General features: G+C 42.8%; 1 protein-coding gene across 11 annotated transcripts; it reads right to left on the bottom strand.

Annotated features, from left to right (window-relative positions):
- Window positions 1-58,140: 58,140 nt before the first annotated feature.
- Window positions 58,141-136,821, bottom strand: UPL7 (ubiquitin-protein ligase 7). 11 transcript variants are annotated; one of them, XR_015269456.1, is made up of 15 exons: window positions 136,677-136,821; window positions 136,444-136,566; window positions 105,058-105,307; window positions 104,337-104,944; window positions 103,163-104,194; window positions 102,730-103,064; window positions 102,015-102,293; window positions 101,399-101,651; window positions 65,955-66,125; window positions 65,765-65,857; window positions 65,500-65,612; window positions 65,150-65,270; window positions 58,999-59,088; window positions 58,705-58,835; window positions 58,141-58,569 (listed from the first exon to the last, which is right to left on the bottom strand). XR_015269456.1 is itself a non-coding variant. In XM_086822166.1 (15 exons), exons 1-14 carry the CDS (start codon window positions 136,698-136,700, stop codon window positions 58,752-58,754), a joined length of 3,567 nt encoding a protein of 1,188 aa, XP_086678292.1. In that variant the 5' UTR covers window positions 136,701-136,821; the 3' UTR covers window positions 58,141-58,569; window positions 58,705-58,751. The 11 variants fall into 11 exon arrangements, 4 of the variants coding, with proteins under 4 accessions (XP_086678292.1, XP_086678291.1, XP_086678294.1 ...); XR_015269451.1 differs by having other exon boundaries at window positions 65,500-65,607; XM_086822166.1 differs by having other exon boundaries at window positions 65,154-65,270; window positions 65,500-65,607.
- Between the last annotated feature and the right edge of the window lie 7,358 nt (window positions 136,822-144,179).

Below are 144,179 nucleotides of genomic sequence, written 5' to 3'. Positions count from 1 at the left end.
CTAGAAAGACAGTCTAGGAAGTGTCTCACATTTCCTAGTTTTCACTCTTACTAGATACATTCATTAGAATCTAACAAATTATCTGGTTTTTTTTTGTTTACTATATAGGAACTCGTCAAAAGCTCCTTATCTTTCTATTAAGACTAGCCTTATATATATATTTTTTAAAATCCTTAATGCAACCCTTTTTAGTTTATTGTACATCAAATTTTCATTTTTCAAAGCCTTTTTCTTTTATTGGGCTCACTTTAAAAGAAGTCAAGCTATCTTTTTTTAAAATTGTGTATTATGTTAACATTTCAAAAGATCCGTAATGGCACATCAAATTCCCATCAAAAGAATTACACATTGAATTTACAATGTTTTGAATGTGAATCCATTCTTGCATATTGAATTTACCATTGAAGCTTCCCTTTTTAAGATAAATGAGATGCAAAACATGTAATTATTACTCAAATAATTAAATGTGAACTCAATGTTGCACGTATAATTTGCATTTTAAAGATAAATCATGTACACATGTAACTGTTACTCAAATAACTATGTCATTATTAAAACAATTTAGATTTGTTTTCTCTCTTGCTTGGCTCTAATTTGAGTCCTTTTATCAATAACTTAAAGCTTTGTAATGAAATTAAAAGTTTTTAATATTAAGTTTCAAAGAAGCGATAAATTTTTAATAGGATTGATAATGTTCTTTTTTATAAGAAAACCATTCTAAGTTACAAAAAGTTAAACAGTTTGTAAAATTAAATGAAATAATTAATGTCAAAATATGTGATGCATTTTCATCTTTACACTAAAGTGTAAGACACGTAAAGCTCTAAGAACATGGCTAGTGCAAGCTCAATCAGGCAAGACACAGTGTAGCTAACTTCACACTTTGATTTTATGGGTGCCATCCACTACTACTAATAGGTCCACCCAAGAGAAAAGCTCCCATATGATAGAATAAAATTCATGACACAACTAAGAACATTTTTTGAATCAATGCGCTTTGATTTTCATGACAAAACTAAGAAGTTGTACAAACCTTTCGCTTTCATAAACTCTTTCTTGATTCAATGCACTTTGAAGGCAAAGAAGTATTTTTATCCTAGAAGTATAATAACAACATTAATAACCATGATAGTATAAAATTTAAAAATGAAGTATAGTATAACCATAACATTAATAACTATGATGGTATGAAATTTTTAAAAAGAAGTATAGTATAACCGTAACATTAATAACCATGATGGTATAAAAATAAAAAATGAAGTATAGTATAACCATAACATTAATAACCATGATGGTATAAAAATAAAAAATGAAGTATGGTATGAAATTTTTAAAAAGAAGTATAGTATAACCGTAACATTAATAACCATGATGGTATAAAAATAAAAAATGAAGTCCATAACATTAATAACCATGATGGTATAAAATTTAAAAATGTTAACTATAATAGTATGATCATTAAAAATGTTGAGAGAGGGAGAGAGATGAGACAAGAGACACCACATACGCTCCAGAAGAATGAATCATATTAGTCACAAGTCACATATATATAGGTAAGGTGTTGAGAGAAGGAGAGAGACGAGACAAGAGACACCACATACGCTCCACAAGAATGAATCATATTAGTCACAAGTCACATATATATACGCAAGACCTAGAGTGAGTTAGGGCTAACTTTATACAGATCCAAAACCCCCATTCAAATAAAGGTCTCTAGCTGCGACGAGTAAAAAAACCCTTGGGAGCACAAGGGAAAAACCCGAGCTCCTACACATAAATGTACAATGCCACCTTAAAGTCCATGTGCAATGTGCTTCTATATACAAAGTAAAAAGAATAAATGTGCATGATGTGAAGTAATGTATGAAGTGTCCTAAAGTCTATAGGCTATGTACAAGTCTAGACAAAATTGACATGACGTGAGATGTGCTAATCTCCAAAAAGAGAGGCCACCGCAACTCCAAGTTCTGATCGCAAAAGTGTAAACCGAGCTTCATGGAGTCCTTTGGTGAGAATGTCTGCAATCATTTGATCAGTTGGAAAATGTTCTACCATTATTGCTCTTTTCCTTACTTCATGTCGAACATAGTGATAATGAACTACAATATACTTGGACTTGCTATGTTGCACGTAGTCCTTGGCTAGACTAATAGCACTTTTGTTATCACATCTAAGAGGAGTGCTTGAGGAAGGAGAATGACCAATATCAGCAAGCAATTGTTGAAGCCAAACCAATTCACGAGTTGCTAAAGATGCAGCTACATATTCAGACTCTGTAGTAGAAACTGCAATACAACGTTGTTTCTTGCTAGCCCAAGATACCAAACAGCCATTGATAAACAAGAAATTACCACTAGTGGATCGCATGAACAAGTTAGAGCTTTCCCAATCAGCATCTGAATAACCCAAAAGATTAAGAGAAGTTGATGAAGATATGTCTTCTTGATGGCGATATACAGGTCCGCAATCTGTAGTACCCTTCAAGTACTTCAAAACACATTTAGCTTGAGACCAATGTCTTGTAGATGGAGAGGACAAGTATTGTCCTAATAGCTACAAACAGAATATCAGGACGAGTGCTCATGCCCACAAATTGAAGACAACCAACAAGATTTTATAGGGTTGATTTAAAGCTAATGATTCAGCCTCAATTTTTGCAGAAGTACTCCTAGTAGAGCTTGCAAGACAAGGAGTGTTTGCCGAATGTGCAGTAGCCAATCCAAGCTTTTGAACAATATCTTGGATAAACTTTGTTTGACGAAGAAGCAAAATACCATTGTGACGATACCTTTGAACTTGAATACCAAGGCATGAATGGATGTCACCAAGCTCCACCATATCAAAGGCTAAAGATAAAAACTTTTTTACTTGTTGCATGAAAGATAGATTATTAGACACAAGTATAGTGTCATCAACATAAAGGCCCAATATCACAAAATGGTTATCCACATTGCGCTTGATATAAAGATTTGGATCAGAGAAGCAAGAAACAAACCCCTGAGATGTGAGAAATTGATCAATCTTGATGTACCATGATCGTGAAGCTTGTTTTAGTTCATACAAAGCACGGTGGAGTTGGCATACAAGATGTTTCTTTTCAGGAATTGTAAATCCTTCAGATTTCTCCATACATATTTTCTCCTTTAAGTCTCCATTAAGAAAAGCCATCTTAACATCCATTTGATGTATTTCCAAATCAAGCTGAGTTGCAAAAGCTAGTAGTACTTGAATGCTTGTACTACAAACTACAAGTGAAAAAGTGTCATGATAGTCAATCCCTGCAATTTGTATCCCTTTGCAACTAAACGAGCTTTGAATTTATCAAAGGATCCATTTGCCTTTGTTTTAGTCTTGTAAACCCACTTACATTTGATAGGAGTACGATCAGAAGGTAGATTGGTAAGAACCCATGTACCTTTCGAGATCAAAGACTCATATTCACCTTCCATGGCTTCCTTCCATTGTTTCTTTTGTGGAGAGGACACGGCTTTTGCATAAGTTGAAGGATCTTCACAAACAGCCAATACGTGATTAAAGGTTTCAAGATCATCATCATATACATGATTTGCACCGTGCTCAAGTTCAATAGGAAGATCAACATAGATATCAAGATCTATAGCAGTCTCCTTTGAAACCGTAGGATGAACATCAATAAGATGGAATTAAAATATGACTTGTTTTTAAAACATACCTTCTCATCATACGTTGAGCTTTGTAGAGCATGAATAAATATAGGTGTTGTCTCTTCTTATAGCTCCATATATGTTTGATGCTTGTAAGGTCATTATCCTTTGACGAATAATTACAATAAATTTATTAGGCCGAGAATTCATATAATGTAGATACTTGAAATCTTTAAAATTTCACACAAACCTCATAAAATTCATAAGACTCAATGTGTGCCATTTCTAGGAGGTACATATTTGCATTGTGGTCCTGCATTAAAATCTAGGAGGTACATATTTGCTTTGTGTTCCTGCATTAAATTATTTTAAAGGGAGAATGTAAACAAATAGAAAGATAATATAAGTTAAGAATATGTTCAAAGTAGCTTACAAATATACTCTCTACATAAAATGATTAGACACGTCACAAACCTCATATAAGTGGGTATACTCTATGTAGTGCCTCTAATAAGTGGGTATACTCTATATGTAGTGCCTCTAATAAGTGGGTATACTCTATATGTAGTTCCTCTAATGAATGCACACTTGCATTATTTTCCTACATTCAAAGCAAACTAACAAAATTAAAAAACTTTTTACTTGGAAGCGTATTGAATATAACCAAGAAGATCATTAAGTTCATCAAAACTTAAGCATTAAAAGAAATTTTTATAAAAAATAGCTCATTTGTGCTCTTAATGTACTGACATCATTTTATTCTTGAATAGTAGTTTGCTTGTCATCTAAAGGATTATCCTCTTCTTGAAAGGTTAAAAATCATTCATTATAGAAAACCATGTCATACTTTAGCTGTATAAATAAAAAATCAAACATAATAGCTAAAGTAAGTAGCATTCACCACATACATTGTATCTTCTCCTTCAAAATATAATTTCTTTGTCATATCAGTATCCATTATATTGATTCCATTGCATTCTTCCTCATTTGAAGCTCTACCATACTAAAAGGACATGCAAAAAAGAAGCATCATTTCATTAATAAAATCACCCATGTTTACCACACTACTTCACCCAATTTGTGAAGCTTACCTCTCACTCGAGGAAGATGTTGACACCTTCTTCTTATTCTAATTCCTTTTTTACAGTAGAGACTTAATCCACCAAGCGTAGATGTCTTCTTTCTTCCATATATAAGAAACCCCATGTACACATAAGAGCTTAATCTCATGTATATTCTTCTATACCTTCTCTATCACACTTTGCCATCCTTGTTGTTCCTTAGATCTCCACTTACTTCCACATCCTTAAACCAACTACACACACATCAATAGTTAGATTGCAAGACTCTACTTTACCATCCTTGTTGTTTCTTAGATCTCCAATTGCTTCCACATCCTTAAAACAAGTATGCACACATCCATAGTTGGATTGCAAGTCTCTACTTTACTCTGGATAGTACTTCCTTAAATAGGCTTTCCTATAGGGCTTGTGTTTTTGACAACACATAAGTGGTGGAGGCTGAAAAAGTTAGTCATAGGTGGTAGAGTTTCCGAGAAGTATGGCAGTGCCATATTAAAACTCTATCTAACTAGTTGCCGTGATAAGGTAGAGCGTGCATGGCGAAGATTCCCCGAAGTTTGGCAGGTGCTACCTTAAAACCCTGTCTAGTGGTTTGAATGATAAGATAGAGCATGCATGGTAGAGCTTCTTATAATTATGGTTGTGCTACTTTCAAACACCATCCTCATGTCCTCGTCTCCCACATTCTTCTTCCCAACCCCTTGATGGCGCAACACACACCAAGGTGCCTTGATGGTTGTAGGCGCAGTAGACCTCTTCCCTTGATGGCTTTAGGCTGCAAGTGAGTAAAGGCTCATGTTTCTTAGCCAACTAAGCATATACCATACTACAAATGGAAATGTAATATCCATGGTTCCCAATCACATCTAGTTGTTTTAAATGATATATAAGGTCTTTGCTTTTAGCACAAGTATTTCTTTCTTTCTTAATGATTAATCTTACTCTTGGGTTGATTATGGAGATTAAGATAATATTATCTTTCATACTAGCTCAATTTGTTATCCTCTTGATCAAATTATTGTTAGGGCTACCAAGCAATGAGTTGTTATTGAATTTTGTAGCTATGGGGATAATTGAAAGAAAAATTTGATGCAATGTTTACACACTAGCAAGTAGTACCTAAATTCATCACTTGTAGGTACCTAAATTCATCACATGTAAGAATTGCTTAACTTAACATGGTAGTATAAGGATGGCCCTTGTATTGATGAAAAAAGATCGTGGTGTCATGATGGTAATAGTAATCATTCAAATCATGAACATGCTCATACCTTGAGTAGAAATATATATACAAACTTCAAAATTGTATTTCTTTTTTCAAGTCAAGTTCAATCAACACAATTTGTAAATTTTCATATAACATAAATATTTAACATAACACCAAATTTCTTAATCAAAAGGTTCGAGTATAACCTATTTAATCACTATTTTGCAAATTAGTTTACTCATATTAAAAATCAAAAAATATAAAAAAAATAGCAAGTTTTAAAAATTATTAAAGAATATTTTCAAAATAAAGAAGGCATTTTTCATGGTAATTTGAAGAGAACCTTTAGGGGAAAACATTTGTAATTACCCATTCAATCTGTAAATTTTAGTGTTTGTAGCATACTTACCTTGCTTTTGCTTAAGAGCTAGTGAACAAGAGGGAGCTATAGAGTGTTGTTGTTAGAGATGCTGCTCATAAGATATCAGCACCAAGAGCCACTACATAGCTTAAGAATTATTGAAGAAGAGCATGTATTAAAAGTGAAGATATTGCTCGTCTGCTATTGATATGTACATAAGGGCTTCTAACGATCTTTCTTTCTCTTTCTAAAAATAGTAAACAAGATTTCTCTTTCTATTTCTCTGGTAAGCAAGGGAGGATACTTCTCTCTCTCTCTCTCTCTCTCTCTCTCTCTCTCTCTCTCTCTCTCTCTCTCTCTCTCTCTCTCTCTCTCCTCCTCCTCCTCCTCCTCCTCCTCCTCCTCCTCCTCCTTTGACCTTCTCCCAATAACACTTTAGAGGCCTAATCAAAGGTTACTATCTATATTCTTTTAAAACAAAACAATAAAGAAAGATAAGTAGAGATAGTCTGAGAATCTTGAGCTCTAATCTATATAAGCTAATTCTACCCTAAATTAACAAAGAATTCCTTTCCTAGGTAGCTTTGATACCATAACATGAACATCAAGCACTAGGAGGCAAACCAAATGCTCTCCATAATTAAATGGTTAACATATGATTAAATAAGCGGGATTAGGTCATCAAATAAATCAATTTATTAAAACAACTCTTACAAAAGTAAGCTTCAAGTACCACCTTAAATAACCTTTATAAGCATCAATGGCATAAACACTTGTATTACACCACCTTTCTCACATCTACTTTCAACTCTTGCTCCTAATTACAAATAACCTTAGTACCAATGAACTTTACAACGTCAATACAGATATCCGAAAAACTATGCTCCCCTTCCATTACCACATTTCCAACAAGGAGCTACTCACAAGGAAAGACATGTCACATTCTTAAACTTGGGAAAAAAAAGTTTATTTCATTTGTATACATCACAATGCGTAAGCTCCTTAACAAAGAGGTGATCCAATTTTACTCTTATGGTAAAACTACCTTTTTACAAGCTAATTTAAATTAAAAGCCTTTTGATAGGCTCCTATAACAAAGAGGTGATCCAATTGAACTCTTATGGTAAAACTACCTTGTTACAAGTTTCAATTAGAAGCATTTCCCTAGGCATTCATCTCCTTATGGTTAAGCTAATAGCTTTTATTGGGGGCATACCTCATGTAGTTTAAAGGAGGCTGCTAATTTCAAGTAGAAGCCTTTCCCTAGGCATCCATCTCCTTGTAATAACTTTTATTGTGCATACCTCATGTAGTTTAAAGGCTTCTAATTTCAAGTAGAAGCCTTTCCCTAGGCATCCATCTCCTTGTGGTTAAGCTTATAACTTTGATTGTACATTTCCCTAAGCATCCATCTCGTTGTGGTTAAGCTAATAACTTTAATTGTGTAGGTGCCGTGTGGTGTAAAGGGCTCTTTATACACGGCTCCAGAATGGATTCAAAGGAGATACAATAACACACAATGCTAAAGATTTATCTCACAAGGGTAGGTGGCTGGCCTCACATTAACCCCATTGATCACAACCGGTGAGTAATGGGCTATCAAAACTCATGAACACACAATGCAAATACAAATTAAAGTGTCTTAATACCTACTACCATTAATAAAAAGATGATAAAAACTCAAAAAAAAAATCAATTGAGCTAGAGTACTTAACTCAATGTGATCAATTGAGCTAGAGTACTTAACTCAATGTGATTAATTGCGTTATAGTATTGAAAAAAAAAATGAGCCACGGTACTTAACTCAATGTGATTAATTGAGCTAGAGTACTTAACTCAATGTGATTAATTACTCTCGAATATTGAGAAAAAAAACAAGATTGCAATGTTGGTAAATTAAGCTAACATCAGATGTAGGGACTCTCTAATCATACACAACAAGTGAAATGTATGTGTGTGTACATGTGTGTATGCATGCATATTGTGTGTGTAGATTCAAGAGTGTGGAAATGATGAGGCTATAGAGTTTATAAGATAGTGTACTTGGCATTAGATTAATGAGGTTAATTGGAAATTTGTTTTAAGTCTTTTTGTTAAGCTTTTACTAGTCTTTGGTCACATGCAATCATTTGTAAGTCTCCATCTTCTAACCTTAATGTAAAGACTCCCATAGAGCTTGGTCACATGTGATCACTTGTAAGTCTCCATCTTCTAACCTTAATGTAAAGACTCCCATAGAGCTTGGTCACATGTGATCACTTGTAAGTCTCCATTCACTTTATTCAGATGCAAGCTTAGTATAATGGCTACATCCACCCCCTTTATGATTGGGAAACTCGATGATCAAAAATTTCATACATGGCAAGTGAAAGTAAGGTTTGCACTCTTGAGGGAGAACTTGTAGGGGGTGGAGAAAAAGCACCTAGGATGCGAGAGAAAATCCTTCCAACTTAGTTGGGATGAAAAAGGCAAGAGATGTTGGGTATTTGGGAGTTGGTTTGGAGTCTAGTCAAGAGGTGTGAGCGGGCTTTTATTTAGGGTCAAAAGATAAGGGCCTTGGTGCCTATAAAAGCATGGATTTGGGTGGATTGATTATCACAATGAGTATCATTTGAGTTGTGCAAGGTTGCTCTCTCTTGGCTTGAGTGTATCTTTTATATATATATATCTGCCTCTGACTTTCTCCCTATCTCTTCAGCAGCTTGTACTCCATGCTCTCTCCTTGCTTCATCTCTCTTCGATGCATCATGATCATACTCAGCTTGAATCTCTTCTTCTTTTGGATTATCTCTATTGTCTGTTTCTCGTTCAAGATGTATTTGCTCAATGAGTACACCTTCATCCGATCCTAATCCCGTGTGAGCCTCACCTACTTCCTCAACTAGTATGTCTTCTTCTTGTTGTTCAATAGGTGCTAGTGGTGTATGCTCAACCATCACATGATCTGGGGGGAGTTCCTCACAACATCTGGCAAAACAGTCAACTGCTACTTTCACCTCTTCAAATATTTGTTTTCCACATGGATTTATTTGGATCACAAACAACCATTTATGATCTGTCGGGTCTTCCACAAAGATGACTTGCTCACAGTGCTCTGATAGCACAAATGTATCCCTTTGGTCAGTCCATATTTTTGTGCAGTGGTCTACTTGAAGAAATCCACACTTGTCTTTGTTGCGTACAGTTACTTGCGCCCTTTGAGTTACCAACTTGAACCATTTCACATAAAAAATGAACATATCAAACTTTCTGAATCCAACCTTGATAATATCTTGGATTGTTCTACAATAATCTAGCATGCCTACTTCAGTATTGCCATTATCACTTGCACTTGAACGACTTTCTTGCAAGAAATTAGCCTTCACACCACAATCAAATGTTGTTCTCTTTTTATCTATTCCTTCTACTCAAAAGTGACGTTCGCGTGACCAAATTGCCCATGCTTAAACTAGTAGTTTTAGCACTTGTGGGCTTAGAAGTTTTCTTAGCCCCATTACTGAGTCTTCAAATGGGGTGCTTCTGAACTTTCTGGTGGATCTTTTCTACCATTGTGGCTCCAAAAAAAGTTGCTTAAATTTGAAAGAATTCATGGCCATTTTACTTCATCAGTGTAAGAAGGTCTTCACCTTGCCTTAAGCTAAGTTTGATAAAAATTAAGGTTCCCTCTATGTTGCTTGTCCATGCCCCCCTACACATTTTTCCATCTATACTCACATAAATTCATATTGTACCATCCACAAATAACTTCATACTATACTTTCATGAGTGTTAATAATGTTAAGGTAAAGAGATCTCTGCCTCTCTCTCTTTGTATATATATATATATAGAGAGAGAGAGAGAGAGAGAGGTATTAATGTCAGTAGAATGCAACACGAGGGCATATAAGACCAACAGTGGAACCCTCGCACTTGTTCTACCCCACGTGTGTATATATGTATGTACCCGTACAGGCAGCTACTTCTATATCTACTTCTATGCACGCCTCACTAGTGTGAACTGGTCCTCGAGTGCTACATCTCCGTGGGGGTGGCTACTGCTGTGTGATTTTGCCCCTCATTCATGCAAAATTGGAGCTACTTTCGAGCTTTCATGAAGAACTCATAGCGTTGGTGGTGAGTAGTATGGCGGCTGCCCACGGTGGCCATATGGCTGGCTTGGAGGCACTCGTGCTTCGCCAAATCTGTCGCTCACCTTTTTGTTTTGTTGTGTTTTTTCTTTTTCCTTTTTTTTTCTTTTGTGTTTTGTTTGCTTTTTTAATTATCTTTGGAAAAAATATATATATAAATTATGTATATAAAGTATATATATATATATATATATATATATATAGGAAAAATAAAAGGAAAGGAGGGTCTCTTTTTGTTTGTTTTTTTATTTTGTTGGGATTTTTTTCTTTTTTTGTTTGTTTTTTATTATTTTGGGGAAATTATATATATAAGTTATGTATGTAAATTAAGTATATATATATATCAAAAACATAAGGGTTTCCTTTTTTAAAACCTTTTTTTGTTGGTGAGGTTAGTGGGTGAGGAACACAGCAATTGGGGTAGGTGTGTGTTGTGCTTGATCTCTTACCTTTTCTCAATAGAAATTAGGTCCCTAGGGTCATAGAGTAATAGATAGAATTCCCATATTTCATGCCTAAGCACTTGGGTTTGAAAATGACCAGATGATGAGGGTTGGAGATGCTTTCCATAGTCGAATGAGATATCAGTGGTTCCCTTTGATGTCAAAATTTTTAGCCTTTTTAAGAGTAATGTAAAAGTGTAGGTGGACAGGTGTTGACAAGAATAAGCCTTTTCTCAATAAAAATTATAAAAAAGAAAAGACACCTTAGTATTGTTAGCTTTAGAAAATAGAATGAGGAATGCTATGGTGCCTGGTCTTTTTGGTCGATGGTGTTTGCAGTACCAATTGTTGAGAGCATTACGATAGGTAGATTATGACATTTGGATTGTGATGCGTGGACACTAATTCGCTCATAAAAAAGAATATCTTTGTTTTTTCCTCTTATTCATGAGAGTTTCTCTTCAACTTAGTTACCTCGACAAATTTGTTTTTCTTACAATCACAAATAAATATAATCATTTTCTTTATAAAATTTACGAAATGTGTAGTTTATTAAAAATCAAATAAATAATAATTTTCTTTTCAAGTCTTCTTAGAAATTGATTTGATGTATGTTATGCTTATAAAATGAATCGAAACCTAAGTGTATAAGGCTCCACAATATTTTAGTGTTGATTTAGTTATGGATATTTTGGTCGTGTGTTGATAAGGAATGAGATCATCACACAGGTAGCAAAGTTGGGGACATAGTTTTTATTCCTCGAATTACTTTTATAGTATGCTCTATTTACATGAGACATAAGCAATTTCCTTTCCATTTAGCATATGGTCGTGTGTTGATAAGGAATGAGATCATCACACAGGTAGCAAAGTTGGGGACCTAGTTTTTATTCCTCGAATTACTTTTATAGTATGCTCTATTTACATGAGACATAAGCAATTTCCTTTCCATTTAGCATATGGAATTACAATAAACAAATCACAAGGACAAATGGTACACATGGACAATTATATGTTGCATTGTCTCATGAGCACAAAGTTCTTGAGTGAAGATCTTACTTACAAATGGTGATTCGACTACAAGCTCTTTGTTTGAAAATGATATGCTAATGACAACTAATATTGTTTATAAAGAGGTCTTGGATGCTATTATGCATTAATTTTAAGTATGTATTCAAATTCTATTTACATTTATTGTTGCATATATTGTGTATATATATATATTGTGTGTATGGGTGTAAAGGCATGCCCTTTGTATGTGTGTATGAACTTGAAGATGTGTGTATGTGGATGGATATCTACGTACCTAGGTGTATTTATGTATGTGGGTATAGACTTCAAGCTTTGTATATGTATAGACTTGAAGGTGTTATCTTTTAAAGGCCAAGGATTAAGAGTCATTCATGTTGGAGATTAATTATTTTTTGTTCCGTTTTAGGGGTAACAAAGATATGGCTACAAAGTTTTATTCATTTTGGAAATGGCTCATAATAAAATTCGACATTTATTTCTATGTTTCATTCACATTGGATATGGCTCATAATAAAATTTCAGGTTTATTTCTATGTTTACACTCATCAAACTCTAATTTTTTTCCAAAACACGTGATTCGGTGTGAAGTGTTACCTTGTAAATAGGGAACACTCTTTTTCTTCTTTACAGATCCACTATTTTGGTGTGCATTGTTGCCTTCCATACATGTTGCTAGCATCATGTTAGATGCTAATGAAGGTGGGTATCCTTTTTTATACATTTTGTGACTATATAAACATTCGGGTTTTTTGATACATAAGTTTTTTGTTTTCTATTTTTCTTTAGGACTTTGCTGATGGGAGATATATTTATGGTGAGAGTTTTGGAGAAGGGATTTGAGAGACATGGCATTAGTGTTCCTTATGAATACCTTCGAGTCTAGCTTTATAGAAAAGAGTGTATCTCTACAAGTTATAGTGACTCGGAGACGTGTTGCATCTTTGCCGGCTTTCTTATACTACAAGATTGGGTTTTCTTTACTTAATACAAGATTTTTTCTTATTTCTATGAGTAGCTATACTGGGATCTTCAATTGAAGGTGCTAAGATTAATGGTGGTTAGTGTTTCTTACTTTATGTTGTGACCTTTTGTTGATTCTTTTTTCTTTGAATATAGGTCCATGTGAGGGAAAGAAGAAGATCTCAACGTTACCTTTGCTGAGTTTGTTGTTATTACATCACCAAGGGTAGAGGTAGAGTGCCGAGTGCTATGAAAGCATGAAGCAATGAGTTGCAATCCACAAATGATACTAAACAGAAGTAGGCATATTAGATAATGATGAGTTGGTGTCACATGTACCATTCTTCTCTGTGTCTAATACATTGACATGGTTAAATGTATGAGACAAGTTGAATGATCAAATGAGGGATGAGGGGTCCTTAAAACCCTCCTTGCTTGTGATCGGGCTGCTGTCACAGAAGAGGACTTAATAAATGTGGTTGAATTGGGTTTTCCCAATTTTGGTTGCCTTCTTCCATTTCCACCTGCCTGGCCATGGTCAACCCTTCAAGCCTATGGCTGGGGTAGCTCCTAAACCATGCAGGCGCGCGATTGTGTCAACAAGACAATAGCATTAAAGCAAATGTAGGCAACTCTCCTCATCCTTCCAAAAGGTGTGTTATTGCATTCCAGATCCTCTGTGCCTCCTTGCACTCCCATAAGCAATGGTAAACTGTCTTTGAAGCTCCTTGCACATCTGGGACAGGCTAGGCTAGCACCAATGATCGATCTCCACTAGTTGGTGGCAAGTCCACCATGTAGAGAAAGCCAAATAAAAGAGGAAATCTTCGTTTCCTCATTTCCTTGTACGAGTGCCACAACCTCTGCCCCAAAAAGATCCTTGAATGTTAAGAGTGATCCGATAAGCCTATTTTCAACCTTTATCCACTCCTTCTTCAAGTGGCTAACATTGCATCAGTGTGCTCTATTCCCTCAACCATTCATCTTCAAATCATGGGAGAGTATTTCTCACATCAAAGCGCATGTGCCAACTAGAAGAATTCATGAAATTCAACCCAGGCAACTTGATTTTTGCATGCTACAATTTGTTTTTTTCTTTTTTTTTTACAGAGCTCGGTATTTGCGCCCTACTTCAAATTGGGCAAAAATCCTTTGGGGTATTGTTACCCACACTATAAGGAGGCTAGCCATCAAATCTTGTGGCATGTGGCACACTGAGTAAGCTGGGAGGCGCTATGTCTTAGTCCATGTTTTTTGACAATTTGCACCTGAACTAAAGGCATTTAGCCTTTTTTCTTAGCTCGGGGAGTTCATCTTCATCAAGGGAAATAGGAATCTTTCAAAATCCCTATGAAAATGACAAGTGGTATGTGTCATTTAGCCTTTTTTCTTAGCTTGGGGAGTTCATCTTCATCAAGGGAAATAGGAATCTTTCAAAATCCCTATGAAAATGACAAGTGGTATGTGTAATTTAATCCTCCAAGTCTACCTTATGCCACTAACCCTTGTTTTAATCACTAATTATAATCATTAAATAAGTGATTAAGTAATATCAACGCTTAGAAAGTTCAAAATTGAGAAATTAATTCTACTCTTGGGATAGGAAAACCTTCATTCGTACCCATGTCATCTCCCCTTTCCACTATCACTTGAATAGCATAAGTATCTCAAAACAATCCGCACACTAAAGGTACTTTGTATTCCTGATTTGTAAAGCAATTAGACACTACCTCAAGAGTCTTGAGGTAAGACCCTACTAGTACAACATCATCATGTCACCTACCATTGAAGTGGATATATTTAATAACTTTGGGTTCCACACTTTGCAATCCAATCTTATGTACCTACTTATAAGGAAAAATATATGGGGGTGAGTAAAGTAAGGCAAGTTAAGGAAAGCTTAGGAGACCTATAGATAGAGAAAGATAAGAGAGCATTAGGCACAATTATGTCAGCATTAGGTGATGAAGTCATACATAATATTATAGGAAGCACTAATGCTAAGGAAGCATAGGGTGAGCTAGAGATGATATTTGGGACAAAATCCAAGCACTCTAAAATTAAGTCTACTCATACAACTATATAATCTTAAGCTTAAACCTAGAGACATGATTAGCCACATAAATAAGTATAAGAGTATTAAGCACAAGCTCCCTTCCATAGAGAAAAAGCTTGAAGATGAAGCCAAAGCAATTATATTAGCTAGTTGTGACATTGAAGGATATACTGACCTTGTAGAGTACTTTTCAAACATGGCCAATCTCTCAATGCATGACATAGAGTCTCCTTTACTTGAGAAGGAAGCCAAACTAAATAATGTAGGTGATGCTTCTACATCAAATGTTGACCGGGCCCTTTATTCAAGAGGAGGTAGATCATCAGCATCAAGAGGAAGAGGACAAGCACCATCAAGGACCACGTGTGACTATTGTGGCATGCAAGGCCACATAGAGAAGTTTTGTCAGAACAAGGGTAAGCCTCAATGTAAGAACTATAAAACAAATTTGGTCATGAAACGAATCAAATTGTTGGTCGAAAAATTATGTAAATGCCTAATCCAATGATGTAATTGATGTACCCCAAGATGTGTTATTATAAAGCTTATGAGCTATAAGACTTATGGGTCTATCTCTTGTAATCCTTTTTTTTAAAGAATCCTACACCTAAAAGTGACACCACAATGCTAAAGTCCTAAGTGGGCACTAGGGGGGGGGATTTTCACCTCTCAAGTATGGTATTGACCGTGCGCACATCAAGGGGGGAGTGTTGAGATAATGATGTTAACATGCCTAGGATGAGCAAATGTGCACTAGAGCATAACTAAAAATGCATGGAAATTGAATGGTTGTAAAGGGGGTCCAATAGCATTATAAGGCAATGGGAGAAGCCAATGAGGAAAAAGATCAAGTCCAAGTGGCACCAATGGGTGTAAGCTAATATGTAAGCAATGGCCTATGCTATGGCATAAGAAATGAATGAAGGGTGTGATCTTTTGTGGAAAACTTTTTATCCACAACTTGCAAACTCGTGTCTTCCTCTTCTTCATTTATTCATCATTATCTCTCACACCAGTATGAATGCTACACTCTCTCTACCTTCATAGCCATGGAATCTCCATAGCCTCTTGCATATGCTTCACAGAGCTAGATCCTGTTTCTTTACTCCCAAGTGCCTCCTCTACCCAACACACCACTACCATCACCCTCTCACCTCGCCACCTTGACAATATCTGCCCAATTTGCCATCTCCCGCCAAGCACCTCATCTTGTCATTCACTCAACGTCAAATTTGCATAGGATAATAGGAAGAGAGGGAGAGCTAGTTTAAGAGGTGAAAGGAGGGAAATTGTTCCTCGAGAGGATTTTGGTGTGGAGGGTGGCGGGTTCCAAGGAGCATTGGTGGTGGTGGGCACTAGTGTGGGGTGGGTTGTGTGCGGGGATTGAGAACTAGGACCGGATTGGATGTGGGGACGTGGTGGGGGTGGAGGGTGATGAGGAGGAGAGGGGAGGAAGGGGAGATCGGTTCCTGTGGCTATGGCGGGTGGCTCATTGGTGTCATCATTGTCGTCCTCGTCGAGGTCGTGAGCCGGCCATTTAGAGAAGAAGAAGTTTTTGGCCTCCCATGCCTCTTCAATGGAGATGTCATATGGGAATGCAATGTGGAAGCCATCAAATTGCATGATGTAGGTGGTGGCAACTATGACTTAAAGTTGGCAGTAGCAGCTTTCATTCGGATCTATGCATCAGAATAAGAGTGAGGGAGGTGCAATCCGCCCCTTTTCACCCATGATGGAGGAGGAGAAGGAGGGGAGAGCAGAAGGAGAAAGAGAGAGAGGATAGGAAGGAAGAGAGAGAGAGAAGCAGGAGGGGAGAGGAGAAGGAGGACGAGAGGGAGGGGAAAAGCAGCCTACTTTGATATTTCATTCACCACATGAGAATCATCTCCTTTAAAATTAATTAAAGTGATTGACTTTCTTACCTATCCAAATTTGTTTTAACAAGAAAATAATCCTAGTAGATCAACTTCTTCTTTAATAAGAACTAGCATATTGTGCTAGGAGATTTCTTGGTGTGTGTGTGTTTTAACCTCTTCCTTGTGTAGAAGGAGGAAGAGAAAGAGGTGAAGGAAGAGAAGAAAGGAGCAAAGCAACCTGGTTTGTTATTTCATTCACCATGAGAAGCATCTCCTTTAAAATTACTTAAAGCAATTGGCTTTCTTACATATCCAAATTTGTTTTAGTAGATCAACTTTTTAAAGAACTAACATATTATGCTAGGAGCTTTCTTGGTGTGTATTTTTTAAACCTCTTCCTTGTGTAAAACCCCTTACTTCTAAGTTGTATTTTTTTTTATCAAGGCACTAGAATGGTTCACCATAGGCTAATTATTACGATGGATAATACTTTATCCCTTTGATTGTTTTTTGTTTCCAAATCACTTTAACAATTTAAGCCTTTACTATAGTTGCCACAAGATTGATAGCATGAAGGACACTACTTGTCATCGCAAACTCCTAGTTACAAACTCCTAAGATGGAAGGAAAAATTGCTATGCAAGAATGGTAAGGAGTAACTTTTGTATGGGCTTTTGTATGGGTAGCCATAATGCAAAGTATAATGTAAGTCAATGCATGCGAATAAGAAGCATGTATAGGTTTGTTTACATCACTGTTATTATAAATATACAAGGGTTATGAAATAATGGGTCAATATGAATCCTTAATTATAGGAATAATATGATGCTCCATGGGAGGGCACATTATAGTGTCTAACATGAATCGGTACATTTGAATTAGTAGAATGGGTAGGTGTGTTTTCACCCATGTTATGGTAGGTAGGGAAGGATATGAAATAATGGGAGAGTATTATTCCAATAGCAAAGGAATAATGTAAATTTTCTCCATGCGCATAGCCATGTGCTTTTCTAGATAGATAAGTAGCATGTGGTTCTAGAAGCCAAGAATCCAATCACAAAAGAAAAGAACTTGGAAAGGCACAAAAGCTTTGAATATTAAAAACCAAGCTACTAGTTGATGCCTTAAACTATTAAAATTATTTTTTAGCTTGTCATGTAATACATCAACCTGCCTTGAAGCCTTAAATATTTAAATATTCGTGTTTTTTATTCTATAGAGATGAGCTCAAAGTTGCAAGTATTTATGAAGAAAAAAGAAAGCTTAAGTGGAGTTAGAAAAAACAAACAGATGATAGTAAGTATACTTTCACTTTTCTTATTACACAAATTATACTTTTCATTTTCTTCTTGTACAAAATGTTACATAAATATTGTTAATTACATAATATAAAATAATTTATGTTTCATTATGATTAAATTAAATTAAATTTTAAATTTAGATCTCTAAATATCTAATGTTTTGATTTCAAGATTATTCTTGAAATAAAAATATCTAAATGAAAATTAAAGTTTGAATTTTAGATCTCTCAATATCTAATGTTTTGATTTCAAGATCATTCTTGCGTGGTGTGAGGTGAAAGAAAGAAAGAAAGACCTGCCTCTATAGCTCTTCCTCCTCCCAAACTTGGAAACACTACCACGAACGGGGCACCACCAGCCACCACCGGCTGGAACACTCTCTCAACATTCGCCACCCACCCACACCATAAGACAGCTCAGAACCACAACGAACAGATGATCATTCAACAAAAACACACAGCACCATACACACTGTATAAACACAGCAAATACACCAAAGACCAGGACTCTGGCCAGGATTTACTGCCAAGGGAATCACACCCTTGCGTCTGACGAAGCCTCTGTCTCCCGATCCCTGTAATCTCCAGAGGGCGCCCACACCAGCAACCCTTCTTCACTTCCTCTGTAGCCTGGCTACTCTCTGTCTGCTGCTACCTGCCAATTGTCGTAGGCGAGCCCCACTGTCTCCAGCCCACACATCAACACCTCTTCTACATTCAACACACACAAAAACCCAAGGCTCCCTCTCTGGTCAGCATCCACGCACTGCCTGCAATCATCGCCCACACAAGACCAGCTACTCTCACCAGAAGGCGCCCACACCAGCTAACCTTCACTCAGCAGCTTCCACTCTCTGTATGTCGAGACCAGCAGTTTCACCAACCATTAGAGCCTTGCACAATCCTCAGCACCACAAACCACTGCTCACCGCAGCATCCTCAGATATCTAGCCCAAGCCACATCACCCAATCCTTTCCTAACAGCAGCCCTCTCTACTGCTTCAATCACCAACCCATACTATACCATCACCCAAGGCCTGCAGTCTCTTCTGTACTGTCACCAGCCCCTCTATAACCAACACACAAGGCCCACACCAGCCTCTTTATACCAATCAGCTGCGCCCCTCTATCCTAGGCGGCCCTCTCTTTCTGCACTACCCCAGCCAATGTATCTTCCTTTATCCGACGGCCAGTTCACTTTGGCTCTCTTCGCATATATGGCTGCACTCCAGCCTTTCACACGTGGACTGTTCCACGCTGGTTTCACCAGCCCAAGCCAACCACTAGGCGGCCACCTTTCGAACTGCTCCAGCTGTGCTTCACGCTTCTACTCTCCACGCTCTGACAACTGCGCTCCTGACCCACCGTCGCTAGCCTTCCAGTCATCAACTGCACACGCCTGAGGACCCTCTGGTCGACCCAATTCAGCTCCTTCCTGCGTCTAGCTACGAGGCGGCTTCCTCTCTGTGTATACCCCCAGAAGACATCTCTTCCGTGTATACCTGCAGGCTGCGCTGCTCTTCAGAGTCGCCTTCCCTTAGGCCTTCCTTTTTTTTTCCTCGTGCCCTCTGCGCTGTCAACCGCTTGGCCTCTCCTCCTTTTGTGGCTGCTTCCACCGTCTCTCTACTCATCAGCGGCTACGCCCAACTGAGAACTCCCCCTCTGTTTGCAGCCACTTCGCCAGGGCGACCATTCCCTCTCTCTTTTCGGCGACAACCCCTTCACTTCGACCCCCGTCACCTTCTCGAAGCGGCCACCTCCCTTCATCCAGGCGTTGAGTTGGCGGCCCACCATGCCTTCACGTGGTTTTTTAATTGGCCATATTACATTATATTTTTTATTTCTTTTAAAAGCCTCAAAGCCACAAAGTAATGGCCACACTAATGCTAAAAAACTTTCCTTCTCCTTGCACTTCGGATCATCACGTCGCGGCCATAATTTTCCAAAATAAGAGCGAGAGCTGCCCCCCATCTTCATCAGCATCATTATCATCTCCAAACACTACCATTCCAGTCTCGTCGATGCCCTGCATTTAGTAACCATCTGCACACCATATGTTGCAATAAAACTCCCAGATCACCAGCATCTGCTCCGAAAAAAACACGTGCATAAACCAGCTTACAACCAAACCATTCGGCCTGTACACTTGCCAGGCCATTCAGGGCAAATTTTATTCACACACCACACGCACCAAATATACACTGACCAAAAACACCTTTCAGATTTTAGCATGACATACTTTGCCCAACCCCAGAAGGATGTGAGGTGAAAAAAAGAAAGAAAGACCTGCCTCTATAGCTCTTCCACCTCCCAAACTTGGAAACACTACCACGAACGGGGCACCACCAGCCACCGGCTGGAACACTCTCTCAACATTCCCCACCCACCCACACCATAAGATAGCTCAGAACCACAACGAACAGATGATCATTCAACAAAAACACATAGCACCATACACACTGTATAAACACAGCAAATACACCAAAGACCAGGACTCTGGCCAAGATTTACTGCCAAGGGAATCACACCCTTACGTCTGACGACCAAGCCTCTGTCTCCCGATCCCTGTAATCTCCAGAGGGCGCCCACACCAGCAACCCTTCTTCACTTCCTCTGTAGCCTGGCTACTCTCTGTCTGCTGCTACCTGCCAATTGTCGTAGGCGAGCCCCACTGTCTCCAGCCCACACATCAACTACTCTTCTGCATTCAACACACACAAAAACCCAAGGCTCCCTCTCTGGTCAGCATCCATGCACTGCCTGCAATCATCGCCCACACAAGACCAGCTACTCTCACCAGAAGGCGCCCACACCAGCTAACCTTCACTCAGCAGCTCCCACTCTCTGTATGTCGAGACCAGCAGTTTCACCAACCATTAGAGCCTTGCACAATCCTCAGCACCACAAACCACTGCTCACCGCAGCATCCTCAGATATCTAGCCCAAGCCACATCACCCAATCCTTTCCTAACAGCAGCCCTCTCTGCTGCTTCAATCACCAACCCATACTATACCATCACCCAAGGCCTACAGTCTCTTCTGTACTGTCATCAGCCCCTCTATAACCAACACACAAGGCCCACACCAGCCTCTTTATACCAATCAGCTGCGCCCCTCTATCCTAGGCGGCCCTCTCTTTCTGCACTGCCCCAGCCAATGTATCTTCCTTTATCCGACGGCTAGTTCACTTTGGCTCTCTTCGCATATATGGCTGCACTCCAGCCTTTCACACGTGGACTGTTCCACGCTGGTTTCACCAGCCCAAGCCAACCACTAGGCGGCCACCTTTCGAACTGCTCTAGCTGTGCTTCACGCTTCTACTCTCCACGCTTTGACAACTGCGCTCCTCACCCACCATCGCTAGCCTTCCAGTCATCAACTGCACACGCCTGAGGACCCTCTGGTCGACCCAAACTGGCTCCTTCCTGCGTCTGGCTACGAGGCGGCTTCCTCTCTGTGTATACCCCCAGAAGACATCTCTTCCGTGTATACCTGCAGCTGCGCTGCTCTTCAGAGTCGCCTTCCCTTAGGCCTTCCTTTTTTTTTCCTCGTGCCCTCTGCGCTGTCAACCGCTTGGCCTCTCCTCCTCTTGTGGCTGCTTCCACCGTCTCTCTACTCAGTGGCTACGCCCAGCTGAGAACTCCCCCTCTGTTGCAGCCACTTCCCCAGGGCAACCATTCCCTCCCTCTTTTCGGCGACGACCCCTTCACTTCGACCCCCATCACCTTCTCGAAGCGGCCACCTCCCTTCATCCAGGCGTTGAGCTGGCGGCCCACCATGCCTTCACGTGGTTTTTTAATTGGCCATATTACATTATATTTTTTATTTCTTTTAAAAGCCTCAAAGCCACAAAGTAATGGCCACACTAATGCTAAAAAACTTTCCTTCTCCTTGCACTTCGGCGGATCATCACGCCGCGGCCATAATTTTCCAAAATAAGAGCGAGAGCTGCCCCCCGTCTTCATCAGCATCATTATCATCTCCAAACACTACCATTCCAGTCGTCGGTGCCCTGCATTTAGTAACCATCTGCACACCATATGTTGCAATAAAACTCCCAGATCACCAGCATCTACTCCGAAAAAAACACGTGCATAAACCAGCTTACAACCAAACCATTCGGCCTGTACACTTGCCAGGGCATTCAGGGCAAATTTTATTCACACACCACACGCACCAAATATACACTGACCAAAAACACCTTTCAGATTTTAGCCTGCCATACTTTGCCCAACCCCTAGCCTGCTGAATCATTTATGATCAGCAGAAAGCATATGACCACGTTTCCCTCCAACAATTCTTTGAGCATCATATAGTGTAACCAGTACATCTCTATTCCAGGTGATCCAAGAAACTCTATCCTCCTCCACAGGCACAATTTTCCATCCCATATCCCACAACACAATACCAGAACTTCTGGAGACAAAGCTTCTAACATACACACCATCCCATCTCCTTTCAAACCCAAAATCCCTGATACGATCAACACCAATATCGGAGAACCAGTGCAGCAACTCCTGCTGGGGGTAAAAATTGATGAAAGCTTCATCAAAAAAAACCTACTGTACCATAACATTTCCCTGTCCATCAGCATAAGAAGCCTCACCATCAAAACCAGCCACCACCACCACAGGCAAAACAAACTCCCTTTCGAAAGGCACCATTGCTAAAGCATCCACCTCAGTTCCTGTATGCTCATCTTCATCAAAACCACCAAGAAATTCATCCATTACAGCATCCATAGACTCATCAATAACAGCAGCATCATTCAAAGTCTTCTGGTGTTTCCCTTTCCTCATAGTCTCAATTCTGGTCATGGCTTTCTTAACATTTATACACATCTGGTCATCCAGCTCCAACTCAGGCTCCTCATCCTGTAGACTGTCTATTTCCCACTCATCCCACACAGGTTCATTATCCAAAGATTCAAAAGCAAGCTCTTTCACATCACATGCATACCTTTGCTCAGGATTCATTTGTACCTCCTCACATTCCTCATGTATGGCTTCTTCTTGTTCAGCAACCTCATCACTAAGCACTTCCTCATCAATAACCAGGGCATCCATCTCTGCATCCTCCTCACTGGATGAAGTATCCTCTGTTCCTTCACTAGTAGTGGTGCTACTGGTCGTATCATTACCACTTGAATCAGCTTCACTTTCCTCTTCATCATTGACAGGCTTCTGGTTATCCATATTAAACTGCTTCTTATCCCCTCTCCTGTCATACAGAGTAATGACCCCTTTCCTCCAATCCTGCACAGCCTTCACTGCTCTCAGCCATGGTCTTCCTAAAATATTGGGGAATGCACCCATTCCTGCAGGCATAACGTGACAATCCACAAGCACCTTTACATCAAAAGCTTCCAATTCTAATTCCTTAATCATACCTAAGCATTTGACCTTCTGATGATTTGCCAGTCGAATACGAAATCCAGACGCTTCAATAAAATCAAGACCAAGTCTCTCCACAGCTGCCAACGTGATCACACAAATCTGTGCTCCACCATCTATGTATGCCTCTCCCAGATTCTTCCCTTTATACCACACATTCACCACAGGACATATATCAGGTAACTCCTGAACAGATAGAACAGTCACTATCCCTTTGGCCAGCTCCTTCTCTCTCGGGTTCACAAGTCTTTTCCACTGACGCTTCAAATTGGGAGCTAATTCTATCAATTGCCCAAAAGTAATGTTAGCCTTCCTTCCAGCCATGTCCTCCTGTAAACTGTAACTATCCTGCCCACCCCCTAGTGGAAAATCAGTTACCTGAAACTTCCTACGAGGCTTCCTCTTCTGCTTGACCTTCACATCCTCTCCTTCTTTCACTTTTCCTTTCTTCTTGCTGGGCCCTACGGCATCTTTGCTTTCCCTTTCCTGTGGCATCCGTTTCCCCAAAGGCATCAAATCAGCTTCTCCCTCCTTCGTCTTCTCAAGGGTGACCACATCTATCACCTTAATTTTTCCTTTCTCCTCAGTTGTTGTGATTCCACTGGGACTTGCTTGATCCCTGATATCAATACCATAATCATTTGACCTGTCAGGTAGCTGTGAAGGTAGTGGGTACATGTCACCACCCATTCGTTGAGGCTTATCACAATCTGTACTCAGATGACCTAGCTCACTACAGTTCCAGCATGTAGGAATGAAATGACGGCCCCTACCGTGACCACGTCCATATCCTGCCTGTCCATCTCCCCCTTCATAATTATTGCCACGGCCTCTACCACGTCCACCACCTGTACTTCCCATTAAATTTAAGCTCAAATTCTTCATAAGATCAACCATTTGTTTCATATCCTGTCGCAATCCCTCATCAGAACCTGCAGGAATCATAGATACTCCCTGACTAGCTTGAGGCATCATCTGCATAGCTTGAGCTTCAGTGGGCTTCATCCTCTCGATCACTGCACTCATGGGTGTAGCCTCCACTCTATGAATCTCCGGCTGTGCTACAACTGGAATCATCCCCAGCTGATTCATTCGTTGCAGCTTCCAATCTTTTGACTTAGCAATTTCTACCGCATCCTCAAAAGACCTGGGCTTCTTCAATTCCACTTTCCAGCGAATACTCCTCTTAAGCCCGGCTACAAACTTGTTCTTCTTCATCATATCAGGCGGCACCTGGTTTTCCCCTAAAGCCCTGCATAGAGTCTCCCAAAGCAAAGAAAATTTCTTCATATAATCATCTAATGATTCAAACTCACCTTGTGTCAGAGCTTGCACCTCATGCCAAACCTTGTCGGGGTCTTCCACCTTCTTGAACCTGTTGCTAAGTGCTGTCTTTAATCCATCCTCAGTCATCTCAATGCGTGGAACAGCATCCCTTAACAACTCCTCATAAGCCCTGTACCAGATCCTTGCATCCCCTTTCAAACAGATGCTCAACAGCCGCAACACCTGTATCTGCTCACTGATATGGTTGCTTATACATGCAACCTCCATCCTTTCCAAGAAGTTTGCCACATCCTCATTCCGACCACCATAAAACTCTGGATAAGACATCATCTCGATCCCAAAACTTCACTTTCAAACCCAAGCAAAAACCCAAAAACACCTTCCTTCAATCTCTCACTCTGGGGCATACACCCTTGTAAGAGAAATACCTGAGTAACTCCAGTCAAACAATGCCTGAGCAATCCTCAGTGGGGGCACCAGAAGGATGTGAGGTGAAAAAAAGAAAGAAAGACCTGCCTCTATAGCTCTTCCACCTCCCAAACTTGGAAACACTACCACGAACGGGGCACCACCAGCCACCGGCTGGAACACTCTCTCAACATTCGCCACCCACCCACACCATAAGACAGCTCAGAACCACAACGAACAGATGATCATTCAACAAAAACACACAGCACCATACACACTGTATAAACACAGCAAATACACCAAAGACCAGGACTCTGGCCAGGATTTACTGCCAAGGGAATCACACCCTTGCGTCTGACGACCAAGCCTCTGTCTCCCGATCCCTGTAATCTCCAGAGGGCGCCCACACCAGCAACCCTTCTTCACTTCCTCTGTAGCTTGGCTACTCTCTGTCTGCTGCTACCTGCCAATTGTCGTAGGCGAGCCCCACTGTCTCCAGCCCACACATCAACACCTCTTCTGCATTCAACACACACAAAAACCCAAGGCTCCCTCTCTGGTCAGCATCCACGCACTGCCTGCAATCATCGCCCACACAAGACCAGCTACTCTCACCAGAAGGCGCCCACACCAGCTAACCTTCACTCAGCAGCTCCCACTCTCTGTATGTCGAGACCAGCAGTTTCACCAACCATCAGAGCCTTGCACAATCCTCAGCACCACAAACCACTGCTCACCGCAGCATCCTCAGATATCTAGCCCAAGCCACATCACCCAATCCTTTCCTAACAGCACCCCTCTCTGCTGCTTCAATCACCAACCCATACTATACCATCACCCAAGGCCTGCAGTCTCTTCTGTACTGTCACCAGCCCCTCTATAACCAACACACAAGGCCCACACCAGCCTCTTTATACCAATCAGCTGCGCCCCTCTATCCTAGGCGGCCCTCTCTTTCTGCACTGCCCCAGCCAGTGTATCTTCCTTTATCCGACGGCCAGTTCACTTTGGCTCTCTTCGCATATATGGCTGCACTCCAGCCTTTCACACGTGGACTATTCCACGCTGGTTTCACCAGCCCAAGCCAACCACTAGGCGGCCACCTTTCGAACTGCTCCAACTGTGCTTCACGCCTCTACTCTCCACGCTCTGACAACTGCGCTCCTGACCCACCGTCACTAGCCTTCCAGTCGTCAACTGCACACGCCTGAGGACCCTCTGGTCGACCCAAACCGGCTCCTTCCTACGTCTGGCTACAAGGCGGCTTCCTCTCTGTGTATACCCCCAGAAGACATCTCTTCCGTGTATACCTGCAGGCTGCGCTGCTCTTCAGAGTCGCCTTCCCTTAGGCCTTCCTTTTTTTTCCCTCGTGCCCTCTGCGCTGTCAACCGCTTGGACTCTCCTCCTCTTGTGGCTGCTTCCACCGTCTCTCTACTCAGCGGCTACGCCCAACTGAGAACTCCCCCTCTGTTGCAGCCACTTCGCCAGGGCGACCATTCCCTCCCTCTTTTCGGCGATGACCCCTTCACTTCGACCCCCATCACCTTCTCGAAGCGGCCACTTCCCTTCATCCAGGCGTTGAGCTGGCGGCCCACCATGCCTTCACGTGGTTTTTTAATTGGCCATATTACATTATATTTTTTATTTCTTTTAAAAGCCTCAAAGCCACAAAGTAATGGCCACACTAATGCTAAAAAACTTTCCTTCTCCTTGCACTTCGGATCATCACGCCACGGCCATAATTTTCCAAAATAAGAGCAAGAGCTGCCCCCCGTCTTCATCAGCATCATTATCATCTCCAAACACTACCATTCCAGTCGTCGGTGCCCTGCATTTAGTAACCATCTGCACACCATATGTTGCAATAAAACTCCCAGATCACCAGCATCTGCTCCGAAAAAAACACGTGCATAAACCAGCTTACAACCAAACCATTCGGCCTGTACACTTGCCAGGGCATTCAGGGCAAATTTTATTCACACACCACACGCACCAAATATACACTGACCAAAAACACCTTTCAGATTTTAGCCTGACACGTGGCAAAAAAAAACATTTCTTGAATTAAGTACACAAAGAAAAAATATATAAACTCTTTGAAGCATTTATAATTTTATTAGTAATTACCATATTCATAATAATTCAAGTATATTTGATTTATATTTTCAATGTTTATTTAGGTGAAGATTTCAGCCATGAAGATAAAGAAACAATAGTGAGATGAAGTTTATGGGATTAAAAAATATAGATGAGATGTATGCTTCCCTTAGGGTCACTTACAATACCATAAGGAAAGCACACCTATTACATGTTATGAAGAAGACCATATTAGGGAGTTTGGGGAAAATCCCAATTCCCATTTTTCAAGATCAAAAAATGGGGGGCATGGTAAACCCTTTTAAGATTTCCTCAAAACCCCCTCATGTGACCTATCATTGGAAACTCCTTGAAGAGTAGGTTCTAAATCCACATTCTCCAACAACATTTGAGTTGGTATACTCAAGATACACCAAAAAGTAGATTCAGAAGAGTAATGGGGATTTTCCCAAACTCTCTACTATAGTCTTATGTGGCGATCTCACTTCAAAGCTAATGCACAATGCTTTTGGCATGGGTTGTTGAAGAAGATTTATTTACACTTAGTTGTTGACTAAACCCAAAATCATAACAATGTATATTTTTCAATGAATGCTTATTTCATATGCAAGTTTTTTTTAATGATTTAGTTTCAAATCATGAAGTGGAAGCTTTTTTCAATATTATTAGCATATTCATATTGTACATTATTCTCATTTTTAATCTTTTAAATAATTAGCATTTTTTAAATATAATTACTTTTTATTTAGAGCACTTTATAAAGTGTACATGATGTATGAGGAAAATTTTCAATGTGCTAATTCATATCATTAAATTTTAGAAGTAGCAAAAAAAACAATTATGAGATATGTTAACAATATAGTAAATAATCTCTTATAAATAATATGCATAGTAAATAATTTCCTATATAGTGAAGTAGATCTATATACTAAATAATTTTCCATATAGTGATTTATGTTAGGTCTATATAGCAAATTATTTCCCATATAGTAAACTAGATCTACATAGCAAATAATTTATTGTATAGTAATTTATATTTCTAGAAAAAAAGTTTATATATATTAAATTTTTTCTTATAAATTTTCTATGTAGTAAATAACTCAATAGAAAGACAGTCTAGGAAGTGTCTCACATTTCCTAGTTTTCACTCTTACTAGATTCATTCATTAGAATGTAACAAATTATCTAGTTTTTTTTTGTTTGCTATATAGGAACTCATTCAAAAGCTCCTTATCTTTCTATTAGAACTAGCCTTATATATTTTTAAAAAAAATCCTTAATGCAACCCTTTTTAGTTTATTGTACATCAAATTTTCATTTTCCAAAGCCTTTTTCTTTTTTTGGGCTCCCTTGAAAAAAGGACAAGCTCTTTTTTTAAAAAAATTGTGTATTATGTTAACATTTCAAAAGATCCTTAATGGTGCATCAAATTCCCATCGAAAGAATGTTTTTTCAAAATTTCATCTCCATGTAATTACACATTGAATTTACAATGTTTTGAATGTGAATCCATTCTTGCATATTGAATTTACCATGTTTATAAATATTTTTATTATAAAAGTGTCATTTTCATTAGAATTAATTTCTATGCATAGAAAGATGCATATTGGAAATATTTTGATTATAAAAGTGTTACTTTCATCAAAATTTATTTTTATGCATAAATAGATGCATAAAAAATTTATTTTTATTTCAAAAGAGTTATTCTCATTAATTTTGATTTTACGCATAGAAAGATGCATAAAGAAATTTATTTTTATTTCAAAAGAGTTATTCTCATTAATTTTGATTTTATGCATAAAAAGATGCATAAAAAATTTATTTTTGTTTCAAAAGACTTATTCTCATTAATTTTGATTTTATGCATAGAAAGATGAATAAAGAAATTAATTTTTTTTTTCAAAAGAGTTACTCTCATCAATTTTGATTTTATGCATAGAAAGATGCATAAAGAAATTTATTTTTATCTCAAAAGAGTTATTCTCATCAATTTTGATTTTATGCATATAGAAAGATGCATAAAGAAATTTATTTTTATTTCAAAAGAGTTATTTTCATCAATTTTGATTTTATGCATAGAAAGATGCATAAAGAATTTTTTTTATTTCAAAAGAGTTATTCTCATCAATTTTGATTTTATGCATAGAAAGATGCATAAAGAAATTTATTTTTATTTCAAAAGAGTTATTCTCATTAATTTTGATTTTTTGCATAGAAAGATGCATAAAGAAATTTATGTTTATTTGAAAAGAGTTACTCTCATTAATTTTGATTTTATGCATAGAAAGATGCATAAAGAAATTTATTTTTATTTCAAAAGAGTTATTCTCATTAAAATTGAATTTATGCATAGAAAGATGCGTAAAAGATTTATTTTTTATTTCGAAAGTGTTATTCTCCTTAAAATTGAATTTATGCATAAATAGATGCATAAACGGATTTTTATAAAAGTGTTATTTCCCACTGAAGTTGTTCTTATGCATAAATAGATGCGCAAAGAATCTTTATATTGAAAATAAGAATTCTCTTACATTCTATAAATAGATGTGATAAGATGTGATATATAAATAGATGTGATGATATGTGATGCGAATCAGATTGATGGGAATGAATGGATGGATGGGTCTGATGAGAATAGGAGTCACGAGAATGTGAGGTAAATAGATGTGATGAGATATAATGCGAATCAGATAGATGGGAATGGATGGATGGATGGATGTTATGAGAATAGATGTGATGAGAATGAGAGGTAAATAGATGTGATGTGAATCAAATAAAATGAATAGATGAGATGTGATGTCATGTGAATCACGATGTAAATGAATGATATAGGATGTGAATGAATGTGTTAGCATGTGAATCGGGATGTGAATGAATGATATAGGATGTGAATGAATGTGTTAGCATGTGAATCGGGATGTGAATGAATGATATAGGATATGAATGACTGTGATGTCATGTGAAACAGGATGTAAATGAATGATATAGGATGTGAATGAATGTGTTAGCATGTGAATCGGGATGTGAATGAATGATATAGGATGTGAATGACTGTGACGTCATGTGAATCAGGATGTAAATGAATGATATAGGATGTGAATGAATGTGCTAGCACATGTGAATCAGGATGTGAATGAATGTGTTAGCATCTGAATCGGGATGTGAATGGATGATATAGGATGTGAATAAATGTGTTAGCATGTGAATCGAGATGTGAATGAATGATATAGGATGTGAATGAATGTGGTAGCATGTGAATCGGGATGTGAATGAATGATAAGGGATGTGAATGGATGTGATGTGATGTGATGTGAATCGGGATGTGAATGAACGATAAGGGGCCTGAATGAATGTGTTAAAATGTGAATCTGGATGTTAATGAATGAGATGTGATGTGAAATGGATGCGATAAGATGCGATGTAAATTGGATAGATGTTAATGTATGTAAAGTGATGAGATGTATGGGTAGATGCAACTAGATGAGATCTAATGAGGATAAATGAGGAAATAAGTGATGAGATAGAAAAAGATGTGATTAGATGAGAATGGGAATACTTATGAAATAAATGTGGATTGAAGTGGGTTGATGTGTGGATAATGTCGATTGATGTGGATGGATGTATGGATAATGTGGATTGATGTGTGGTGGGTAATGTGGATTGACGTGAATGGATGTATGGATGATGTGGATTAATGTGTGGATAATGTGGATTGATGTGGATGGATGTATGGATGATGTGGATTGACATGTGGATTGATATGGAAGATGTGGATGGATGTGTGGATAATGTGGATTGATGTGGATGGATGTGTGGATGATGTGTATTGACGTGTGGATTGATGTGGATGGATGTATAGAAGATGTGGATGGATGTGTGGATAATGTGGATGGATGTATGGATGATGTGGATTGATGTGGATGATGTGGATGGATTTATGGATGATGTGGATTGATGTGTGGATGATGCAATTGGATGTGATTTGATGTGGGAATTATGTGATGTGATTGGGATTGATGAAGAAAAAAAATTATGGGAAGATGAGAAAAGATGGGGACTAATGTGAAAGGATGTGGAGTGATGAGAAAAGATGGAAATATTGTTGGGACTGTATTTGTATGTGAAATCTGTTTTTAAATGACTATTTTATGTCAAGAATGCTGGGGAAGCATTTTGACCGTCTTGTGAATGAGGTCGTGGAGACCTATCTATTAAAGTTGCAACTGCACGGAGAGTCAACGAAGGACGTCTCGCATAGCAAGGTGGCCGAGGTCTTGACCAGCCTCGGTTTGATTTAAATGGTGAGCTTCCGGTACAGTGGATGAGGGACCAAGGAAGCGGCCTATGAGTGAAGCGCTAGGTGACCTGCAAAGGATCCTAGAGAGTGCTGACCATATGGTGCTCGGGCTCTGGGTCACCGAAGATACCCACACGTACGTCGGGGAAGATATTGGAACAAGGAGTAAGAGTTATTTTCTGAATTCGAGCATGGATCTGGTTGATTGACCTTGCTGGTCATTAACGGATGAGTCCATGGCTCTTTTATATGGATCTATTGGTTGATCTTGCTGATCTTCAATGGAGACTCCATTTTTGTTAAAGTGAATACTTGCGGGTTACTATGAGCTAGGAATGATCGAAAAGGCCCCTGAGTGGACAGGGGGTGAGCGTTCTGGTTGCCAATGATGCCATAGGCACACCGATGAAGGAATGTTTGGGAATAAGGATTCAACTGGATAATTATGGGATTATGATCAGTGACACTATGGTTTCATTAAATGATTGTTTTAAAGACTATTGAATCTATGAAAAAGGCAATTTCATATTGGGTGTGTAAGTGGCGTGACTAGTTTTAAGTTTGCATGAATATCCGACTAGGGAGCGTGGAAACTCTTTTCCCTGGTACCCGGGACAACCTAGCCAAATTCTTAATTGGATCCCATCACTACAGTGGTTTCAACTGGATAATTAGAGGATTATGATCAGTGACACTATGGTTTCATTAAATGATTGTTTTAAAGATTGTTGAATCTGTGAAAAAAGCAATTTCATATTGGGTGTCTAAGTGGCATGACTAGTTTTAAGTTTGCATGAATATCCGACTAGGGAGCCTGGAGGGAGCATGGGAACTCTTTTCCCTGGTACCCGGGACAACCTAACCAAATTCTTAATTGGATACCATCACTACAGTGGTTGGACAGTTGGCTAACCCATGGGACTGGATGGGGTTAGTAGGCTGGACTGATGGATCCCTAAATTAAGACTCAATTCTGTTCTGGTTCGATAGATAAAGTAAATCCCGGACAAAAATTGTTCTATGGAAAGGAATCAACGGCTGTGTCTCTCAATGAGGAAAAAAGCATTGGTCTCTACTATGATCCAAGTACAATCTTTTCCCTGATCTGACTATGGGACTTATGGGTTCGGGCAAATCAGTTCAGTTAGTTAAGGCTTTTGACTACGTTAGAGAAAAGTTATCTTGGAGGAATCGCCCATGCTTTTCGGGCAAGGGAAGTTTTTTTAGGTTCGGTTTTGGAAGAACCGATGGATTAGTCTCTTGTCCGGATATCTGTGGGCGAGGCCCCGAGTGTGGGATCGTGCCCCGTGTAAGAAGTGCTACTTCCGTTGCTAGCACCCCTGAATTCGTTGTGCCCCGTGTAAGAAGTGCTACTTCCGCTGCTAGCACCCCTGAATTCGTTGTGCGATGGGGATAGGGACCTCACAATGCAATTTTGGCTTATCTCGTTAGAGCTTGATATGTAAATTTCACATCTTGCAATATAACTTGGCCGTTATTTGCACTTGCGTACAAGGTACCTACTTTGTAATGTCGAAAATGTTATGGCACTCCAACTTTTCCAAAAAAATCGCTTTGTTCTTCACATCAGAGTACAGTTGCCTTTGGTACTCTATAAGTTTGGCATAATGGTGCATCCAGCTACAAGAGTGCAGTTGGATGCACCATTATGCTTTTTTTTTTAAATACCTACATGCGTCGAAAAAACCGTCAAAAGTTTCGTGCATCCATCGAAATAACCATCGAAAGTTTCTTGCATCCGTCAAAATAGCAGTTGAAATGTCAGTCAAAAACAGCGTCGAAAAGTTCGTCGAAGTGTATACCAGCATTTATTTCGACATTTCCATTTTGACGTTTCAGGGATTTAGTTCTAAAGCATCAAAAATAGCGTGGATAATTGCCCCGCCCACCTCTTGTAGTGCTTCCATACTCTTATATGGAGATACAAGATATAGTCATTTAAGCATTGACTATTTCATTCCCTCAACTCTCCCCACCCCCCCTTCCAAGGCAAAAATAGAGTATAGACGGCATACATTCATGCCTCTTCTTCTTTTGCCCCTCCTTTATTCATAAATCAATGCTTACTCTTTTTTGTTGTCTTTAATGTTTTCTCATGATTACTCTTTTTTTATCTTTAATGTTTTCTCATGCTTAAAGTAGTAGTTTTAGCACTTGTGGGCTTAGAAGTTTTCTTAGCCCCATTACTGAGTCTTCAAATGGGGTGCTTTTGAACTTTCTAGTGAATCTTTTCTACCATTGTGGCTCCAAAAAAAGTTGGATAGCCTACATAGTTGCTTAAATTTGAAAAAATTCATGGGCATTTTACTTCATTAGTGTAAGAAGGTCTTCACCTTGCCTTAAAACTAAGTTTGATAAAAACTAAGGTTCCCTCTATGTTGCTTGTCCATGCCCCCTGCACGTTTTTCCATCTATACTCACATAAATTCATATTGTACCATCCACAAATAACTTCATACTATACTTTCGTGAGTGTTAATAATGTTAAGATAAAGAGATCTCTATCTCTCTCTCTCTCTTTGCATATATATATATATATATATTATATATATATATATATATATATATATAGAGAGAGAGAGAGAGAGAGGTATTAATGTCAGTAGAATACAACACGAGGCATATACGACCAACGGTGGGACTTGAACTCGGGTGGATCATGGCCTTTATAAGGGCCCTTGTACTTGTTCTGCCCCACTTGTGCATATATATGCATACCCGTACAGACAGCTACTTCTGTATCTACTTCTATGCACGCTTCACTAGTGTGAATTGGTCCTCGCGTGCTACATCTCCGTGGGGGCGGCTGGGGCTATGTGATTTCACCCTACTCATTCATGCAAAATTGGAGCTACTTTCGAGCTTTCATGAAGAACTCATAGCGCTGGTGGTGTTCTTCATAGCGCTGGTCGTGAGCCGTATGGCTGCCCATGGTGGCCATATGGCTAGCGTGGAGGCGCTCGTGCTTCGCCAAATCTGTCGCTCGCCTTTTTGTTTTGTTGTGTTTTTTCTTCTTTCTTTTTTCTTTTTTCTTTTTTGTGTTTTTTGTTTTTTTAATTATATTTAGAAAAAATATATATATAAATTATGTATATAAAGTGTGTGTGTGTGTGTGTGTGTGTGTGTATATATATATATATATATATATATATATATATATATATGAAAATAAAAGGAGAGGAGGGTCTCCTTTTGTTTCTTTTTTTAATTTGTTGGGATTTTTTTTCTTTTTTGGTTTGTTTTTTATTGTTTTGGGGAAATTATATATATAAGTTATGTATGTAAATTAAGTATATATATATATCAAAAACATAAGGGTTTCCTTTTTTAAAACCTTTTTTTGTTGGTGAGGCCAGTGGGTGACGAACACAACAAGTGGGGTAGGTGCGTGTTGTGCTTGATCTTTTACCTTTTCTCAATAGAAATTAGGTCCCTAGGGTCATAGAGTAATAGATAGAATTCCCATATTTCATGCCTAAGCACTTGGGTTTGAAAATGACCAGATGATGAGGGTTGGAGATGCTTGCCATAGTCGAATGAGATATCAATGGTTCCCTTTGATGTCAAAATCTTCAGCCTTTTTAAGAGTAATGTAAAAGTGTAGGTGGACACGTGTTGACAAGAATAAGCCTTTTCTTAAGAAAAATTAAAAAAAGAAAAGACACCTTAGTATTGTTAGCTTTAAAAAATAGAATGAGAAATGCTATGGTGTCTGGTCGTTTTGGTTGAAGGTGTTTGCAGTACCAATTGTTGAGAGCATTACGATAGGTAGATTATGACATTTGGATTGTGACATGTGGACACGAATTGGCTCGTAAAAAAGGTTATCTTCATTTTTTCCTCTTATTCATGAGTTTCTCTTCAACTTAGTTACCTCGACAAATTTGTTTTTCTTACAATCACAAATAAATATAATAATTTTCTTTACAAAATTTACGAAATGTGTAGTTTATTAAAAATCAAATAAATAATAATTTTCTTTTCAAGTCTTCTTAGAAATTGATTTGATGTATGTTATGCTTATAAATTGAATCAAAACCTAAGTGTATAAGGCTCCACAATATTTTAGTGTTGAATTAGTTATGGATACTTTGGTCATGTGTTGACAAGGAACGAGATCATCATAGGTATCATCATAGGTAGCAAAGTTGGGGGCGTAGTTTTTATTCCTCGCATTACTTTTATAGTATGCTCTATTTAAAATGAGACATAAGCAAATTCCTTTCCATTTAACATTTGGAATTACAATAAACAAATCACAACGACAAATGGTACACATGGACAATTATATGTTGCATTGTCATGAGCACAAAGTTCTTGAGTGAAGATTTTACTTACAAATGGTGATTCGACTACAAGCTCTTTGTTCGAAAATGATATGCTCATGACAACTAATATTGTTTATAAAGAGGTCTTGGATGCTATTATGCATTAATTTTAAGTATGTATTCAAATTCTATTTGCATTTATTGTTGCGTATATTGTATATATATATATATACAATATATATATTGTATATGTATATATATATATTGTATATATATATATATACAATATACGCAACAATAAATGCAAATAGAATTTGAATACATACTTAAAATTAATGCATAATAGCATCCAATATATATTGTGTGTATGGGTGTAAAGGCATGCCCTTTGTATGTGGGTATGAACTTGAAGATGTGTGTATGTGGATGGATATCTACGTACCTGGGTGTATTTATGTATGTGGGTATATAGACTTCAAGCTTTGTATATGTATAGACTTGAAGGTGTTATCTTTTAAAGGCAAGGATTAAGAGTCATTCATGTTGGAGATTACTTATTTTTTGTTCCTTTTAACAAAGATATGGCTGATCCTATTTTTAACTCCATTGGATATGGCTCAAAATAGAATTCGACATTTATTTCTATGTTTTATTCACATTGGATATGGCTCATAATAAAGTTTCAGGTTCATTTCTATGTTTACACTCATCAAACTCTAATTTGTTTCCAAAACACGTGATTTGGTGTGAAGTGTTACCTTGTAAACAGGGAACACTCTTTTTCTTCTTTACAGATCCACTGTTTTGGTGTGCACTGTTGCCTTCCATACATGTTGCTAGCATCATGTTAGATGCTAATGAAGGTGAGTATCCTTTTTTACACATTTGTATTGTGACTATATAAACATTCGGGTTTTTTGATACATAAGTTTTTTGTTTTCTATTTTTCTTTAGGACTTTGCCAATGGGAGATATATTTATGGTGAGAGTTCTAGAGAAGGGGTTTGAGAGACATGGCATTAGTGTTCCTTATGAATACCTTGGAGTCTAGCTATATAGAAAAGAGTGTATCTCTACAAGTTCTAGTGACTCGGAAACGTGTTGCATCTATTGACGGCTTTCTTATACTACAAGATTGGGTTTTCTTTACTTAATATAAGATTTTTTCTTATTTCTATGAGTAGCTATAGTGGGATCTTCAATTGAAGGTGCTAAGATTAATGGTGGTTAGTGTGTCTTACTTTATGTTGTGACCTTTTGTTGATTCTTCTTTCTTTGAATATAGGTCCATGTGAGAGAAAGAAGAAGACCTCGACGTTACCTTTGCTGAGTTTGTTGTTATTACATCACCAAGGGCAAAGGTAGAGCGCCGAGTGTTATAAAAGATGAAGCAATGAGCTGCAATCCACAAATAATACTAAACAGAAGTAGGCATAGATAATGATGAGTTGGTGTCACATGTACCATTCTTCTCTGTGTCTGATACATTGACATGGTCAAATGTATGAGACAAGTTGAATGATCAAATGAGGGATGAGGGGTCCTTAAAACCCTCCTTGCTTGTGGTCGGTAGTAGCAGCTGAAGAGGACTTAATAAATGTAGTTGAATTGGGTTTTCCCAATTTTGGGTGTCTTCTCCCATTTCCACCTGCCTAGCCATGGTCAACCCTTCAAGCCTGCCGGGGTAGCTCCTAAACCATGCGGGCGCGCGATTGTGTCAACCAGACAATAGCACCAAAACAAATGTAGGCGACTCTCCTCATCCTTCCAAAAAGGTGTGTTATTGCAGTCTAGATCCTGTGTGCCTCCTTGCACTCCCATAAGCAATGGTGAACTGTCTTTGAAGCTCTTCGCACATCTGGGACAGGCTAGGCTAGCACCAATGATCGATCTCCACTAGTTGGTGGCAAGTCCACCATGTAGAGAAAGCCAAATAAAAGAGGAAATCTTTGTTTCCTCGTTTTCTTGTACGAGTGCCACAACCTCCGCCCCAAAAAGCTCCCTGAATGTTAAGAGTGATCCGATAAGCCTAATTTCAAGCTTTATCCACCCCTTCTTCAAGTTGCTAACATTGCATCAATGTGCTCTAGTCCCTCAACCATTCATCTTCAAATCATGGGAGAGTATTTCTCACATCAAAGCGCATGTGCCAACTAGAAGAATTCACGAAATTAAGCCCAAGCAACTTGATTTTTGCACGCTGCAATTTGTTTTTTTCTTTTTTGCAGAGCTCGGTATTGTTACCCACACTATAAGAAGGCTAGCCATCAAATCTTGTGGCATGTGGCAAATTGAGTAGGGTGGGAGAATCTTGCCCAGGGAAAGGATCAACGTGATATGTGAATCTTCCCCAGGCAAAAAGGAATTTTCTAGGTATCTATCTTGTCCCTTCTCCGAACCCTATCGTGTTATATATCAATGGATAGCTTTTGAAGAGTAGAATCTAAATATGTGAGGTCCGCAAATTTGGAGTTCGTTTGTAAAAATTTTATCTGGTGCCCCTTTTTGGAGGGAATATTCCGATCAAACTTCCTTACAAGGCCCAAAAATGACCTCAAAAAATTCCTAATGATCAAGGGCAATAGGAATCTTTCAAAATCCCTATGAAAATTACAAGTGGTATGTGTAATTTAATCCTCCAAGTCTAGCTTATGCCAATCACTATTTTAATCACTAATTATAGTTATTAAATAAGTGATTAAGTAAAATCAGGGCTTAGAAAGTTCAAAATTGAGAAATTAATGCTACTCTTAGCATAAGAAAACCTTCATTTGTACCCATGTCATCTCCCCTTTCCACTATCACTTGAATAGCATAAGTATCTCAAAACAATCCTCACACTAAAGGTACTTTGTATTCCTGATTTGTAAAGCAATTAGACACTGCCTCAAGAGTCTTGAGATAAGACCCTACTAGTACAACATCACCATGTCACCTACCATTGAAGTGGATAGATTTAATAACTTTGGGTTCCACACTTTGCAATCCAATCTTATGTACCTAATTATAAGGAAAAACATATGGGGGTAAGTAAAGGAAGGCAAGTTGAGGAAAGCTTAGGAGACCTATAGATAGAGAAAAATAAGAAAGCATTAGGCACAATTATGTCAGCATTAGGTGATGAAGTCATACATAATATTATAGGAATCACTAATGCTAAGGAAGCATAGGGTGAGCTAGAGATGATATTTGGGACAAAATCCAAGCACTCTAAAATTAAGCCTACTCCTACAACTATATAATCTTAAGCTTAAACATAGAGACATGATTAGCCACATAAATAACTATAAGAGTATTAAGCACAAACTCCCTTCCATAGAGAAAAAGCTTGAAGTGATGAAGCCAAAGCAATTATATTAGCTAGTTGTGACATTGAAGGATATACTGACCTTGTAGAGTACTTATCAAACATGGACAATCTCTCAATGCATGACATAGAGTCTTCTTTACTTGAGAAGGAAGCCAAAATAAAGAATGTAGATGATGCTTCTACATCAAATGTTGACCGGGCCCTGTATTTATTAAGAGGAGGTAGATCATCAGAATCAAGAGGAAGAGGACAAGCACCATCAAGGACCACATGTGACTATTGTGGCATGCAAGGCCATGTAAAGAAGTTTTGTCAGAACAAGGGTAAGCCTCAATGTAAGGACTGTAACAAATTTGGTCATGACAAATAAAATTGTTGGTCGGAATTATGTAAATGCCTAATCCAATGATGTAATTGATGTACCCCAAGATGTGTTATTGTAAAGCTTATGAGCTATAAGACTTATGGGTCTATCTCTTGTAATCCTTTTTTTAAGAATCCTACACCCGAAAGTGACACCACAATGCTAAAGGCCTAAGTGGGCACTAAGGGGGGGGGATTTTCACCTCTCAAGTATGGTATTGACCATGCACACATCAAGGGGGGAGTGTTGAGATAATGATGTTAACATGCCTAGGATGAGCAAATGTGCACTAGAGCATAACTAAAAATGCATGGAAAATGAATGGTTGTAAAGGGGGTTCAATAGCATTATAAGGCAATGGGAGAAGCCAATGAGGAAAAAGATCAAGTCCAAGTGGCACCAATGGGTGTAAGCTAATATGTAAGAAATGGTTTATGCTATGGCATAAGAAATGAATGAAGGGTGTGATCTTTTGTGAAAAACTTTTTATCCACAACTTGCAAACTCGTGTCTTCCTCTTCTTCATTTATTCATTATCTCTCACAACCATTATGAATGCTACACTCTCTCTACCTTCATAGCCATGGAATCTCCATAGCCTCTTGCATATGCTTCATAGAGCTAGATCCTCTTTCTTTACTCCCAAGTGCCTCCTCTGCCCAACACACCACTACCATCACCCTCTCACCTCACCACCTTGCCACTATCTGCCCAATTTGCCATCTCCCGCCAAGCACCTCATCTTGTCATCCACTCAACGTCAAATTTGCATAGGATAATAGGAAGAGAGGGAGAGCTGGTTTAAGAGGTGAAAGGAGGGAAATTGTTCCTCGAGAGGATTTTGGTGTGGAGGGTGGCGGGCTCCAACAAGGAGCGTTGGTGGTGGGCACCAGTGTGGGGTGGGTTGTGTAGGGATTGAGAACTAGGACCGGATTGGATGTGGGGACGTGATGGGGGTGGAGGGTGATGAGGAGTTTTCATGGCCCTTATATCAATACAAAGTCCTATTTCACTACTTGAAGAAAATGAAGAGGCATTATCTCGTCATGGTTATGACACATAGGCTTGTTAATTTCATTTGATGATGAAACCAAAGGTAGTAGATCTTAATTTGTATTGTATTTCTCAAATTTTGAATGGGTTTGCTCCATTTCTTGGCCCTCATGGTGCTCATATTGATTGTTAGTTGCATCTTCCATTGATCATACATCATGCATTTGTTCTTCCACATCTTGATCTTGAAATATACGTTTAGATCAAGGAGCAACTTGTATTACATACCACCAATTAGGATCTCTTTGCTCTAGATGAAAAAAAAAACTAAAAAGAGGAACCAAAAAATATTTATAAGAAAATATATACAATACCTTCATTTTATCTATTGATTTCATCAAAATCAAAAATCAAGTACAAACGTGTTCATAAGGTTGTGGTAGAAAATATATACAATACCTTCATTTTGATTTCATCAAAATCAAAAATCAAGTACAAACGTGTTCATAAGGTTGTGGTAGAACGTATGTGTCTCTTGAATCTTGCCATATAATTTAGTTGAGTCAATTGTAAAGCATCCACTTGGATTATTCTTGACGGTTTCTTGAGTAGCTCTATATACTATTTTGAACCACTTAACATCAAAGATGAATACTTTAAAATATCTAAATCTAATCTCCAAGATGGTTTGAATTGTTCGATAATATTCAAGTTTCTCTGCTACTACAATGTTATTATATCTTCTACTAGTCGACTATCTTGGTCAAGACTGGCCATTTCAACAACACAATCATATGTGATTCCCTTGGAGTTCACATGTTGAGTGTGAAAATGTCGACCTTTCGACCACATTGTGGTATGCACTTTATATCGCAACCCAATTAAAAATATTAAATATAGCTTATATATAAATAATTTACTATTCAACATTATATATCTTAGCAAAATACAATATATGTTACTTAAATATTAAAATATCTTTACTTACATGGTACTTGCAACCCCTTGCATACTCCCATTTTTCTCTTGTAATCTCATCTCCCATCCTTTCGGCCTGCTCTAGGACATCTCTGAGCCATTCAAAGAAAGAACATCCACCAGCTATGAATAACACCACCTATAGCCACCTCATCTACCAAATGTACTAGAAGGTGCAATTGAGATGTGAGTATGCTTCTTGGAAAGCTTTCCTCAATCATATATATTGCCTCAATTGCCTCAACTCAATAGATGAATCTCCTTTGACAATATCCACCTATTCAAGAAAGGAAGAAATGAAAAATTAAAGAAGAATAGATAATTTCAAATCTATATGTTATACCAAAAGCACAAATCTATAGTTTCAACTAGATCTTACCTTGCCAGTCCACCTAATTTGATAGATCGCATTTTGAGCTTTCAACCACCAATTGATATTGGAAGTATGAACTAGTGTAATCAATTTTTGAAAATTACAAAAGATCAATATAGAGTCCACAAAACATAAACATGAAAGTGGCCAAAAATAGATATAGTTATGTACGTACTTGCATCATCTTATGCTAATCATGTGATTTGAGACCATATTGATGCTCGCCCCTCTTGTTTGTCATTGTAAATACACCTTTTAATGAGTGCATTACACTGGTTGGCTTACAAAAAAAGATAAAATTTGCTTCTTAATATTCTTTTCCTCTTGCCTTGTCAACCTCCATGGTGCCTTTGGTAAAACCACCTTGTCTTTGACTACCCTTGGCCATGCTCTTTCCATGTGTACAATATCCTATAGGTTATCCCTTATTGCATTGGTGTCTTTTTTACCAATTAGATGGTCCCAAATCATTGATGAAACATTCTTAAAAATGTGAATTAGATCATCCAAAAGAAGCAAATGCCACATAGCATCCCAATATGCACCTCTCATCACAATCGAAGAAACCTCTAATGGAGCATAATTAGTGTGATTTGGAGGAAGAAATCTATGATGTTAAACATACACCACCTTCTTTAGTGCATGTGCTTGTTTGGATACAGGTGATGGTCCACAAATTGGATATGCATTATATCCTATAGTTGTGAGACCTACCAAAATGGCATGTAAGAATTGAAACTTAATAGACATTATAATACATTAGAGTTATAAATGGAAGTTATACATGTATAGATAATAACCAATTTATTTCATGACGTTCCTGAGCAGTCCGTATAGCCTAGAAAAATCATTATTAGTTCACATCAAGGTTCCCTTGAACATTGCATTGCGACATCAAATTGGACAAGGAACATAATGCACCCTTATGTCTCTCCATAATTGCTCGATCTCATCAATCAAGGGCTTAAGACATATATCCATATTCTTTACCTTGTGATTCCCAGGCACAAGAAGTGCAAGCATCACATGAACCTTCTACATGGACATCCATGGGGGAATATTCACTAGTATAAAGACCCCTCTTTAGGGTGATGGGGCAAATTTAGAGGCGAAAATAGCGGGCAATGCTTATGAGATAAGATTCGATGCATAAACGACCTATATTTTTTAAAATTTAAAAGTGCCATTTAAAAGAATTATATTTATGCATCGTTAAGGGCGTGGCATAGGTGATGCTCTTTTTTTGTTGCTTTTATTACAACACCCCTAGCCTTAGAACTCCTCTCCATATTTCTAGCCCTCGGCTAGAGCTATAGCTCTCTTTGGGCTCCCTTTTCTAGAGCTCCCTTTGGGCTCCATTTTCTATATGTATATCCTCCTTTGGGATATCTTTTCTCATTGGGGACGTCCTTCAAGCAGCCCATCTCTCCACAAAACCATTGTGGGTTCATACTTAACAAAGACAAATTGAAATAGAAAGGTGGGTGTTGGTGAAGAGCGGTGGTGGTGGGATAGGCAAGTGAAGATGTGAATATGGTGCAAGACATGTGTAGATGCTTCCCACCCTATTCCAAATTGGGATCTCCGGCACCTCTGCTTCTTCGTGTGCTTCTTTCTTCATACTTCCCCATATTACCTGCTTTCTTTGACATTTTAACTTAGACTATGAAAAAGAGTGAAGCTCGAGCTCTTGGCCCATTGGATGAGGTTATCAAGATTGACAGTGTTGGGTGAAGTTATCTTGGGTGAAGAAAGGTGTTGGTGGGGGAGATCTTGCGGGGTCTAGTTCCATAGGGAGTGGGGAAAACTATAATAGAATGAGGGTATAGCAGCGAAAATAACAATGCTTTTATAACTAGAAGGGTAGGGAGATGTCGGGCCCATTTCACAGCTAAAAAAGTTGCTATTTTTGCAATAGGATTGTTGCTTTGCAGTGATAGAACTGCATGGAAAAAACAAGCTGGGGAAGACTCGGAGTCTGCACAAGACTCCCAAGTATGCCCTAGCTCTTTTTTATATATTAAAACAGAGTCAAAATTTTTTGATACAAACATAAACTTGAAAAAGACACAAACTGAGGAGAATGCAAGTGAGCCAAATATGTAGGCTCATTACTGCCATAACGTGATGGGCTTACACCACTCGAACTTGTGCCCCCCGGACCTGCGTCTATCAAAGGAGTGGATTGTGCCCATGGAGATGATTGATATTGAAGGGTAAAACCATTTTTGGGTCCATTTTAGTCCCATTTGGCACTTGTACTTTATGTAAGTTTGTCAAAAACATGGGCTGTAATTTGAGACTGTATATGGATTTTGTATTCACAAAGCTATGTGTACTCTCACTATCACCAATACTTGAGCAATTCTTCCATTGATATATGCCTTAATTCTCAAAGTGTTTGCTCCTTTTCACCTGGCATACGAATAATGGGACAATGTGCATAAGGTTGGATCGATCCAAGTATCTTCCAAAGTACACATAGGTAAGCCATCATCATAATCAACTTGTAACCAATGTTTAGTGCCACTGGGGTTGAAAGAAAATACACCATCCAGCTCATAATCATGGTCACTCTCCTCAAAGTCTTGGTGTGGCAATCATTCAAAATTTCATCCTCTTTCTCATTATTGTCTTCCAAGACTTTGGAATACACAATATTAAGCTTGACATTCCTTACTTTGCAAACTTTATGTAAGGTACTCATATGTACGTATTTTTGGGTCCGTTTGACTTGGCGATTTTTAGCATCTATGTTTAATGTTGAAAAGCAAGAAATACTTAGAGGACATAAAAGATTAAGTTAAGTCACAAATTTAGTAATTTAGATAAGTCAATTTTGGGTCAATTTTGAGACTTTTATGCATGTTTTATAGTGTCATTTGTAAGAGATTTCTATTCTATACTTAACCATGTTAGATAATGTATAAGAGGGTCATAGTGAGTAGTTTAGCCTAAAGGAAACTCATACGGGGGTTTACATAGTAAATATAACCGCATGAGCACCTGAAACGGGGCTCGGACACCAAATTGACCCTTAATTTTCAGTAATGGCCTCGTATGAGGGCGTAGATAACTTTATTTATGAGAGAGACATATTAAAGAAAGTTAGTTCATCAAAGGAAAAACAAATTCTCTGTTTAGATCATTGGGAGATTCCGTATGGGGTGGCCAGTATTCGTCGCGAAATAGATGCATTTGCAAAGTCTGAAGTAATTTATGGAATATTATATTATGAGACAAGGTTATGCATACCTGACGTTGTGGAGATCAAGAGCAAGTTGAGGCATGACCTTCATAATATTGCCATAGCAGGACATCTAGGATTTCAGAAGACATAACTAAGGATAGAAAGAGTTTCTTTTGGCCAAGAATGAAAGCTTATGTAAAGGATATGGGGATGACTTATGGCTAGGGGTGAATCAAAGAGCTACGACTATGTTCCTTTGTTGAAGTTCGAAGGACCACAAGAACCTACAAGCAAGAAAATTAGTTCTCCTTCGGCCTTTCGCCCCACAAGCGCACGAATGCTTTTTCAATAACGATCTCATAACGGTGAAACTAGCTGTTTTTAAGAGTAATGGCCACACTGTGGGAAGTCATGAATGCTCCTCTCCCTTTGTTGCGGTCGAGTGCCCCAGCCTGAATGAGAAATAAATCGGGTTAGGTCCCAAGACGAAAGCAGGTCATGTTCGGTAGGAACCTCGGTTGGCTAACGCCAACCCTTCAGCAGCAAAAATGTGCCAAGATGGGTAGAAGTCCCCCGGGAACAACACTTAAATAGTCCTTTCAAAGGGGTCCCACCACCAAAAGTCTCTTGTTCTGGCCCCACCGTCCGTCGAGTATCCTTTGGAACTTCCAAAAGAAGCCAAAGGACTACCACCAAAATGCTCTCATTCCCACTCGTTGGTTCTCATCGTTGATTTATTTCATACTCCAGAACCTCATTCTTAGGGAATCCTTCTCGTAGCTACGAGCTAGCTCATTGACCCCGTATAACGACTGATTCGAAAGATGAGAGCATGATTGGTAATGCCAACACGCCGGTTCTCAGCCCGCCGAATCCATCTCAAACCAAAGGTTCTCCAGTCATATGCACCAATGTATCGAGAGAGCAAAAGAAAAAAACTAAACTTTAGACGGGCCTCGTGATGTTTATGCTTTTTGGAGCATCTATGAACATGTGAACACCACTGTTGGCCCTAGACAATAGACTAAGATTCATTGTAGTAACCTTTTAGAGCCGAGGTCAATTTTGTCACTGAGATTGTTGTTCTAGTTAGGCCTTCTTGATCTCTCAAGCCAAGCAAAGCGCAACGATCATTGGAATGCACAGCCATGAACACGATGTAAGGGAAGGCCGAATCCATCTCGAACCAAAGGTTCTCCAGCCAAATGCACCGATGTATCGAGAGAGCAAAAGAAAAAAAACTAAACTTTAGACTGGGTATGATTTCATCTTATGGTGAGCCATACCTACCCTGAAAGAGCACGATTGGTAATTGTATGCGATATGCATTATAGGTTCGAATCCCACCTCTTTCTTCGTGGCCTAGACGATAGCATGCCTATCGTCCAGCTTATCGTTGCTCGCGTGGCAAAACTGGATGATTCTTTACTAACCATTTCCAAGGCTCGTTTGATTCCCAGGACTTTGAGGGGGATATGCTTTTCATCCTAACAGACCGAGAAGTTTGAAATTTGTTCTTATAGAACCTGATGAATTCGATCAGGCAATGCCACCTATTATTCGATTGTCTGACAGCCTCAGGCTCGAAACTGATCTAAGAATCGTTGAAAGAGTTCTATCTTGCTTCTCCATCCATCCCTTGGATAGATAGAGAAGGGGGTTAGGGGATTGTTCTCTACCTGGAAGGTGCACCTTTCCCTCGGGGTGGCCATGTTTTTGGTTAAAAAAAATTTTGGGTAAATTTATTTATTTTTAAATTAAAAATTAAAAATAAGAGAGATCTTTTTAAAATAATATAAAATATAAGTAATCTTTAAATAATAAAAATTAATATAAAATACAAGTATCCTTCAAAAAATAAAAAGAAAAAAAATAAAAATTTAAAAAGAAAAATAAAATGGAAAAAAAGGTGGAGGGGGAGGGTGGTTGATTTTTTGCATGTGAACAGTGTGTGCATGTGCATGTGTGGGTGTATGCTAACCTTTGATATAGATAACAAGGCCACCTTTACGACCTTCTTCCTTCCATCCCCCCTTAGGCAGTTCGCCCTAATTGGGTGCGTGCTTTTTGTGTGTACATATGTGAGTAGGAGGGTGTGAACGCACAAGGAGTTTTGTCATTTTTAAGGGGTGTGGGACATGCACATATGTATTGAGGAAGTCCGAGGCGGGCAACAAGAAGAGCAGCCTCTAAGCACTCCTCAAGCTCCCGTGTTGCTCAATGGGCTTGGGGCACAACGCAACACAAACATAAGAACCCCAAAACCACACACTCAACAAGAAAGGGGCACCACCTAGTTATGTGTGTGAACTAGGACACCAAAAATCTTTCCTTGTAGCTAATCAATACAAGCTAACCATATACATCAATCAAAAGACACACACACCCTCAACAAACACTCATAACATATGGTATTGTGTGTGGAGGAGACGCATAACACAAATAGATGCACACCAAACTTGGAGAAGAACTTAGAGAGACAATATAAGCTTGATTTTGTTGTCATGGTATATACATGGTCTTAAGGTTACGGGAGCCCTCTCACCATACAACCCTCTTACCATGGAATGAAAGGCAACAAATCAAAAATAGGTCCTCAAGCCGCCAAGCATAAAATCACACCACAAAATACAAGGATCGAATTTACCTTAAATCAAAGGTTACGGGAGCCCTCTCACCATACAACCCTCTTACCATGGAATGAAAGGCAACAAATCAAAAATAGGTCCTCAAGCCGCCAAGCATAAAATCACACCACAAAATACAAGGATCGAATTTACCTTAAATCAAAGGTTACGGGAGCCCTCTCACCATACAACCCTCTTACCATGGAATGAAAGGCAACAAATCAAAAATAGGTCCTCAAGCCGCCAAGCATAAAATCACACCACAAAATACAAGGATCGAATTTACCTTAAATCAAACATCGAACCGCTTTGCTAAATCAACTTTGGAGATGTAGGAGTCCAAGATTTTGTACACAATTACACCCAAACTCCTAATCTTATTTATGCACAAAGGCAAGATACAATTATGATAGGGAGTATGGCATCACTCAAGCCCAATGACATAACTAGCTTCAAGCTTCTCTATGCAATCAAAGGTATTGATGTATAGAGAGAGCTCACAAGTTTACTATCTCTTTACACACTAGAGTTGGGAATGGTATACAATGTGTGTAATCCCCCCTTTTTACAAAGGAATGGAGGGGGCTCTATTTATAGGTTTGAGAAGCCCCAATTAGGATTAAGCCTAATGAATCTTATTATGGAAAATCATAGATTATGGATTTTTTATTTTGAAATGAGAGTGGGCCTCTTCTTATCCCTTGAGTCACATGGATGTGGGCTCAAGGTGATAGAATTATTGAAGATGAGAGGAGAGTGTGATGTAGAGGTTTGAGCAAATAACTTGTAGTAATGCCTACTCCAAAAGCAGTAGAGTGGGTGCTTATTTACAAATGTTAGTGGTGCTTAGTAGTTAGTAAGCACTATAAAAGTTTAGTAATACAATGTACAAAATGGGTGAGAAGGGCTGAGAGGTTGAGTGAGAGGAGTAAAGATTTGGAAAGATCCTTTGTGTGGTTGAAAGCTCGAAGAAGCTTAGATTCTCCCATGTGTAGATCTTTAAGTTAACCGCCGATCTCCTTCTTGCATTTGACGCCACAAAAGTTGATTGAGGTGAAGAACATGGGGGTTTTTGTAGATGGAAACCCCATATTTACAGAAGTTAATATGATACATTCATGCTGAATTTTTATGTATTTTTTGAGATTGGGAAAATAATTTAGTAATATGGGAGTAGTAGGGAAAGAAATGGAGATAAGGTATGGGTGTAGAGTAGATATGAGAGCAAATGGAGATGGAAGGAGAGAGCAAAGGTGGAGAGGGTAAGAGAGGACATGAAGTTTGCAGGTTTGATGGAGTGAGAAAGGAATGAGTAAGTGTGTAGGTGATGAATGTGTAAGGGAGGTGAGAAGAGACTAGGTGTACCTGGCCAAAAAGTGGGCAAACTGGGGTCCAATAAAAAATTCATATCTCACCGCCATTAGCTCCAAAAATTCTCAATAAAATTGAGCATATTCCAAATCTCCCGAGATAACTTTTGTCTTTTGATGACCAGTCCAAATTCGGAGTGGAAGCAGGCACAAAAAATTCAGCAGAATCATGTATTTTCTAAATTTTTAAAATCTTTGTGTGGGTCCCCATTGGTGGAATTTCTTGATAGCTCCAAGAGTGAGCCCCCCAATACATCATACCCTGACCTTAGAGACTCAAGTGTATGTGGACAATTGCATGGAAGAGATTTTTTCTATTTTATAAAGGATTTACATAATAAGAAAAAACAAGCTAGTATTTAACTAGTCAACATATCATGATAATATGGTTATTATGATAGGAAAATAAAATAAAATAAAAGATCTAATTGTGAATAAAAAATACTAAAATAAAATATATAAAAATAATTGATATATGAAAAAGTATTTAATGAAAATATATAAAATATTTAATAGTAAAAAATATATACAAAAATATTAAACTATGGAAGTTAAAAGGGAGGGAGACCCTCATTATTTTAGGGTAGATGAGAGAATAAAAGATGAAATAGTCTAAGGGAAAAAGTGATTTGGGTAGTAGGCTTTCTACATGGTGTGGGTAGAAATGTGAGGGCATAGGATTTACTTATGCATGGTGAAGTTGAAGCATTGATGGTCCAAAAGTATTATGAAGAATAATAATAAAAATAATAAATAAATAAAAATATATTTAGGTTTTGTAATACACACACTTAATGAAGTATTTACATAACTAGAGAAAATAGAGACCCCCATATTTAGGCCCTTAAATGAAATGAAATATTTACACAAAATGGGCCGTAATAGTTTATTTATTTTTTATGAGTAGCTAGCAAAAACTTTTTTTTATAATAATATAAAAAATATATAGAAGATATGGGTAAAGTCCCTAACACACACATGCCTATTTACAATGAAAATGTATTTATGACAAAGAGTTTATGTGATTTTCCTTGGCCAAGGTAGCTTCTTATGGTAATAAGGATAGCCGACAAAACGGCTATCAGTATATTGTGTAGTGATTTTGCACATGCATGCATGTAAAATCACCTCCCAACATCCCTTCACGTGCACATAAGCATATTATGTAGTGATTTTGTAGATACACGCATGCAAAATCACCTCCCAACACCCCTTCACATGCATGCGTACACATGAAGGGGTGTTGTGTGCAAATAGATGTGAGGGAACAATGTGCAAGGGTGGAAGCACTTGCATGGGGTGTATTACACATGTATAGCCCTAGTGTGGACCAAGGCTAGCCACACAACTAGGTGATCTTTCTAGGAGAACTCTGATTTAATTTGAGCAGATTCCACTCCTGTTTTTATTTTGACCGAGTCGTGGAGATTGGCTACATGTACATAGATTTGTATGCTTGAGGGTTTACTTCTTCTTTTGTTGGGCGTTTGCCTCGAGGCATATCCTCTATTTTTTGTTGTCAGATAGCCTTTTGTTTCTCCTCTTTTTCCGTATGGATTTGAAAGCGGCATGTCTTGGGTGTGAGAGGTCTATAGTAGTGCTTTAACTTGCTACCATTGAAATATCCTTTCACCTCAATCCCATCCATGGTCTCTATCTTTACTGCTTCTATCTTTACTACACCTTGAGGAGCAATTTTGATGACTTGGTAGGGACCCTGGCCTCTCTACTTGAGTTTTCATTTGGTGTTGTAAAGTGTCCATTACCTATACTTTTTCTCAAGAACATTGACGAATACATCTTCATGAACATATTTCCTCATGATGTTATCTTGATCCTTCTTATAAAGCATTATGGATATCAATTGATAGGCGGATGCCTTCCTAATAAAGAGTCTTGATTCTATCCTTCTTAATGGGATGGTCAATGGAAAATCCATTGGTCAAGAAGTGGTAGGTGATGTCTTCACTCTATTCTAGTACGTGGTTAATGTGGAAAAATGGATTGTCGCATGAAGATCATCTTCCATTCTTAGAGAGGGTTCTCCATTTGGGATTCTGGAAAGGTGATTGGCATGGACATACACAGATCCCTTTTACAACGTGATAGCTCTATCCTTCTTATGGGATCGTCAATGGAAAATACATTGGCCAAGAAATGGGAGATGTCTTCATTCCATTCTGGTATGTGGTCAATGTGGAACAACAGATAGGCCACAAAAAAAGCCACGTCCATAGTCTCTATCACCAAAACCAACCCATCCAAGTCCCACATTACTAGGTTAGTAAGGGAGGACTCAGTGTGAGGTGAAAGTTGGCCTTCCATGGTTCACCATAGCCAATGAAACATTTTCTTTGAGATGATCACAGACATGACTTTATCTCATCCCCTTCAAAGGCACCACCTCTCTTAGGGAAGGATAAATACATATACCTTACACAATAACAACTTCTAGCCTACCTCAGAGTGAGTACGAACCTTTACAAAAGAGAACTTATCAAACCTTGGACCTCCAATGACAAGAAAGCTATGAGGCATGCATTAGACCAAGACATTGGTGTATAAAAGTGACAAGGAGCCCACGAGCTCTGAATAAGCCAAGCTATGCCAAGTTGCCAGACGCAAGCTTAATAAGGTTAAGGAGGTTGAGGAAAAGAAGGAAGAAAAAGTCAAATAGCTCATTGGGACTTTATAGAGGAACTCTAGAGGAAGATTTGAGGTAAGTGTCTGAGTACTTTAAGTCCTATAACATTAGGGACAAAGTGATACATGACGACGAGAAGAACCATATACTCATATGATGGCCCCTGAGGAAATAAAACTTGTTGGCCTGAGTGAAGAACCCAAGCCAATGTTCATTGCCAAAGACCTCACCCCTAAGTCAAGAAGGAGAACTGATAGCCTTTCTTAAGAAATTTCAGGATGTGTGCGCCTAGAAGTACACTAACATGACAGGAATTCCTTTGAGAATGTAATTCCTGTGAAAGTGGTGAAATACACCATCCCTTTATATGAACGCATGAAACCATCCAAACAGAGAGCATATCACATGAATTCCAAGTACAGTTAAATGGTCAAAGAAGAGAAGATCATCGATGCAGGATTTGTTTATTAAATCAAACACACGGAGCGAGTGTTGTCGATATAGTGATGGTTCCCAAAAAGAAAAGAAAGCTTAGAGTGTGTGTTGACCTCCAAAAGGGTAATGTTACAATACGAGGCCAGAGGTTCAGTTTGGGGTCTCCCAGTTGAGTAGGTTTATGCACATTCCCGAAAGTAAGCAATTGCAGGCTTCCAAGCGAGTATTCCAAAACTTATAGGGCACTCTAGGATGTAGGTGCATATTTGATGTATCAATAGGCTATTGGGTGCCACATCTATATATGTAATACGAGGCTAGACATTCAGTTTAGGGTCTCCCAGTTGACCAGGTTTATGCACAATCCCGAAAGTAAGCATTGGGCAGGCTGCCTAGCGAGTATTCCAATACTTATCGGGCACTCAATCCCTTGGCCTATTCTATGCTAAGAGGGGTGATATTCAACTGCATGCTTTTAGTGATGCTGATTAGGATGGATGTTATGAGACGCACCACTAGTGGCTTTTGCTTTCATCTTTGTGATTCATGTATATCATGTCTCAGTAAGATAGTGGCCACTTTGAGTTGCCATTAGGGAAAATTTAGACTCACTTTTGGGCCTTCTACGGTCTTTGAGATTCTAGGGAATATTCCATAAGGACCAATGAGGGTGAGACTTCCGTTACGGAACTTTTGAGGTTACTTTTTGGTGGGGAGGCTATAACTTGAGCATAAAAACTCCAAATTTGTCGGAGGTTGGTGCGTTAGAATCCTCTAAGCAAGATCTTTCCAATGATATGTTACATGAGATAGTTTTGAGGTACTATGGATAGAGTTATCCACGATCCCCCTTTTCGTATGACTTGGCATTTCTTAGAGGGCCCAAAAATGAGTCCACATTTTTCATAATGGAAACTAAGTACATGGTAGGTTTTAGAAAGATTGTGGACTATGTAAGGCTGGAACACCTTTTGGCAAATATTGGTGTTGGATAGTAGTCCCCTACTACCATCTTCACTGACAACTCTAGAGTGCATTAACCATTTCGAGGAACCCAATGTTTCATGCTCGTGCAAAAAGTACAAAGAGGTACATTATCATTATGTCAAGGAGAGGCTCATGTTGCAGGAGAGATTAGTGAGGTTTTATGTCTCTACACACGACAATGTGGCAGATATGTTCACGAAGGCTCTTGTAGATATATTCATGAAGGCTCTCTCATGTGAGAAGTTCAAAGCTTTTCACAAAGCTCTCGGATTATTGCCATTTGCGGATTGATAAACCACATGATCCTTATGTACATGTTCACACCATTAGTACAGGGGGGAGGGGGGTTTGGTAGCCTTTTATATAATGGTAGTGATGTGTGGCCATAGGCTAATAATGGGCCGGAGCACTTTTTACCTCTTTAGGAGGTTTTTTCCCACAAGAATATGTATGTTATCTTATGAGTGTGTATAAGTGACCTTATCATGTCATTTCACTTGTACTTCACTCATTCACATCAATCTACTTCGAGTATTGTGCATCTATCTCTCTCTCTCCTTGCTTGTTGCATCTATGTTTGTGTTGCTACCTTGACCTCCACTTCAAGAGGAGATCACAAAGATACGGGATCGACATCAGCACCATATCCAGGAGCGACTAGATCACTTACACTCACACCCGGAGATCATGCTCCAAGGAATTTTTGCCTCGCCATCGCCTATGTATCACATATTACATTATGGTACTGGTTGGAGCTAGACAGATCTGCACTGCATTCTTGTATACCCTACGCATATAGGTTACATATTGAGCCTCTAGCAATAGTGCTCCATCCATCACACCCCCCCCACTAGCTTAGTACTTTCATAGTTTATTTCATGCTCATTTTGTCCTTTTTTTTTCTAGAAATCCAGAGGACATCATTGACAGTGTACATTGATTTGCCTCATAGGTCGAGTTCGACCTCTAGTAGACGTTTATACAGCTTTCTTTCTCTCTCTCTCTCTCTCTCTCTCTCTCTCACGCACACAAAGAAACCTCATGAGACTCATAGTTTTTTTATATTTATATTTATTACACAAAACAAGTTGCAAATATGTTTGTTATTTATTACATGAAAAGGCTCTCATAAACCTTCACAAAGTTCATGATCAAAAGGTAAATTATGTGTGTCTCTTAGGAAAATTATAAGCATCTAAAAAATACACCTCTACTTAATGCTTTATCATATATTTTTAGTTTAAGAGAGAAAACGACGCACTAGAGAGAGAAAGACGGCCGCATTTCTTTTTTTTTCTCATTATTTCGAGGCAAACTCGTTTATAATTATAATTAATTATTTCGGCGCATGATAATGGTTTGTATTTTTGACAGGCACCCTTGCCCAAAATTGACGGGTTTGCAAGTTTTTTTTATTTTAGTGTAGTTTTTGACAAAGAGGTGATAGAGTCCAAAAGAGAATTTTGCCACATTTTGGTTACCAATTACACATCAATAGATGTTTTAAGCCTTCAAACATCCTTTATATTACAACAAAGAGTGAGGCTTCGAAAGCAAGTGGCTAGAGAAAGAAAAAAGTAATAATATCAAGAGTGCATTTTCATTTAAGTGAAATCCCAAAAGATTCATCTATGGGTGAGAAGCTTTCTAGTGATTATATAGAAGTTTTTAACAAAAGAGAAGTAAATATATCTCTAAAATATTTCCCACTTGTTGTTTTCGCTTGCTATTCTATAAATCAAGTGATTTACAAGAATACTTCAAGAGTAGAATAGGTTGACAATTAACTTATGAAGTGTGTGTTACTTTTCTTGAATTCATAGATGTAAATGTTTTGCTCAAATATGTTCGAATCCCAAATGCTATGTGCAATGGCGATTCTCCTCCACAATTGTGCAGTATGACATAATCTCTCTTCTTTTTGGTATTTTGAGTTTTCAAAAAGGTTTGGTTTATAAGCATGTGACAACATTTAGTATGAATTGGAAAAAATAATGCATAAATAGCAACAATCAAGAGGCCGGTCATATGCACGTACAATATGGGCTTATGTGTTGTCAAATTAAACTTCCTTAATGCTTACACGTCTTTAAGGCACAAACTCCAATATTCCATCAAAATTTGCAATTCTAACAAAGCAAACAATTAAACAACTAGCTTAAGATATAAACTGGTTCCCTTCTAGATGTTGACAACACTAGTATTATTGACTCATTTCTTCTTCTTATTTTTTAACCCTGCTTTATCAAAACTTCTTTGACTCACTTGTCTGTCTGTCTTTGTTTCCCTATTTTGCAAAAAGAAAACTTGATTTATAATCTGCAGCAACAGGCACTTGCCTAAGTGGCTCAGCTCGTAACGACCCACCCTAACTAAAAGGTCATGGGTTTGAGTCCTAACACACACTATAGGGTTGTGTAGCTTCTAGCTCGGCTACATCCCTTTAGTTAAGAGAGCTCATGTGTCACTTCCCTTGAAAACATGTATAAATATTGATGCGAAGAAATACTTAAACTTTAAAGCTCAATCTTTCTAATATTGGAGACGATCCATGTTTAGAGCTTTCTTAACTTTTTGAGATGGTACAAGAGTTATCCGAGAAAATTGGCTTATTTGAATGAATTTGTACTTGACATTGTTGTCTCAAGTTTTTTTGGGGGGAATTAGGAAGACCTTTTAGCACTATGATCAAATCTTGCATCCGTTGATTGTAATCTCATCATGATTGGTGGTGTCATGATGTAAGGACTAGTGTGGGGGTATGTGTTTACAAAGACAACAACTTATTTGAGATAGGAAAGGGTAGCTTTTGTCTCATAATAAAGGAAGAGGACATTCAAAAAAAAATGGTGAGTACACAAAAACCATCAATACAATTATTGCAATAAAGGTGATTTTGCTCAAAATTGAAAATAATATCCTCTTTGAATGATTGGAGAGCCTAAATACCACAACTACAATGAAGTGGCAAGCAAAGTCCAGAGGTGTACACATGGCTTCATTTAAGTTGCTTAGAATTTAAGAGGACATTAGTGAAGCTCTCAAGCCCCCTACTAGGTGTGAAATAATATTTATGGCTAGACAAAAGTCTTTAGGCATAGCTCCTAGCTGTGTAAAAGATATTACGCAAACTTTAGGTTAGCTAGCTACATTTAAGATCAATTTGTAGTTCTAATTTTCTATATTGGCGTATGCTATTAATGTTGTGTAGGAAGACATTGTTGTAGATTACAAAAACATCATTCTAGCTTTCATATTTGTAAGAGGGTAGTTGCATAGATATTTGGATTATGTGACCATATTAGAGAACCAATTCAATTTTTTTAAAAGTATTAAATTTATTGACTCAATTTATATTTTTATTTCAATTCATTAGAATGATTGAAATGATATGCATAACCATATACATTTATCAGCTTGTCTTATCATCTATAGTTTTAACGTTTGGACCTCTTTCCTAAAACTGTAAATTAAGCATGATGCATAATATAGGCCTTTTTTCCCCTTCCTCATTCTTTGTCCAAGACACCACATTGGAAGAAGGTATACACCTTAGGTTTGTTTATTTTCTCTTTTTAGCTCCATCTTCAATGGCCTTCATACCTTGAGAGAGAGACAGAGAGAGAGAGAGAGAGAGAGAGAGAGAGAGATTGATTTATAATCAGCTGTGGAAGGCCATAATGACCTATGATATTAGAGTTGTATAATGACATAACACAGTGCTAGCAGCTTAGCTTGGTACTAAATGGTGGTATGGTGTCTACGTAAAGGCCATGTGATGCCACCTATCTCAATAATCTAGCAAACAAAACACACATGCTCCCTACAAAGGCAAGCGCATAACCGAACAAAGCCATCCATGGGAGGTGCTACCTACCCTTTGTGTTTCCAAACTATACATCCTTTGTATGTAAGCGAACAGGCATCTGCATTTTGTACTACAAACCATGCTAGCATAGAGGATGTGTTGCAAACTAAACCTGGGAGCATCATGCCATGCAATCTCTTTATCGGGCTCCAATCTAGAGAGGCAAGGTTAATTGTCCAAACAAGAATCTCCATACGTGTAAAACTAGCAAGTTGAAAAGGAGGGACTTTGTTTGAAACTATTGAGGGTACACACCATTACCTATATAGGAGTGCTAATCCTAAGTATGTGTACTCTGCTTGATTGTCAAATATGAAAGCGTCATTCACAGACCCCTATAGCTCTTAGGATACTCTCTTGCCAAGAATTTCACTTGAAATTAGCAGCAGGTGCACGATTGGCAAAGAACATGTGCTAAATACCTTGACTTAAATGTTGAGACTCAAGTTGCTAATGTCAAAAAGGGAAATCACCTAACTAGATGCTTATGCAACCTGTGTGTTGTGAATAATGATTGTGTTACTCATCTGCATAGAAGGGGATAGAGAATACTGCTTGATTAGCATAGAGACCTCCCTAAGCCATCAATGAATTTCACCGGCTCAATTATATAAATATCGAATACTATGGGAAAGCATGCAACCTTTTTTTGCTTGGATAGTGCTATGTACAATCTCTTAAAGTCCCTGCTCTATGCATATGCAATCAATGACCTGCTAAACTGACTAGCCAATTGGTCAGCTTGGCTCATGGAACTGTATCAGAGGACTTACAAAATCCATAACGAAGCAACATAGCTTATGTCTTTGGCTCCTCCACAATGGCTCTAAGCATGAAGATATGGTCTAGTGTGAAGAGATCTTGCTGAAATCTTGTGCAGCCCATGCCTCAAAATTCCATGTCCACTAACTAAAGTAAACCTCTATGCTAGTCCAAAAACCTTGGCCATGAGATAGCCGACCCTGCCTTGCAAATGAGTATAATGGTGTTGAATCACTAATTTTGGGGAAGGCCTTGGCAAAAAGGCTCTTTAAAAGGTTTGGCTAGGATCAATTAAAGGACCTTAAAACTACGAGAGAGAGAACCAATTCTAGACCCTCGTGTTCTTTTGCCTTGCCATTCTTTCTTTAAGTCCTGGGCCATTCTTTCTTTAAGTCCTGGTATAGTTTGACTGACTGGCATGTTACCAAATCCAATGGGTTGGGTATAACTTATATATCAAAGATGGGTTGGTTGGCTTGCCATACGGCCAAGTCAATAAGGGGAAAGGCCAAAAGCCTTTGAAGTTTTTGTTGTAAAAAATATCAAGCACCACTTGCTCACCTACAAGAAAGTCCCATTCCGTTTTAAAGATCTGGCTGAAAGAGTAATGCTCTTTTTCACCTGAAAAGTTGGAAACGGAAGGCTTTTGGGAAAGATAATATAGATGTACATATGCACAATCATAGCACTGCTTACATATCCAGGAGGAGGAGGTTTTTGTGAATACAAGGCCACAAAATGTCACAATGTCTCACTCCAGTAACGGAAGGTGCCCAAACAACTTACCTCAGGAAATTCCCGCAGGAAATTCTCGACATGCCAGCAAGACAGCCATCATTTGCCCATATTCCTCTCCTGAAAGGTCCAACCCAGCATTTGAATGTATATGATAGAGCAATTTGTTTTTCAGCGCACTCATCTGTTTGTATGTCACAAAATGTCACAATGTCTCACTCCAATAACAGTAGGAAGGTGCCCAAACAACTTTTCCTGAGATGCCAGCAAGACAGCCGTTGTTTGCCCATATTCCTCTCATGACAGTTCAAACCCAGCATTTGAATGTATAGCATAGCGCAATTTGTTTTTCAGCGTACTCATCCGTTTGTATGTTGGAAGCTGCCACAAAAGAAGCCATGTCAGGTCAAATATGAAGAACACAGACTAGCAAACACACATGAAGGTTCTGTGTAGGACACATCCAAGAATGCATCCTAAACGTGTTGAATACTTTCTGAAAATGACCGTTGCAAGAAAATAATTAAAAAGGTGCTCGGTACACCTTCAAGGTATTATAGCAAGTCGATGCCGACGGAAGCCGATCAACATCTTGCCCTCCTAGCATCGCCCAAAGTGTTGTATCACAGCTTACCTGAGTGATGTGAATGCATGATCATGAGAACACAACAATCCTTCCAACTAAACTGAATGAAACTCATGATTGCAAGATTAGGATATCAAAAACTTGATTAAGAGAAGCTTCACAATGGCATGCTGATCAAGGCAAACTAAACATTCTCATTCATAGATCCAAGAGCCACTATTAAGCCTTCGAAGCGAAAGACATGGATGAGGTGCCTGTGATTGGAAGTTGTGTCCATATTCAAGGGTACTTCAACCATGAGAACTTTTTGATGCTTCTTTGAAGAGTTGTGATGTAATATTGGAGGGGAAGTGGCACATCTTCAGTCCAGATTGTGGAGTATAGTGCACGCGCGCGCGCGCACGAATTCTACATCCATGCTCCTTTTGCATTGTGTGTTGTTCATCTCAATCATCGGAAATATTAAGATCCATTGGGTCAACCTTGTTACAGAGAAATCTCCTGAGAAAGCTTCTCTGCAGTGAGGACAGTTGATCTCAGGGACAGATCCCCGCTGCTACATTCGACGGTGCAGCCTTGGAGGACTCAATTACCCATCACAAATAACGAACAATAGCTAGGAGGAGCTTATGGTATTTCCATTAGTCCTGTCCACTCCCAGCTAGTTCAAGTGTGAACCTAGCTTACTCACGGGCACCTTTTCCCTGTGACTGGACACAGTTTTTTTTCCCGTGTGAACACACTTATGTGTGTTGGGCACTTTGCCCTAGGCCTTTTAGTACTCACTTGTACTTTCATTTCATATCATTATTGAGTACATATTTTTCCAACACTCTCACGTTTCTCTATGCTTGAGGTTGTGTGTGTGTGTGTGTGTGTGTGTGTGTGTGTGTGTGTGTGTGCAAGCTAGCTACCCTCCTACCCAACATTGGTATTAGAGCTTGGTTAGGGTTAGGGTTACACCATGCTGCCCCCCAACATTAGGGTTAGGGTTTGCCCCCTGCTGCCCTTCAACATTTTGCTTCAGCCTATTGCACACATCATACACGCCACACTCTCTCTCTAGATCTGCAAGTACTCTTTCTGTTACACTATTGTTCTGTACGCTGCTCACGACCTGCTGCTATGTGCCGCCGCCGCCATTGTTCGCCACCTGTCAGATCTACGACGCCGACATGTACCTGCGCCGCCATCGTGCCGCCTGTCGAAGCTACTGTCGTCGCCCAGATCTACGCCACGCCCCAGATCTGTGCTGCCCTACATGCCTGTACTGTTCAGCTCTGCTCCGCCCCTGCGTTGCCCGTACTGCTGTGTGCCGACTGTACCTGCTACCCGTACTTCTGCCTCATGCCCGTACCGCTGCCTGCCTTGTTGAAGCTACTGCAAGCTGAGTAACTTTCTTACTAATTTTTTCTGCAATTTTTCAAAAATTCAAAAAATGCTAAAATTAGCAAATTTGTTGCATTAAATTTGGGGCTTTTCACCATTGAGCCTGCAATTGCAACATTGGCACACATTGGCATTGATTTCAGCAAATTTGGTGCATAATTGCACTAGAAATTTGGAGATTTTGCAAAAATTGGCACTGTTTTGTTGCTTGCAGCAATTGGCACTATTTGTTGGCAATTTTGGGTATTACAAGCACATTTGGTTGGCATTGGGGCATTTCCCCCAATTTTTGGGCATTGCAACATTTGGTACAAGTGACAATCGCATTAGCAGATTAGAGGTGCAGATCCGGTTCAGATCTAGTCTAATTGGCTGCCTAAAAGTTAGGGCTTTTCTACATTGAGCCCATTTTTGGAGCATTCGACCAATTTACCTTTGATTCTGCCAAGATTTGCGTACTTGCAGCTTTTAGAGTACACTTGCAGATTTGGGACATGCATATGTATTTCTCGTGGTGAAGGAGTTCCCTTTCAGTCCATTGGTTATCCTGCTATTTATCTCCCGCATTCTTACGTTTTTGCTAGGCCGTGGTGACTTGTGACAGATTTGTTGTGCTATCATGGCCAACAGTAATAATGACCTCTTTGGAATGCTATCTCAAGAGGACAAGCTTGGGGACAACTACCTTATGTGGGCTTATATGTTTTGGTTGCCAAAAATGTATGGCTGTATGTGGATGGCACTGAGGAGCGTCTTCTTGGACCTGCTCCAGCGGAAGGCGAAGTGATTCCCACTCACCCTCCTGCAGGTCCACCTCCTCGTCTTTTCCTACTCAGCAGCAGCGTACTTGGGATTCTAGGGATGCTCAGGCCCATGCATTGATTGCTCTCTCATGCCGCGCAGGCATATCATTCCGCACATTCGTTCTTGCACTACTACAAAGGGTGCTTGGGATACCTTGGCGGCATTGTATTCAGGTCGCAATGACGCTCGTGTAGCTTACCTTTGGGGCAAGCTTGAGACTAACCGCATGCTTGAAGGTGACTCTATCGATCAGTACCTTACGCATGTGAAGGACCTACGAGAGCAGCTCATTAACATTGATGAGGTCTTGACATATAGCTATCTTGTTCAGATAGTTTTGCGTAACTTGCCTGACTCTTATTAGACATTTGGCACCACTTTGCGGTTGTTGGCTGGCAATGCACCTAATGCGGTCACTTTTGACAACCTTGTGACTCTCTTGCTCAATGAAGAGCAATCTCGTTCCAACAAGAAAACAATATGATGTCTGTTGAGTCAGCAATGGCTGCTCCCTTTCGTGGGAATAGATCTAGACCTAAACCTAGTCCATCGGATCCTCCCAAGACAGAGGACAAGCCTGAAAAGAAAAAGCATTGTAACTATTGCAGAAAAACAAGGCACACCATAGAGGAATGCAGGAAGCGTATTGAGAGTGAAAAAAAAAGAAGAAGCTGGCATCTTCTTCTGCAAGTGCAGATCAGGCCAATTTGGCTACACATGTGTCAGCCTTGATCCTTACATCTTCATCGCCTGCAGAGATATCTTCTCATGCCATTGCTTTTGATGACCATGCTTTATAGTCTGTACTCCATGGTATGCATTGTCTGGCAAATCCATTTCAGGGGGGTATTTTACTTGCCCACATGGAGTTGGTGATGCCTCATGGTCACTTATGCTTGTTGACCCTTATGCTGGTCTATGCTAGACGCTTTCTCTCTCTCTCTCTCTCTCTCTCTCTCTCTCTCGCCCGCTTCACTGTTCGCCTTGCTGTTCGCCGCCTCCTGCCCCATTTCGACCCTGTGTGCGTCTCTCTCTGCGCCCCCGTATCTCACCCGCCCCTGTTCCCTTCTCTCTCGCTCTCTCCCCCTTTTGCCATCCCGCCCTTGCTCAGGCCCCCAAGGCAGCAACATAACTCTCCCTCTCTCTCTCTCTGTCCCGTTGTCCATCTCTCCTGCTACTCACATACCCACCTGTGCACCTATTGCCCACCTGCGCACCTTAGTTGTAGGGTAGGATTGTAACCCACCTCCAAGCAGGTAAGGGCTTGCACCTCATGGAGGAGGGGTTCGTGAAGAGCAACCTCTCAAACAGTCCAGCAGTTTGACATGACCAGCAAGAAAACCTTCTCTGAAACCCTATCTCCCCTCCTACCAAACCCAATGAAAAACCATCACCATGGGAGCAGTACCTCTTGAGCATGATTCAACATCTTCAGCAAACAAATTCAGCCTTGCAAAATGAACTACATCAGACAAAACAACATCTTTCAACCCTAGAGAAACAGATTAAGGAACAACAACACGAAAAAGAAAACAGGGAGGAAATCACACAGGTAAATTTACTTGATCCACAGCCTAAAGAAATTAATATCACAGATTAATGAAGAGAACGAGCAGCAATGGATTGCAAAAGAAATTAGGGTGGGTGGTTTGTCAGAGGGTTGGGAACAGGTAGAGGTATTGGAGGACGAGAAGATTGCGAATGATACTTATGTCCCGGAATGCTAGATTCTACAAAGAAAGCTGTGCAAAGCTATCCCTTTCATCGACATTGGAGATCCCTCAGTGGCAATCAAAGGAAAACATGTGGTTTTGAGGTACGCAGATATGAAAGACAAAATTAAAGTCATGAAGCAAACAAGGTCACTGAAGGGAACGAAGGTGTGGATGGCGGATGAACTCACAGCCACACAACTAAAAAACAGGAAACAAGAACTCAATAAAGTATACGAAGCAAGGAAACAAGGAAAATGGGCAGTCTACCATAGAGGTAGAGCTGTTATTGCAGATTTCAGGACAACCAAACATGGTAGTAATGAAGAGTAGATGCTAGAGAAATCCTTCGTGTTATCTAGGATTCTCCTACGGTCATGTAGGGAATTTGAACTATTTTTAGTTTTATCTCTATTTTCATTTTGTTGCCCCCGAAGTGGAATGTAATCACATGGATGTATCTGATTAGTCCTATAGGTCAGATGTGGCCTCTAAAGGATGTTAATATAGTTTTCTTTCTTCTTTCTTTCTTTCTAATGTGATGTCTACTGGAGATGCCTTTTATGATGTTTTCCCTTGCAGCAGGATTGTTTCTACAGTGTTGACATTGTCACTTTCTCACATGTGATGTTTACTGGGAGTGCCTTTTACACACTTGGCCAGTGTTGGCTTGCTCTCATGGTTTTGACATGTCACATGTATATTATTCATTGTGGGATTATGCATCTTTACACTTGCCATACATGCCACTGATCATGGCATCGCTGAGAGTTTACCTATCCTCTCATAGCATTGGCTGATGCCCGCCTCGAGCCCCCACTTTTTCTCCCCATTTTCAGCTTTTCCCATTGCTGAATTTTTACTTTTATCAGCCCTACCATTGCTGATTTTTTTCCTCATCGGATCCTCCATTGATGAGTTTCACTTTTGCAGCTTACATTGCATGTCTCACAAGCACGACTTCTGGATCCTGTTGCCTTTACACATGCGTATATCTGCTACCTCTTCTTATGCTTATCACTGGTGCAGTTACAGAGCATTGATGTGGATTACATGAAGTTCAGCTTGGCATTTGGTACTTGCCTTCAGGAGGGTATTATGCGATGCCTCTTGATTTGATGCAGTTGATGTCCACATGAACTTTGCCATGCATTTCTGGTGATGCATTTATGTACTTCTGTGCTCTAGCATTAGCACTATGACATTGGGGATTCTCCTTTTCCCCATCATGTAGTGCTTGCTTTTTCCATTGGCACTGCAGTTCACTCTTACTGTGGCAGCATTCACAGCTTTATCACCCTGCTACTACCCGTTCACACCATTCACTTGAGGGGGTTTTGTTGGTCATGTCCACTCCCGGCTAGTTCAGGTGTGAACCCAACTTACTCACGGGCACTTTTTCCCTGTGACTAGACACGGTTTTTTTTCCCGTGTGAACACACTTGTGTGTTGGGAACTTTGCCCTAGGCCTTTTAGTACCCACTTGTACTTTCATTTCATATCATTATTGAGTACATCTTTTCCAGCACTCTCACGTTTCTCTGTGCTTGAGGTTGTGTGTGTGTGTGTGTGTGTGTGTGTGTGTGTGTGTGTGTGTGTGTGCAGGCTAGGGTACCATCTAGCAAAGTATGCTATAGAGCTGCACAAAGGGCTTCTTTGCAGAACAGTGCTTGCCATTACATCAGAGTCAAATAAATTCAGTCCAGAACTTGAACTTTTGTCTACATCTGCAGGTTTTTGAAGGATTGTATTCTCATGATCATGGACAGTTCAGAAAACAATCGCACTTACTCCTTGCAGGCTACTAGAGGGAAAAGAACGATCTAAGTGTTCTAGGATCTCGTTTTAAGTGGCTGGATTGGCTGGTCCACCAAATAACAAAACTCCTGTTGCCATAAGAATGGGGCAACAACGCCCAAAAAGAGGCATATGCTATTAAAGCCATTTTGGAATATTTGGCCCACCTCTAATACCTCTAGCTGATTCAAATAGTTCTTCAAACCTAGTTGAGGCTTCCTGGAAAGATGCTTACTCAGCTTGCTTCTATAACTGACTCCTATTAGCAACAATCACTCCAAGCCCAGCCCATCATTCTCCAAAGCTACTCAGATGTTACAACAAATACAAAGTTGTAAACTCAAGTATATGCCTTAATACACAGATTTTCTTGAAAGATAGAATTGGTAACCGTTATGAAGATTTACCTACTTTATGAATTGTAAATGCAGGCTGAAGATGCTTAAAGCCAAGCAAAGGTGCGCGAGAACAGCTAGTGACAAACTTCAAAAGTGCACACCGCTCCTCTGGTTGAAATTCTCTTACAACCTGTCACAGAAATTTCTTAAACAAAACGCTTTTTTTTTCAGGGAAATGTATATGCTGCCTCACAACCCCTCCCCACTCCCCACCCCCCCCCCCCAAAACCACCTCTCACCCCGGGCAGTGCCCGCAGAAATGGACCTCCTCTCAGCTCACAACACTCCTTAAGAAAGAATCAACCCAGCTTTATTCACTAACTATGTCACAGCTTAAAACAGGAAGCAACCAAGCTAACCTCCCAGAACTGTTTCACCGTGCGACTGTTCTCAGTAAAGCCACCAGTATACTTCGTGTTTGTCTTCAAGTCATCAATATCAAAGTCATGCTCTCCACCTGAAAGTAGCTATGCTAGCAAAAAGCAGCGCACAATAAAGTCCATCAAAGCATAGACCTTGAAGGAGAACGGTAACGCCTTAACAATAAAATGTTAGTTTTCAGTCCAACCTGAACCTGAGAACTTTCTAGACACGCATCCATGACCAAAGCAGCAAGACATTTACCTGGTTGAGCTCCCTAGCATTAAATAAGCTCAGCCATGCTGAAGCAATTATATCTGAAAGGCCTCTTGAAAATGCAATTATCAAAGGTTGCATCTATGGATACAATAACAGTGTTAGAAATCTCATTGATGTCTACTATCTTGGCCACTTGTGCGCTTGAGCATTCAAATTTGGCACTTTTTCCACCTACCTGTCTATTGAGCTTATAGTCTGCCATTGCATGTACATACTGCAGCTTATTTTCATTTGTCACCGGAATGTTGGCCCCTCCAGATATCAGTTCCACCACTGTTCTTCTTCCAAAAAGTTCTTCAGTTACCGTGAAATCCAAAGCCAGTTCCTTAACATCACCCTCGTAATGCTGTTTCAAACATCAATAGCAATGCCAAGTCTAAATGAGTTCAAGCATATGAAGCTGAACCTTCACAAACCTTCTACAAGCCAGATTTAGAAAGGGGTTTTTAGCAAGAACCTATCTTGGAACTACATTCTCATGTAGACTTGAGTCCATGCCTGCTAAAATTTTAATGACTAGAAAACAACTAAACAATATTTCTTTGTTGACTTTCTTACTTTTTATCCTTTTTTAAGATATGCCTCCACTTAAGAGAGAGAAAGAAAGAAAGATATATTAAAGTCTTCAGTGTGCTCTTCATGAGCTACCGGACTTCGGAGGATATTACACGACCTGTAGTGTCTCTTCAGGAACGATAAGACAAATGGGTAGTGCTGGATCTGGCAGCAGTTGCTGAACGCAGGTTTCTTTCCAAGTCTTTGTGCTGACGCAGTGAGGATGGAATGTGAGCCTTCAGACTGGATGCATAGTGGTCTTACCGTGTTTAGAGGGCACCTTGGATGAGCTTTGCTTGGATCTTTTCTTTCTCTGCGAGTGCACTTTATATGGACACCGTGCATGGGGGAGAATGTGACACACCTCACCCCAGGTACACATGGCTGGCAGTAGGCACGCGGGAGTTCTCAAACAGCAGATGCAGGAGCACTCGGACAGCACAGTGCCATGTGGCAGCGATGACGTGGCAGGTAGGGCAGCATGGCAATATCATATTTGCTGGTCGACCAGAAATACTTACGCTTATATATACGTGTATTGAAAAATCTTCAAAATCATCTACTTGTCTGTGTTGGACTTCACACAGTGTTTCTCTGTAGGCGAAGTACTAGCCAAGATTTAGAGTAGGTCACAGGGCTGCAGTTGATGTTAGGCATGGAAGGCATTGTGGTATCTTGCATAGGGCGCTGCAACATGGTACCCAATGTAGTGGGCGGCGGACACTATGTCAAGGGCGTCGGCCTTGGTGGCTCTGTCTAATGTCACTCCTCTCGACCGGGCTCATGCATCAGCCTGGAGGTCGGGGGCAGTGGGTGGGGGCTCTAGTCTGGAAGAAGTCAACGATAGCTCTCTATGTTCGCCCTCAGGTGGGGGCAAATGATCTGGGCCGCAGTAGGTATTCCCCGAGTCTGTGGAGCTCTCTGGTTTGGAAAATCCATGATTCTAGAGAGTGGTCCAAATCCCTCTCGGAAGAGGCAGTGGAACCTCCCCCCGATCTCATAGTATACTGGGCAAAAAGTTACAATAAATCCATGAGTAACTAAATCATGGAGTGACAAACTGAAAATGACAAGAACTGAACTAAAACTGAGGTATCACTGTCAAAATTGTCAAAGAAATCCCTATGTGCTACACCTAGGCCGAACTATAAAAGTGCAATACATCCTCCTAAATAGACATACAATCCACGGGGTAATAAGTGTGTGGCAGGGTCAAGTGTCGGGGGTGGTCACTGACGGGGCAATAGGCTCCGTATCTATCACTGTAGATTAGCTGTCTATGTCCACAATTCGGGGTGGTGCACTTTGATATCACTGAAGGATCTCTTGCAGCTGGAGCTAGTGAGGGGATGGTACCCTCAGTCCTCTCAGTTGCACCTGGCTCAATCTCCGGATCTGAGTAGCTCTCTCTAGGGAAAAACCGGGGAGCCTCAGGGCCTATATACACTGGCTGGTCAATCTCACCGGCTAGTCATCCTCGGATGGCTCTCTTTGGCGCCTAGTGGAGGTGGGTGAAAAGAAGCTCGTGATGGGTAATTGGGGTGTGTACGTGGGCTTCCTCTGTCTCATGTGAAGTAAATGGTCTCTGTGCCGCCTAAACTCTAGTAGGTAAAGCCCCAAGCATCTCTGATCTAGATAGTTTAGAACTCTCGTGAGTGGCCCAAACCCCTCCTGGAAAAGACAGTGGAATCTCCCTCTGATCTCATAATACACTGGACATCTGCATATGTAGTGCTCCTCCCTCTCCACCTCCAACGTGAATAGACCACAAGAGAGATGTTGCACAACTCAAATACTACTCATTGTAATAATGGAACCACACAAGTACATGCTTTTCTAGGCATCAAGCCTCATCTTTTGACCTAAACCTTAATAAGAGTTGTGCACACCCTAAGGGAGTGTTCACACCAACTAACACCGAAATACCCAACAAATTCCCCTTCGGAGTGATGGAGGTAATGCCCGACAAACCTTCAATAGTCTGTATACTCCAACGCTAGCAAAGAAACAAGACATGATCCCCGCAACTGGCTCAAAGGCTAATAGGCATGGCTTAGTGCGAAAGACTCAGAGGTCATGTCCTGCCTTGTCGACAAAGACAGCCTACATTAGTTCATCAAGACAACCCCCCCTTGCTCTAAGCAGGGGTAAAAAGGTAATGATGGAGTGTTACAAAAAATGAAACAAAATATTCAGATTTTGGGGGACATCCGAGGCTGAGAACCTATGACTACAAAATATTTAGATATTGGGGGACTTCCCAAGTAGAGAACCCATGACTAATAGGTTGAAATAGATAAAATTTTGGAAGTATAGAAACTTCCGGTGAATCGTGATGTGCCGATGAAAATATGTCCTTTTCTATCGGTGTTGCCAACAAGCAATGGACACTTGTGCTATCCTTTTAGGCTCAAGGGCCAAGGCAGAGAACCTTTGTATGCACAAATTGGGAACAATAGAGGAAAAACCCCAATTTTTGTCGATGCAGAAGCTCCAATTTGATGCTGGAGGCTAAATGTTGAAAACACCTCAAATCCTTGAGGGCACTCGATCTCCAATTTGATGAATTTCTCCATATTGGAGTAAAGTCCCAAATTTCTCTAGTTGTAGAAGCTTAGTTGCTAATTTCTCATTCACTTTGTGAAATCCCCAAATCTCCACCGAAAAACCTGTGAAAAAATAGCTCTTAGAATATTCACCTCAGACATGAAAAACCCCAAAACTTTGATCCTGTAGTAGTTCCTATGTAGCCGCCTTGTAGGTGTAGTGCAGCACAAAGCCAAAGAGGTTGGGGCAGCTGAGGCTTGAGGCTGAGGTGACTGCTGCAGATTTACCGCAAGAGAAAAAAAAAGAACACAACAATGATGATAATGAGGAAAATACAAAAGTGGTGCTGAGACAAGCGTTGTTGAAGGTAGGTGTATAAACAAGCCGTTCAGGAATCACAGAAGGGAGACAGGAGGTGCTGAGGTCATTGCAGACGTTGGAGAAGACCACACGAAGTGCATGAAAGTAGGCGGGTGGGGCAGTCAAGTAGCGTCAGGAGTTGGAGTCGAAGCAAGGCAGTGGCGGGTGGTGGAGTGCCAGAAAGTGGCGGTGGGTCAGAGCTACACTATGCGGCCGCAATGTGGAGAAAATGCAAACTCTCTGAAATTCAAGTGCTTCTCTCTCTCTCTTTTTGTTATCTTTCTTTATTACTATTTTGTACCCAGGATGATGTACCTCATGGATATGATGTAGCCTTTTGGTCTGGTCTCATAGGTCATTTTGGCCTTTTGAAGACGTTAATACAACTTTCTTTCTTTCTCTCTCTCTCTCAGGGGAGGCCAAGGGTGCTGTGTGGCAACATCAAAGCAACATCAACATATTATGTGGTGGCAGCATATGTATGCACCTTGTAAAGGGGGGTCTCTCCTATAAAAAGACCATTATCATAATGATTGAGTATCCCCTTCACCATCAAGAATACTGAGAAGGGAGAAGGGGAGATCAATGACAACACTCTCACGGCCATCAAAGAAGAGATCTCCAAGGAGATCACAAAGGACATGGAGGGAAAGCTCGAAGCCAAGTAGTCAGGATGCGTTGAGGTGGTGAAGAAGAACATCCGTAAAGAAGTAAGGGAGGAGACTCAAAGGGAAGAACACCAAATCATTCACACCACCATTGAGGAGGAGAAGATGAGGCATGCCCGCCGCCTCAACATTCGAGTCACAGGTATAGCCAAGACACCCGACTCCACTCCCGCGAGAAGGATGGACAGCTTCTATGCATGAAGCTTGGCTACAAGGAAGAGCACCCTCTCCCCTTCACCAAAGCATGGAGAGCCGGGAAAGACTCAACACGCAAGCGAGCCCTCATCTTACAGTTTGCAGGAGAGACGGAGACGGTCACCTTCATGAGGAAGAGGGTCATACTACGGGGGTTAGAGGGAGCTCCTATTTTCTTGGATGATGATCTCACGAGGATGCAGCTTGAGCATAGGAGAACTTGCATGCCACGAGTCTTACACGCGAGGAGAGAAGGCAAGAAGGCCTTCTATCGAGATGGTCGGGTCATCATTGATGGCCGGCCCATGGATTAGCGGTTTGGGGCCTATGGGACACAGACCAGGCCACTGACAGAGATACACATGGCAGTATGGAACTATAATGGTTCCCTATGGGTGCAGCTTGGACGACTGGAGCATGTTATGGTGGGGAGAGACATCATACTTCTGACAGAGACACATCAGAGCCCAGAGAGAGGGCTACCTCTGTTGGGGTAAAGGCATTATGCCCACCCTTATAGTGTGTACAAGCCCATAAGTTATAGTACATAGTACACTTAGTACTTTTAATGTACCAAGTGCACTATGTGTACTAGTGCAATATACATGTGTGATAGGGGAGTCACACACTAATCTCAATGAGTTGACTTATCCCCACAACTCTCTCTCTCTCTCTCTCCCTTCTCTCTGTGTGTATGTCTCCCACATGAACTCTAACCCTAATTCTTTCTCCCATTCAACTGGTATCACAGCTGAGGCAAACAGAACTGCAGAGACCTGCTGAGCACTAAGCCTTCGAATCTCTCTGTGCAGTAGCTTTCGTTTCACACACCATTGATGCGGTGAGCGTGGAACGAACACGTGACCTCCAGGGCAGGGCTGCAGTCCGCTTTCGAAGCCATTTTGCAAAGCGACGACGAGCTGTCTGACTACGACGATGAGGATACAGCCATCGCCATCACCAACGCCATATGTGCGGTCCTTCGTGCTGCTGGCCATCAACCCGACAGGAACGACGACAACAACGTCAACGACAGCGATAATGCCGACAAGTCTCTTTGTCTTCTAGAGGATGGCGAAATCGGCCCTGCATCGGGCTGTCTGCCTCTAGACTGGTAGCGTCAGCAGAAGCGCCAGCACAGCTTCGCCGTGGCCACCGCTACACGCGACGTGCGACTGGTAGCCCTGGTTGCCTCGCGAATATCTGGGAACACGTGTCCCTGGCGCCGTCTACTATGTTGCACACAACGAGGAGAGCTACGCAAGAAGAGCTACGCACCACTGCCAGCCTGCGGTTTCATCCACGCCTGCATCCAGCCAAGGCTAACACGTAAAAACAACCGGTCACAACTACCTGCTGCTGAGAAGCTGCGCTGGGCACACACACGTGCCTCTGACCTGAGTCGAGTCAGATTTCTGTAGCAGCACCTCATCAGAGCAAATTCGACGCCTCCCCTTTTCCTGCAATCAGAAATTACGAGATACATGCTTCAATTTTTTTTTTTGGGATTTGCAATTGAGAAGGTACAATTATCAATTCAGCAGGTCCAGGTGCCAAATTGCTCAATTTTTGAGCAAAATTGGCAAAATTGGGTGACATTGGTCACAATCAGGATCAATTTGCAGGAAATTGGATGTCAAAATTTGGGGCTTTTGATGTAATTGTGCAATTAAGCATTCATACATGCTGTATGATGTGAGAAATCACACATTCAGGCAAAATTGCAACAAATTGCAGTGCAGAACAAAGGACTTTTGTGCCGATTGGGTTGATTTGCATGTAGGCACTCGCATTTGATGCTTTGGGCAATGTGTTGATGCCTGTCAAGCACTCAATGTGCCTGTAAATCAAGGGACTTTTATGTACTGGATGTATATGTGGCCAGGGGAAAGCACTGTGAAGACTCTGGATGCCTTCATGTGCGTTAATGTACCATGTATGATCAGAAATTGATCTTAAATCAAGGGGCTTTTCAAGATTTTATGCTTGTTGAGCTTGGCAAAGCAGCAGGCAAGACTTTTATGCCTTGAATCCTCAGAAATCAGCTTGCAGTCAAGGGGCTTTTGCCCAATTTCTGTTCGGGACTGTTGTATGCAGTGTTCAGGACTGTAAAAGTCTGATTTTCACTCATTTGGACAGCCAGGAGAGCATTTATTGCTACTGTACCTGCTGGTACAGATTTGGTACAGCTTTGTACAAGTTTTGGCATGGCTGCACATTGATTTGAGTGAGCAAAAATCTCATTTTCAGCTGCTGTACTTGCCGGTACAGGTTTGGTACATCATTGGTGAGCACTTAGTACTGCTGTACAGTACTTTGGAAGGGCAACAGAGCACATTTAAGGTGCTGTCCTAAATCTGCAGCAACCAGATTTTGGTGATTTTATCACATTCAATGGGAGTAGAGTTCCATTCGTGCTTCCGCAGTGGGAGATAAACTTTGGGAGAACAACTGTGAGCACTTTGTGTGCTTTGGTGCAGTGTTTTTGCACATCTTGCAGGGAGTCAGGCATTGACAAAGGTTACATATTGCTATGGCAACCACAGGTGAGAGCTCTTCATTGCTTCACATCAAGAAGCTTGAAGGCTCACATACCTATGATATTTGGCAAACCCAGTGCTATAATGTGTTGCTCCAGAAGAAGCAGCACAAGCCTATCAAAGAAAGGGGTGTAATGCCCGCTTCTCTTACTGCTGAAGAGTGGGAAGATATGGATGAGCTGGCAAGATCTACTATCATGTTGTCTGTGTCAGACTCTTTACTTTTCAGCATTCGTGAAGAGAAGACAGCTTGGGGAATGTGGCAAAGATTGCAGGACTTGTATGCCCAGCAAAGTGCCTCAAGCAAAGTGTATTGGTTGAAGAAACTCATAGGTCTTCAAATGAAGGAAGGGGCGTCTATGACAGCCCATCTAAATGAGTTTAATGGTATTGTCAGCCAAGTTATAAATCAAAAGTTGGCAATGGACGATGAGTTCAAAGTCACTTTTCTCTTATACACTCTGCCAGAGAGTTGGGACACATTCAGGATAGCCACTAGCAATTCAAATGCTATGCTATCATATGCAGATGTGGAGGGTGCTCTAAGCTCTTCTTCAAGAAGAGATGAACAGGAAAAACAACTCTGTTGGAAAGTCCAATGCAATGAATGCACGTGGGAGATCCCAGCAAAGGGGGTAAAAGCCAAGAACGGGGAAGGAGCAAGTCCCGCTCCAAAAAGGACTTGGAATGCCATTATTGTGGCAAGAAGGGACACATCAAAAAGCAATGCTACAAATGGAAGAATGATCAAAAGGAAAAGGGAAAAGGCAAAGACAAAGACAAAGATGAAGCCAAAGATGTAAAGCCAAAGATGTAAAGCCAAAGGGCAAAAGTGGAGTCAAGATTGAAGAAATCAATGTGTCACATGCAGGTGACAGTGAGGATGAGGTCCTATTCACGTCTTCACTTGATGCCCATTCACTTCTTGCAGGAGATGGTCATGGTATGCACTCATGGATCATTGATTCAGGTGCCTCCTTTCATGTCACAGGTTGCAGAGACTTGTTTGTCAGGTATACTGCTGGCAATGAAGGAGTAGTTTATTTGGGTGACAACCATGCATGCAAGATTCTTGGCAGAGGTGATGTGAGGCTTGTGTTTTCAGATGGCTCACAGCTTATGCTCCATGATGTCAGGCATGTGCCTGAGATCAAGAAGAACCTGCTTTCTACTGGACAGCTTGATGATGCTGATTATGTTACCACATTTGGTCGTGGAAAGTGGAAGATTAGTAAGGGCTCACTGGTTTTTGCCAGAGGCTCTAAGGTGGACACTCTTTACTTCATGCATGCAGGTGTTTGTCACCATGCTAATGTAAATGCAACCGAGCTACTGGAAATCTCTATGTGGCATAGCCGGTTGGGACACATGAGTGTCAAAGGAATGGAGCAATTGTCTCGTTTTGGTTACTTGCCTTCTCTAAAGTTTTCAAGTTTTCAGTTTTGTGAGCATTGTATTTAAGGCAACTCCAGTGCCTCCACAAGAAAGCTCTTGGACAAAAAGATGCTCAGTTAGAGCTTGTGCATACAGATGTATGTGAGATGCCTCAGCTTTCTTTGGGAGGGGCAAAATATTTTGTGCCTTTTATTGATGATGCCACACGCAAGGTGTGGGTCTATCCTCTTCGTTTGAAGAGTGATACATTCTCAGTGTTTGAGAAGTTTGTTGCTCTTGTTGAGAATCAAACTGGCAAAACACTGAAGGCTTTGTGTTCCGACAATGGTGGAGAGTATATGTCCAAACAGTTTCAGGACTTTTGTGATGCTAAAGGCATCAAGAGGGAGCTCTCTACTCCTTATGATCCTCCACAAAACGGGACAGCAGAGAGGATGAACAGGACCATTCAGGAGAAGGTCCGCTCTATGTTGTCACATGCTGCGTTACCTCATGGTTTTTGGGCTGAAGCTGTTATGACAGCCGTTCATCTTATAAACAGGTCACCTAACACGAGGCTTGGTGGGAAAGTGCCAGAGGAAGTATGGACAGGGAAGCCTCCGTCATACAAGCACTTGAGAGTGTTTGGTTGCGTTGCGTACGTGCACATACGCAGGAAAATGCGCACCAAACTTGATCCTAAGTCTCACAAATGCATATTCCTAGGATATGGTGACAGAGGTGAAATGGGGTATAGACTTTGGGATCCCGTGAATAGAAAGATTATACGCAGCAATGATGTCATTTTTGATGAAACATGCATGTATAAGGAGCCTGCAAGGCAACAGGAGCCTGGCAGAGTCATCTTTGATGATGATGGACATCATGGACAACAACCAAGGGCTGTAAATCAGCCATTACAGCAGCAAAACCAGCCGTTAAATGGTGCTGAAAATGGTCCAAATGGACAGCCAGAGATGGCAGAAGATATCCCTATGGATATCCCACAGTTAGAGGAGATACCGGGCATGATTTTTCAACCTTATGGCATGGAACAGGAGCCACCAATAGGTGATATGCAGGCTGGACAGCAACCTGCAAATGATGGTCATTGGGTACGGAGGTCCACAAGACCCTCCAGAGCCCTTGACAGGTTTGTTCCAGGGGTTGACTACTTGATGCTTACTGACTGTGGGGAGCCCTCATGTTATAAGGAGGCTTTACAGAGGGCAGACAAAGCTCTATGGGAGCGTGCAATGAAGTCAGAGATGGATTCTCTGCATAAAAATGGAACTTGGAAGTTGGTGCATTTGCCTGCAGGCAAGAAGGTTTTGCCATGCAAGTGGGTATACAGGCTCAAAGTTGCACCAGATGCAAAGCCAAGATACAAAGCCAGGTTAGTGGCTAAGGGCTTCAAGCAGGAATATGGTGTGGACTTTGAGGAAATCTTCTCTCCAGTGGTCAAAATGACCACACTTAGAGCTGTGTTAGCTTTGGTTGCGCATGATGATCTGGACTTCATTCAGATGGATGTGAAGACTGCTTTTCTTCACGGTGATCTCCATGAGGAGATATATATGCAGCAGCCAGAGGGTTATGCAGTGAGTGGAAAGAAGAAGCTTGTATGCAAGCTGAAAAAGAGTCTTTATGGGCTCAAACAGGCACCAAGGGAATGGTATCATAAATCTGATACATTCATGAAATCCCAGGATTTCAGGAGAAGTGACATAGATCATTGCTTATACACCAAGAAAGCTTTGGATGGCAGTCTATTGATCCTCATCTTGTATGTTGATGATATGTTGATTGCTGGGAAATCTCGTAAAGAGATGGATGCCTTGAAGAAGAGGTTGCATCAGACCTTTGATATGAAGGATTTGGGTGATGCAAATCACATTTTGGGTATGCCGATACTTCGGGACAAAAATCAGCATGTGTTGTATTTGTCTCAGAAGGAATACATTGGCAAAGTTTTGCAGAGGTTCAATATGGACGGGGGGAAGAAGACTAGTACTCCTTTGCCTCCATATGTGAAACTCAGTGCTATGGACAGCCCACAATCAGATAGTGGCAGGGCTGATATGGCCAAGATTCCGTATGCTTCAGCTTGTGGCAGTCTCATGTATGTCATGGTTGCTACTAGGCCGGACATTGCATTTGCAGTGGGAGTGGTTTCTAGATACATGGCCAACCCTGGCAAGAAGCATTGGGAAGCAGTGAAAGGTGTCATGAGATACCTGAAGGGCACACAGGATATGTGCATTTGTTTTGGCAAACAGGATGCATTAGTGCATGGTTACACGGATTCGGATTATGCCGGTCATCCAGATAACCGGAAGTCTACTACCGATTATGTGTTTACATTAAAAGGAGGCGCTGTGTCATGGATATCCAGGATGCAGAAGTGCACAGTCTTATCTACTACAGAGGCCGAGTATATTGCAGCCACAGAGGCTTGCAAGGAGGCATTATGGCTATCTCGGTTAGTGGTTGATTTGGGTTATACAGGGGATATTACATTGTTGCATTGTGACAATCAAAGTGCCATCCAGTTGGCAAAGAACCCTGTCTTTCATGCAAAGACGAAGCATGTGGATGTGAAGTATCACTTCATCAGAGAGGTGATAGAGAACAAGCAAATTCAGCTTGTTAAGATTCATACGGATGACAACCCGGCTGATCTGTTGACAAAGAGTTTGCCTCCGGAGCGGTTTGCTCATTGCAGACACTTGATGGGCATTGGATGAGGCCAGTTTCAGCCTTGATATGGCCTTGTATATTATCATGTACATGCTGATTTTTCTTTTCCTTTACTTAAGGGCACTTTGCCTTTAAGTGGGAGGTTGTTGGGGTAAAGGCATTATGCCCACCCTTATAGTGTGTACAAGCCCATAAGTTATAGTACATAGTACACTTAGTACTTTTAATGTACTAAGTGCACTATGTGTACTAGTGCAATATACATGTGTGATAGGGGAGTCACACACTAATCTCAATGAGTTGACTTATCCCCACAACTCTCTCTCTCTCTCTCCCTTCTCTCTGTGTGTATGTCTCCCACATGAACTCTAACCCTAATTCTTTCTCCCATTCAACCTCGAGTAGAGGGATTCCAGTGGGAGTCAGCATACACGAGGACCACACGCCAGGGTACCTCGAGAGGGTCGGGGGGGAGCAGCAGTTCTATTCAGACGGGAGCTACAGGGGAGACTGAGAGTGGTAGCAAAGGATCCAGAGGCCAGATACATGTGGATCAGCTTACAGCTCTCACAGGTCAGGGTTATATACATAGCTTTATGTTACTTTTCTCCATCAGGATCCTCCTATGTCATTACAGAGGACATGCCACAGGAGGAGGAGACAGGAGCCTCGCCATACACTTGTCTGTCAGAGGAGATTATGCATTATTCTACACTAGGGGAAGTATTTCTTACGGGCGACCTCAATGCCCACACACAGAGCAGACAGTGTGAGGTGTATGATATGATGACATGGAGATCCTCCACCCTGTGTGTAACGGGAGGCGGAACGCGTGTATTGGAATCGTATAAATGTGAACAAGATTCTGAGCACTTAACACTTGAGCATTACAACCACAAAGCTGAAATTGACAGTACACCACATAAAGGGGCCAATGATAGGCTGACCCCCCCCCTTAGGTTATATTACCAAAAGAGTCTGCAAAGTACAAGATTACGGGTGCCTGGGGATTCACCACCAGCCTGCACTTGATTCTTCCAAATACATCATGAATGAATACATTTCAAACAAGAGAATCTCTAGGTACATCCGCCCTACACACAGGTACATCCGCCCTACACAAGCCTCTTCACAGGTACATCCGCCCTGCACAAGAGTATCACAATGCTCACAGGTACTCCGCCCTGCACAAGATGTAAATGGATCTTTAGGCCCTGTTTCCACACGAGAAACTGATCCAGAAACCTGTGTACTCCGTGAGCAAGTATCCCCAATGCTTGCCCTAAGCACCTATTATACCAGAAAACCTTGAGACACATCCATGCTCACATATTCCATTGCTGTCCGGCCTGTTTTGTGCAATAACCAGTCCAAAACAGCAACTTTCTATCGGGTCCTACAGCCCTGTGGAGGTCCCTAGAGCTGTCCTGTACTGTCCAAGTTGACTTTGGACACCTGTAACCAGCCCAAAACTCGCAATAACCAGAAATTGCAGGTCTGAAATTTACCAACCAGCCCTTTAGAAGAGTGTGGGGATCGTTATCCAAGCTTGTGTGAGTCCGGGAAGCAAGCAACCAACCCTGTAGCAACTCCCAAAGCTCCAACCAGCTCTCCGATGCGTTGAGTAATGAATAAAACAGCCCAAAAGGCCTCTTGAGGGAGGCGCCTTTTTCCAGTGCCACCTAAGGGGCTTGGTGGGTACACATACAGGCTGACATGTGTCCCCATAAGGTGTCCAGGTAGGTGTCTAGCCCATAGTGCTCCATTTGTCCTGTTTGTATAAGTTTAGGTCCAACCAAATGAGAAATGGCCATAAGCTGTCCGGACTTCATTAATTTTGGTCCAGCCAAATGCGAACGCAATATAAGTTGTCCAGCCACTTACTAATGAGTGTGGACCTGCAAACCAATAAACTTTAGTAGTAAATGAAATAAGCTGTAAATTGAGTGTGGACGCACTTACCACCTGCAAAACCCATAAGCCCACAGTTTTAGGTCCAAACAGGAGTGCACACACATGTCCACAAGGTGCCCGAGCATCCCCGGTCCCTCGGACTTCACAAGCCAAAATAACAAGCATTGTCCAGGCAGCAAGACAATGTCACACAAGGTAAAATAAAGTTATGGCATGCATCATTTATGCATTGTGTACATGTAAACTTGGAGAACCACCTATCATTATTCTTGTACTTGAAAATATTCCGCCTGCCATCATAACACACCATGTGTGCATGGCCGGAATCCACACGGGCACCGCCCGAAAGTCCACAAATATCCTACCATGTCCTTGGACTCATATGCATCCACTCATATGATCCATACACATGCCCAAGTATAATACATACATGCATCCGCATGTTTCTAGGCCTGACACGCATCCGCATGTCCCTAGAATATAGGGGTTTGTGACATCCCCCCGGCTTCTAATCAGTTGACCGCAACTGAAAAGCCTCCAGATAGGCCCTCAAAAGATCTGGGTAATCCTCGAAGTAGGCCTCATCCATCCATTTCGCATCCAAAGCTGAATAATTCTTGAACTTCACAAGGTACCTACGAACAAGTTTGCCTCCCGCAAGCTTTCGTTCCTTGTGAAAAACAATCTGTTCAGGTTGAAGAATCTCTTCCAGCTCATCCACCTCGGGTGGGTCTTCCAAAACTGGCTCAAAGGGTGTCGGTCCCACATAGGGCCTCAATAGGCTCACATGAAAAGCATTATGCACGTTCCAATGATCTGGGAGTACAAGCCGAAATGCAACATCATTGATCTTCTGCAAGATCTGAAAAGGTCCATAGTACCTGTTGGAAAGTTTAGGGTACTTTCCCTCTTTCCTTGGCCTCTTCCGGAGGCGTGCCTTTTCAAATTTCAGCAAGACTCAATCACCTTGTTTGAATTGTACATCCCTTCTATGCTTATCAGCTGCCTTTTTAATCTTGGTTTGAGACCTCTCTACGGCTGTCCGTACCTATGCAAATGCAGTATCCAAGTCTCTGACATACTCATCTGCTGCAAAAATCTCATCCTTTGTACGAAGGATGGGTGGTAGTAGTACCTTGCCATAGATAATCTCAAAGGGAGCCTTGCCCGTAGAAGTATGTACCGTATTGTTGTAGGCAAATTCCACAAGTGGTAAATACTTCTCCCAATCCGATTTGCGGTCGGATATATAAGATTTCAGCAAGTCGAGGACGGCTGAATTTGCTATTTCACTTTACCCATCTGTCTGTGGATGGTAAGCTGATGAGAAGTTCAGCTTTGTAACCATATTGTCAAACAATGCACACCAAAATAAGTTTGTGGTTCTAGGATCTCTATCCCCCACAATAGATTTAGGCATGCCATGGTGTTTGAATATCTGTACCAAAAACATCCTAGCCATATGATCTGGCTTTATTGTCTTGCGCACGGGAATGAAATGTGCCTGCTTGCTAAACCTGTCAATAATGGTCCAAATAGCATCATTTCCCTGTGGCGTCCTTGGCAAATCCATAATGAAATCCATAGCAATGCTTTCCCATGGTTCATTTGGTATAGGCAAAGGCTAAAGCAATCCAGGTGCTTTATGTCTGTCAAACTTGACCTTTTGACATACCATACATTCACGTACATATGCTTCAATATCCTTGCGAATATGTGGCCAAAACAAATACCTCTCCAAAGCTTGTGCTGTGGCCAAAATGCCTCTATGACCTGCATATGGAGAAGCATGGCACTCATCCATAACCTTATGGCGAAGGTTCTTTACCACACACATACGATTTTGCATCATGAGATATCCATCTCTTATGACATAAGATGGGACAGCAATATCCTCTTGCAAATCAGCCCACACATGTGCAAAATCCTCATCCAGATGATAAGTATTACGCATATCCGATAAGTCCTCATGGTATGCAACTGTAATAGCATGAACCTGTGGTCGTCTAGATAAGGCATCTGCCACCACATTCTTTTTCCCTGGAGTGTGTAAAATCTGAAAATGAAACATTGAGAGAAAATTTGTCCATCTCATATGCTTCTCTGAGAGCTTACTTTGAGTCAAAAAGTATCTCAAACTTTGATGATCAGTTTTGACCATAAAATCAGCCCCTAAAAGATAGTGTTTCCAAATAGTAAGGGCATGAATTACAGCCAACAACTCCTTCTCATAAACCTATAAGTGAAGCTCTGCATGTTGCAAGCGTCTGCTCTCATAGGCAATGGCATGTCCTTCTTGGTTCAAAACAGCCCCTATGCAGTCCCCACATGCATCACATTCCACCACAAAAGGTTTGTGCAAATCCGGAATAATGAGTACCGGTCCCTAGATGATTGCACTCTTCAACTTTTGAAAGGCATCTCTCTCTTCTTGTGTCCATTTAAAGATTGCTTTCTTCTTCATTAAGTCATGTAACGGAGCGGCAATGAAAGCAAAATGCTTGACGAACCTCCTGTAGTAAGCACATAAACCAAGGAAGCTCCTCACTTCATGGACTGATTTCAGCTCTGGCCATTCTTGCATGGCTTGTATCTTTGCGGGATCCATGCGCACACCATCCTTTGATACAATGTGACCAAGATAGTGAATCTCTGGGAGGAAGAATTCACTCTTTTTTGCATTTATGTAGAGCTGATTTTCCTTAAGCTCTTTAAACACAATAGCCAGGTGCTCACGATGTTGGGCTTCATTCTTTGAGAATACAATAATGTCATCAAAGAATATACCTGTGAACTTTCTATGCTTTCTGAACACCCTGTCCATCATCCTGTTGAAGGTAGCGGGTGCATTTATAAGACCAAAAGGCACCACCAAAAACTCATAAAGACCAAAGGCTGTCCTAAATGCAGTTTTGTGTACATCTTGAGGTGCCACTCTCACTTGATGATACCCACTCTTGAGGTCTATTCGGCTGAAACATGCCGAACCTTCAAGCTTGTCCAAGATGTCATCAATGCGCGGAATCGGAAACCGATTCTTGATGGTTATCTTATTGCGGGCACGGTAATCAAAACACATCCTGTAAGTACCATCCTTCTTTTGAACAAGAAGTACCGGCGAGCAATATGGCGAGGAACTAGGTCGAATCAAACCCTTTTCCAAAAGTTCATTCACCTGTGCCATAATCTCTTCTTGTTGACTAGCACTCACCCTGTATGGTGGCCTATTAGGTGGAGAGCTACCGGGAATTAGATCTATGCAATGATCTTCCGGCCTCTCTGGTGGCAACCTTGCTGGCAAAGCATTTGCAAAACAATCTTTGAACTCATTCAAAAAGTTAAGCTTGTCTTGATCTAATGCACTAACATCAACACTAGAATGTTCAATGGTATCACGTACAAAAACCAAGTAAGAACAAGCTGATTTCTTTATTGCCTTATTAATTTGTACATGGCTTACAAGAGGTATGGTACTTCCAGTAGTACCAGCATCTATAGAGTGCTCACGACCTCTATGTACAAAGCTGATTTTCTTCTCTTTGTAAGCCTTAATAGGCTCTAAACGGTGATGCCAGGGCATCCCCAACAAAACATCACAACCTGTAAGAGGAGCCACTAAAAAGCTCTCATGGTCAAGGTAGTCCTGTATATGTACACGGAGCTTACCAATGACCGGAGTTACATCAACCTGTTTGCCCTCAAAGGCGGCATCTGCATTCATTTGCATTCCCATGTCTTCCACATTGAGACCGATGGCGGCAGCCATATGTACGGATATAAAGTTATCTATGGAAGCATCATCAAAAAGAAACAAAGCGGGCTGATCCTTCAATTTGCCCCAAGCCTTGCATATGACTCTACTCTTGGGCTCATGCCCTGTATTACCCTGCACATCGGGTACAACATTCACAAGAGGCTTTTCCACATTAGGCTCAGCATTCTTAGGATTCTGTGGGCATTTAGGATATATATGATCTTTACTACCACACTTAAAGCATTTTCCAGCCTTCTTGTACTCTTCCAATTGCTGTTTTGAGAGTCCAAAATTGTGGCGTTTACCCCCCGGCTTCTTTTCAGAGTCATCCTTTGCATATCGGCCATCTTTGGGAGCATTCTTAGGTGGCTGTCCACCCTTTTTCTGGTCATAACCAGCCCTAAATTTGCTCTTGTTTTGACCTGCAAATGGCTTATTTGTGGGTGCTTTTATGTGCAAGTTCTCCGCAATCATGGCTGAGTGTATAAGCCCTTGTATGGTCTTATTTGGGTACACTCCCAAGCTTTGTTGAATGATGTGATGGAGCCCCGATTCACACTTTCTCTTCTTCTTGTCCTCTCCAATATTCATGAAGGGAGTAACCTTGAGAAGGATTTTCCAAAACTTTGCTATGTATGAAGCAACGGACTCTCCCTCATCTTGGGACAGCCAATCCCACTCCTTGCGTACATCCTTTGCAAAGTTTGGTGGTAAGAATTGATCATAAAACTGAATTTTGAAAGAAGACCAAGTTGGGGCAGCACTTCCATCAAGTATTTTTGCAAGCCACCAATCACTTGCCGTATCCTTGAGATGCATTCCCACATGCCTGAGCATAGACTTTTCCGAAAAGCCTTCATTGCAAAAAGCTATCTCAAACTATCTAATGAAAGCAAGTACTTTGGTAGAGTCCATCCGTCCCTGAAAGTTTTCAAACTTTACATCCTTGTCACCGGACTTGAACTCTCGAGGCTTCTTCCTTCTATATGCATCCCTATGTACATCCTGTTCATCTGCATGATGATGATGCCGCGATGAAGATTCACGATCCCTCTTCGTTCTCTCTTGAGCCACACTCTCCAAATGAGTGGAAAGCTCAACACGAGAACGGATATGTCTTCTTGGAGCAAAGCGGGAATGAGTAGAGGATCCCTCATCCTTACTCTTCTCTTGACCTGCATCAAGCCTAGCACCAGGGACTCTTGTCCTTTCAGCATTTGGCACTTGCTGTGCTCTTTCTGCTTGTTGTGCATCATGTGCATCACCACGGGCAGCCATGAGGGGTGGCTTCTTGAAAGCCAAACTACCATCTGCTTCAATGTATACATCGCCTTTAACCATTAGGTATGCAAGTGCAAGCTCTCGAGGTTTCTCAACATCCATTTCCTTTGCAATTACTTCAAAAGTGACTTCATGGACCGAAGCCTTTGCCTTCGCAGCCAACACCTTTTGTACATCCGGTTCATTTTTCAATGACCTAAGCTCTTCGGTTTCAGCCCTATAGCGTCGCACTTGACGCCTCAAAGATTCCAAATCAGAATGCATAGTGTCATGAGTACCTGCATCTCCATAGACATCATTGCCTGCAGCATCTCTTGCATCCCTTGTACCATGAAATTCACGGTCCTGTGTGTTCTCCACACTGTCAGAAATGTGGCTGTCCATGACACTCAAATCAGGTCACCACTTATGATTCCAAGCCTCAGACCGTTTTCCAATGAGGGAAAAAACTGAGCTCTGATACCAATGTAACGGGAGGCGGAACGCGTGTATTGGAATCGTATAAATGTGAACAAGATTCTGAGCACTTAACACTTGAGCATTACAACCACAAAGCTGAAATTGACAGTACACCACATAAAGGGGCCGATGATAGGCTGACCCCCCCCCCTTTAGGTTATATTACCAAAAGAGTCTGCAAAGTACAAGATTACGGGTGCCTGGGGATTCACCACCAGCCTGCACCTGATTCTTCCAAATACATCATGAATGAGTACATTTCAAACAAGAGAATCTGTAGGTACATCCGCCCTACACACAAGTACATCCGCCCTGCACAAGCCTCTTCACAAGTACATCCGCCCTGCACAAGAGTATCACAATCCTCACAGGTACTCCGCCCTGCACAAGATGTAAATGGATCTTTAGGCCCTATTTCCACGTGAGAAACTGATCCAGAAACCTGTGTTCTCCGCGAGCAAGTGTCCCCAATGCTTGCCCTCGGACTTCACAAGCCAAAATAACAAGCATTGTCCAGGCAACAAGACAATGTCACACAAGGTAAAATAAAGTTATGGCATGCATCATTTATGCATTGTGCACATGTAAACTTGGAGAACCACCTATCATCATTCTTGTACTTGAAAATATTCCGCCTGCCATCATAACACACCATGTGTGCATGGCCGGAATCCACACGGGCACCGCCCGAAAGTCCACAAATGTCCTGCCATGTCCTTGGACTCATATGCATCCACTCATATGATCCATACACATGCCCAGAATAATACATACATACATCCGCATGTTTCTAGGCCTGACACGCATCCGCATGTCCCTAGAATATAGGGGTTTGTGACACTGTGGATCCAGAGGAGATGGGGGCTAGTCGGGCATCAGAGGACACTGGACCAGACAAAGGACATTATGGGGACCACTTACTAGAGTTGGGAGCCAGGCATCGTCTCATTATTTATAACGGGATGCTACAGTGGCCGGAATCAGGAGGGCTGACATGCTTCCCACATGGGGGTAGCACGGTGGTAGACTAAATCATGGGGTCTTTGGAGGCATCACAGCTTGTCACCTCATTCTCCATTCCACCTCGTCCTATTGGGGCAGATCATACATACTTGGCATTTTCACTAGCCGGATCACCAGTATCACCAGCCCCCCACATACCGACGCCACACACTACCATCTACTTCACACATGACATGGCAGACATATACATTGGCAGAGTAGAGGATGGGCTCCTACTCATGTGTGTGGGAGAATTAGGGCTAGAGTAATTCATGTGGGAGACATACACAGAGAGAACAAGGGAGAAAGAAAGAAAGAAAGAAAGATTTTATTAACGTCTTCCAAAAGACCGAACTCGGCCTATGAGACAAATCGGAGTACCTGTATGGGGTATCCTCTGTCATCCCAACAAAATGAAAAAGTACTGAATAAAAAAGCTGAATCTGGGTGTGCAGGGGATGGAGCTCTATTACTAGGAGAATGCAAAGCTATATGCATGGAGTATACAATCATGATATGCAACCTAGCTAGCTCCATCCTGTACCATACTAGGGGTATAAAATGGTATACATCAGTGAAGGGGGTGTCCACAGCTCCCTGAAGAACATGCCTGGGTGTGCTCTGAAGCGAGCCAGTCGCTCCGCACCCTCTCTGTGAAAGTGAGCTCTGATCTCTGTCATCTCTCTCTGGTATAGGCGTGGTGTCCGAAAGCCAGGTGTCCTCTGTCTCCTGCGGGCTCTAAGTGTCTCTGCTCTCTGGAGAGTAATTCCCTGCCGTGTAGGGGCTGGGAGGGGTATGGATCTCTGAAAAAATGTAGTAATCTGTGTCTGTCGCCCCCCCTCTGGAGCTGTCTGAGCCTGTAATAATGTCTCTCTGTGGCGCTGTATGTCTAGAATGTATCTCCCCAGTATGCGCTGGTCTGCTGTCTCAAAGATCTGGCGTAGGGAATGTGGCTCTCTGAATAAAATGGGATATCTCTCTCTGATGGCTGTATATGCTCTGCATCTGCATACATAATGCTCCTCACTCTCCACCTCCTCTCTGCACAATCTGCATACCCTCTCCTCTCGGGGGACCTGTGCTGCTCTGCCAGTCTCAATCTCCAATCGGTGTGATGAAACTCTGAGCTGACCAATAGCCACTCGGGAGCCGTGTGGTAAAAAGCCCTCCATGTATCTAGGCCTCTCTATAAATCCATCATCAGTGATACTCATGAAGTGATCTCTGTAGTATAGCATCTTCGCTGGAAGAGGCTGTGTAGGCGATATCCATGTCTCTCGTGTATAGAGCTGCCATAGATCCTGTCTCAATACTCTGTTCCTCTCACTATGAGAGAGACGGATATGTGGTGCATCCCTGTCATACTGGAATGGTGGTAGATGATCCATGTCTAGGCCATGCTGTGAGAACCAATGTGTGACCTGTGCATACCATGATCCTCTGTCTCCTGCCTCAGCCAGCTGTCTAGATGCCTGAAAAGCTCTGTATGATAATCTGTCCTGTGGCATCTCTCTGAATCTGTCTAGCAGGCATATAGTCTGAAATATGGCCTCTACCATCATAGGAGGCGCAGCAAACTCTCCTCGGATAATGTCATGAGGTACTGACGGTTTGCTGCGTATCATGCGTGCCATCATGAGGGCCTGTGGTCTCTCTATCTGTGTCCACCAATGAGTAGCAAGGCCTGGCGCCCATACTGCTGCTCCATACATCAATGCCGGTGTGACTAATGTGTCAAATAGCCACCCCTTCGTCCGGGGCTCCTGAAAATGCGCCTGGTGGCACTGTCTCTCTAGCATAGCCAATGCTGCATATCCTCGTGTCAATCTAGCTCTGGCTGCTGAACCCATGGTAAAGCGTGTGGCTGCTGCTGCAGAGAAGGTAACCCCTAGGTACACGTATGATGTCACCACCTCCACCTGGCATCCTGCGAGAGTGAATGTCAGCTGACTCCTGCCCTGTCTCGATGTATGAAAGACCATAACCTTGGTTTTCCCAAGGTTCACAGTAAGACCCCTCTGTGTGCAGAAATCATGGAGTGCATGTAGATGCTGCTGTAGACCACCTGGGGACTCAGACACTAATACAATATCATCAGCATAGAGCATAATATGTACTGAGGTACCTGCTAAATCAACTCCATCTCCGCCTCCCCGTGTAATGAAGTCAGCCACCGCATCAATGTATAACCCAAATAGCGTGGGGGAAAGTGGGCATCCTTGCTTCACACCAATGGTGCTAGCAATAGTCTCGGACATACCTCCTAGACATCTGACTCGCCCAAAAACCTGCTCATATAATGCATAGATGCCCCATGTCATATCTGCTGGTATGCCAAGAGACTGCAGGCGCTGAAAGAGCCTCTCTCGTGGTACTGTGTCAAATGCCTTGCGGAAATCCACAAAGCAGCAATAGAGCTTTCTCTTCCTCACTCTGGCCTGATCAATCATACATCTCAAAGTGAATACATGGTCAGTGGTAGAGAAAGCTCTCCTGAAGCCTGCCTGCCCTGATGAGCGTAAACCTGCTCGCTCAGCATATAAGCTAAGCTCCTGCTCCAGCACTGCACCATAGAGTTTGGCTAGCACGTGGCCAACCATAACCGTCCTGTAGTTGCTCGGATCGAGCATATCCCCTGTTTTGTGAATCGGCACAATGGTGTGCATCGTCCACTCCGCAGGCAAACCCTCTGCTAGTGCCCTGTTAAACAGGTGTGCAAGAAAAGGAGCTAAAGAATCTACTGCATATATGAGATGCTCACCCTGCAGGCCCATATGGTCGGCGGCCCGTCCATGCTGTAGGCGGCGGATAGCTTCCTGTACCATCGAGTGGGTAAAGAAGCTAGCTGTGGTAGGTCGAGGCTCCTGTGGCTGAGGTATAGGTGGCTACTGTGGGGCATGGTATAGACCCTCTGCATATGTGTGCCATGTCTGTGGGTCTGCAATAGGTGTCGGGGTCCGGGGCTCTCTGAAGTGCCGCCATGAGACAGGGCTATCTCTACTCATGAAGATGAAAGATCTCTAGCTCCTGTATCTCTGCAAAGGCCCGCCTTTTGCGGCGAGTAAGTCTCCTCATCTCTCTCCTCGACTCCTGCTCTGTGATGGCTCCCAAGGCTCTCTGTATGCGGAGTCGTGAGTATAGGGCTCTGCACTCGTCATCATACCATCTGTTCTGGGGCATAGTCCAAGGTCTCGCAGGCTCTCCTGAGTGTACACGATGTGGGAAGCTCTGTAATGCAGCCGTGTGTAGGAGTGATGTGAGCTGGGCTGTAATGGTATCCATAGATGCCAGGGGATCCATGAGTAGGAGCCCATCCTCTACTCTGCCAGTGTATATGTCTGCCATGTCATGTGTGAAGTAGATGGTAGTGTGTGGCGTCGGTATGTGGGGGGCTGGTGATACTGGTGATCCGGCTAGTGAAAATGCCAAGTATGTATGATCTGCCCCAATAGGACGAGGTGGAATGGAGAATGACGTGACAAGCTGTGATGCCTCCAAAGACCCCATAATGTAGTCTACCACCGTGCCTCCGGTCCGTGTATGACCCCCATGTGGGAAGCATGTCAGCCCTCCTGATCCCGGCCACTGTAGCATCCCGTTATAAATAACGAGACGATGCCTGGCTCCCAACTCTAGTAAGTGGTCCCCATAATGCCCTCTGTCTGGTCCAGTGTCCTCTGATGCCCGACTAGCCCCTATCTCCTCTGGATCCACAGGGTGGAGGATCTCCATGTCATCATAGTCATACACCTCACACTGTCTGCTCTGTGTGTGGGCATTGAAGTCGCCCGTAAGAAATACTTCCCCTAGTGTAGAATAATGCATAATCTCCTCTGACAGACAAGTGTATGGCGAGGCTCCTATCTCCTCCTCCTGTGGCATGTCCTCTGTAATGACGTAGGAGGATCCTGATGGAGAAAAGTAACATAGAGCTATGTATATAACCCTGTCCTGTGAGAGCTGTAAGCTGATCCACATGTATCTGGCCTCTGGATCCTGTGCTACCACTCTCAGTCTCCCCTGTAGCTCCCGTCTGAATAGGACTGCTACTCCCCCCGACCCTCTCGAGGTACCCTGGCGTGTGGTCCTCCTGTATGCTGACTCCCACTGGAATCCCTCTACTCGAGGTAGCCCTCTCTCTGGGCTCTGATGTGTCTCTGTCAGAAGTATGATGTCTCTCCCCACCATAACATGCTCCAGTCGTCCAGGCTGCACCCATAGTGAACCATTACAGTTCCATACTGCTATGTGTATCTCTGTCAGTGGCCTGGTCTGTGTCCCATAGGCCCCAAACCGCTAATCCATGGGCCGGCCATCAATGATGACCCGACCATCTCGATAGAAGGCCTTCTTGCCTTCTCTCCTCGCGTGTAAGACTCGTGGCATGCAAGTTCTCCTATGCTCAAGCTGCATCCTCGTGAGATCATCATCCAAGAAAATAGGAGCTCCCTCTAAACCCCGTAGTATGACCCTCTTCCTCATGAAGGTGACCCTCTCCGTCTCTCCTGCAAACTGTAGGATGAGGGCTCGCTTGCATGTTGAGTCTTTCCCGGCTCTCCATGCTTTGGTGAAGGGGAGAGGGTGCTCTTCCTTGTAGCCGAGCTTCATGCATAGAAGCTGTCCATCTTTCTCGGGAGTGGAGTCGGGTGTCTCGGCTATACCTGTGACTCGAATGTTGAGGTGGCGGGCATGCCTCATCTTCTCCTCCTCAATGGTAGTGTGAATGATCTGGTTTTCTTCCCTTTGAGTCTCCTCCCTCACTTCTTTACGGATGTTCTTCTTCACCACCTCGACCCATCCTGACTGCTTGGCTTCGAGCTTTCCCTCCATGTCCTTTGTGATCTCCTTGGAGATCTCTTCTTTGATGGCCGTGAGAGAGAGAGAGAGAGTTGTGGGGATAAGTCAACTCATGATATGAGTGTGTGACTCCCCTATCACACATGTATATTGCACTAGTACACATAGTGCACTTAGTACATTAAAAGTACTAAGTGTACTATGTAATATAACTTATGGGCTTGTACACACTATAAGGGTGGGCATTATGCCTTTACCCCAACAACCTCCCACTTAAAGGCAAATTGCCCTTAAATGAAGGAAAAGAAAAATCAGCATGTACATGATAATATACAAGGCCATATCAAGGCTGAAACTGGCCTCATCCAATGCCCATCAAGTGTCTGCAATGAGCAAACCGCTCCGGAGGCAAACTCTTTGTCAACAGATCTGCCGGGTTGTCATCCGTATGAATCTTAACAAGCTGAATTTGCTTGTTCTCTATCACCTCTCTGATGAAGTGATACTTCACATCCACATGCTTCGTCTTTGCATGAAAGACAGGGTTCTTTGCCAACTCGATGGCACTCTGACTGTCACAATGCAACAATGGAATATCCCCTGTATAATTCAAATCAACCACTAACCGAGATAGCCATAACGCCTCCTTGCAAGCCTCTGTGGCTGCAATATACTCGGCCTCTGTAGTAGATAAGGCTGTGCACTTCTGCATCCTGGATATCCATGACACAGCACCTCCTGTGAATGTAAATACATAACCGGTAGTAGACTTCCGGTTATCTGGATGACCGGCATAATCCGAATCCATGTAGCCATGCACTAATGCATCCTGTTTGCCAAAACATATGCACATATCCTGTGTGCCCTTCAGGTATCTCATGACACCTTTCACTGCTTCCCAATGCTTCTTGCCAGGGTTGGCCATGTATCTAGAAACCACTCCCACTGCAAATGCAATGTCCGGCCTAGTAGCAACCATGGCATACATGAGACTGCCACATGCTGAAGCCCTGTCTCTATCTGACTGTGGGCTGTCCATAGCACTGAGTTTCACATATGGAGGCAAAGGAGTACTAGTCTTCTTCCCCCCATCCATATTGAACCTCTGCAAAACTTTGCCAATGTATTCCTTCTGAGACAAATACAACACATGCTGATTTCTGTCCGAAAGTATCCGCATACCCAAGATGTGATTTGCATCACCCAAATCCTTCATATGCAAGGTTTGGTGCAGCCTCTGCTTCAAGGTATCCATCTCCTTACGAGATTTCCCGGCAATCAACATATCATCAACATACAAGATGAGGATCAATAGACTGCCATCCAAAGCTTTCTTGGTGTACAAGCAGTGATCTATGTCACTTCTTCTGAATTTCTGGGATTTCATGAATGTATCAAATTTATGATACCATTCCCTTGGTGTCTGTTTGAGCCCATAAAGACTCTTTTTCAGCTTGCATACAAGCTTCTCCTTTCCACTCACTGCATAACCCTCTGGCTGCTACATATATATCTCCTCATGGAGATCACCGTGAAGAAAAGCAGTCTTCACATCCATCTGAATGAAGTCCAGATCATCATGCGCAACCAAAGCTAACACAGCTCTAAGTGTGGTCATTTTGACCACTGGAGAGAAGATTTCCTCAAAGTCCACACCATATTCCTGCTTGAAGCCCTTAGCCACTAACCTGGCTTTGTATCTTGGCTTTGCATCTCGTGCAACTTTGAGCCTGTATACCCACTTGCATGGCAAAACCTTCTTGCCTGCAGGCAAATGCACCAACTTCCAAGTTCCATTTTTATGGAGAGAATCCATCTCTGACTTCATGGCACGTTCCCATAGAGCTTTGTCTGCCCTTTGTAAAGCCTCCTTATAGCATGAGGGCTCCCCACAGTCAGTAAGCATCAAGTAGTCAACCCCTGGAACAAACCTGTCAGGGGCTCTGGAGGGTCTTGTGGACCTCCGTACCCAATGACCATCATTTTCAGGTTGCTGTCCAGCCTGCATATCACCCATTGGTGGCTCCTGTTCCATGCCATAAGGCTGAAATATCATGCCCGGTATCTCCTCCAACTGTGGTATATCCATGGGGATATCTTCTGCCATCTCTGGCTGTCCATTTGGACCATTTTCAGCACCATTTAAGGGCTGGTTTTCCTGCTGTAATGGCTGATTTACAGCCCTTGGTTGTTGTCCATGATGTCCATCATCATCAAAGATGACTCTGCTAGGCTCTTGTTGCCTTGCAGGCTCCTTATACATGCATGTTTGATCAAAAATGACATCATTGCTGCGTATGATCTTTCTATTCACGGGATCCCAAAGTCTATACCCCATTTCACCTCTGTCACCATATCCTAGGAATATGCATTTGTGAGACTTAGGATCAAGTTTGGTGCGCATTTCCCTGCGTATGTGCACGTACGCAACGCAACCAAACACTCTCAAGTGCTTGTATGACGGAGGCTTCCCTGTCCATACTTCCTCTGGCACTTTCCCACCAAGCCTCGTGGTAGGTGACCTGTTTATAAGGTGAACAGCTGTCATAACAGCTTCAGCCCAAAAACCATGAGGTAACGCAGCATGTAACAACATAGAACGGACCTTCTCCTGAATGGTCCTGTTCATCCTCTCTGCTGTCCCGTTTTGTGGAGGATCATAAGGAGTAGAGAGCTCCCTCTTGATGCCTTTAGCATCACAAAAGTCCTGAAACTGTTTGGACATATACTCTCCACCATTGTCGGAACACAAAGCCTTCAGTGTTTTGCCAGTTTGATTCTCAACATGAGCAACAAACTTCTGAAACGCTGAGAATGTATCACTCTTCAAACGAAGAGGATAAACCCACACCTTGCGTGTGGCATCATCTATAAAAGACACAAAGTATTTTGCCCCTCCCAAAGAAAGCTGAGGCATCTCACATACATCTGTATGCACAAGCTCTAACTGAGCATCTTTCTGTCCAAGAGCTTTTTTGTGGGGGCACTGTAGTTGCCTACCATATATACAATGCTCACAAAACTGAAAACTTGAAAACTTTAGAGAAGACAAGTAACCCAAACGAGACAATTGCTCCATTCCTTTGACACTCATGTGTCCCAACCGGCTATGCCACATAGAGATTTCCGGCAGCTCGATTGCATTTACATTAGCATGGTGACAAACACCTGCATGCATGAAATAAAGAGTGTCCACCTTAGAGCCTCTGGCAACAACCAGTGAGCCCTTACTAATCTTCCACTTTCCACGACCAAATGTGGTAACATAATCAGCATCATCAAGCTGTCCAGTAGAAAGCAGGTTCTTCTTGATCTCAGGCACATGCCTGACATCATGGAGCATAAGCTGTGAGCCATCTGAAAACACAAGCCTCACATCACCTCTGCCAAGAATCTTGCATGCATGGTTATCACCCAAATAAACCACTCCTTCATTGCCAGCAGTATACCTGACAAACAAGTCTCTGCAACCTGTGACATGAAAGGAGGCACCTGAATCAATGATCCATGAGTGCATACCATGACCACCTGTAAGAAGTGAATGGGCATCAAGTGAAGACGTAAATAGGACCTCATCCTCACTGCCACCTGCATGTGACACATTGATTTCTTCAATCTTGACTCCACTTTTGCCCTTTGGCTTTACATCTTTGGCTTCATCTTTCTCTTTGTCTTTGCCTTTTCCCTTTTCCTTTTGATCATTTTTCCATTTGTAGCATTGCTTTTTAATGTGTCCCTTCTTGCCACAATAATGGCATTCCAAATCCTTTTTGGAGCGAGACTTGCTCCTTCCCCGTTCTTGGCTTTTTCCCCTTTGCTGGGATCTCCCACGTGCATTCATTGCATTGGACTTTCCAACAGAGTTGTTTTTCCTGTTCATCTCTTCTTGAAGAAGAGCACCCTCAACATCTGCATATGACAGCATAGCATGCGAATTGCTAGTGGCTGTCCTGAATGTGCCCAACTCTCTGGCAAAGTGCATAACAGAAAAGTGGCTTTGAACTCATCGTCCATTGCCAACTTTTGATTAATGACCTGGCTGACAATACCATTAAACTCATTTAGATGGGCTGTCATAGACGCCCCTTCCTTCATCTGAAGACCTATGAGTTTCTTCAACCAATACACTTTGCTTGAGGCACTTTGTTGGGCATACAAGTCCTGCAATCTCTGCCACATTCCCCAAGCTGTCTTCTCTTCACGAATGCTGAAAAGTAATGAGTCTGACACAGACAACATGATAGTAGATCTTGCCAGCTCATCCATATCTTCCCACTCTTCAACAGTAAGAGAAGCGGGCATTACACCCCTTTCTTTGATAGGCTTGTGCTGCTTTTTCTGGAGCAACACATTGTAGCACTGGGTTTGCCAAATATCATAGTTATGTGAGCCTTCAAGCTTCTTGATGTGAAGCAATGAAGAGCTCTCACCTGTGGTTGTCATAGCAATATGCAACCTGTCAATGCCTGACTCCGTGCAAAATGTGCAAACACTGCACCAAAAGCACACAAAGTGCTCACAGTTGTTCTCCCAAGCTTTATCTCCCACTGCGGAAGCAAGAATGCAACTTTTCTCCCACTTTATGTGATGAAAACACCAAAATCTGGTTGCTGCAGATTTTGGACAGCACCTTAAATGTGCTCTGTTGCCCTTCCAAAGCACTGTACAGCAGTACTAAGTGCTCACCTGTGATGTACCAAACCTGTACCGGCAAGTACAGCAGCTGAAATTGATCCTTTTCCTCACTCAAATCAGTGTACAGCCATGCCAAAACTTGCACAAAGCTGTGCCAAAACTGTACCAGCAGGTACAATAGGTATAAATGCTCTCCTGGCTGTCCAAATGAGTAAAAATCAGACTTTTACAGTCCCGAACACTGCATAAAACAGTCCCGAACAGAAATTGGGCAAAAGCCCCTTGACTGCAAGCTGATTTATGAGGATTCAAGGCATAAATGTCTTGCCTGCTGCTTTGCCAAGCTTAACAAGCATAAAATCTTGAAAAGCCCCTTGATTTAAGATCAATTTCTGATCATACATGGTACATTGACGCACATGAAGGCATCCAGAGTCTTCGTGATGCTTCCCCCTGGCCACATATACATCCAATACATGAAAGCCCCTTGATTTACAGGCACATTGAGTGCTTGTAAGGCATCAACACATTATCCACAGCATCAAATGCGAGTGCCTGCATGCAAATCAATCCAATCGGCACAAAAGCCCCTTGATCTGCACTGCAATTTGCTGCAAATTTTGCCCAAATGTGCGATTTCTCACATCATACAACATGTATGAGTGCTTAATTGCACAATTACATCAAAAGCCCCAAATTTCAACATCCAATTTCCTGCAAATTGATCCTGATTGTGACCAATTTCCTGCAAATTGATCCTGATTGTGACCAATGTCACCCAATTTTGCCAATTTTGCTCAAAATTGAGCAATCGGGCACCTGTACCTGCTCAATTGATGAGTGTACTTGCTCAATTGCAAATCCCAAAAAAAAATTGAAGCAGAATACCTTGTAATTTCTGATTTTTTTGTTGCAGAAAAAGGGGTTGATGATGATGCTGCTGCTTTTGCACAAATGGGCAATTGAAGGAGCTGCTGTGCACGTTCTTGGAGGTGATCCTTGCTGCAGATTTGATGGCTGCTCCAATCAAGCTGATGCGTTTGCTGCTGTACGGATGACGGAGGGCTGGGCGACTGTACTTGCAGCTAACAGGTACAGTCGTGCAGAGAACGTGGCTTGGGCTGGTCACAGACGTGGCCCCAGTCTAGCTTCGACGAGTTGGCGTCTCAAGCTGTTGACGCTGCCCAGCTACGTATCCGCCTGCTCCGCCTACTTCACTTGACTGCGCTGGCCTCCTTCAGGCTTGCCTGCCTTCACCTAGCGCCAAGTAGCCAGCGCTTGTTCGCCAACGCCTTCGCCCAACGCTTCTTCACTCGCCTGACTTCGCCTAGCGCCTAGTAGCCAGTTGAACGCCCAACGCTCGCCTTCGCTCACTTCAGTGGCTCGCTACACGATTAGCGACCAACGCTTGCTGCCTTGCACTATATTCGCGCTGTTGACGCCCGCCTGCCTAGGACTCATGTTGCAGCCGACTCCAGATGCGCTTATCCACCTGCTGTTGTATGGACGTATGCTGCCCAGCGCTGACACCCCTGCATTCGCCTTCTTCTCCACCTGCGCCTGGGAGAGCAGCACTGCTTAAGCCAGCTGATAGCAGTCACACAGGGTACGACCAGCAGAATGGCTCTGATACCAGTTGTGTGGGAGAATTAGGGTTAGAGTAATTCATGTGGGAGACATACACAGAGAGAACAAGGGAGAGAGAAAGAAAGAAAGAAAGAAAGATTTTATTAACGTCTTCCAAAAGACCGAACTCGGCCTATGAGACAGATCGGAGTACATGTATGGGGTATCCTCTGTCATCCCAACAAAATGAAAAAGTACTGAATAAAAAAAGTTGTGGGGATAAGTCAACTCATGATATGAGTGTGTGACTCCCCTATCACACATGTATATTGCACTAGTACACATAGTGCACTTAGTACATTAAAAGTACTAAGTGTACTATGTACTATAACTTATGGGCTTGTACACACTATAAGGGTGGGCATTATGCCTTTACCCCAACATCATGGATCCCCTGGCACCTATGGATACCATTACAGCCTAGTTGGCATCACTCCTACACACGGCTGCATTACAGAGCTTCCCACATCGTGTACACTCAGGAGAGCCTGCGAGACCTGGGACTATGCCCCAGAACAGATGGTATGATGACGAGTGCAGAGCCCTATACTCACGGCTCCGCATACAGAGAGCCTTGGGAGACATCACAGAGCAGGAGTCGAGGAGAGAGAGATGAGGAGACTTACTCGCCGCAAAAGGCGGGCCTTCGCAGAGATACAAGAGCTAGAGATCTTTCATTTCTTCATGAGTAGAGATAGCCTTGTCTCATGGCGGCACTTCAGAGAGCCCCGGACACCGACACCTATTGCAGACCCACAGACATGGCACACATATGCAGAGGGCCTATACCATGCCCCACAGCAGCCACCTATACCTCAGCCACATGAGCCTCGACCTACCACAGCTAGCTTCTTTACCCACTAGATGGTACAGAAAGCTATCCGCCGCCTATAGCATGGACGGGCCGCCGACCATATGGGCCTGCAAGGTGAGCATCTCATATATGCAGTAGATTCTTTAGCTCCTTTTCTTGCACACCTGTTTAACAGGGCACTAGCAGAGGGTTTGCCTACGGAGTGCACGATGCACACCATTGTGCCGATTCACAAATCAGGGGATATGCTCGATCCGAGCAACTACAAGACGGTTATGGTTGGCCACGTGCTGGCCAAACTCTATGGTGCAGTGCTGGAGCAAGAGTTTAGCTTATATGCTGAGTGAGCAGGTTTACGCTCATCAGGGCAGGCAGGCTTCAGGAGAGCTTTCTCTACCACTGACCATGTATTCACTTTGAGATGTATGATTGATCAAGCCAGAGTGAGGAAGAGAAAGCTCTATTGCTGCTTTGTGGATTTCCGCAAGGCATTTGGCACAGTACCACGAGAGAGGCTATTTCAACGCCTGCAGTCTCTTGACATACCAGCAGATATGACATGGGGCATCTATGCATTATATGAGTAGGTTTTTGGGCGAGTCAGATGTCCAAGAGGTATGTCCGAGATTATTGCTAGCACCATTGGTATGAAGCAAGGATGCCCACTTTCCCCCACGCTATTTGGGTTATACATTGATGAGGTGGCTGACTTCATTAAACGGGGAGGCAAAGATGGAGTTGATTTAGCAGGTACCTCAGTACATATTATGCTCTATGCTGATGATATTGTATTAGTGTCTGAGTCTCCAGGTGGTCTACAGCAGCATCTACATGCACTCGATGATTTCTGCACACCGGCATCGATGTATGGAGCAGCGATATGGGCGCCAGGCCTTGCTACCCATTGGTGGACACAGATAGAGAGACCACAGGCCCTCATGATGGCACGCATGATACGCAGCAAACCGTCAGTACCTCATGACATTATCCGAGTAGAGTTTGTTGCGCCTCCTATGATGGTAGAGGCCATATTTCAGACTATATGCCTGCTAGACAGATTCAGAGAGATGCCACAGGACAGATTGTCATACAGAGCTTTTGAGGCACTAGACAGCTGGCTGAGGCAGGAGACAGAGGATCATGGTATGCACAGGTCACACATTGGTTCTCACAGCATGGCCTAGACATGGATCATCTACCACCATTCCAGTATGACAGGGATGCACCACATATCCGTCTCTCTCATAGTGAGAGGAACAGAGTATTGAGACAGGATCTATGGCAGCTCTATACACGAGAGACATGGATATCACCTACACAGCCTCTTCCACCAAAGATGCTATACTACAGAGATCACTTCATGAGTATCACTGATGATGGATTTATAGAGAGGCCTAGATACATGGAGGGCTTTTTACCACACGGCTCCCGAGTGGCTATTGGTCAGCTTAGAGTTTCATCACACCGATTGGAGATTGAGACTGGCAGAGCAGCACGGATCTCCCGAGAGGAGAGGGTATGCAGATTGTGCAGAGAGGAGGTGGAGAGTGAGGAGCATTATGTATGCAGATGCAGAGCATATACAACCATGAGAGAGAGAGATCCCATTTTATTCAGAGAGCCACATTCCCTACGCCAGATCTTTGAGGCAGCAGACCAGCGCATACTGGGGAGATTCATTCTAGACATACAGCGCCACAGAGAGACATTATTACAGGCTCAGACAGCTCCAGAGGGGGGGTGACAGACACAGATTACTACATTTTTTCCGAGATCCATCCCCCTCCCAGCCCCTACACGGCAGGGAATTACTCTCCAGAGAGCAGAGACACTTAGAGCCCGCAGGAGACAAAGGACACCTGGCTTTCGGACACCACGCCTATACCAGAGAGAGATGACAGAGATCAGAGCTCACTTTCACAGAGAGGGTGCGGAGCGACTGGCTCGCTTCAGAGCACACCCAGGCATGTTCCTGTGGACACCCCCTCCACTGATGTATACCATTTTATACCCCCAATATGGTGCAGGATGGAGCTAGCTAGGTTGCATATCATGATTGTATACTCCATGCATATAGCTTTGCATTCTCCTAGTAGTAGAGCTCCATCCCCTTCACCACTCATTGTACTTATTGCACACCCAGATTCAGCTTTTTAGTTCAGTACTTTTTCATTTTGTTGGGATGACAGAGGATACCCCATTCAGGTTCTCCGATTTGTCTCATAGGCCGAGTTCGGTCTTTTGGAAGACGTTAATAAAATCTTTCTTTCTTTCTTTCTTTCTTTCTTTCTTTCTCTCTCTCTCAGGTCTCGGGAGGCCAAGGGTACTGTGTGCTGTGTGGCAACATCAACATATTATGTGGTGGCAGCATATGTATGCACCTTGTAAAGGGGTGTCTCTCCTATAAAAAGACCATTATCATAATGATTAAGTATACCTAGTCTTTGAGTTCATATCGTGCCCTCCTGTTAATCACTCTTGTTAACCACTTGTGATTAAATGCTAAAGTTATAAATGCCACATGTAAGGGATGTTCCTATGTCCCAACTAATTGCCCCAATTTTGAAGCCCTTTTACAACGTATTCTAGGCTACATATAGACATCAAATGAAAGCTCATTAAAAGCTACTTCTCTCCCAGATGTTTTGTAAACATGTCGTTTGAAAAGAAAAAGAGGGGGGGGGGGGGGGGGTGTCGGGGTTTGTTAAGGGTCCAAAAAACCAAACTATTCATTATACATTGCTGTACATCATTCTAACAAAATGTAGAGCATTCAAAAACTTCATGAAAATACACTTTAAAAACATGCATAAATTCATATGTTAGAGCCCTGAGTCCTGAATTCTGACAGGCAGCAGGCTGGCCCTTGGGTGCACAATTGTCAATTCAATCTGCAGATGATAAATGATACATCCCATTCATGATTCACACTACGAAGTCCAAACTTTTTATATAGTACCTTGAAAGTTAAAGTTTACCCATTGACCTGGCAGGATAAGACCCCAAAAAAAGAGGCATTAAAAAAATTTGGCCCAGCAAAAAAACGTTCCATATGTTTAATACTTTTATGAAACGTTTCGTACCCTGGCCAGGCTATGAAGTACATTTCGTAGCAACACTACCCTATAGTTTGGGACCATGCCTGCATGACTGTATCTTTGTGCCCGGACGAGGCGGGACCACCTGCACCTAAAGAGCCTCGGGACTGTGCATGTGTGACTGTATGTTCACAAGTTAATGGCTTTGTTTTGCAAGCTTTAATCTTTTATTTATGGTACTTAGAGTAAATGCTGAAGTGGTTGTACACATTTATAAGGCTTTATGTACACATATTAAAGAGACAAGCGGGGCACTTTATTCTAAAATGGTACATGCCTGCTGCTAACTGTTTTTCATGAAAAAACAAGTGCGCGCTTTCTAAGACAGCTTCGCAACCTTCCATACATTGCCCCAGAAGCCTGCGATACACATCCCACACAACTGTACCTGATCCCGTACCATCCGTACAGGTTGTAAAGCACCATACTCTGCTGCCAGACTTTTCATCATACTGTTGTGGCATCCTGTTGCACCAGATTCTGTGCCATTCATACTTGCACCCATACCCACCACACTGAATTTCGTTCCTGCAATCACCGCCTGTACATCTTGTACCGTACTGTACCATACCATACCTAATGTACCTGCTGTCCAGCACCTGTGCTCTTCTAGCAAAGTGGAAAACTCACTCAATGTGAAGGACTTTGAAGTTTGAAGACATATGAAGCTGTGGATCATCTCTGACAACTGAAGATTAAAGAAATAGCGGAATCTGTTTGACCCAAGAACTCATAGACATGGTCAATGTATGCATAGCTCTTATCAGGAACTCTTGGGTAGGAACTGTTTGTAGAGTCCTAGGTGAGGAGGTTCTGGACCTCACCCTAGCAGGGCACTCAGTCCACGAGAAGAGGGCATACCACCTTTCTCCAAGGAGAGAACCACGGTAGGGCAGTTTGGGTGTATGAGACACTTGGGGTTCGGCCTCACAGCATACACTAGGACTTGGTTCTAGAGTTTCAGTGATCAGGCCCAGGAGTCTGGAGAAGGATCTTTTTGTATTTCACCTTTTGATATTTGTATGTGAAAATCTGGTGACCATGCAGGGCACCCTCATGCTTTTAAATACTACTTTTGTAATAAGGAGTAAGATGGGGGCACCCTCTTTGCAAGTGTATTTTTGCATGAGTCGTTCTTCGTGCCTATGGATCTCATGTAGAGGTGGAGCCAACAAGGGCATAATTGCACCACATAAGCAAGAAGGGGTATGCATTTACAAGCTTTAAAGATCATCTCATAAAAGCAGTTGACACCTAGATATTGCATGACTTTGCTTTTGCGTTTCAGGCATATCCATACCTTTAAGTACATTAAACTTTGGTGAAGCTCTGGATCAAGTGTAGATAGCTCGTCGAGAAAGATATAGCGCCCCAACAATTTCCATAAAAACACATGCGAGAAGGAATAATCCAACAGTATGCCTTCATACACCGCTTTGCCTACTATACGGCCCAGAAATTCAATCATAGGCAGACCATGTTGTAAGTTTCCAGCTGCTGGGTGTGGAAACAATAAGCCTTCTTCTGTTTCTTTTTGTGTGAACAAACCATACCTGCCAGCACACAATAGGGATAATAACATATTGAACAAATTCACTCATAGAGGTGCCCTCCAATGAAGAAGACATAGCCATTGCACATGCACAAAAAGGCACCCATGCCTTAGAGCATCAACATGAGAAAACTACCCCTCATACACACTCACTGATCGTACCACCATTGATGGAATGTGTAGACAATGCAAGGGACATAAACGTGCCATGATGGATGTCCATGGAGAGACACGGGGAGCCACACACACAAAGCAACCCCTACACATGATGCACCGCAATGAAGATCCCTGTGTATAGTCAATTGAAATCAAAATGTGGCTACAGTATAATAGTTTATCAAGCTTTCAATTCAAGAAAAGTCACCCTGGATCAAATGCTGCTTTTGCCAAATCTGTCAAAAATTCTTTGAAGAGGCCGCCATAATCTAGTCCAGCTTCTGCAAGGCCATGCTCGTTCACAAAGGAGACATTGATCCCAGATTTGAGTTTTGATCCTAAAGAGTTTAACTGTGCAAAAGCATCTTCAATAAGGTGATCTCTCCTTATGGCTATTTCAATCGATCCAGGCCCAGGTCCAATAGTTTCTCCCGCCATCTTCCTGGCCATTTTGTCAGACTTGACAAACTCACGAAAGATTTGCACCCTACAGCACGGAAGTTTTGTCAAAGGGCTGAAAACACATGCGCATGTGCACACACATTGTACATGTAAAACACGCATGCATAAATGTACACGGAGGTGCACACAAACTACCATACATACATTCATTGACACAGATGCAAGAGGAGAAGCAGATTCACACATGACATTTAATGAATGTCACATCAGCATACACAAACACACACACACACATGCACACAGATACGCACACCTGGACTCGATCTAAGTTTCAAAATACTGGACGGAAATGCTAATTTATACATGATTGACGTTAAGATCAGCCTCAACACCTGCTTTATGTGCATGTGTGCACGAGCACAAGCATGTGGGTGCGAGTGGGGTTTTTTTTTTTTGGGAGAGGAGGTGGGGGGGGGCGGGGTTGTTGAAGGGAGAAAACATTCTTTGGGTTAGAAACATGCCTTTCTTCAAAAGGAATGACATGAGGCGTCATCGTGAGCACATATCCTATGGCTGGTGCTTGTGAAAAGTTTCTTATTCTTATTGAAGCCATAGCAACCTCGTGGGCTCTTGCTGCAGCTGGAATAGGAGGACGATTTGTCATTGCAGGAGCAAGCCATAAGCTTGGATGGCAAAAACTGCGCCTGCAATCCCTTCCATACAAAGAGTTCAGGCACTTGATAGCCGCCTCCATCAGAGGTGTAAACTTTTGTTTTGAAGTACAAAAGAATCCATTATATACCAAGGTATTGAGGGAAGCTGCAATGACCCTTTGCTGTTTCATTGTGAATGGGACCTGTACCACCAGACTAATTTAATCACAGGGGAAAAATACCTTTATTTTTATTTTATTTTTTAAATGAACAAAGAAAAAAGTGAGAAATGAGCATTGACCTGGCGCTCATAGAACTCTTCATCATCAAGTATCATAAGCAAATGCCCATAGGCAGCACAGAAAAGTGTAAGGATGGGCAATGCTTCTTTGGGTACACCTCCAGGCCCACTTTTCAGTTTTTTGATGTCCCATATGTTCGTGTGGGAGACCTCTTCGACAACCTTTCTTTCAAATATTGCCTTATCTGACTCGATTGTCTCAGAACTAGACCCCTTTCCTTTGATTTTTGATACAGCAGAAGCCCACCTAGTATTCAAACTCCCACCAAATCTGTCATCCTTTCGTGGAGCACCCCCTTTGTCTAGATGCTTTCCTGCCTCTGAGATTCTTCCTGGCTTCAATAAGGCTTTTCCATCACATGCTTGTGTCAGACCAAGTGCATCATCCAGCCAAACCCACAATTGAAACAGGAAACCTGGTGCAAAGGCTAGCACATTCAATACCGGACAAGGGATCCGTGCCCCATGCAACACTGTGAAAACAGTTAGAAGGCTGAAATACAGCATTGCTATATCCGGAAGCCTCAAGACAACAGATCTAGAATACAGAGGTTCCAACCCCAAGTCCTTCTCAGCATACAAATTGCATTTTCCACAGGTATTGTCAAGAAGCTGCTTCAGGTGCCATTGTTGACAAAGCGGTTCAAGCTCCCCTATCAGCTGCCTTCTTGCATTAGCATGACGAGAAGCTTCATCAGGCTCACCGCATTTATGAAGCCCTGTACTGTGCAAGGAGAACTCATCCATGTCATCCTTCTCCTCTACTTCGCGATCTGTCTGTAAGTTTTCAATGCTTGGCAGAGATTGATTCAATAAAGAGCACACTGCTCTTAGATATACCTCAAGGGCTAGACCTTTTACAAATTTGGTGGAACCATCCTTGTTATGACCTCTTGCAAGAGCCACAATGTTAATCAAAGCCCAGGCTGATGGTGGGATGTCTCCATGATGAGTGTTAAAGCATATATGTTGGCCTGCACTTCCAAAATGCCCATTATGAATGTCTGCTCTAGTTGTATTAATATTCAAAGTCTGCAGCACCCTACAAACAGAGTTAGTTCCTCTTACCAAAGGAGGCAAGTGCACATAGCCTTGATACTGTGCAAAAGCTACATTGCAGGAGAGAAGCACTTTCAAATACATCCAAATGTATGGCAAACAGGTCAAAATTTACCTCCAAGGCTTCAAGACAGGGTGTTAAAACAGAGGGGTGCTGTAATGCAGGCAATATGGCAGCAGGAAGGCATTGCATGATAAAAGGGATTGTGAGAATATATGAGCAAAATGCCTCTGAAGCCTTCTTTTTTGCCATCATCTGTCTTTCATTGACACCTCCTCCATCATCTTGAGCAGGTAGTCTTTGCAAAGGCCTTAAAGCTACAGTTATAGCACTTGCCATGACAAACAGATTTTCCTTCTGAAACTGTAGAGGTTGGCCAATATCTTCATGTTTAGGAGGACAACTTTGAAGAATGCAGACACCTATTGCCGGGTAGAGACGAGCATTCCCCTCTGCAATCCACTCCAAAAGTGCCAGAACAACTCGCTTTGCCTGTGCTTTGCTTTCTTCGTCTTTGAAAGACCGCCACAGACTTGAATCCGTCAAAGCTACCAGTAAGCGTACTGCTAGGCTTGCAAGCATGCCCACTTCAGGACTGCCCCGGGTTGAACCTTCAACCAGCGCTACACAACATAACCTTACAAGTCTGTGCACCTGGTAAAACCATGTGCTCTGCTGTTCCTTGGATCCTGTGGACAAGCTACAGTAATTATTGCAGGAATCTGCAGACATTCAAACGGAGGGTGAAGTTAATTTCTGCCTAAATTACCAAGGATGAAAGATACAAAGGCCAAAAGCCAAGTAAAAACATTCAAATGATAATCTTCAGCCATACCGGAGGAGCTGATGCTTTGGAGCAGTATCGTGAAGCAAGTCACAAATCTTTCCTGATCACCGTCTCTGGTAATAATTTTGTGCTGATAAACTCCAAAAAAGTAGAGAAATGGCCGAAGAATACGATCACAAAGTAACTGAATAGAAGCACTAAGTTGATGCGCACTCCATTCCTTATCCACATATGCATCCCATTCTGCACGGAAGCCATCTGAAGCTTTGCAAACAGCATGGTGGCCCCTCCAAACACGCTGACACCAATGAAAGAGTTTCTTTAGTTTTTATAAAGAAAAAAAAAAGCAAACGAGGTGGGCCAGAAAAACTATTTAAAACATCATATAATAGCACTACTTCTATCTATCAAAACACTCTGAACAAAATGACATTTAAACAACCTAAAATGATATTATTTTCCAACCATGTCATGTGGATCTTAAAATTCTTAAAGAAGATTTTGAATTCGGTACGATGTATCAACAAGCATACAGAACAGACCATCCCTGCTTGATGTGTGCACTCAATGGTCCTTTCCCATCCCACAACTAGGCAATCTAATCTAACCTTTTGGTGGCTTTTTCAAACGAACAAAGATATGAACAAAAAATATATACAAGGGAAACGTCACCGGTCACAGTGGCCTGTAACTCACCTACACTACCATGTACAAAGCCTTTTTTTTTTTTTCCGAGAAAAGATCCTTTCATTAGCTAGGGCTGTAAAGTACAAGCATCAGTATAAAGAACTGAGCAGCTAAATCATACAATAGGGGGGGGGAAGAGCCAAACAGGTGGCCTGTAGTGCCAACGGGGGGATCCCGTGTGTAGGGTGTAGAACGGGCCGCAGCGCCAAGTGGCGTGAAAGGCCTGGCGCCGTAAGATCGCCTCATCCGAGTCTCCCCGGATGCGGTCGTACTGTCCTCGCAGGGTGTGGATCAACTCCTGCCAAATCCCCCGAACAGTCTCTGCTGGTGGCTCTAATCTCCCCTCAAAGGCCGTAAAGCACCGGGCCCTCCAGGTGAACCAGATGGTGAGGCTGCTGAGGAGCTCCCATCGTAAATCCCTCTCCTGTGTCCAGCTGGCGGACGAGAAATCCGGTGCCGGAACCAGGCGAGGCTGGCCCCTAATAAATCTGATGGCCTGACTGCCCTGCTCCATCTCATAGCCCATAGCAGGCCCTGACGAAGTCGACCAAGCAGCGGCACCCCACGTAAACATACCCTCTGGAGAGAGGGGGGCCAGAATACCCAGCATCCGCAGCCAAATCTGCTGTGCCTGAGGGCAGTCCCAAAGGCAATGTCTCTGTGTCTCCATAGGGTGGCCGCATCGGACGCAGGCCGCCGGAAGACCGCTGTAAACAAGCCAAGTGCCAACTGCTGAGCCCCTGTGGGCGACCAACCACTGAAAAGCCGAGATCCTGCGGGCCTGTCGACTAGCCCAGAGCCGAGCCCAAAAATCCTCCAGGAACTCCTGTGAAAGTCCCTGCAATCGCCAATGCCCCGCTGCCACTGGAGAAACCGTCCTCCTCGCCGTCAAAATATGCCGTCCCAGCCGAACAGTATACTGGAAAAAAGTGATCTCTGTGGCCTCAAGGGATGCATAAGGATCATGCCACTCGTACTCCCCGGGGTCCCACTGTAGCCGGGCCAAGGGGCGCGCTGCATATGCCCATATGCGCCAATCCGGGAGCACATCAGCAGGGTCGGGGTCAATATGCCACTTCCGAGAAGCGGCAGCCACTACCCGAATCCTCTGAAAGGTGCACTCTGCAACCAAAGGCGACTCCACCTCCACTCTCTGGAGTCTGCCCTCATCCTGAATCTCATAATAAAGGCATCTGCCATCCTCAGTGCTGGCTCTGACAGCGATCAGGATCTCCAACTGTGTAAAGGCTCCCATCCACCGTGGGGCCACTGGCTCGAGGGGTGTGAACCACTCCTCTGTAAGTGCCTCCTGAATATCATCCCTCATAATCAACCCCCCTCTGAAGTGACTGAGCCTCTCCACCTGGGTCTCCTCTGGTAGACTGCAGAAAGCCTGCCAGTCTCCAAAACTACGAGCTAGGCCTGCCGCTAAAGGTCCCCAGGCTAGACGAGGCCGAGAACCAAGCATATGACCCTGCTCCGTACGAACCGCTGGGCTCCAGATGAGCGGCTGCCTGGCCCGCTCCTCAACACAAGAAGGAGGCCGCTGAGAAAGCCCCGGTCTCAGCAGCTCCCAAGCTCTCAGGATACTCAAAGCAAATCTGTCCTCCCATCCTCTACTGAGGCCTGTCCTCCTCATCTCTATGAAGATCCAGCGAATCTCTGGTGCCCAAGTACCCCCTGCAGGGGGCACCCGAGCCTGCAGTCGCTGCAAGAGGAGCTCTTTCCAAGGCTCAGCGCCTGGAAGCAACCCCCGAACAATAAGCTTCCCCAATAAGGCTCTACTCTGATCGACTGGATCTATAATGCCCAAACCGCCCTGAGCCAGCGGAAGTGTAATAACTGCCCATGCAACCTTTGCCCGAGCTGGCTGACCGTCCCGCCCAGACCACAGAAAGTTCCTGATCAGCCTCTGTACCTGGCTGATGCAAGAGCTCGAGAAAATCCAGCAAGACGTAATGTACCACATGGTCGCTAACAGCACCTGATTTGCCACCACCACCCTCCCAGCCAAGGATAGTCGAGCTGTACTCCAATACAGTAGCTTCTTCCGAATACTCAGAAGAAGCGGGGCAATCTGCTGCTCAGGTGACAAATCGAGGCCAATCTGGCATCCCAAATACCGCACTGCTGTGCCTGGAGGAATCCATCTAAAACCGGGGTCCGGGCTCCATGCCGGAGTGGGAGCACTACTGATCCAAAAGGCCACTGTCTTGCGCCAATTGATCAATGTTCCCGAAGCTGCACTAAAAACCTGGAGCGACTGCTCTGCCCGAATAAGATTGGCCTCATGGCCATGCAAAAATAAGCTCGTGTCGTCTGCAAACTCAGCATCAAGCAAATCCTCCCCCCGGATTGGGAGCTGAAGTCCTCTCAAACCAACCTCCTCTGCCGTCAAATACATACTCATAGCCTCCGCAAAGAAGAGAAAAAGGAAAGGGGCGAGAGGACACCCCTGACGGACTGATCTGGTCAGCTCAAAACTCGGCCCCCGACCTCCTGCAATCAGCACCTGGCTGCGAGCTGTGGAATACAGAGCTGACACCCCTCTGATCCATCCTGGCTCAAAGCCCAGGCGAAGCATAGTGCCCTCTAGGAATCCCCAATCAACTCTATCATATGCCTTCTCAAAATCGAGAAGCATCACGACCAAGTCCTCGCCAAGAAACCTAGCTCGGGCCGTCGCCTCCCAGAAAGTAAAGATGTTGTCAAGGATACTGCGCTCCTTGACAAATCCTATCTGAGTAGCGTGAATCAACTCCCCCAGGAAGGACTGGATCCTCAAACTCAAGGCCTTTGCTAAGACCTTGTAGACAGTATTGAGGATCGTAATAGGCCTCCAATGCCGAATGTCATCTGATACTCCCTCCCCCTTGGGGATAAGATAGATCAAGCCCTCTGAAAAGCTCTGCGGCATCACCCCAGTGTCCAAAACATGCTGAAAGCCTCTGCGGAGGCCTGGCCCCAAAAGGTCCCAATAGCGCATAAAAAAGGCCGGCGTCAGTCCGTCCTCCCCTGGGCAACTATGTCGCGGCAAGACCCTCAAGGCCTCGGCAAGCTCAATCTCTGACAGAGGCGCACCTAGAACTGTACGCATATGGTCTGTGACCCTCCTCTGCACATGGGCCCACACAGTCTGTCTGCAAACATCTCGATCCTCAGTGGCTGGCTCCGCTGAAAGCAGGTCACTATAAAAAGCAGTGGCAATGGCTCTGATCTCCCCGAGCTCAGTAGCTATCGATCCATCCGGTCTACCAAGCTGGCGGACTCCTGCTCGCGCATGACGGGGTCCAGTGATCTCAAAAAACTCCCCAGTCACTCTATCACCAAGCTGCGTCCACTGAGAGGCCTGACGACGATAGTAAAACTCATGTCTATGCTCCTCTACCTCTCTAACCTCCTGACGTGCCTGACTCAGCTGGGACGCCACCCACTCACATGGAGGCTGCTGCTCCTGTAGGCGCTGTAGCGAAGCAAGGCTGCGTCTAAGCCGTTGCTCCCGCTCGCGAATCTCTCCCAGTCGTGTCAAAGCTGTAGCGTGTAAAAAAGAGCTAAGATCAATGAGTCCCTGGGCACACTGGCCCGCTGCATCCTGGTCAGAGCACTGACTATCATGCCAGATCCTCTCAATGTCCTCAGCAAGACTGGGATCTGCAAGTACCCTCTCTGGGATCCTCAACTGCAAGCTGGGCTCCCGTGTCCCCTCCTCCAATGTCAATATAACTGGCGCATGATCTGAAAATGAGGTGCCAGCGAGAATGTTAACGGAGCCCCCTCGCTCCCCTAACCAATCGCCCACATAAAAGCGATCAATCCGTGATAGATTAGTCCCTCCCTGCCGGCGATCCGACCGAGAGAAACTAAGACTGTCCTGAGACCGGGAGAAAGCCCCATGCTGCCATGCATCAGTGATCCTCAGTGACATGCAAAACCGGTCCCAAGCTGCAAGCTCCGTGCCGTGCACTGTAACATGACTGCCTCCCACCCTATCTGCCAGGTCCTCAAGCATGTTGAAGTCTCCTCCAACACACCAATGTGCGGCCTCTGGCAATGCATCTGTAACCTGAGTCCAGAACTCTGCTCTGGCACTAGCATGATTGGGCGCATAGATGTTGAGCACACCCAATAGCTCATCATGCATCCTCAGAATGACATACTGTGCTCTACCAGGCACAATGATCCCTCGATCCACAATGGCATGCCACCATACATCTGCAATAACCATGCATACTCCTCCCTGTCCACCCAAAGGACCAAACCCTGCAGACCAAAAAGTGTCCCATCTACCAGGCATCACCGAACCATATCTCCGGATCCTGCTCTCACCCAAGTGGTGCTCCTGCATCATCAAAATGTCAATGCTGCCACCAACCAGGCATCTCTGAAGCTCCTGCCTCAAGCATCCTCGATAGCGTATAGAGTGTGCTCCGCCAAGGCCCTGTACATTCCATGAGATGATCCTCATGGATGCCCTGCTGAGGTGGATGCTGTCTCAGCCGTACGGCGGGCCTTCGCAAGCGGCTTGGATGGAGAGTAGTCCCCATCCGAACGGCTGCGAATCTGCCCACCCGGTGTACTGCAAGAATCCCGGATCAGGCGCCAGTGGCTGTGGCCCATGGCGACTGCCTCCTGCTCTGATAGAGAAACCTCGTGTATACTCACATATCCAGGGTCGCGTGCCAAGTCTGCCACTATGCGCACGACCAAATGTCGAATCCCTGAGGTATCCACACTCTCGGGATCCAAGAAGAAATGAGCCAACTCCCAAAGTCGGCCTATCACATCAGTCACCTCCAGATCGCTCATGTGGTGAGAAAACTCAACTGCTTGAGTCTTCAAAGTGCTGAGAGCGAGCTCTAGAGTCCACTCCCGATCACAAGGTCCACAAAGAGGGAACGAGAAGGCCACCGCTGAGTCTAGTGCCTCCTCCCCGCGGGCCGGAGGTATCACTACATGAACTCGAATGGGTGCTGGCTCATCGGGGCCCTCTGCTCCAAAAAGCCGTGTAAAGGTATAATCAAAGGCCTCCGAGCGCTGTCTAATGCCAAGGCGACTCAGCCGACTGCGGATAGATGAAATCCGTGAGGCCCTAATCGGCATAGGTCTCCTCTGTGATGCTCGAGCGAGGTCAGTGCTCAGCGCTCTCCGGACTGCAGGTGAGCGCCAGGGAACTGCCAGGGTCTCCCGGGAAGGTGAGGCGGGCGGAGGGGGAGGAGGGGGAGGCGAGGGAGGTGGAGAGGGAGCCGCTGCCGAAACCGGAGCGGGGGCGGGAGGAGGCGAAGGTGGAAACGAGTCGGTGGGAGGGGACGGGGGTGGGGGGGTGAAGAAGGGGGAGCTGGCATCTCCTGGTCCTCGGTCGCTGCAGGGGTCTCCTCCTGAAGGGGAGCAAAGTTGTTCCTCACGGGAACCCAGTGAGGCTGAGACTGTGGCTGCTGCTGCAGCGGTCTCTGTGCGTGCTGCTGTGGCTGTCTCCCTCGGCGGCGCCCCTATCCAGGCTGCCACTCCGAGGTCTCTGTGGCCTGAGCAGGTGTCCTTGAGGCAGCCTGCCGAGCCGAATCTGTGGGCGGGCCATCAGTAGCCTGCGGCGGTGGTGAGGGTCGAGGTCTCCTGCGAGGGCAGGCCTTGGCCAGATGACCGACCTGCCTGCAAATGAAGCACTGGTTCGGGAGCCCCGAGAACTCCACTCTCTGATCTATCCACCCCCCCCCCTATCCTAGGTAGCTGAATGACCTTAGGAAGGGAGGAGATGTCAGACACCAACACTCTGACCGAAGGTAGCCCAGCTGCTCTGGCCACCACTGAAGCTGCTGAGGGGCCCGTCTCTAGTACCGAGCCCACCAATGCTCCGAGCCTGGAGAGGAGCGGAAGATACTCCCGGCGGAGACCAGGGAAACAAACTGTAATATGGAAGAGGCGCTCTCCCTGCTCCGCCGCTGCTGGGTCAAATCCATGCTGCCAAGGTCTGAAGAAAGCCCGAGCATCCCTGATGTCCAGAGGACTCATGGCAAGGACCTTGGCAACGCTCTGGGCGGCCTCGAACTCGATCTGATAATGGCCCCGGCCCAGGAGCTGTACATCAAGGATCTTGCCCACATCTGCAAGAAGGCGAGCCTGAAGAAGATCCCTGATCTCCCCTCTGCTGGGGCGAGTGCCGACTATACGGCAGATGGTGGAATGAGCCTGGAGGCGTTCCACCTCTGCAGTGAGGCTCGCTTCCTCTTCCGGCGAAAGAGAAAGCCTGATGGGGATGTCCTCGGGGGCGGGCGAGGGGGCTGCAGGTGAGTCCCTCTGAGGCGAGGCGGGAGGAGTCTCCATCAGAGTCTGAAGCTCAGGCGAAGGCGAGGCGAATGCGGAAAACCTGCAAGGAGCGGGCTGCACCCAAAGAGGCGGAAGACCGGATGAAAATGAAGAAAAAAACAAAACCCCCTGGGGGTGACCAACAGCACGAAAGAGGAGGGAGAGGGGGAAAACGAAGGAGAAGCCCGGGGGGGGGGGGCGGCAACAAAACGAAAGGGAGGGGAGGCGGGGCGAAACTAAAGGTTGTATAGTATTAGTAAGTACTTTAATGTTCATTGATGAATCTTCAAACTTCATATTTCATAATTTTATAAGTAAACTATAAATTTTGTATATATATATATATATATATGTCGGGAGCAGCGTTCACGACGTTTGGAATCTTTTCAGCATGTTTTCGTAATGTTTTCCAAACGTACTAAACGTATCGTTCACTACGTTTGGAACCACCTTGGACAATACTATAACCCTATTGCTATTGTGCAAGTAGCCCATGAAATGCAAAAAGCCAAGACACTCGCACACGTATCTCCTCCTTGATTATCATTTGGTGATTCTAAAGAATCCTCCTCCTCGTACTATTGCTTCGTGCTTATCAGACAATCTTTTGCAACATGCTCGATGGAGCCACACACTAGAGTTATCCTTACCCTTTGTGGCCTCAACATCTCCTTTGAGAGATGTGATAGCAAGCATAAGAGAAATATGTTGCACAACTCAAATGATACTCTTGTAACTAGAGAACCTCCCAAGTACATGCTTTTATAGGTATCAAGCCTTATCTTCTGACCTAGACTTTAATAAGGGTTGTTCACACCCATAAAGAGTGTTCACAATGACTAACTCCAAAATACCCAATAGGATGTTCATTGAGTTGTCTCCTGCCTTGAATTCTTTATTATCTTCTTTAGTGTGATGAATTGGTTCCCTATAATGACTACTTGGAAATGAAGAGGCATGCATGTGGGATGGTGTACCATCTGTCATAGAAGCATGGCGAGAGGTTACCAACACCTCTTCCCTCGCATGACGTACTACAGATTTCAGCTTTGCAGAAGTGGCACTATGGCTCCAAGAGGGTTTGGACGAGGTGGCTTCTTGAACATAAGCTCGCCTTCTTTTCCCTCCACTATATTACCTTGAAGAAAAGAGACTGCCAACTCTCTTGGTTTGACACCCGATTCCAATGCATTGTTCACAAAAGCTAAGTGCCTTTGCGGATCCAATACTTGCCTTAATCCTGGATCTTCATGCAAAGTCTTCAATTGGGTATCTCTCACGTAGCTGCTGTGTGAAAATGGCATTTTGTTCAGCCCTAAAAAGGGGGATTATTCTGGATTTATGAGGTTTTATTCATTTTTTTAAATTTCTTGCTGCTGGCCGACTGCCCTTTTTCTGGGCCGACCAGCAGCCCCCCCTTACTAAATATATATTAGATTGACCATTCAGCAGTTGTACCACATCATTGCTGTCACCAATTGGCTGACCATTTGGTCCATCTCCAGATTTTGTGTCTCGTTCACTTGAGGCCAGGCCAGTGTCTCATGTGAAGAGGCCAGTATTTTGCTGACATGCACGGGAGCCAGGCTGGTGCCACCCGTGTGTTAGCAGGATGGTGTTGTATGGACGGGAGCCAGACTAGTGCCACCCGTGTATGACCTGGACTGTGTTCTATCCATGGGATTGTCACGCCATGGAAGAGCCAGTATTCGTGCCATGTCTTGCCTATGGGACTGTCACACCATAGGGAGGCTCGTGCCTGGACCTGTGTCTTACCTATGGGACTGTCACTCCATAGGAAGACCAGGTTTTTATGTTTTACGTCGTGCCATTTTTGTGCCGACAGATATTTTGTACTTGTTCCATGAACGGGAGATATGACCATGATACTATTTGCACATGCACACATGTTTTGCATGTTTGAAACTGTTTTCACATGACTTGATTTTTTGTGTTTGCCTGCTTGACGTGTCACTTACTGAGCGGGGATGCCTGCCAGTGAGTCGTGAAGTCTGCTCTAGGGGGACGGGGACAGGAACGGGACAGGGGACAGCCATATGTAGGGAACGGGGATGGGGGTCGGAACAGCACTTACAAATTACTTTATTAGTACCACCCACTCGCCTATATAGGCAAAGCTTGCATGCCCATGGCTGTGCACCACCTCCATGAGGGGATGGGGTGTGATTGACCTCATCCCAAAATGTCCATCCCATCGTCCTACGGGTAGTTGGAACTTGAAGAGCCACTACCACAAGGAGGATGCCATGGATGATGGATGCCTCCTTGTCACTTGATAGCTTGAGAGAGAGAGAGGGAGTGAGGCTTGAGCCTTGAAAGTTGAGGGAGAACTTGAGAAGTTGAGTGTGAGGGTGGGTGGGGGTGTGTGTGTGTGTGTGTGAAGCTTGAGAGAGTGTGTGTGAGGGGGAGAGAGTGTCCTGAGAGGCTATAGCTTGCTTGTGTGAGAGCTTGAAACTTGAGACCTTGGCTCTTAAGGCTTGCCGCTTGAGGGAGAGAGAGTGTGTGTGTGTGTGTGTGTGAAGCTAAAGCTTGAAGTGTGAGAGGGAGTGTGTGTGTGTGTCTCTCCTATAGGGAGGAAGGCAAGAGAGAGGCCAAGGCCCAAAGCCTCAAAGGCTCAAGGCCTATGGGCCAAGGCTAAAGGCCCATGAAAAAAGGCTCCCAAACAACCAAAAAAAAAGGGTCAAAAATGTGACCATTGCCCAAACAGTAACCTGTAGAGTTTCCATGCAGCCGTCCCCCACAACCATCCTCTCTTGGATCCATCCCCAGAACGCCGTCCCTTGTGAGGGACGCCAAGCTGGGGTCGTCTGTCCGTCCCCGTCCGTCCCCTGTGACTATGGACCAGCAGGTTTAGTCCAAAAAACGCAGCAGTAAAGAGCTGCAGATCTGTGAGAAAACGCAGAGGAGAAGGTGCTGAAAAACAGGGCTGAATCTTGGGCAGCAAAGAGGTTGCTAAACCGGGAGCGATGATACCATGAAAGTGTGCACAGAGCGGAAGCAAAGGGGCACTAGAATGTGCTGAACAAAGAGTGCAAGAGAGAGAGCGAGATATGGAGCAAACTATGCTGAATATACTGAAGCAAAACAGTCCCAAGCAAGAGACACTACAAGTCTCATAAGTGAGGAAGCAAATATGTACAAGACTGAATGAACAATGAGAGACCAGCACCCACTATTTATAGTAGAGGTAAGCTGGCCGACTAGAGCTGCAAATATGGTCGACTGGAGCTACTGGACAGGCCGACTGGAAAATGCCAGAAATACAGGGAAAAATCCCAAAAAAATACTAGAAAAAGGGGTGGTCAGCCACAAGCAAGGGCCATGCAAAAGGGACCAAATGGGCACCATAAATGAGCAGAAACTGGGGATGAATGTGCTAACACAGATGAGCTAGCCGACTGGTAAAATACCAAATAGGCTGGGAAAAATCCCAGAAAAATATGGAAAAAAGGGGTGGCCAGCCCACAATCAAGGGCCATGCAAAAGGGGCCAAAAGGAGACCAAAAATGGGCAGAAACTGGGGATGAATGTGCTAACATGTAATGTTGATTTGCTGATTTCCCTTGCTCCCTAGGAAGGAAGCGCTGAAGAGAAGATGAGATAATGGACTGAATCTGATGCGCTTCTTATATATGCTATAAATGATGCTGGTCGGCCAGCCATAAATGCTCACGACTTCATTAAATGCCTATTATATGCAGTCGGCTGCTGACCAGCTCCTGTCGGCTGGCTCCACAGTCCACAAACTGATGTGTTACATACCCTAAATGCTCATGAAGACTTATGTGCTGATGATGGTGCTGAAACAGCCCCATTCACATGCTACACATGCTGAAAATGCCCTAAATGATACTTGATATTCCTGAATGTTATCTGTTAAATGCTTATGAATATATATATACCTAGATGAATCCAGGAACGTGCCCAAATTCACCTTTTAGGAACGTGCATGTTATATACTCGTGGTAGTCAACCCACAAGACTATATAACTATCAACTCCATTATGCATAGTATGGACTAGATACTACGACATCCCACCAACGTCACTTGATGATGCCATGTCACTTGTACACCTGATGGCTGTGCACGTGACAGTTGCACTGATGATGAGCCATCTTGTCACCATGCACTACAGTGCAAAGTGCATGTGACACCTCGAGAGCACACAACATGGATCGTCTACCCATACTCTTTGGAGGGCCCCGTTCAAGGTCTTACATTGGGAGACAATCGACCTGTCTATTCCTACTCACCCTCTACACCTTTGCCATCTTGATCTCCCTCTCCGACTTTATCAGACTCTACTTCCAGAGGGGGATACATTCCTTCTGCCAATGTGTCAATGTGGGACCGTGGTATCCTTCATCTACTCTCGTGATCTGCTTTTTGGCTTGGAGGGGGTGTGTGAAAATGGCATTTTGTCCAGCCCTAAAAAGGGATTATTCTGGATTTATGAGGTTTTATTCATGTTTTTTTAGGTCTTGTTGCTGGCCGACTGCCCTTTTGCTGGGCTAGCCAACAGTCCCCCTTACTATATATAGATTAGCTTTACCATTCAGCAGTTGTACCACATCATTGCACACATCGGCAGCCCTCTCTGCTACATATCATCTGCGTTTACATCAGCACATCATTAGCGTTTACATCAGCATATCATCAGCGTTTTACATCATGATGCATATTGCCGGTGTTTTTACCTCAGCTCATGGGACAGCAGCCCTCTTTGCTACATAGAGCACACCTGCATTTTACATCAGCTCATGGGACATCAGCCCTCTCTGCTACATGGAGCACATCAGCGTTTTCTCTTCAATTCACAACTTGGGACAGCAGCCCGCTCTTTGCTCACCATTTCACATCATCAGGATGGCAGCCCTCTCTCCTAATCTTCATTCGACGCCACTAGGGACGGCGTGTCAAATCCCCATAGGATCTCCTTGTAGAACGCTCCTAGTCCATGACTCGAAACCTGCAAACAAACCAAACAAACAAGACGGGGGTGCAGGCCTGACTCACCTCCCAATCTTGACAGCCGTGGGCAAGCCCACAAAACTTGGCTGTCCCCACACCAAGCCACGAGCTGAGCTAACTAGATGGACGTACCGACCAATCTCTACCTCGTGACGTCCCATACCGCCACGAAGCTACCCTCGCGGTCCTCGAGACTGCTGTCGGCCTCGGTTGCATAAAGCAAGTGCATGTCTACATTAGATCCAAGCTCCTGACCATAGAGCTCTCACAAAGTCACGCGAGACTCTATATGACTAATGACTAACCTTGGCCACCCTTTTATAGGCTCTTGGCCGGTCATCAGGCGTCCACACTTGGGTGCCCGCCCATCCATACTTGGGTGCCCGACTGTTAGTCTATCCCTAACTCAGCTCGCCAATCTGCCTGCCTAGCTCCAAGATTGCCCTAACCTCGAATTGTGTGCGTGTAGCACACGGTAGATACACACTGTGCACATGACATACTCCCCTTCCTCTAAGAGCTCACTCCTGAGCTCACTAAAAAGCCAGGGTAATCTCTCTAAAGAGTAGTCAATGTCTCCCATGTAGCGTCCTCCTCAACACGATCCTTCCACTTGATCTTGTATTCCGTGATAAGCGTATTACGCAATCTTCTTTCACGAAATCCAAGAATCTTTTCAGGTTCGTGTGGAACAATGTAATGTCCTCAACATCTATGATTTCTTGAGGAGTAACTAACTGGTCTGTTCCACCCAGTACTTCCTTAAGTCTGCTGACATGAAATACAAGATGAACTTTCACATAAGAAGGCAAATCCAATTTATATGCAACTGAACCAATCCATCGTGTAATACGAAATGGTCCACAGTATCTAGGGGATAATTTTGGAGATCGACCTGTCCGTAAAGTCTCGGAATCTTTCAAAACTCGCAAATACATCATCGTTTCTTCAGAGAACTCTTTGGGTGAACGATGTCTATTAGAATAAAATCTGTCTCGGTCTTGAGCACTTCTGATAGATTCCTTCGCAACTTATAACATTTCTTGCATATCTTGCGTACGTGCTGCATCATGCTGAAGTCCTAAGAATCCCACTGTAACAGGTGATCTAGGTTAAAAACCATACATAAGCATGAAAGGACTAAAACCTGTACTCGTATGCTTAGTACTGTTATATGCAAATTCTAACATAGGAAGATAATCCTCCCATGAACTCTGTCTTTTGGATACATATGCTCGAAGCATATCCTCCAAAATCTCATTCACTCTTTCAGTCTGGCCATCAGATTGAGGATGATGTGAGGAACTCAAATTCAAAGTTGTTTCCAACTTCTCAAAAACAAGTTTCCAAAAATCACTCGTAAACTTAGAGTCCCTATCACTGACTATGTCCTGCGATAACCCGTTGATGGCACGGAAGTGGTAAAGCTGTTTACGCCCTTATAGGATGCCACACTTCCACACACGCATATAAACACACCAGAACATCAGACCAAAAAGCATGAACAAGACTTGTATTTCAGAACAGATCCTTAACACCAGCTACAGCTGATCAGCAAAAAAACAACACTCCTTGCCTGAAAATTCAGAAGATAGAAATCCACAAAAACCCCACACTTTCTCTCTCTCTCTTGCTTCTCAATTAGCTCTACACAGCTATACACAGCAAGCATCCTTGGCACCTTCCTCATGTTGACACATGAACAGCAGCCTGATGTCTTTCTCTCCTCATCTCCACGACAGCAGCAGCATGGCTCTTCGACAGTGGAGCAGTATTGAGATGTTCCCTGAGCTCTGTAATCTTCCCTACCTTCACAGTCCACACATGCACCCAACAGTTGCTGCTGTCAACAGTCTTGCCTTCCTTCACTGCTTCGCTGCAGATGGCGTCCTCCTTTCTACTTCTCAGCAGTCCACGTTCTCTCTTTCTTCACCGTTTGACTACCATCAGCCCTCTCTGCGCTGCGCCAGCCCAAGCAACATCGTGCAAAACCCAAAGTTTCTAAAAAAACCTCCCAACTCTCCCCTTCGCACTCTCCCCTTGGCTACCAGCCGCCACCACCACCTACAGTTAGCCCACACAGAATCCAACCCAAGTCTCCCTCAATCCTTGTTTTGCTTCAGCCACCACTGGCTACCCTTCTAGGCGTCTTGCTTCCCCAGGCGGCAAACGCCACACCCCTACACGTAAAGGGTCTCTTCGTCCTCCCTACCAGCCACCGCCGGCGAGTAAACCAACCCTTTACTGTCGCCTGCGCCAGTCACCACACAAGTCCCTCTGTATCTTCGGCCTGTTATCGACGTTCCCCAGGCGTCGTCACCACCTGCAGACCGCTCCAGCAAAACATAAACCACTCCTTATCGTCCCTTGCGCACACCCCAGCCACTGCCTTGGAGGTCTTCTGGAAGAACCCGCCAATCTCCTCGACACCATCCACTGAGAGCAGCGCCCTCCAGTCGCCCAGGAGCCTGTTTTTTTCTCTCAGTCGCCAGCAATCACACCACTATTCTGCGCCAGCCTTCCTTTTGGTTCTGTCTTGCAGCTAGGCCAGAGAGTCCTCCCAAAAACAATCACAAGGCGACCTTCACCTTTATCTGCAACTGCCGACTTCATGTCCAGCAGCTGTATAAACAGGGATGAAATATTCAGATCTTCCTCTGTACTCTCCATAACCTCCTGACATGCATCATAAGCTTCCTGATCTTCTTCTTTTAAGGCTAACATCAATCGAGCAAAATATTTCTTCAGTCGTAAACCATTCACTCTCCTTTTATGCTTCTTTCCATTCAAATCAGCAAGCTGATAACTCCCATTATCAAATTTTCTCTCAACTTTATACGGACCTTCCCACTTTGTCTGGAATGCAGTATGAAAAGTACTATCCAGCTTGCTATTATACCTGAGAACCAGATCACCCTCTTCAATTTCTTTCTGCTCCACCTTCTCATTCTCTCTCTCTTGTCTTTTCAATTGCATAGCCGCATAGTGATCAAATGCTAGCTCTCTGTCCAACTGGACTATTTGCAAGGCTAGTAATCTTTCTCTGTAACAATTAATAGGCTCATGTCCTCTTCAATCAGAAGCTTCAAAGCTGGAATTTCCACATCAATAGGCATGAGTGCTTCTTTCCCATAAACTAAATGAAAGGGCGAGAATTGTGTACCAGATTTTACTGCAACCCTGTATGCCCATAATACACGATTCATCTCTATATCCCAATTCTTGATATGGCCTTCTGTCATTTTGGTTATCATCAGCTTAAATTCACCATTGAATCTTTCATTCAAGCCATTGCATTGAGGGTGATAAGGAGTGGAGTACTTGTGGTTGATATTCAATCTTCTACATAAATGGTCAACTACCTCTCCTCGAAATTGAAGACCATTATCTGATAATATCTCCCGAGGAATACCAAATCTGCAGCATATATGTTCATACACAAAATCAGCCACCTCTTTACTATCCACTCTCTTCACTGCCTTCACTTCTGCCCATTTTGATAGGTAATCCACCGCAGTAAGCACATGACACTTTCCTCTGGCTGTCCTGGGAAGTGGTCCAACTGCATCTACTCCCCATCTTTCAAAAATGTCATATACCAGCATGATATTTCTCGACTCCATTTTTAAGATTCTCTTCCCCATTCTCTGGCACTCGTGACAAGACCTGCACCAGTGCTGAATATCCTTCTGAATGGAAGGCCATACATAACCCTCCAGTAATATCTTCTGCAAGGTGATCTTAAATGCATAATGACCCCCACATGCTCCCTCATGATTTGAAGATAGAATATAATAAATTTCTTCCTTCCAGGGAATTCTTCTTAATACCTGATCAGCTCCTTGCATGTATAATTCATCTCCAATCATGACATAATGCTTACTTTTCCTGATAAAATGATACTTTTGGCCTTTTTTGAGCTCTTCAGGCAAGCGACCTGAGAGTAAGTAATCCACCACTCTGGACAGGTATTCCCTCCCTCTGTATAATGGCTCTTCAATTTTTGCAATTACTGGATCCTGATTAATTGCCTCCTGAGCCAACTCATGTGCCATATGATTTTCCTCCCGCCGCACATGTCGAATACTCCATGCTGTAAATTGATGTAGCAGCCTTCTAACATCAGCCAGACATTCTTTTAATCTCGGATTCTTTGCTCGCTAGCTACCCAAGACCTGCTTTACTACTAATAGAGAATCTCCCTTTATGATTAGCTTTTGAATTTTTTGTTTTAAAGCAGCCTGCAGCCCTTGAAACAATGCTGTGTATTCAGCCTCGTTGTTACTTTCAGCTTCCACAAGTATCCCATCCTTTAGAATCAGCCCGCCTTCTGAATCCTGGATTATATACCCCCCGGTGGCTTGATGTATGCTCCTCTTATATGAACCGTCAAAGAATAAAACATGAGCTCCAGGAATGATAATTTGTTCCTCTTTTTCTATCTTTGAATCCACTTTCTTCACCAGTATCGGACCGTCCTTGTATGTTAGAAGATCTGCCAGAGTTGCCTTGCAAGTATCTTCAATCAAAAATGAGAAATCATATTCTTGAAGCTCCACTAACCATCGCATCATACCTTTGAGAGTGAAGTACCATTCACCAGCTGAGGGAGTAGAGTATAGTTTGTCAGCACCACAAATGGTCTCATCAGAAGATATGACCTGAATTTCCTGCAAGCATACACCAGACTTGACAAAACCAATTCAGCTTCAGTATATTTCCTCTCTGCTTCTGTCTTCACTCTACTTGCATAATACACAGGCTTCATATATCTGGATTCATCTCCTCTCTGCATTAAGATTGCTCCAACTACATCCGGACCAAAAGATGGATTCACATAAAAGACCTGAGAGAAATCTGAAGCTTTTACACTGGAAATACCTCCCAATACTTCTTTCACTTTCTCAAACACTTCCTCGCATTCTTCATTCCATTGCAATGGTTCTTTCTTCATAGCCTGCTGAAGAGGGTAAAGCAGTTGAGACATTAAAGGAACAAATCTTGCCATATATTTTACCTTCTGGACAAAAGTCTGCAGCTGCCTAGATGTTGATGGTGCAGATAATAAGATAAGAGCTTTTATCTTCTCTAGATCAGGTTCAATTCCATTCTGAGATATCATATGCCCCAACAGCTTCACCTTTGAATATCCTAAATGACACTTCTTTGGATTCAGCTGTCCACCTGCATCATCCAGTTTAGAAAATACTTGCTCCAATTTATTACTATGCTCTTTTTGAGAACTATATACACATATATCATCCAAAAAAGCTCTCACAAAATGATCTATAAGAGGTGCAAGTACTCTATCAGTGTTCCTCTGATACCACGAGGGTGCATTTTTCAAACCAAATGGTACTACTCGATAACAGAAGCAACCCCACGGTGTAATGATAGTGGTTTTAGCCTGGTCTTCCTCAGCAATTGAGATCTGAAAATACCCAGAGAAGCCATCGCATACACTATACCTCTCATATCCAGCTACCCTGTCCAAAATATCATCAATGAACGGCAGAGAATAGTGATTGCTTTTTGTTGCAGCATTCAGAGGCTTGTAATCAATACAAACTCTCCACCCACCTGTATGCTTTGGAGTAAAGACCACTGGATTTGCCCAATCTGAGTGATCTACTGGATAAATTAACCCTGCTTTTAACAACTTACTCAGCTCCTCTCTTAATACAGGCAATAGCTCTCTATTTATCCTCCTCAGTTTCTGAAACACTGGCCTCACATCCTCTTTCAATACTATAGGCATTGGTTCACATGTGAATCCTCGGATCTCTTCATATGAAGTAATGAACAAATGAGGGAATTTATGTATTACCTTCATATACTCTTCTTTCTCCACTAGCTGTAATCTAGGATTCAGCATGCCCTGTAACAGCTTCTCTTTCTCTGCACTGGGTGATGGAGGCTGCATCAGACTGTCCATATCTTCAAGTCTGCTCTCTTCTTCCTTCTTTATCTCCTCTTCAGCTTGCATCACATGCTCATTTTCTTCCTTCATTATAAATGATACCTGACTCTCATCATCAGAAGTAGAACTCTCTTCTTCAGTTTCACTATCTGTATACTCATCAGCACTTATTTCTTCAGGCTCACTCTTCATTTCCCGCTTACTACTCATGTTGAACTTCTTGGCTCTTCCTCTCTTATTATGTACTGTTATAGTTCCCCTTTTCCAATTTTGAATGGCACCCACCTGTCTGAGCCAAGGTCTGCCCAAAATCAATGGATAAGCTCCCAAACCAGCCGGCATAATATGGCAATTTATGTTGCAAACCACACCAAAAGCAATCACTGGCACTTCTGTACATATACCCAAACACTTCACTTTTGCATGATTTGCTAAACGGAGTCTAAAATCTGAACTAGCATTCAGCTTTAACCCCAGTCTCTCCATACAGGACTAAGTCATTACACTGATTTGTGCACCGCCATCAACATATGCTTCTCCAACACTCACACTTCCACACCAAGCATCAACTGATGGACAAATATCAGGAAGGTCTTCCACAGACTTTCATTTCGCCTTGTGTGGGCTCCTGCTCATTTACTTTCCTCGGATTTGCCAACTTCTTCCACTCTCTCTTAAGCTTCGGACACAATCCAAGCAATTGGGCAAAAGTTATATTGGCTACCCTTCCCTTTAAATCTCCCATCAATGTATACTCCTCCTGACCTTGACCAATATGCAAATCTGAAGTTTTATAATGTCTTCTTGGCTTCCTCTTCTTCTTCTTTGGTTGAGGGCTTATATCAAATTGGACATGTTTACCTTTCTTAGAAGATGGTTCAGGTTCTGCCATTGTACTCCTCGTCCTCTTGGCCACAGGCATGATCTCTGGAATGGTCTCCACTCCTATCAAGCTGAGAGCCGGTCCCTTTCCTTTATCCTCCCATTTAACTCCACTGGTAGAGGGTTGATTTGGATCTTTTACTTCAACACTATGATCCCCCGATCTATCATTAGTCCTCTGCATCACAGGATACATTCCACCACCTGCTCTGGGCGGTTTGTCACATTGAGGGCTGATATGTCTCCGCTCTCCACAGTTCCAGCATTGGACATTGCTTAAATAGTAGCCCCGTCTTCTCCCTGTTCCTCCCATATTCCCTTCACCTGTTGACATATTGTCTCTTCTATTATTTGGTGCACCTCGGCTTCTTCCCTTTCCACCTGCTTCCATCCAATTCAAACTTAGAGACTTCATGAGCTACACTGCATCATGTATGTCCCTCTTCAAAGTGTCCTCCTGTTCATGAACAACAGCAGCTTCCCTTTCAGGATGTATACTCTCAATCTCTGGCATCTTCACAAACTTCTTCGGCTCTTCCTGTATTCCCATCTGCCTCAGACGCTTCACCTTCCACTCCTCTCGAGCTACTCTGACAGCCTCCTCAAAGCAATCCAGGTTCTTCAGCTCCACCTTCAGACGGAGGGTTGGCTCCAGACCAGCCACAAACCGGTCTCCCTTTATCATCTGCGGGGGTACTTCAGGAATCAAAGCCTCACACCATAGACTCCACAGTCTACCAAACTCTATAAGATACTGATCCACATCCTGACCGTCCTTCTGCTGAATGTTACACAACTCCTTCCACACTTCATTCGGACTCCTCACACGGGCAAACTGTGCCAAAAATGCAGCTCTGACTACACGGTACTCAGGATCCTGTTGATGAATGTTCCTGTGTGTAGTCACGAACATTTGTAGCCATGTTTTTGCATCACCCTGCAAGCAATAAGTCAAAATCTGAGAAAGGATCTCCGGGGTTGCCCTGTCTTTCATCAAGGCTGTAAATTCCATCTTCTCCAGAAACCTGACTACACTCTCTTGTGGCAATCCCCAATACTCCGGAAAATCCTAAGCCATCTTTCCAAATCTTGCTTCACACAGCCCCTGTCTTCTTTCACAAACCAGAGGAAATCTGCTCCTCTGTGGAGGCACCAAAAAGTGATGGCACGGAAGCAGTAAAGCTGTTTACGCCCTTATAGGATGCCACACTTCCACACACGCATATAAACACACCAGAACATCAGACCAAAAAGCATGAACAAGACTTGTATTTCAGAACAGATCCTTAACACCAGCTACAGCTGATCAGCAAAAAAACAACACTCCTTGCCTGAAACTTCAGAAGATAGAAATCCACAAAAACCACACACTTTCTCTCTCTCTCTTGCTTCTCAATTAGCTCTACACAGCTATACACAGCAAGCATCCTTGGCACCTTCCTCATGTTCACACATGAACAGCAGCCTGATGTCTTTCTCTCCTCATCTCCACGACAGCAGCAGCATGGCTCTTCGACAGTGGAGCAGTATTGAGATGTTCCCTGAGCTCTGTAATCTTCCCTGCCTTCACAGTCCACACATGCACCCAACAGTTGCTGCTGTCAACAGTCTTGCCTTCCTTCACTGTTCGCTGCAGATGGCGTCCTCCTTTCTACTTCTCAGCAGTCCACGTTCTCTCTTTCTTCACCGTTTGACTACCATCAGCCCTCTCTGCGCTGCGCCAGCCCAAGCAATATCGTGCAAAACCCAAAGTTTCTAAAAAAACCTCCCAACTCTCCCCTTCGCACTCTCCCCTTGGCTACCAACCGCCACCACCACCTACAGTTAGCCCCCACAGAATCCAACCCAAGTCTCCCTCAATCCTTGTTTTGCTTCAGCCACCACTGGCTACCCTTCTAGGCGTCTTGCTTCCCCAGGCGGCAAACGCCACACCCCTACACGTAAAGGGTCTCTTCGTCCTCCCTACCAGCCACCGCCGGCGAGTAAACCAACCCTTTACCGTCGCCTGTGCCAGTCACCACACAAGTCCCTCTGTATCCTCGGCCTGTTTCGACGTTCCCCAGGCGTCGTCACCACCTGCAGACCGCTCCAGCAAAACATAAACCACTCCTTATCGTCCCATGCGCACACCCCAGCCACTGCCTTGGAGGTCTTCTGGAAGAACCCGCCAATCTCTTCGACACCATCCACTGAGAGCAGCGCCCTCCAGTCGCCCAAGAGCCTGTTTTTTTCTCTCAGTCGCCAGCAGTCACACCACTATTCTGCGCCAGCCTTCCTTTTGGTTCTGTCCTGCAGCTAGGCCAGAGAGTCCTCCCAAAAACAATCACAAGGCGACCTTCACCTTTATTTGCAGCTACCGACTTCCATGCTTCGCCAACTTCTGGACTTCTTCGCTGGCAGCCACTCAAACCTCCACGCATACCACCAGCTGGCCACGTTATTTATTTTTTATTTCTTTTAAGGCCTACAAAATGGCCGCAATTATATTCTTTTTCACACTTATGCTCAAGCTACATTGGCCACATCAATATTTTATGGCCCAAGCCTCCATACACCTTCAAACACAGCTTCGATGCCCATTCTATTTCTTGGACGCGCACACACTTCAAGACGACCAAGCAGCTGATATCATCTCCAGTGGACCTCTCACCGGACAGGCCTGTACATGCTCACATCAATACCATCTACTCTGTACACCTGGCAATGCTCTCAAAAGCAAAACCTTCACACACGCCATGCACACGTATGTACACATTACCAACTCCCATTTTGTCCACACACCGTACAGTCTAAACAATTGCTCGATAAACTGCCTTGCTAATTGCGTAGCTGTAATGGTCTTCCGGGTCGGTAAAAATCTAGCCATTTTTGTCAAGCGATCTACCACAACCCAAATAGAATCGTGGCCTTGATGTGTTCTTGGCAATCCGGTAATAAAATCCATGGAAATACTTTCCCATTTATTACCTAGGATTTGCAAAGTATGCAACAACCCAGCCTGTCTAAAGCGTTCAGCTTTATTTGCTTGACAAACTTGACAGTTGAGAACATAATCTTCTGCATACCCTTTCATCTTTGGCCAATAAAAAGTGTGTTTCACTAACGATAATGTCCTGTGTACCCCAGGGTGTCCAACAGAAGAGGCGCCGTGACACCCCTTAAGAATGTTGGACTAAATGTCCGGGATCTCTGGTACACAAATTTTGTCATTACGGAATAGTAAACCATTCCGAATCATCCACTGGCCTCCTGCAGCTTGAATGGTAGGTGTCACCAGCCTGGACATTTCCCAGTATGAAAAGGGTCTGGTTGACTCCAGGATGTCTAAATATTTAGAAAGTACAAGCTTTGGCAATGGGAGATTATCCTAGAATACAAAGGACCACACTCCTAAAATTTAGGAGAGTTGCTATTTTTGACACGACTCCGATGGAAATTATGTTCGCGTCATTACATCTCGAATTGAGCAAATACCAAGAGTTGGCAAAGTGCCTATGCCAGAATGCCTACCAGTTGGGATATTTTTAGAGAGAAAGTTTATGGAAGAATCCATCTCTTAGATTGGGACATGTGGCAAGAAAGTGGACCAAAGTGAGACAAGTGGCCTCACACTTGTCACTTCAGCTATTGTGTGGCTCTCCACTTGTCATTGTAGCCTTCTCTTGCCATTTTAGCTCATGGGAGGCCCAAATCTATAAATTGGAGCCCTCTCTCTTCATTAAGAGAGGCTCTCTTGGTGTACACTAGCCTCTACCACCGTTACAGGCTCCCCTAATGATGGCTACTCTCTTTCTCTCTCTTGAAGGCTGCATACCCGCTGTTGGGGACTGTTTTGGAGGCTTCCATCGTGAAGAAATACTGAAGGCAAGGGTATTTAATCATTTATTATGATTTCTAGCCATTGTACTTGTTGTACCAGCCTTAGTACCTGCTGTACTAGCCATTGTATTGGCTGTACAAGTCCTTGTACTTGCTGTACCACCCATTGTACTGGCTGTACCAGCTTCTGTACTTGTTGTACCAACCATTGTACCTGCTATACTAGTCACTATACATGTTGTACCAACATTTATACTTGTAGTACCTTCTGTACCAACCACCATACCGACTGTACCAACCATTGTACCTACTGTACCAACCACTATACCGGCTGTACCAACCATTGTACCTGCTGTACCGACTAAATGGAGAGTTGTACTTGCTGTACCAGCTCTATTGCATGAAGACCCGTGGTTTTTGGGGAAGAATCAGTACCCACACGAAGGTATATGGATTATGTTGTTGGCTCGCTTTTCTACAGCCTATGTTCCGGCTTGGTTGCCTCGTGTTGGGCTGTGTTATGACATTTGTATATGGATAATCCGGCATCTCCCGTGGGGAGAGTAAGGCCCTCAAAGCTTGTACATGATATTATTCTCCTTGGGTAACAAAATACTCAAGGGGGGGGGTCGGCCCATTCCGACCTCTATGTGGTGTCACATGTGCAACATCCATTTTCAGCATTTGTGGATGTTTTGTCCAGCTTTTATGTTTTATGCAAAGTGATGATGGATGTGTTAAGGCTATGGCCATGTTTAAGTGTTTTAATATGCATTGATGGTATCAACAAGTGTGTCAAAGGCCCTAGTCCCCCGGGCACCCGCCGCGAGTTACAGTAGACTGCTCAGTCATCGATCTTGGTCAATCAATGAGCTCCCGTCCTGGATCTTCTGCTAAAATGGACCAAAATAACTATCAGTCTTGCAAAGCCCTCTCAATGGTTGAAATAAGTCAATAGAAATCTCGGTGAACGACAAAGTATTCACCTCTAGCGCATCTGCAACACTATTCATGGACCCTTTTCTATAACAAATCTCAAAATCAAAATCTTGCATTAATTCAGCCCATCGAGCTTTCCTTCCTCTCAAATCGTCCGCGTCACACACATACTTGATTAACTGATGATCAGTCAATACCACAAACTTGGAGCCATATAAATAATGTCTCCAAACCTTGAGAGCGTGAATCACAGCATAAAGCTCCTTCTCAAAGGTTGGCCAACGAGATTGAGTGTCGTCTAGCTTTTTACATTCAAAAGCAACAGGTCTACCATCTTGAAATAGAGCAGCCCCGATGGCATAGTCACTGGCATCAGTTTCAAGAACATAAGGCCAACTAGGGTCGGTAATGCTAAGATAGGTGCTTCCTTGACTTCATCTTTCAAAAGTCTGAAGGCCATATCTAAATCGTTATTCCAAGTGATAGACTGATTTGACTTACGTCCACGATCTTTCAACAAGTCGGTCATCGGTCGGTAGTGTGAGCTCAGAGTACTCCCGCACAGATTTCCGAAGAAAAACAACAAAAACGAGAAAAGAACGAAGTTGTTTCACTGTTCGCGGTATAGGCTAGTCCAAAACCTTCTGAACTCGGTCATAGTCAATGCTCAATCCATCTCTAGTGATCTTGTGTCCCAAGTAAATGATGTCTGTCATGAAAAACTCACATTTACTTAATTTAGCATATAGTCGATTCTATCTTAAAATAGTTAAGACAATCGTGAGGTGTCTAACGTGATCCTCAAGAGTATAACTATATATCAAAATATCATCCAAGAACACAACCACAAATTTTCCCAAATGTTCACGAAAAAGATCGTTCATCATTTGCTAGAAAGTGGCTGGAGCATTGGTTAACCCAAAAGGTAATACGAGAAACTCGTAATGGCCATACCTAGTTCGAAAGGCGGTTCTTTCGACATGCCTTTTCATGAAGGCGTATCTGGTGATAGCCAGTACGCAAATCTATCTTCGTGAAATATTTCGCTTCTGCTAACCGGTCAATCAAGTCATCTGATCTAGGGAGAGGATAACAGTTCTTAATTGTTAGCTTGTTCAATCTCTTGTAATCTATACACATTCTCCAGGTGTTGTCCTTCTTTCTCCTAAGCAACACAGGTGTACCCCAAGGTGATTTACCTGGACGGATCTGGCCCATCCTCAAATAACCTTCGAGTTGTTTAGCCAACTCATCTTCCTCAACTTGGCTCATCCTGTAAGGTGGAATACTAATGAGCACGAGGGATCAGGTCAATACGATGATCTACCACCCTTTCAAGTGGTAAGCTTGATAGCAGTTCCTTAGGAAATACATCTTGAAATGAATCAAGTATCTTCTGTAATTCTTTGCTTTCAAATACACTTAATTCATTGACATCCATACAAGGTATGAGAAATGAAGAAAGTGGAATCAATACACAATGGAAAGCAGTATACAAAGAAGAATCCATTATATTACCAAAATCAACTGTATTTACAAGAGGTCCCTGAGAGGGATGTATACAATCACCTAAGATACTATACTGGGTGTTCCTATGTTGAAAAGAAAAAATATGACTAGACCAATCTATCTGGACTTGAAGAGTCTTAAACCACTCAATCCCTAATAACAAGTCTACATGTTCTAGGTGCATAATATAGCATTCCAGAGTATCTTTGTAGTCCTGAATCCGGATTGGTAGCATCTCCACCTTTCGATCCCATATTGCCAACCCGCAGGTAGGCGTACCTCATAGGTATGATTGTTGGGTGTCGTATCAAGACCCAATTTCTGCACAAGTTTGTAGTTAACAAAGTTGTGTGAGCTGCCAGGGTCTAGAAGAACATGGATTCTATGGCCATTCACTTCTCCATAAAGTCAGAGAAGATCATGCAAGCCAAAAACTTTAGAGTTGAACAAACAATTAGAACATGTACTAGGGCGAGAAAGTACAGTAACTGACATATCTGTCAAAGACAACTGGTTAGCTATCTTTGGCTTGGATCCTGCATTGTTCTTTGCACCCTTTTGCTTCGGGCACTCGTTACGCATGTGTCCTTTTTCTTCGCAGATGAAACAACGTCCCTCCTTCTTGAGCTTCAAAGCTTCAAGGAGACATTTCTTCTTCGCTAGTGTCGAAGTTTAATTCTTCGAAGGTTGGTCCAAAGACTTTCCTTCAGTCGTGCTAGCCATTGGTGCGGAGAACTTCCTTTTGTGCTTGTTCCCCTGCTTAGTAACGGGTTTAGACTTGGAAGAGACCATTGGATCGTCATAGATACAAGCGAAATGAATGGCTTCATCCAAAGTTTTCCATTTGTTGTTTTAACTTGTAAACAATATGAGTCGGGTAAACCGGCTATGAAGAATCCCAAAAGAGTTGTGGGATCCATCTTCGTAGCTTTCATCTGCAAGTCCCTAAATTTCTGGAGGTAGACCTCATAAGTGAGGTTCTGCGAGGTCATGGTCAAAGTAGTAACAGGGCAACATCATAATCATCCTCCTTGAGGAATTCTTTCTTGAAGACATCTTCGAACTGTGCCCAAGTCGTTGGTTTAGGATTGAGTTCTTTCCACCAAAGCAAAGCTTTGCCTGAGAGGAAACCTGCTGCTAATTGGATCTTTTTCCCATCGTCATATGGATGGAACTGAAAATGTACTTGCCACTTATGTAGCCAAGTGTCCACTATCTCCTTGGTACGCTGCTTTTGCTCGCCCCCGAACTGTTCCGGAGTAATGTTGGGATCTAAAGCACATGCCAAGGTATCCATACCCGAAAGAGTAGATAGGGTAGTGGTCAACAAAGTTCTCCAAAGCCTACATCTGCGCGGCAATTTGTGCTTGACATTCCAAGGAAGAAGCTTCGAGAGCAACTTTAAATTCTTGGAAATCTAATTTTAACACATGATTATATATATATATATATATATATATATATATATATATATATGTATGTATGTATGTATGTATGTATGTATGTATGTATGTATGTATGTATGTATGTATATTCTGTTTTCTTTAAAAAAACAACTATAAAGCCTAAAGTGGGTCTTTAAACCCTTTACTAAGGTTTAGCCAAAAAAAACGAAAGCAAGATAGCGTAGTTTTTTTCTTTCTTTCTTTTTAAAAAAAAACAAAACCTTAAAAAAAACTACACCTGCTTTTTGTGTTTTCTGCTGCGCCCGCTTGTCTGACACCTGTGCGCTGCGTGTCTGCCTGCGTATACGAGCCCGGCTGCAAACGTGTACTACACGCCTACGCGCACGGACTAGAGAGCCGCCTGCCTGCCTGCGTACCACCCGTCGACTGCCCACGTGTGCCGCCTGCAACGTTTGTGCGCACGAAGGGAATCTGTCGACTGCCTGTGTACGCCTGCGATCGCTTGGCTAGCGCTGCCGCCTGCGCACATGTCTTGCACACGACTGTCTGCCTGCGTGTACCTGTGCGTATACCTGGCCACCTGCACATCATAGGGGCGCCTGTGCCAACCTGCGCACCAACGCTTGCACACGTGCGCTAGACCATGTGTAACAGCCCGCCAGCGACTGCAAATAATCACCAGCCCTGGCTGCACATACAAGGGCTACACAGCTACAGCCGGCAACCTTCTCTCTCTCTCTCTCTCTCTCTCTCTCTCTCTCTCTCTCTCTCTCTCTTACAAACAGCCGACATGCTTTTCCTTGTTTTTCTCTCTTCAAACTGTTCATACAGTTAAAAGCATCTAAGCCCTACTTCTTGCAAAGCAAGCCAATCCTTTCTAGACCACAATCTCCATCACCGCAGGTTTCTTCGATGAAACAGCAACATACTTAATCTGAAAAACAGTAGTATGCACAAAAAAAACAGCAAGCTTCTCGAACTCACACCTTTTCTTCGACCTCTTTTTCTCTACCTATCGACTTGCTCGTTCACAAGGCTTGCTCTGATACCACTGTCAAATCCCCATAGGATCTCCTCGTAGAACGCTCCTGGTACATGACTCGAAACCTGCAAACAAACCAAACAAACAAGACGGGGGTGCAGGCCTGACTCACCTCCCAATCTTGACAGCCGTGGGCAAGCCCACAAAACTTGGCTATCCCCACCGAGCCACGAGCTGAGCTAACTAGATGGACGTACCGACCAATCTCTACCTCGTGATGTCCCATACCGCCACGAAGCTACCCTCGCGGGCCTCGAGACTGCTGCCGGCCTCAGCTACATGAAGTTGGTGCACGTCTGCACTAGATCCAGGCTCCTGACCATAGAGCTCTCACAAAGTCACGCAAGATTCTATATGACTAATGACTAACCTTGGCCACCCTTTTATAGGCTCTTGGCCGGTCATCGAGCGTCCACACTTGGGTGCCCGCCCGTTAGTCTATCCCTAACTCAGCTCGCCAATCTGCCTGCCTAGCTCCAAGCTTCCCCAAACCTCAAAGCTAGTCTTGTGTGCATGTAGCACACGGTAGATACACACTGTAAACATGACACGGCGGCCCTCTCTGCTCCTCACCACCACTCAGGTATTGCAACATCCTCGTCACCAGAGCCTGCACCACTCGGACAGTAGCCCTCTCTGCTCTTCATTACCCTTCGGGTACCGCAACACCCTTGTCACCAAAGTCTGCATCACTTCACCTTCCGCTGCTCACTACCACCTCAGAGTGCCTCTGCATCCACTGATGTGAGCCTTCGACACCGACCACCTCACAGAGTGCCCTTGCTCAGCTCCGACATCATCTTTGCCTCTGCACCGGTCTTCTACTCAGAGTCTCCAACAGAGGGCCTCTTGTACATATTTTCACTCACCATCATATATACACTCACTCACCCATTTCATGCTGTGTTGTTTTGCTCTGATCTCTCGTACATCGGGTCCTTTTGTCCTCACAACTGCCTCTTGAGATTTTCCATTTCAACATGCATGGCATCTTGCTCTTAGTGTCCTACACCTCTTTATCACAAGACGCCTGTCCCTCCAACACAAAGTCACCACGGTCTCTCTTTACCACCGCAGGTTGGCTGTCCCTCACGTGCATAACCTATTAACCACCATGGAATACATGAGATACATTTTCAGCATGGTGTTCTTCACTTGATTGGATTCCATGGTGTGCATCAACAACAACCTATTCTACGTTCTTGAAAATACATTCACTCCACTACCTGCATATATATGTGTACTTATAAATATATGTGTGTGTGTGTGTACACACACATAATTTTAATTAATTAAATTTTCATTGGGTGGGGATTCGTGGTGAGGTGTGTTCACTCTCAAATAAATGCATCTTACATGTAATGCATGGTGGGGATGCATGGTAGGAGTTTTCACTCTCAAATAAATGCATCTTACATGTAATGTCTCTCTTTGTATGTCGGCCTCATGTTCCACAAGTAAATGAGGCATGCCACTTCTTGGCTGTAAATGCCGGCTTCAAAAGGTTTACCAATGTTGTGTATGTTGAGCCATAAACCTGGTTCTACTAGAGGAGAAAGCGGCTTGCACTCTTTCATGTGAAACCTTTTTAGCAAACTCTTTATGTACGTAATTTGTTGCATAACAATGCCATCATCTCTGTGCATAAAACTACAAGCCAAGATAGTAATGTAAAGGCTCCAAATCTAACATCAAATTCAGCTTTCAAATCAACCGTGAAATCTGAAATTTCTTCTTCACAATTCCCTGGTATGGGCATGTCATCTACATACAAGATGACTATGAGAATATTGGCACCAGTTTTCTTCACATACATAACCCTGGCTGGTCAAATGAGCATGTATCTTATCATACCAAGCTCTTGGAGCTTGCTTCAATCCATACAATGCTTTGTGTAACCTGCATACTTTATGTTCCTCACTAGGAACCTCAAAACCAATGGACTAATTTACATATACTTCCTCTTGCAAATCCCCATTCAAGAATGCAGTCTTGATGCCCCCAGCTAATGCAATTTCCATCAACGATGACATAAAAGGCTATTTCAGCAATGGCAAGCAATATAAAACAAGCCGACAACATGATCTAGAAACCGACCAGCATCAATGTAACATGCGGAAGCTCTGGGTAGTCTTCTTTCAGAACTAAACACTCTTGGAAACCTTCTGATGCAAAAACGCACCATCTGATGCAAAAACACAGGTAGAGAGAGAGAGAGAGAGAGAGAGAGAGAGAGAGAGAAGTGCTGGAAATTCAGTATAATCTATGGTACAAAAAGGGTACATGTCTGCAGCCATGAGCTGCCTTCATAAAAAAGGTGGTTAACACCAAAATCTATCCCCTATGGGACCTCGAAGGATCCAAACCCCTAGAGGGATTGAATGAATAAAACATAGAGCATGTGGTCCTATTTATATGGGTCTTTGGGATCTATCCCTGAGAATGTCCATGGCATCTGTGATGCACATGACATCCCCCTCTGCTAAACTTGATGACGGGAATCCAACCTGCTCTTGGATGACTGTCATCACCCCAATCCTATCCCGAAGTCCCTCTGTCATCATCCATCCCTGGCAAAACCTTTTCTCTGAAATCCCGACGTGTTCTCCAAACCACTCTGTCTCTGATGAAGATCTATGCATCTGGTTCCTCTAGTCCACCATCCATTCCTGCCCTGACTTTGAACCCCGTCTTGGTCTTCATTCCTGGAACTAAGTCTGGCACTCTCACATCACCCTTGGACGATCAACCTCCCTTGGGACCGTTACCTGAGAACCTATCTGGCTCACGGACCTGCCATCCCCATTTGGCACTGTGGAACACCACCAACAAACCTCCTGGGAGCTCTTCCCGCTTCTGTGTTCCTTGCCTTGGGCTTCGTATCCGTGTACTTTCCTGTACCTTGGACCTGTACACCATCATATGGGACTGAATCAGTGTTTAGCTTTGCTGAGCCTGATGCTCTGATACCAATGTAACATGCGGAAGCTCTGGGTAGTCTTCTTTCAGCCCTAAACACTCTTGGAAACCTTCTGATGCAAAAACGCCACTAAACAAGACTAGATGAGACCCATCTTTGTGGGAAGATTCAGTGGGGTCAATTCATTTTCAGAAGATATGTAACTAGAGGATGTTTATCTAAATGATCCGATTGAGCTAAGGTTGAATCAAGACTAAACTAAAAACCTGGTAATCTATCCATACAAATGCCCCTAGAGAAAATCCATGAAAATCCATTGTGTAATCCACTAGTACCATCTTGTTCCATTATTTGTGAAAGGTATGGATGAGTCAATCCAATCTTTGGAAGTTAGTTAGGCGCAAGAGAACAAATCTTGTGCCAAAGAGGTGATAGTCCAAGTGGTAAAGTGTTTGCCTAGGACCGAAAGGTCTTGGGAAGACTTGGGTTCAAACCCTGCTTGGACCCCTCGGCGGCACCTCTCATCCGCGCTCTCCATAAGCATCCCTTTCAGCGTCGATCGTGTTCTGGCCGCCTTTCCCAGGAGGACTCCAGTGTAGCCCCTCCGCTCTCTGCGGTCGAGTGTGCTCGTCGCCCTCTTCAAAGGGCCGCGTAGATGATCTTGTAGCTCACGACACCAGCGTGGCTGGGACGTTGAGCGAGTTGTAATGTTAACTATTAGTAGGATCTCTCTCCGGGGGGGGGGGGGGAAAGAGAGAACAAATCTTGTGAAGGTATATCATAGTTTGGAAGATTGCATCAACCCCCAACAATGAGACCCCATATACTATGTAGTGTGGTTTCATTTTGCTACCATGCAATTGTATGCAAGCAAAGCTGTATATATGCATGAAAGTGTGCATGTTACACATTGTGACCATCTTTTGAATGATGGTAATATAGTAAACTAATCTATAAATACCTAATTAATGGTCAAATTAACTAAATTGTTGTGATTTATGTATAAGGTGTCAAGATTACCTGTATGAGTTGAGCAGCTGAAGCAGCTTTCCTTGCCTCGCTTCTGATAGATCTTTCTAAGGCAGCTTTCTCTAAGAGGGCATCCCTTGTGATTTCCTTTGCGCTGGCCCCTCGAAGGGACACCTGTGCGTGCGCAGGCAAATTATTTCAGAAAAGATCGATCGTCAGAAAAAAGAAAGAAACAACGCAGATTGTCTTCTTCTCTTCTACTAGAAAATACTGTATATCATAACCTTGTGTTTTGTGAAGGGCTCCATCGCCTCGCATGCCTCAATGCGGGCATCGATCCTTCAGATCGAAAGCCTCTGTTCTCTTTCCCAAAAGCTATTTTTTTTATGAAATTTTATATATATGTGACACCATTTTTCTTTGGTTTTATCCTTGAAACCTTATTACTTTTATTGGCTAAATTTGTAAATTTTTCGGTCCCTGTTTCTCTTTTTCTTTTCTTTTCTTTTTTTTTTTCACATTTCACTACATCATAGACAGAGAGTAAAGAATATATTAAACATTTTCATTTAAAAAAAATTGCATATGCATCCTTAAGCTTTATCCTTGAAACCTTATTGGGTCACAAAAGGGTGCCAATTGCTTCAAAGTCATTGTTCATGGTCATCGTTCATGTTCATACGCCTAATATTAGGGTGACTAATATTAGGGCTCCATAATAACGAGCTACTTGACTAATTAATCCATTTTGATTTTTCACTCATTATGGGGCCCTATTTGCATGCATGCACACACGCGCACACACACACACAAATATGCATAACTAATCATCTCGAATACGATTTGTGTGCGCGCACGCACACACACACACACACACACACACAAATATGTGTGTGTGTGTGAGTGAGTGAGAGAGAGAGAGAGAGAGAGAGAGAGAGAGTGCGTGTGAGAAAAATATGATAAGGCATGCATAAGATGGGTTTCTATGTTAGTATCTGGGCTAGCGGAGAGAATAAAAACAACTCATTTTTGTTTTTAAAAAAACTATATTGTTGTAGTTGCATTAAAACAAATACAAAATAAAATCAAAAGAGCAACTATATTATTGTAATTGCATTAAAACAAATACAAAAATAAAATCAAAAGAGCAAGGAGCTCATAGAAGAAAGAGATCCCAGTAGGTCTAGCATATACCTTTAGCTATCCAAGCAGCAAAGTTAGTGAGCTAAGTGTGGCAAGGGAATGCAAGTATCATTGAAGCAAGATAATTATACATGTCAACCACGAGACTTGGCATGAGCTCGGGTACCTTTTAGAGTGTGTTGTTGATAGCAGTGACCATTAGATTAGAGGGGCTTTGTGCACTTAGAGAAGGCCTTTGTGATAGAGAAGATGAGGAAAACTATAAGTAAGTGCAGATGTAGGAGATGCTATTTAAAATATAGGCGCTCCATAGCATGCTTTCAATTACATATATTTACCTTACATACATATTAAGAGATTAGGCTAATCTTTGGTTTTATTTATTGGAGGCTTTAGATAGCTGTCAATAATAAGCTTCTTTTACTGGGGTGAATTATCGGGGTGAATTTTGCTCATTATGAAGAGGTTAATATGTGGTGTAGTTACATATAGCACATATGAATTGAAGTAGCTAACGCATGTATTCCTTAGGGAAGAGGTGAAAAAGTATGCCAAAAGGAGAAAAGCAAGCTTTGATATATTTAGTGAGATGTTTTAAGCATTGATGGCCTCATTTTGTGTGTATGTATGTGTGTGTATGTGTGTGTGTGTGTGTGTGTGTGTGTGTGTGTGTGTGTGTGTGTTAAATATATGTGATAAAAGAATTAAATATAGGTAGATGTATGTGATAAAAGAAATATATGTGTGTGTATGTGATAAAAGAATTAAATATAGGTATGTATATGTGATAAAAGAATTAAATATAGGTATGTGTATGTTTTGAACATTGGTGGCCCTGCAATGTGTGTGTGTGTGTGTGTGTGTGTGTGTGCGTGTGTGAATGTAATAAAGAATTAACACACATACACATACACATACATATACATACATACACATACACATGCATACATACATACACATGCACACACACACATACGTGCACACATACACACACACACACACACGCACACACATATACATATACATATACATATAAATATACACATACACACACACACACACATTAGTGAGATAAAACCCTCTTTCTCACCTACCCCTTCTTCAGGAACACATTTGAGTGTGTTTGTCGCACCATTATCGGAGCAAAGAACATCATGGCCCTAAAATCTATATTAATTGTCGCTATGAGAGGGTAAAGCAAGGAGACATGTAAAACCCCCAACATTTTATGGTTTGATCATGCATTTTGAGAAGATCTTCTTTGTACCCACCCTTAAACAAAGCATGATATATAGAGATGTCAAATGCTGCTACATATATTTAATCATCGCCAAGATTCCCCCCTACTTGATATAGAGATGCCAAATGCTACTACATATATTTAAGAAGCATTTTCTCATCATCACTAGGGTTGATGAAAGCTCCAAATAACATGGCATTCATTTGTAAAAGCTTCATCATGCAACTAGCACTCAAGAGATTGCATGAATAAGAATTTACCCCATAAATGGTAGTATCAACATCTTAGAGAGGCTAAGGGAAGAATTGGTTGAATTCGACCCTGAATTCTCAACTCATGCTCCTCCCCTCTTCCTATAGTGGCTATCTATAATTTCCAAACAAAAATGATGGCTAACAAATGGACATGAGTGCGTTATTTCTAATGGCTAAGGGAAGAAATGGTTAAATTCTATCCCAAATTCTCGACTCATGCTCCTCTCCCCTTCCTAATGGCGATCTATATAGTCCATAAACATGAATTCAAATGGCTAACAAATGGACAATCTTTCTAATGATGGCTAAGGGAAGAACTAACCAAATTTCACCCTAAATTTTCAATTCATGCTCCTCTCCCCTTCCTAATGGTTGTAAAGTCCATAAACACCAATTAAGATGGCTAACAAATGGGCATGAGTAAGTTCTTTCTAACATCTCCCTTGTAATCCTCAAGACATGCATAACCCCTAAAACATAGAGCAAAAATACTTAACCAAAAGATATTCTTGTTCACTGGAATTAAAGGACAATGCTTTTTTATCATCGATTCATTGTATGATTTAGCCTTAATCTCGCTAAGAATGTCTTTTTGGTTTTCCAGAAGTGCTACAAGAGAATTCCTCACAGTAGTGATCTTGGACTCAAACATCACATTGCCAAACTAACTAAAGCTGCCTTTTTCACTGAAAGCTCTTATTACATTGGTTTTAAACCATTTCCTCTTACTTGTAATACTAGCTTTGGATGATTTCCTCTTACTTGTACTATTAGCAATTAGACTACTAAGAGGTACTCAAATGGGGATCTTTTTTTTGGCCACGGGCGAGCTTTTTTTTTTGGTGAGCTTTTGGTCTAGGAGTTTTATCTATGTGGACTACAAGGCTGAGGTGGCACTTGGCATGTCCATGTCACCAAATGACAAGGCATGACCTTGTATGGACCATGCACATGAGCATCCACATACATGTCACCATGCATGACCATACATGACATGGACATGTATACACCATCACCATGGATACACATTGATGATCATGTATGTCATATACATGCCTATCTTAAGTTGAATGGGCCCTCTACATGATTGTGAGAGCAGGGTTGGTAATACATAGGAAGAGGGTTGTTAATACACATGATGGGTTGTTAATAGACATGATGGATTGTCCCATGGAACCTGGAGGGTTGCCAAATGTTGGGAATGGATTGTCCATATAGTGAGTGGGGTACCATGCTTGGAATTGTCTCAGAATTGGTTGTCCATGGTTGACATTGTATGTCCATGCTCGAAATGGGCTACAAATTCTCAACAAGGGTGGTCCATCCTCCGAATGGTGCCAATGATGGTATAGCCTTGCTTCCCATGGGCTGTTCATGGAATGGAGAGGCTTGCCAAATGTTCAGAATGGGTTGTCCAAGGTCCAAGTGTTATGTCCATGGTTGGAATGGTCTATCCATGCCCAGAATGCATTGTCCATGTGATCTAAGGTTTTAGAATGGGTTGTCCATGATCGACATCATTTGTGCATGTTGCGAATGGGCTGCAAATGCTCAACAAGGGTGGTCCATGCTGCGAATGGTATGCCCATGCTTGTGATGGTATGGTCATGCTTCCCATGGGATGTCCATGGAACAGGGAGGCTACCCAAATGCTCAGAAGGCTATCCAAGGTCCGAGTGGTCCGTGCACAAAATGCATTGTCCATGCGGTTTGAGTTTCAAAATGGATTGTCCATGATCGATATCGTTTGTTCATGCTACGAATGGGCTATAAATGCTCAACAAGGGTGGTCCATGCTCCGAATGGTATGCGCAAGCCAACGATGTTATGGCCTTGCTTCCTAAGGGCTGTCCGTGGGGAACTGGGAGGCCTGCAAATGCTTAGGATGGGTTGTCCAAGGTCCGAGTGGTCCATCCATGGTTTGAATGGTCTATTCGTGCTCAGAATGCATTGTGCATGTAGTCTCAAGTTTCATAATGGGTTGTCCATGGAATGGGGAGACTTGCCAAATGATTAGAATGGGCTGTCCATGATCGACATCATTTGTGCATGCTGCGAATGGGCTGCAAATGCTCAACAAGGGTGGTCCATGCTTATCCATGATCAATATTGTTTGTGCATGTTACAAATGGGCTGCAAATGCCCAACAAGGGTGGTCCATGCTTTGAATGGTATGTGCATGCCTATGATGGTATGCCATGCTTCCCATGGGATGTCCATGGAGCCAGGAGGCCAACCAAATGCTTAGAATGGGCTATCCAAGGTCCGAGTGGTCCATCCGTGCTTGAAATGCATTGTACAAGCGATCTCAGGTTTCAAAATGGGTTATCCATGATCGACAACATTTGAGCATGCTATGAATGGGCTGCAAATGCTCAACAAGGGTGGTCCATTCTCTGAATAGTATACCCATGCATGCGATGGTATGGCTATGCTTCCCTTGTTCATGGAATGAGGAGGCCTGCCAAATGCTCAGAATGGGCTATCCAAGGTATGTGTTGGAATGGTCTATCCATGCTCAAAATATGTTGTCCATGTGGTCTCAGGTTTTAGAATGTGTTGTCCATGTGGTTTTAGGTTTTAGATTGCCTTGTCCATGTGGTGTCAGGTTTTCGAATGGGCTATCCATGATCAACATCATTTGTGCATGCTACAAATGGGCTGCAAATTCTTAACAAGGGTGGTCCATGCTCCGAATGGTATGCCCAAGCTTGCGATGGTATCTCGGGGAGTCCACTAATAAGAAATCATATGTATCACGTGCGTTCAAGGGGTGATAAAAAAACCCCTCTACCTACATACTACAAGCTAATAAAATCACCCCTCTTTCTTAAGGAACCTGTAGGTTTTTTTCAAAAGTGTAATTAAAAACCCCCTCCTGTAGATGTAATCCTGTAAGTTTTGTCAATTATAAAACCCCTCTTGATGAACTCACGTGCCACACTTACATTTTTTTAGGTGCACCCCCCGGGGATGGTATGGCCATGCTTCCCATGGGTTGTCCATGGAACATGGAGGCTTACCGAATGCTTAGAATGGGTTGTCCAAGGTCTGGGTGGCCAGTCCATGGTTGGAATGGTTTATCTGTGCTCAGAATGCATTGTCCATGCGCTCTCAAGTTTTAGAATGGGTTGTCCATGTTCGACATCGTTTGTGCATGTTGCAAATGGGCTGCAAATGCTCAACAAGGGAGATCCATGCTCTGAATGGTATGCCCATGCTTGAAATGGTATGGCCATGCTTCTCATGGGTTGTCCATGGAAGGTGAGGGTTTCATGGAGCAAAAACATAGGAAAGACAACAAGGAAGGTGGATTAAGGTTTCATAATGGTTCTTTAGGTATGAGGCATAAAATTATGGAACAAATTGGGTTAAATACACACTATGGCTAAAACAAATAGTTATGCCTTTTGTTATCAGAAAAAACATTAGAAGAAGAAATGGAGAGAACTTCTGGAAGTGGTATGATCTGGCCCTTACTAGAAGAAGAAATTTCATGCTTGCACATATAGGCATGCAACTATAGCACTCGATCTTGATCTCTCTCCCTCTGACACTTGTGCAAGATGTATGCCAAGTCCTCAATGGAAGGGCTGGAAACTCATACATCACTGGGGAACCATCTCATCTCAATGTTGGTGGAAGTTAGAAGCATGGATCATGTTCAACAGGTTTTTGACAGGTTGGTGTATTGGGATGACTGGTCTTGGAATTCCCTTTTTGTAGGCTATGTCAAGTGTGGGATGCTATAACATGTTCTCACCCTATATTAGAAAATGTAAAAGGATGGTTCTGTGCATCTAGGTGGGCATGCCATTGAGGCCTTGTTGAAGGCTTCTACAAAGCTAAAAGATTTGGAAAGAGGTGTCAAAATAAATGAAAGGCAAGGGTTACTAGAGAGAAACTGTTTGTTTGGCAGCATGTTGGTTGATATGTATGCTAAATGGGACAAAGCACAACAAGTATTTGACAAGCTTCCAGTTGTCAAATACTAAATGGGACAAAGCACAACAAGTATTTGACAAGCTTCCAGTTGTTCGAGATGTAGCCTCTTGGAATGCATTAATCACAAGATTTTCAAAACATGGATGTGGTGAGGTAGCAATGAAGTGCTATGAATAGAGACAACTTGTGGGTGTCTCTGCAAATGTTGTCACATTTGTTTCTATTTTGAAAGCTTGTGTCAGCACAAGAGCCATAGACTAGGGCTTAGAAATACATGCTGAAAGGGATTGTTTAAAATTGACCCTATTCTTGGCAGCACTTTGATTGATATGCATGCCAAATGTGGCTCCCTTTCCAAAGTGCAAGAATTTTTTGAGAAGCTTCCAATTTGAGATGTTGTCTCATGGACTACATTTATTGTAGGATATGCTGAACATGGGCATAATGAGAAGACGTTGCATGCAGTGGGTTTGATCATAGTAAAACAACCTTAGCCTTACTTAATTGCTTACTTAACTACACTTAATGAGACGACAGATAGAGATGGATCTCACACAAGAGACAAATGTTTAATGCAAAACTATGTTATATGATGCAAAGCTTACAACTGAGATCTATAGAAAGATCTATGTACTAAAATGTCATTTCTGCTATATGCTGATGTTTGGCTTTTGACTGATGTTGATGCTTTGATGCTAATTTCTTCTTCTAATGATGACTTAATGCTGAACACTGACTTTTGATGCTGAATGTTGATGTTCTTCTACTGTTGGACTGCTACTTCTTCTACATGCTTTGGCTGTTGATGGAGACTGAGTATTGTTGCCCTACCATGGGCCTATGTGCTACTACCTAAGCCCTGATCTGGAGAGAGATGCTAAACTGCTAAGGCAAACATGTGCATATATAGGCTGGGGAAGAGCTGGTTGGCCAATTTTGATAAGAATAAATGAATATATATCATTTAAATGATGGTTGGCATGTATTGCTCTGCAAGTTGGCTTGTTTGGACACCTGCCATGATTGGAGTTGGGCCATCTGTGGCCTCTTGCCCCTGGTGTGTTGTCGGCCAGGCCTTTGTTACTATCCACACTGCCGTGCCTGCTGCCCTTGTGCAATGCACATGAGAGATCTTTCATCCTCCATAGCATGCACCTGCTAACCCTATCTCCCACAAATGGTATTAGAGTGACATCCTATGGAGA

The sequence above is a fragment of the Cibotium barometz genome, chromosome 28 (genome assembly GCF_041138505.1).
Source record: "Cibotium barometz isolate CiBa-2024 chromosome 28, ASM4113850v1, whole genome shotgun sequence".
Taxonomy (NCBI): domain Eukaryota; kingdom Viridiplantae; phylum Streptophyta; class Polypodiopsida; order Cyatheales; family Cibotiaceae; genus Cibotium; species Cibotium barometz.
The sequence above is the reverse complement of the archived record's forward strand: the minus strand, read 5'-3'. Positions and strand labels throughout refer to the sequence as shown.

Coding starts and splice junctions, on each gene's coding strand:
- UPL7 (XM_086822165.1), bottom strand. CDS start 136,700: ATGGAGCCCTTCACAAAACACAAG. Junction 101,652..102,014: donor AAAGCAGCATTTGATCCAGG/GTGACTTTTCTT, acceptor GTGTGCTGGCAG/GTATGGTTTGTTCACACAAA. Junction 58,836..58,998: donor CTTGCTATAATACCTTGAAG/GTGTACCGAGCA, acceptor CTTTTGTGGCAG/CTTCCAACATACAAACGGAT.